Here is a 144179-nt window from a genome sequence, read left to right on the forward strand (position 1 = left end):
GCCTACACATAGTCTAGAAACAGTATGGTGATTTTAAGCATATGTACTTTTATGACCCATGAAACTTGTGTCTTTATAGTCAGATCTGAAACATTTAGAAAATTTCTATTCATAATGAAAAAAGATTGTTCATGTCACGCCATCCAACCTCATAAATGTCGGGTTGCATTGCTTTTCATCATAACTTTGTGTACGACACAAACAAGAACTTTTTAAAATTTCTTAATACAATTATGACCCATGAAACTTGTGTTTGAAAAGCATGGTTGTTCAAAATATAGGGTGGAAATTCAGTCTAAAGAGAAATGATGGTGACGGTGAAAAATAGCATTTAAAAAAATTGTTACACTGAACATGACGGTGTAAATAGAATTTGTCTTTTTACCACACTACATGACGTGCGCAAGCTCGCACCAGCCATCGTAATTCCCGCGAGCCCGCGGGGTTTAGTCCACGTCCTGGACGATTTTTACTGATTGGGCAACACACACACGCCCGGGCCCGCACCCTCCACTGATTCACTTACCCCCAGTGATTCACCTTACCCACTGATTCACTTTCCCCGAAAAAAAAATGTTGCTTCATATGACTATTCAGGGTGTGTGTATGCGTGTACTGTTATGGGGTTGTAGTGTGCTGGGTGTTTGGTAGTCGTGTCGTACAAAATAACAACAGTCCAGGAGGTGGACTAGCGGGGTTCGGATTCCCCTCGTCCTTTCGGAAATGTTCGATTTTTTAAAAATATCATTTATATATATATATTTTTTAATAGACGTTCCATGATGTACTAATAGATGATTTTATAGTACAGTTAAAACTATGCATAGAATATAGACTCCATAATGGCATATTACGGTTTGTATCATAAAAATTGCTACTTTATTGTTTGAATTTGAGCTCGGAAACGCATCAGTCAATATCGGAATGAACACATCGGTACGGTATACGTACGCTCACGTTTCAAATTCAATTTGGTTAACACTGCAATCTCTCACGTTTTGTCGTTAGATCTACAAATGTCTGTCGAATTGTGTGTGGCTTTAGTTTTTCTTTGTGTTTGAAGAAGAAATACAGTATATTGATCATGTGGGTGTTAGTCCACTGGGTGGAGACAAACGAGGTGACGGTAACTTCCAGTGAGTTGAAATGTGGTAAAAAAAATGCTGGACGACCCTGAACTGGAACGGCTGGTGCAAAATGGAAACCCCGGAGGAAGGGCCCCGAAGCGCACGGCTGGATGTGTTCAAGGCGAGAGTGTTGGCAGCCAGCGGTAAATATATACTAGACTCTAAATTTCTTTATTTACCTTGATGTTGGGCATCTATAGTGTTGACGTTGGACAAGGTGTAACGTTACTAAATCTAAGTTACTGTCATGACTGTAACATAACTAACAAGGTTTTTGCTACTATTATAACATACAAAAAAGACACGGTAGGCCTAGTTAGTACGTTACCTGCCTATTCTTGCCTCAAGACGCCAAGTCCTGAAACTTACATCCTACTTCAAAGTGGTCGAGGGTTTGGTTCCTGCCCTTCCTGTTGATAAATTTCTTATTAAAGCAAGACCCAAACGTAATATCAAAGCTAAGAAATTTGTAAACTTTGATGCTACTAATGTGGTAGAGAAATAACTCCAAGTGTCTCTAGATAAGACATTGTAACACAGAGCAGTTAAGAATTTTTTTTCTTGAATACAACGTTGGCCTGGAATCAACTCCCTAACGAAGTTGTCAGCAGTACATCGCCAGAGGTGTTTAAAGCTAGTCTTGAGGACTCCATGATGATGTCTTAAAGAAAAATTGACATAGGCCTATACTTCATCGGGGGGCTTGGTCGGAGTCGGCTAATTGTGAAAAGGAGGGTCCACGGAACAGGCTTCGGAACTACAAATGTTTGTGTAAACAGGGGTCCTTGGAACGGGTTGCCTTTATCATATGTGAGTGCGTATGCATCCCTACGCCATGGAACGGGCATACGTGCATGCAGCTAGCCCGGTGGCACGGCGCCAGGTCAGGTGTGCTAGTGCAGAGCCAGAGGCGATAGTCGGACAGCGCTCTGCGGCCGCTTTTCGCCCAAAATTGCGGCTCATTGTAGCAGATCAACGGAATGGCGTAATGTAAAATGTGCAAAGCTTTAGAGCGGATTTCTTCTTTTTTTCTCACTAAGACAAAAATGCTATGCCTTGGAATTGGAACGGAAATTTGAGTGTACAAATGGGGGTCCCCTCCGCTGCACATACTGAGTGCCCCCCCCCCCCCCGACGGAAGTCTCCCATAGCCAGGACTCGCTGTAGTAAACATTTTGTTTGATGATGAGAAGTAGCGTTTTGTTTAGATGTATCAGCACTACAAAAATAGAAAAATAATATCAAACCATCTTCACGTAGAAGCCAAACTTATATACGTAACCTAACTAATCATGGAATTGCCCGCCTAAATTTACCCTTTATCTACATGTATCACTGATGAACGCCAAAATCATGTCGATGGTCGATACATGTACCTTTGAAATACACGATTCAGAACGTTTGATATACTTTTTAGAATAAAAAAATACCAAAAATAACTCAAAATTTCTTACGAGATCAGTGGCGGTAGCCTTCTGATTTGGTCTCCATTGGGTTGCCTTTTGTTTTATAGCTTATTACTCTAAGCCTACGTGCCAGATATACTGTACATGTACGCGTGCAGGATCTCTTATACGGCCGTGATCTGGCAAAACTATGTAAGTCACTTTTGATGTTTTTCAGTTTTTTGGAGTTTCTTATAGTTTTAAATGTGCTCTTTCATCTGGCAAAATTTCAAGTTCTAACTATTTCTTGAGATTCGAAAACCAGTTTTTGTAAAATTCTCTCAAAAATCAGAAGATTTAAAAGGCAGAACTACATAAGTCGACATACAAAAGTAGTTTTTCCATTTTGGACGAAAATGAAAAGGCAAAACTACGTAAGTCTACTTACATAGTTTTATTAGAACAATCTCTTCGAAAGTAAGAGTTGATTTATAAGTGTGAATTGAAGCAAAACTACGTATCTCCCTCATTTCTGCATTGTAATGGTCGGGAGAACTGCATCAAGTTAGCTAATGTTGCTCAGCGCAATAAGGAGCCGCCATTTAAACTTCCCACAGTCACTGTGGTGCCATGACTTCAAATTCGTGAGGCTGGAGAGGGAAACGGATTTTGAATTTGAATTAAAAAACTATAAACAAAATCAAATTTCCCAACTGAAACAAGGTAAGCTAAACTATGTAGTATACTTTATTGTTAAGATGATAAACATGAAATTTTATCAAAGACTAGATATACGTTAGAGGTCTATCACCGTCTGATCATCATTTCTAAACTTTAAGGTAGGCCTAGAGTAAGTAAGGGTTTATAAACTATTTTCCTATAGATTTACGCAATTGCAATTAAAATTTTATCTAACTTTTGAGTTAAATCTAGACAAAGATCTAGACTAAAGATCTACACTGTAATTAGAATTAGTCGCCATTGTGCCAATATGTTCCAAAGGGAACATCAGTTTGCTTCAAGACTATGAAAGTCTGACTAGAGACACTAACCTGACACAGTAGGCCGACGTTAAGAATTAACATTTAGAATAAGCAATATGAAACATTACAAGTTAAAATAATTTTATGGCAGAGTCTTTATAAAAAAAGATCCATATCTTAGCTACAATTTTACTGTTAGATCTATATCTTTAACAAAGTAGATCTACTGATAGACTGAATCACTGATTTCGTTGTTTCAGTCTCAATTGTTCCATAAAAAATCATGCGTGCGGTTATACATCCTTTTCAATTAACTAAAATATTTCATATGCGTATGGGATGTGATTGGAAGCTGACATTGAAAAAAAAATACAAACGGATTCGGCATGTTTTGCAACTTTTTTTTTAATTTGTGTATTTTTGGTGAAAGTTTGATGAAGTTTATTAGAATATTTTGTTTGATATTGAATTCATAATTGTTTGCTAATACCAGGGACTCCCTGGTAATACGATACATTGAACGTAGTTTTGCCCGATAAGATTGCAATTCGTAGGACATACGTAGTTTTGCCTGTTTAAACTTTGCAATGCGCGAGGACATACATAGTTTTGCCTGATCAAAAGCTAGGAGTGTAGTCATCGATTTAATCAGGCAAAAGCACGTGAGTTTTAAAAATTGAAGAAAAATACAAGATTTAATGAAGAAATCGATTTTTGGGGGTCCCAATTTCTTATATATTTTCCAAAGGAAAACAAAAAAGTCCGATACATCATTCTCCATTTTTTCAAAGAAAGCTAAAGAAGCAATTTTGATTTTTTAAACTCGAATATCTCGGAATCGCAGAAAAGGAGATACGTAGTTCTGCTAGATCACGGCCGTATACATGTCGGCATGGCTTTATCACATATGATGGGAACTTGTTTTTCCACACTTGGCTGTTGAGTTGTAATGATTAATGTATTGTCCAGGTAATATCGATTGACTAATCAGAATGATGACATTCTTCAACCAATATTATAATGAAATGGCTCTAAAATACTATCATTTGTGTCTCTGTCCCTTTTAGATAAAAAGAGTGTGATTCAGAAGAAAGAAAAGGAGTTCCTGCAAACTGATGTGGTTGAGAACATGGACCTGTCTGATGGCATGGAATTGGGTAGTGATGATGAGCCGTCAACATCAAAGGAAAATGGGAAGAAGAGTAAGTTGTACATGTACATTTAACTCTTGTGGATCAGAAAGTTGTTTAGCATCTATAGCCAAAAGGCCCAGCCTGAAAAGGGTTAACTCTAAGCAGGCCAGGCTTTAGGGACTGCGCCAACTAAGACCATTGAATATTTAGCCCAGCGCACACTATGCGATGCGACTGCACTAGGATCCTTGTCTGCGCGATTCTAGTAAAAGAAGATACGCAATGACCACGATCTTTACTCATGAAATACATTACACTGTACTTAGACGGATATTTATTTTTAAAAATCTGACTCGAAATGGTGGAAAAATAATGAATTTGGGGCATTTCATGTGACGGCCCCAAAAATACAGCCTTTCTCATCAAAATCTGAATCAAATTTCCTATCAAAACTCATATGGAATTTCATACGTACAAAAGGGGAACATAATTAGTTACACAAGTTTTTTCTTACACATCTCCGTAGAGGAAAATTGAAGCCATACAAAAATTCTATACATGGGAGTGCATATTTTTAAAAAGTTGATTTCCATTTAACAGAAAAACTATTTCTTGATATGTACAATTTTCTTTTGGATAATCTTAAATCATCATTTTACATTATATTAAAACAAGACTTTTAAATATAAGTTCATTTTACGTTGCTTGTGTGTGGATTGGCCAGATGTCACTCTGTAACCGGGAATGGGATTACGTTTTAGGTTGTAATTAACAAAATAATACACCAATTTTTTAATGTGATTCAGCATATTGCTAGCGCAACAGAGAATCCAATAATACTCAAACTTGTAGTAGCCATTTACAGTTCTGGTAGTTTGAGCGATATGTATTATCCTAAAAATGCATGTCCAAACACTGTCACTCCGTAAATATGTTTCTGAATCTCATTAATTAAGTGTATTGCGGAAACAAATATTTAAAAAGTGGGTTTTATGAACTACTGTCGGATACCATTCCTTTGCAAATAACGATTCAAATATTAGTGATACATGTAAATTTATTTGAATGCTACAATTTGTTGCCTTGGAACTGCCCTTAAGTAAAATACTTAAGTGCGCAGACATGGGGACCCACATCATACACTGTAATTGATTAGATCAAACTCAGTTAACTTCTAATCAAATTTCAAGATCTATCAATTTGATTGTTTACGTTTTTCAATTTTTACTCACAGGCGAAACAGGCAGAGAGATCTGTGCAATGGCAGAGCTTCTGAAAAAGAAAAAGATACAACAGGAAGACAATCGAAACAATGTTCAAGGTTAGTTTTAAATTAAATTATTTACTGCAAGATATATGTGTGGCTTCATGGAAAAGAAGAAGATGAATTTATCTATCACTGTATACAAGTTGCCTAAGTCGTAAGACATTGTCTGTATCAATTCATGTTTGTTACTTCACCTCGCAAACTTTTACATGCCAACTGCATCCAATTCGGTGGATTGACAATACAGTGCCCTCGAGCCTTGTTTTAGAGAATGTACGTTATTTTGGTGGTATGAGTGTGATATATGCAGATGCACTTCGATTATGACGTCATTGTAACCTTGAAGCATGATACCGAAGTAAATGTATGAACCGAAAAGTTCCGCATAGCGCTGTAGTTCTGTTGGTAGTCCTGATGAATGAACTGTAATGTATGATCGAGTTATGAGACATGACACTGGCGACGAGGACGGGATCGTCTAGGATTACGAACTGGCAACGTTAACGGCAATTTTTCAGAGAAAAACGACACGACGAACCGTGGATCTTCTGTGAGGGCAATAACGTGTTGTCCCACGTACTTAGCTTTCTGTGGTGTTTTCAGAAACGTCTGTTCAACGCAATCACAGGAACGTCGCCCGCACGGATAAGGTGAACTTTATTTGACTCTACAACGAGTTAAGTGAAATAACTAGCAATGGTTTCGGCACGTTTATTATTTGAAGAGTTCGACAAGGACGGAGATATTGAAGCATATCTAGACAGGCTTGATCAATATTTTACCGCTTTGGATATCACAACGGAGACCAGACATGAGGGTAAGCGTAAAGCTATTCTTCTCAGTAGTATTGGCAGTGACACATACAAAACGGTGAAAGATTTGGCATTTCCAAGCAAACCAATTGAGAAAACGTATGATGAAATCAGTGGAATTTTGAGGGGACATTTCCGTCCTAAGCGCTTGGTTGTATCAGAAAGGTTCAAGTTTCATAATGCTAAGCAATCACCAGGTCAAACAATCTCAGGATTTGTCTCCTACCTGAAAAAGCTTGCTTCTTCATACGAATTCACAGGAGGAGTATTAGAGGAAGCTCTACGAGACCGCTTCATTGCAGGCTTGTACTCAAGTTCCATTCAGAAGAAACTTTTGTCCAAGAACTATAGATTCCAAGAAGCTGTGGAATAAGCATTAGCAGAGGAGGCAGCATCATGTAACATCAAGGACATGTCCAATACTAAAGTAGATGACGGGAAGGTGAATAAGGTGTCATATTCACACAACAGACGTAAAGATGCTACCCAGGTCAAGCAGGGTGAATCTAGTACAAGTAAGCGACCTAAATGTTATCGCTGTGGACTGTCAAATTATTCTGCGCAGCAGTTCAAACACACAGAAGCGGTGTGTTTCAAGTGTCAGATAAAGGGGCATTTGAAGTCGAAATGTAAGTCAGGTGGGAACCAAAGAGGAAAAACAAATTTTCCACCTCAAGATAATGGTCGCAGATCAGTGAAACAGGTCAGGGAAGATGATGGTGATGGAGCGTATGATGGTAAGAACAACGTAGACTTCCTAGACTCTGTTTTTAATGTGAACAACGTGACATCTCAGCCTCCATATGTCGTACCAGTGACAATTGAGGGGGTTGAACTGCAGATGGAATTAGACACGGGGCTGCAGTGTCTATCCTCGCCTATGACGATTCATTGAAACATTTTAAGCATGTGCAATTGCAAGCGATCAGACGTCCGCTGCGCGTATATGGAGGTGCAAGGTTAGACTTAGAAGGAGAGATTGATGTGGAAGTCAAGTACCAGTACATGAACCAAGGTATGACACTTACCTTGGTAGTCGTCAAGACTTCTCAACACGCTCCACCTCTCTTGGGACGATCTTGGCTGAGGAAACTGAAGCTAGACTGGAAATCATTGATCTCGGACCATCAGTATTCAATCACTGTTGATGCAGATGTGGGAACGGTTCTGGAGCAGGAGTTTGAAGATGTATTTAAGGAAGGACTTGGGAAAGCTAAAGGCCCACCAGCGTCATTGCATCTGAAGGAAGGTGCTCGACCAAAGTTCTGCAAGGCACGCAACTTTCCCTTTGCTCTACGTCCTGCAGTTGAGGAGGAACTGAAACGTATGCAGGAAGATGACATCATATACCCTGTAGATTACAGTGAATGGACAACCCCATTGGTCGATGGACGAGTACGCCTATGTGGAGATTACAAGGTGACTGTGAATCAGCAGATCCATTGTGATCAGTACCCAATTCCTACTACAGAACAAGTCTTTTCAAACTTGGTGGGAGGAAAGAAGTTCTCTAAGATTGATCCTAAATGTGCATACCAACAAGTGATGTTGGATGAAGCTTCACAGGAACTGGTGACGATCAACACCCACCGAGGTCTCTTCCGCTACACCAGGCTGCCGTTTGGTATATCATCTAGCCCAGTTATTTTGCAGAAATTCAAAGAGCAGGTCATATCTGGACTGGATTGTACTTGCGCCACCATGGACAATGTGCTCGTGACAGGAAACACAGACCAAGAGCACATGAGAAATCTGAAGCAGGTATTCAAGCGTTTCGAGAAGTTCGGAATTGGGGTGAAGAAGGAGAAGTGTTCCTTCATGAAAGTAAGTGTTGTCTACTTTGGGCAGAAGCTGTCATCCAAGGGAATTCAACCAACTAGTGATAAGGTTGAGGCAGTTCGCCATGCCCCAACCCCAAAGAATGTGTCGGAGCTGCGCTCCTGGTTAGGAATGGTTAACTATCACGCGCAGTTCATTCCTAATCTTTCTACAATGGTCCATTCCTTGAATGAACTACATGGAGCAAAGCCGTGGTCTTGGGACAAGGACTGTGATAATGCCTTCCAAACTGTAAAGAAGGCGATTTCTACAGAGAGATTGCTTACACACTATGATCCAGAGCAGGAGCTAGAACTGAGTGTAGATGCTTCACCCTATGGAGTGGGTGCAGTTATCTCCCATGTGGATAACAACGGCAAAAGGAAGCCAGTAGCATATGCCTCAAGGAGTTTGTATCAGCATGAGAAGGGCTATGCACAGTTGGACAAGGAAGCAATGGCCATTATGTTCGGTCTTCAGCGTTTTCGCACGTACCTGTATGGAAGGAAGTTTGTGATACGTGCAGATCACAAGCCCCTAAAACGGATTCTAGGTCCAAAGACTGTAATACCTACCTTGGCTGCCCAGAGGTTGCAACGATGGGCAATCATTCTGTCAGCTTTTGATTATGACCTGAAGTATATCCCAGGCAACCAGAATGTTGTGGCAGATGCTTTGTCACGGCTTCCCTTACTGTGCAAGGAGATGACGACATCTATAACATTGCAGTCTGTCACATTGAGAGCCTTCCTATCACTAGCAAAGAAATCCAGAACAAGATAAGAACAGATCCTGTGCTTTCTAGGATTCTTCACATGGTGAAAACAGGAACATGGGTGGAGGACAAACAAGATGAAAGACTCAAACCATTCATCAGAAGGAAGGATGAATTAAGCATGGAACAGGATTGCCTCTTGTGGGGTTATCGAATAATTGTGCCTCCTAGTCTACAAAGAGACATTCTACAAGAGTTGCATACAGTGCATCGTGGCATGGTGCGTATGAAGGAAATTGCTCGCAGTCATGTTTGGTGGCCCAGGATTGACTATGACATAGAGCAGATGGTGAAGTCATGCCAGACTTGCCAGCAGACGCGGAACGTTCCAACAGTGGCACCACTTATGCCACGGGTATGGCCACAGTCACCATGGACACGTATACACATAGATTATGCCCAGAAGGACAAGAAGGACTATCTAGTCGTCACAGATGCATATTCCAAATGGCCAGAGGTCATTATGATGTCAAGTACAACGTCAGCTGCAACTATTTCAGCATTGAGGGACTTGTTCAGCAAGTATGGAATCCCTCTGCAATTGGTTAGCGACAACGGCCCACAATTTGTGAGTGAGGAATTCGAGGATTTTCTCAGGTGAAATGGTGTGAAGCACGTCAAGGTCGCACCATATCATGCCGCAAGTAACGGTGCAGCTGAAAGGATGGTACAATCCTTTAAAAGATCATTGAGTGCCAGCAAGGCTCAAGGTCGCAGTCTTCAGCAGTTCTTAGATAGTTTCCTACTTACATATCGCTCAACTAAGCATGCGACATCTGGACAAGTTTTTTTCTTGGACGGGAGCTTCGCACACGTCTGAGCTTCGTCAGACCTAGTACAAAGGACACGGCCATTAACAAGCAGAGCTTCATCATGACAAACAACATGGTCTGCGTGAATTCTTCCCTGGAGATCGCGTGTTAGTCAAAGGCTTTCGTCAAGATGAAACTTGGTGATCAGGAACAGTCACAGAGATACGAGCGCCAAAGTACTACGTAGTCATCCTGGAGGATGGCAGAGTCTGGAATAGACATGTGGATCAGATGCGTTCAGAAGGCAAGGTGTCGATGGACGATACCACTCATACACAGGTGCCAACACCATCAGCGCCTGTGAATCCAACAGAGACTTTAGAAACTGAAAGTTATTTGTCTGCCCCAGAAAGTCTGGAGGGAAATCACTCTCCCATTCAGGCGAAATCACGGATCGAAGATGATCCAGAAACTATGCCTTCCAATCCTGGCGAGGAACTCCCTCTTCGACATTCTAAGCGTGTAAGGAAGACGCCGGATCGGCTCATCGAGTCCATGTAACAGATGAAGGATGAAGTTTGTAAATATAGTTTAAGCTTTCTAGTGTTAGTTTTTGATATCTTGATGTTATTTTTCTACAAGATTTGAGTGGTGTTGTTTGCACGATATGACAGTTGAAGCAATTATGTTCTTCTAAACAACTCAAACACTTGAAACCGATTATTTTCATTTAGCATACTATACTAGAAATAGTAAATTTTAAAGAAATTGTTGTTCAAGTACAGGAAAAATATAATTTTCAAATGCTATTTATTGGGAAAATCTCACATTAATTTTTTTCATTGATAATATGGCGGTACAACACCGGTGCAAAATTTGTACATTTCAAAATCAACAACACAACTCAGATTTTGTTTGTAAATATGTTTCTTTTTTGTTGCTTAAGCAAAATTTGGGTTTTAGTATGCCAATTTTTGCATGGACATAAATGCTATTGCTGAGAAAAAAATGGGCAAAGATCATCATTATTGCTTTCAGGACATTTATTTCTTTTCAAAAAGAAGTATTGATCGATTGGATAAAAATTGATATTTTCATGGCTTGATTTTCAAAAAAAGGTTAAAAAAAGAGGAGTTTTTCATTTGTTTTTGGTTTCATTTGTTGTTTTTTTGTTAGTTTTTGCATAGAACAAAACACATTGGATTTTAGTTGAAGTTTTGGAGGAATAAGCTAAGGAGGGAAGAGTGTGATATATGCAGATGCACTTCGAATACGACGTCATTGTAACCTTGAAGCATGATACCGAAGTAAATGTATGAACCGAAAATCACCGCATAGCGCTGTAGTTCTGTTGGTAGTTCTGATGAATGAACTGTAATGTATGATTGAGTCATGAGACATGACAATGATAAGTGCTTGCTTCTTTATTATTAATTGGATGCCGTTACAAATTTTATTGAAAAAAACTCAAAGCTGCAATAAAGGAAGCTGTGAAGGGTGAAATGGAAGTCATGAGGGAGGCAATCCGCGACGCTGTGCGGGAGGCGGTTGAAGCAATAAAACCAAGTAGACGTCCATCATCGTTAACCTCCCTGCCATCTCTCCAGGCAACCCCACCACCACCAGCATCTCCGTCCACATCCACATCACCACCCTCTACTATTAGTAGCAAGGCAGATACCACTCCTCCAGACGTGAGTATTTTGTTCATTGTTGCTGTTATGTGCTGGTATGATATACTTGTGCCTACTATTATGCCTGCTAAAGCTGGGGTAATGTGCAGCGCTTAGAAACATTGTAATAAGCACTATATAAATCTTGCATATTATTATTTCAAAGTTATGAAAAAGCTAGATATAGAAATTTTTAAATTGTGCTCTTGTGAAAATTGAGCTCACCTTCCATATTATGCATTGTGCATGAAATTTTGTATTTAAAATATTTTTTCTTTGTAATTAATGACACTTAACACATTCATTTCAACCCAAGGTAATAAGAGAAAAAAAGATACTCAGAAAGTCAAGAAAATTCATTTAATAAGCTGGTAAATTTGCGAAGTTTTTTGTATTGTCATTAAACTCATTTTCTTACATATATTTCTTTATTTAATCGCTACCCCAGTCTGAACAAAATCGCACCGCAATATATATATGTACTTTTTTTTTTTGGGGGGGGGGTAAATGTCCCCCATGGTATATAAGACACTTCAAAAGCCAAAAGGGATAATGGTTAAAACTTATCAGATCCATTGTTTTACTTCTCTCACATTTAGATTGAAGAGTTTCTCACTGAGAGCCAGCTTCGACTGATAAATCAGTCTATTGGCCCGTCCAAGATGGTGTGCAACCTAATGAGTTGCCTATTTACATTGGCTGAAATGAGGAACTCAATTGCCACTGGCACACGACTGAAAGAGGATGACGAGGAGAAGCAGGTACTGGACCAAGGAAAGGTGCAGTTCATTGTAAAGCACTGTGAAGGAAATTGTGAGGTGGATGTGAATAGCACTCAATAAATGATGCAAGCGCGAAGCTCGAGCTGATATCATTATTATTTTTTTTCAGTAAAACAAGATTTTCCTTCGAAATATTTATTTGTTATATGTATTGGAAAAGATGAGACCACGTCACAACTTGGTATAATACAGAGTTCAGTGTTATGTGGCAGATCAAACTAATAATACATGATATTTGTAAAGCGCACTTTCTATCTTGATTAGATGCTCAATGCGGTTCAGAGTAGAACAACAACAAATTTTTTTTTTTACACATATGTAACTATTAACACAGTTTGCTTCAATGTTTAAACGCATACCCAAACAATCGTGCGTTTTCCAAAGCTACTATTACGCATGTGTGGAATGGGTACTTAACGAATTTATTATCACTTGCCGACAAAGCAAGGTTGGAGCTACACAAACCATTCTTTTGTTAAGAGTTTGGCGGTTGCTCACACAAACGCTAACTATCAAACCTAACTATTCTTTTCAGAGAACAAAGGAGCTAGTCAAGCCAACCTTAAGTACGAATGCCCCGTTCCGGCACACCTCTAGTCGACATAATTCCCGTCAATCACCATGCGTAAGCATGACAAAATTTACTGAATCATATGGTAATAAACAATGCTAATTCCGCATGTTCATGAGGAATTAATTCTTGTCTCACATGACATTGAGGAGAATATTAGAATATTTCACATTTCATATAAGAAAATTCAAAAGAAATAGTAAGCAGATGACATCATCAGTCTTTCATTTGCATACCGATCAGGATGTGCATATAACAAATAATGCGAAACTTTAAAATGTCATAACTTTCCTGTTTTTCATCCGATTTTATAGCAATTTCAGCACTATGCTGCTAGGATTTTTATCCTTTTATTTAAATCAATTTTTCGTTGGGGTGGACTTGTTCTACAATACTGCAGCACTATCTTGCAAGCATAATGATTACGAGAAAATAACCAAAATATTATGCGGAAGTATATAAAAATAGTTTCACATGGCTATACATGGCGATATATGTTGACAAGGGACAAATAAAAACGTAAAGAAGTAGTAATAGCTTGAGAGGGGGATTGAGAGCGAAAGACATGCAAGATGTTTTGTTTTGCTGATTGATTTTTTTTCTCTTTAAACCTTTTTCGAATGACTTTATTTACATCTTTATAATACAATTTACAAAACACAAAGTATATACAGTAATTTAATTAATCAAACAATAAATGAGTTCCAGCAGTTTGTCGATTTCTTTTGTATTTTTATTTTTGGTAACATATTTTGAACTTAAACACCATCTTAGTTTCATTTTCGAATTCATCCACAATCCATTTACAATAACAAAATAAAATTCTGTATGTTTGGGCAAAATTATTTGGGACTTCAGATAGAAATTAATTGAGACAAAGTCCTGTATTTTAAACTTAGAAAAATAAAAGAAATCAAGGTTAGAGAATCTAATTTGAAGCTTCTACATAAAATACCTCCGTCCCAATCAAATTTATTTAAAGGGAGTTTTAAAAATGGTGATAAATGTAATCCCTGTTTACTTAAGGGAACAATTATGCATATGTTGATAAAATGTGATAATATAAAACCTCTATGGAAAATGGCAGGAGATACAATTCTTTCTGTTTGTAAAGTACAGGTCTGTGTAAATGAAAATATAGTGATTTCAGGTTGAAATATACAGGAACCGAAATACTGCTTAAACTATATCATTTTGAATTTTACTCAATACACCATTTATAGAAATTATACTGAAACAAGTATGAAAAAGGGTTTCTACCTTTGGTGATTAATATATTTCGTGTAATAAAACAAGGAAATCAAATCTAAAACAACATTTTCATTATTGTTTTTTGCGGAGTCGTAACAACTTCAATAAATAACAAAAATGATAAAACCAAGTCACAATTTCCTGTAATACAAATTTCAGTTTTACGTGGCAGATCAAAATAATAATACATGAGATTTATAAAGCGCATTTCCCATCTTGATTAGATGCTCAAAGCGATTCAGAGCAAAGCAACAAAGGGTATTTACATATGTGTAACTATTAAAACTTTCCTAACGCATTTAGCTTCAATGTTTAAACACATACCCGAGCAAAAGTATGTGTATGTGTTAAATGGGTACTTAACGAATTAATTATCACTTGCCGACAAAGCAAAAATGGAGCTATACAAACCATTCTTTTTTAACTTTTGTTAAGAGTTTTGGCGGGCGCTCACACGAACGGTAACTATCAAACCTAACTATTCTTTTCGGGGAACAAAGACGTTAATCAAGCCAAGTTGAAGAATAAAAGCCCGTCCCGGTTCACCTCTATATAATATAGTCGAAAATCCCTTTAATCATCACGCGTGAGCATTACTGAGTAAAACAAGTTACATAACTAGGTACTGCAGATCTATACATATATATTACAATGAAACAATAACCAAATAACCAATTCTTGTATTATAAGAACATATTTAAAATAAAGTTTCACATGGCTATACATGGCAATATGTTGGCAAGGGATGAATGAAAAGCATATAGAAAGAATAGTTTGAGAGAGGGATTGGGAGAAAAAGTAAACGAGTAATTGATAGTAGAAGAATTTATTGCGAGAGGCACATAACGACGGACACTAATAAAAATCCCTTCTCCTTTTCCTCCTTTCTTTTCTTCTTATTTCTTTTGATCTCTTCTCTTCTTCTCTCACTCGATATCACCCGCTATATTTTCTCTTTCTCTCCCTTTCCCCTCCTTTTTATCCCCCCATTTATTCACTCTTTTCTTTCTGTCTCCCCTTCACTTTTTTCTCTCTTTCCCTCCTGCTCTGACCTCTACATATTTTTCCCTTTTTCCTTCTTAATAAAAATTATAATAATGCTCAATTCTTGTATAGCGCATCACACATAGCATAGCATGTCCCTATGCGCTTAAAGAAGAAATAGAGAAAGGTAAGAATAAAGTAATCAAGATATTTAGATTGGATCATTAGTTCAAAGTTGGTATTTTATGCATTAAAAAGATATGTTTTGAGGGATCTCCTGAATGTACATAAATCACTTTGATATCTCATTGAATTAGGTAAAGCATTCCAGGGGACAGCAGAGGCATGAGTAAAAGCACGCTCACCATATGACTTTGTAAAGACAGAGGGAACAGCAAAAAATGCTTTTGAGCTTGATCTAAGATTTCAGGATGGCTGGTAATATGATAATAAATCGAGTAAATAGGACGGGGCAATTTTATAAAAACAGTTGTGTGCAAAAACTAGAAGCTTGAATACAATCCGGTAATGGACAGGGAGCCAATGTAATTCTCTGAGAACTGGAGTAATTGCTTCATACTTGCGTGTTCGTGTTACTGATCTTGCAGCTAAATTTTGAATGGTTTGCAGTTTTTTAATTTGTTTATTAGGTAATCCTGAAAGGAGACTATTGCAGAAATCAATGTGACATAAAACAAAAACATGTACCAATTTTTCAGTGGTGGGTTTGTCCAAGAATTCACGAAGTTTACCAATTTTGTATAAGGCATATGACGCAGAGCGACATTTTTGGGATATAAATTCATCGAATGTCAATTTATCATCAAATATAACTCCTAGATTTATTCAAGAAGTACTTGCGCGTATGTCCATTCTACAAAGTGCATATGAAAATGATGTCCACAGATAAACATCGGGAAAAGATGAGAGCTAGTGGTTGAGATAGATAGAGGTAAATCAGGAAGGGGATAAAAAAATGATGAAAATTAGAGAGGGGTTCCAGTATTTTGATGAGAATAGTAATATCCTTTTCTCTCATTTTCCTTGTTTCTTTCCTTTGTCCCTTTCCCTCTCTCTTTCTCCCCTTCAGTAACTTTTATCCCCTCTATTTCGTCTTTCTCAATTTTCCCTTTCTCTTTAATTTTTTCACCCCTTATTCCTTCTCTTTATCCTTCTTTCTTTTATTTGCCTTCGACCTTCCCTCTTTTCTTTCGATCTCACCCTCGCTTTTTTTCATCCCCTCTATTTTCTCTCTCTTTAGCTTCTTCTTTATTCTAGTTTTACTTTCCCCCTTCCTTATCCCTTCTCCATTTTACCTTTTCCTTATTTCTTTTCTTTGCCCCACCCCCGTTCCCTTTTTCTCCTCTTCGCCCCCCCCCCCCTTTACTCTCTTTCTCCCCTTTCCACTTATTTTATTATCTCCCTTCCCCTTCTCTCAATTTTCTATTTCTCTTATCTCTTTCCTTCTCGTCTTCAATCCATCCCTTCCTTTTCGCCTTTTTCTTTCATTTTTGCTTTCTTTTCCCTTTTATCTGCATCTCGTAGATCCGCGCCTGAAAGGCATATCAGGGTAAAAAAAAAGGATGACCATGCAGGGAAAGAATAGAGTAAATAGTTCTAGGACGACCTCCGGAAGGTAAGGTCAACATCGACAAATACCGGCTCCTTTGTCAGAAACTCATTATGTCAGTGAATGAAATAACGGACACTACCGAGACGGGGAGAATATACGCTGGTGCCAGTGTGTAATCGATCACAATAAGTCATTCGGTGAAAAGCCTAAAATCCCAGTTATCAACCCAAAACTTTGTAATTTTCATAACAGATTTTATCCACGATAAATGATCGAAAACTTATGCTTGGTATGAGAGAAAAATCACATGCAGTCTTGAACTAATGTGTCAAATGAGACCTCTTCTTTCGACCAAGAATGCACGGCCGAACATCCTTGGGAAAACACCCTAGGATAGACGAGGGCGCTCCCCTAGGGCACTCATGTCCTAGAGGAGCGGACGCGGGCGTCTTCCCGCGTCCGCTCCCCTCAAATGTCCGCTACGGGCTACCGCGTTCGCCCTAGGGGGCACTGTGACGTTTCCCGCGGCCGGCACTGTATCTATCCCCTTTTCTTCCTCTTTTCCCCAACCCTGTTCCCAGTTTTTAAAACCAAACTTGAAATATCGAATTAGTCGGTAACACTACTGACCCCTTGTTTTTGGCATTAGATAAGGGCAGTTTATAAAAACGAATTTAAAATTTTGGAAATTTTATTTAAAGTTACATGTGCCTATAATGGTCAGAAAAATAAATAATAAAAAGCTAAGCTGTTACTGAACATGGTAAATCCTTTATTCTCATTTAATAATTATCTATTTGTTTTTATTTATTTATTTTGTAAAATTAATTTTCTTGCTTTCTTGGGAAGGTTGGAGAGATACAAAAATGTTAAACATTATTTTACGAATATAGGAATAAAATAACAGTTTAATGATAAAGAGTATAACAATATTTAAAAATACCAAGCCTATTTGAAATACATTACTGAGGACTATTATAAATTCTACTAGCTAGGGTGTGCTAAGTGTAATATACCTTCGTCCCCCACATGTTTTGTTTGTTTGCTCATTCACATTTTCACGCCGTAAGTACAGGCTTTGCATCCAAAGGCATTGAAATAATTATCAACATCAAGAAAAATACTACAAATTCAAACCATTGGTTCGATCAGTTTACGAACAAATCACATTTGGTTTACATGCATATTAAAGCGCTTTTTCATATTCCAATTTTACCTTAAACGTAAGTATTTTATTTTGAAACGAAATCTATAAAAAGGGTGTAGTTAGGCTTTCATTTTGATGGCAAATAGTCTCATAATTGGGATTGACTGTTGCAAACACGGTTTTCGAGTAGAAGACACGTCGGGGAACATCAAAGTATCAAGACAGTAACCAGCGCTGACAAAGTGATAATCTCCCATTGAAGTACACCTATCAATCAACAGGTCATCTTTCTATTGAAATCCGCCACCAGTCAGACCACCTCTATAGGCGGTGCTGCACCATCCCGAGTTTGCTCAATCTCGAGATTTTAGCCCGATCAGCCCTCTTCGCGATTAATCTCGAGATTCAAGAAACCCCGTCTTCACCATCGCACGAAGAGCGATTTCTGCTCGAGCGAGGCAACAAGCCCGATATTCCGAGCATGCGCACTTTCGGATCTTGGAGTTTCATGGCGCGCGCTTTTGAATAAGCTTCCCGCGGCCGCGGTGATATTATGCAGTCGACGTGTCGAGTCTACCACTACCAGTGTTAGTAGACTCAGCGAGTTGAGAAGTCATGTATTCTTTATTGAATATGATGGTTTTAATGTCGTGGCGGAGAAGGAGGCAACGACAGAGAGAGAGAAGGAGGAAAGAAATGCTATTCGCTCATATTTTGCGGAGGAATAGGATGACACTGCTGTCAGTGTTATTATTGACTACGACCATCGTCGATAATGAGCGCCTCCCCCCATCGGTGTGGTCTCTCCCCAAATCCATCCACTGGTGGGACACCATCGTTGCTGATTGGGGAAACGATGAATATCTGGAAAATTTCAGGTACCGTATGGGAACTTGCTTCATCTTTGCAGGATTTTTTCGATCTCTCTTTTAAATTAAAGATAAAAGAAGGTAACAGTTGTAGCAGACAATTTTATTTCATGAACCACCAAAGTGTTTGTATGAATGTGGGATATTTTTCCAAGTAAATATTAAAACATTGTCCCACGTATGCCTTTCTGTGTTAGTTATCAGAATCATTGGTTTTCATGATTTCACAAAAATAAGTTGATTTCAATATACCAGATTTTGATTAATGATATGGTTTCAAAGGCTTTCTATGAAATAATTGTTAGATGCAATCCACTAGCATGACTAGCGTACCTACGGGACTGCCCGACTGCCCCCCCCCCCCCCTGACAAGTCACAAATCATGCAAAGATTCTTTGCATGGTTTGTGACGTCCTTTGAAAGGACGTATCCCTGACGAGCTTGAAGACTTCTTTTTTTTTTGCTTGTCAAATTATTTGGCAGACGGTTTTGCCCCCCCCTGTGAAAAATCCTAGGTACGCCACTGATGCAATCCTAATTCATCATCCAAATTCGTAGAGATACATTAGACCTCTACTTGTAACTTTGTTCTGGTTAACTTACTCTGGTACAGTGAAATAAAATCATCTTTGTAAAATAGCAGAAAACTGATGATTATGATGATCACTAACACAAAAGGTATATGTTTAACAGTGTATTAATATTGTTTTGAAAAATGCTTTACACTTTGTGAAAATTCTGTGCTTAACTCGGCTATTACATATTTTTTGTTCATGCACATACAAACACTTCGAAGGCCACTTTATTGGATTCTGTTCGAACTCATTCTGTGATTGTTACCACAATTGATATTTCTCTTTGAACACCAATTCTTGGTCCTACATAATCTATCCTCTGCAGGGGCAGATCCAGGATTTTCCAAGGGGGGGGGGCGCAAATTTTTCGGAGGAAAAGGATGACAGGCAAAAAAAATTCAAACCACAAATTAGGGACATTTCATACGCGAAAAAGTGACAAGCAAAAAAAAATCAACACATCTCCAGGTTTATTTCAAGCCCCCTAGGTTATTTCTTGTAGCATATTTTTAAAATTTTACGGTACTGTTATCTTCTAAATTCATTATCATTTTTAACAGGATGACCAAAAACACCTTCAAATTCATATTGCGGGAAATTGGACCTGTGATTCATCGAATGGATACAAAGTTTCGCAAGGCAATAAGACCTGAGCATCGCCTTGCCATCACCTTATGGAGGTTGGCAACAAATGTAGAGTACCGCACTTTAGCTGGGCTCTTTGGAGTTGGTCGCTCAACTGTTGGATTTATCGTCGTTGACACGTGCCAGGAAATCATTAATGTGTTCCAGGAAAGAATGATTAGAATTCCAGCTGGGCAAAAACTTGAGGTATGTTAAAACTTTACCAAGGAGATTCACATTGATTTGATAAAGAAAGTTATAAAGGAGCTTAAAATTAGAAAATTTATTATGAGAAATGACAATTGCATATATTTATCTTGAAGTATTCTTAAAATCCGAATCAGTTGAAAAAACACCAGCAAACAACTACCATTTTTCTTTATGGGGATCTTCATTTATTGTAGAAACTTAAATTATTACTTAGATACATTGATATTTTGTATCACACAGGTATTTTTTTTAAGTGTGTAAAAAAATAAAATCTTTTTTTTTTAAGTGTGTAAAAAAAATAAAATCATACAATACAACCACTTAATAATTTTTTTTAAATATGAAAAGATAGACCTCTTCTCTCATGGGTAGTAGTACAAGTACACAAGTATCCATCATAGATCAACTCCTATGCACATGTATATTTTTGTAAGTGTGAATGATAGAATTTTATTTGTTTTCATTTCTTTTCCATCCACCCAACCCCCCCTCCCCCTCCAGGAGTGTGTCGCAAGATTTGCTGGAAGATTCCCACAAGCAGTCGGTGCCATCGATGGATCACACATCCCAATAAAGGCCCCTGTTAAAAATCCAAAAGATTACTTTAACAGGAAGGGTTTTTACTCTGTTATTTTGCAAGGAGTTGTCGACAGCTTTGGCAGTTTCATTGATGTCAATGTAGGTTGGCCAGGCAGTGTACATGACGCAAGAGTTTTTACTAATTCTACTATATACCAAAAATTGATGAATGGTAGTGCCTTTCCTGAGCAACCTATCCAAATCGGCGGTTGTAATGTACCCCTCCTCTTACTTGGAGATCCTGCTTACCCCCTTCTTCCAAACCTGATGAAACCCTTTAGTGATAATGGCAGGCTGACCAATGAACAGATTACATTTAACAACAAGTTGAGCAGCTGTCGGATAACTGTAGAGCATACCTTTGGTAGACTAAAAGGGCGATGGCGGATCCTCCACAAGACGATGGACCATGAACTGAAAAATGTGCCAAACATCATAATGACTTGTTGCATTCTGCACAACATTATAGAAATGCACCATGATCCATTTATGAATCAATGGGAAGTTGACGCGATTGAGAACAATGGCCAAGAAATTGCCCAACAAGACCCTGTACATGCTAATGCAAGGAACATTCCACAAGCTGCCACAGTGAGAAATGCTCTTAAGGAACACTTGGCATATTGAGGAGATGGTGGACTTTGAATTTCTTTTTTGTGTAAAATATCTCAATGTTATACCCAATAATATTTGCGTATTACATGACCCCCAACCGTGGGTTGCAAAGTTGTTCAGTGTTGCCTTCTCCATTTTTAATGACTTTCAAATTTATAGAGGCGGCTGACCCCTGCCCTCGCAGTGATGCTCCTGTATACAAAGCAAGCTCATATTTTATTTGTAGACTGCCAAAAAGATAGTGGAATATTGTTCATATGTAAATAACATTTCATTGGGTTTTTTTAATGTCAGTGTGGAGAAAGTTTCCCTTATGTCACAGCGTAATAAAATTTTTGTTTTTGTTACTATTGGAAAAAATTTTACCATACAGTGTTAGTTTACTGACTAGTTATTTCTTCCTGTGCACTGTGCGATGTTGCTACAGAACTATTCACCAAAAGAAAAGGGGATCCTTTGCGAGCCATTAATAGGTCTATGTAGGTTACTGAAACAAGCAACCCCCAATTTAGAAATATACTTCAGCTTGAAATCGATAGGATTTTTTTTCCAAAAATTAAACATCCAATGAAACTTTGTGTGTATAACGTATGGCATCATCCCACATACATGTAAGTATGCAATAATGACACTTCAAACGTTCAGCGCAAAAAGTGAAAGCACCTCAATTCCTTCTAAATTAGTAAGGTTATCATTGCTGCAAATGATTCATTAAAATAAGAAATTTTATCATTAATATCACTTAAGAAATGGACCAAAAATGAAAGGTAAGAATGTGGCATTGGTTCGTGTAATGCATATTCATGATGATACACACACCAATGTATGGCATGTAATACCAGGTAAATAAACAATTAAAATACAAATTTTAATTGTGCCCCTAAAGAGGGGGGGGGGGGGGGTGACTGGCCCGTTTCCCCCCCCCCCCTCTTCAGGGGCACAATTAAAATTTGTAAAAATGATATTAAGACAGAAGTGTGCCCCCTGTCCTTAAAAGACTTTTTTTGCTTGTCAATTTTTCCTGGGGAAAATGTGCCCTCCCCTCTAGGAAAATCTGGATCCGCCCCCTTGTGATTTAAATGTTGATGTCTGTGTCCAACTCTAAGGATACCAATCTGGTTATCTCGCAGCTATTGACATCACTAATCTACCATATCTCATCTGAACATAAGGAAAAAAGAGGGGTGTGAATTGAATAGTCTAAAATGGTTAAAAAAAGAGTCAACATTTTAATTCATTAAAATTTATAAAGCTCTTAACATTTGCAATTACCTTAACTGTAAAAGTAAGAGTTAACTTTACAGGAATGTTTTCATTGTTGTGAGTTTGAGATTGCCAACACCGACTCCGAACTTGAAATCCTGATTTCCCGTCTCAAGGGTTAGGTGTTTGCGAATTGACACATTGTAAATCATCAAAATTAGCTGTGACGATCTTTTCAGCTGGTGGCATTTAAAGGGGAAGTTCACCCTCACAAAAACTATTTAAAAAAATATCACCTAAGGTATGAGAAAAATCAAATAAATAACAAAGTTATTAGAATTGTATTTTTTTATTTGTGACGTCATGTGCGCTTCCCTAAATACCATAAGGTAAACTATTTATGTATTTTCATAATAAACAAATGGGGCAGTTGCTCATTCATGATGTCACAAATCCAAAACAAACTTCTAAAAACTATCATCTTTAATGTATTTTCTTCAAACTTTCATCAATATTTATTTTTCTGCTATTCATTGACAAACAGTGAACTTTCTTTTTACTATAGCCCTCAAATTGCCCAAAATATAATTTGCCAAGGGCAATCCAAACTCTAGTATAGTTTCAAGTGCAGTAATGACTGGTGTCGTTTTAACACCTTATTACAATGATGTACTTGAAATCAACATATGTAAATACACGTGTAACATTTACTTTTGATTTTTTTTTAAAATAATTTACCTATAAATATGTTAAATGTTATTTCATTCATGTAACTTAAAACATTTAGAATACAGGCAAGGAAGAAAAAAAGTGTTTGTCAAGTATTCACTGATTTATAAAGATAAATTTCTATGTAACATACGCAACATGCTCTCATTACCCCCATTCCTCATTAAACATCTGGAGAAAAAAAGACAAGTGGTTTCCTAAAATTACATATTCATTTTTTTTTTAATCAAAGCATAAATACTATCTGTTCAGGATAAAAAGATGTTTCAGCAATCTGTGCACAAGCGATTAAGGCACTTTTGTCTCTTGATACACACACATAAATATTTCTTTGGCAAAAAGTTTCAATGGCTAAGAATAACAACTCAACTACAGGTGTAGTTAAAACAAGTATACATTTACATATGAATGTAAGCTAAGTCTACTGACGATAAATCATCTACATGTAACTCTACCACACAGTACCCTGTAACTCAGAAGCTTAAGTATAAAACATTGTATAATAAACAGTCCATTTCAAGAAAGAAACTCAATTCTGCTAACCTACCACACACGTAAATGTTTCTTTGGCATATTTCAAATGTTAAGAATAACAACTACAGGTGTAGTAAAAACAAGTATACATTTACAAATGAATATAAGCTAAGTCTACTGATGATAAATCATCTTACTCTACCACGCTATCCTGTACCTCTAATGCTACAACGTATGGATAAAACTATGACTAAAATACATGTAACTGTTCATTAAAAAAAATGCTAACATTCCATTAATGGTTACTGAAATAGAACGTTGGACTGCCGAGCTTCATTTACTTTATGTATGGTAGTAATGACTTACATGTAGTTACATGTCTCTTGATACACACACATAAATGTTTCTTTGGCAAAAAGTTTCAATGGCTAAGAATAACAACTCAACTACAGGTGTAGTTAAAACAAGTATACATTTACATATGAATGTAAGCTAAGTCTACTGACGATAAATCATCTTACTCTACCACACAGTACCCTGTAACTCAGAAGCTTAAGTATAAAACATATTGTATAATTAACAGTCCATTTCAAGAAAGAAACTTTCAATTCTGCTAACCTACCACACACGTAAATGTTTCTTTGGCATATTTCAAATGTTAAGAATAACAACTCAACTACAGGTGTAGTAAAAACAAGTATACATTTACAAATGAATGAAAGCTAAGTCTACTGACGATAAATCTTACTCTACCACGCTATCCTGTACCTCTAATGCTACAACGTATGGATAAAACTATGACTAAAATACATGTAACTGTTCATTAAAAAAAAATGCTAACATTCCAATAATGGTTACTGAAATAGAACGTATATAAAATGGGCTAAACACTTGTGGATCAACATTAACAGCATCATAATCTGCTATCATCATCTTATCCTTTTCTTTTTCTAAGGTAGACTAATAACACAAAGTAGGAAAACAAAGAAGATAACTGAATAATTTTTCTGCATAAAAATAAAGGGATATCGTGTACGTTCAAAATGACTATAATGGCAGTGGGTATTATCTTTGTATTGAACAAAACATTTCTTACATCTGTTTTGAACAGGGCATAAGCTCTGTATCTATCAATTCCAGCCTATAACCATTCAAATATCAATTTGACTACATGTAGTTGTAAAATTTATACATTTTTCTTGAAGTTACATATGTACAACCATGCCCATGATGGTTTAGATTATTGCAAATAGCAATATCTTCTGAAAACTATATGCACAGTACCTTTGAGTTGAGCTAAAAAAAACCCTGGCAAGTATGATGTAACCTCGTACATAACAGGCAAGATATTGCATTGATGATGAAAAAGGATTGCAGCACAGTATACACACAAGTAATATTGCAATAAAGGGGATTAAAGAGAGGTAGTTTGGCCTGAATACCAATGTTTGTCTTGAAATCTTTCAACTTCTATCATCAGTGTTCACATGATGTTCAAAAAGTGAATACCCATGAAGAAATATTTTTGCTATTTGTATGCATAGAATGAATTTTCAGAAATGGTCAGATGTAATTTATGTTGGTATTCTTAGAATCTGACATGGAATGATGGACTTAAGTGACTAATATTTACAAACCTCATGTTTGATTGGTTACTTTGTCATTTTCCACTTGCCCTTCTTCATTTTTCTTAGTCGTAAGAAGTTTTCATTAATATATGTTCAGCATAATTTTTACCTAAATATAAGAAATTGCCTTCATACTTTCAATGTGCCGTCTTATTTCTGTTCATTATCCATGTATTTATCTAATTTGTCAGAACGTCCTGGCTCCTTCAGACCAGTCCTTGGTTATGACTTCAGGTGGATGAGAAGACAAGATGAATAGATCGACTGCTACTGTACTGAATACATATAATGAAATTTTTAAAAAATGAGGGGGGGGGGTTGAACTGTCATTACTTATTGGACACCATGCTCGTATATGGACTTTCTAAATCCATTCTTAACAAGTAATCATCTTGTGGCTTCCAAGGCGATTACCCTTAAACATTTTCATAAAGAGATATACCCTTAACACAGATCGATTGAAACGTATACGCAGTATACCTTTTCTGTTGGTTTGATCACTTAAACCTTCTTGATGTGTGTATTTATACAAAAAACAAAACCCTTTTGGTGTGCTTAGGATGCGAACATGGTGTCCTACTTGTACGGACATATGCCCCAAAAAATACCCCATCACCCTCTCCTGCCCCAATGGTGGTCACAAAAAGCAAAAGTGTGAGGTCAGTTCAATGTTCAAAGCATATGATAAGTCTTCTCCATCTGATCTTTCTCTGCATCATTTTGTGTTCCTCCCGTGTGAGAAGATGGCTGTGAATGAAGAGGCCTTGATGATTGCTGATTATGCAAATGGGATGTTGGTGTGTAAGTTGCTGGAGCAGGTGTGCGTGGAGTTGGTCTGTAAGTTGCAGGAGCAGGTGTGCGTGGAGTTGGTCTGTAAGTTGCAGGAGCAGGTGTGTGTGGTGGAGTTGGTCTGTAAGTTGCAGGAGCAGGTGTGTGTGGTGGAGGGTCTACGAAAGGGTAGCTGGTATGTTGTTGAGGGTATGGTGGTTGTGAAGCAGACATAGCGGGTCCTGGTTGCCTCATAAAAGACGAGAAAAACATTGTCCACTTCTTGTCTTCTTGCTCTCGGAGTTCCCTCTCCCTTCTTTCCCTTCTCTCTGCCTCTTCTCTCTGCTGTTGCATCTGCATTCTAGTAAGTTCAATCATCTGTCTCATCGTTTCTAACTGAAAATGGGAATTTTAAAAAGAAAAACATGTATATACCATGAGATGCCACCTGCTATCATGTCTTAAGTCTAGAAAATGCACACCAAAACAATTAAAAAAAAATCAATTCATATACATGTAGTCTATTTCTAAAGCATCAGAGGTTACTTTGGAAATGGGCATCTTAAATTTCATTACACATTTTCAAAATGATCATAACATCTTCAGACCATTCTATTACCTATTCCATTCATAATGATTTTCCAACTAAAATGTCAAGTCCACGTAAAAAAAAGGAATTATAAAATGTAAATATAGAAAAAATTTGGGTTTTAGATGTAAAAAAAAAAGAGCAAAAGCCATCCCTGAAGTTTCTTCAAAACTAACTTTAACCACCCTAAGGTTTTTTTTTCTCATTCACTGGTAGTACCAAGCCATTGACGTCACACAAGCTCACTATAACATCTGCATTATTGTTTGAAAATTTTCTGAAATCTCCCATTACTGCAAAATTTGTTTGATTTTTAATAGAATCATCATCTTTATCAAGATTATTACAAATCAATGACTTTATTTTCAACAAAGCTATGAAAATTGAAATATTTCATATTGCATATGAAAAAAAGACTAAATTGGGGTACTGGACATCATAAGTTCTATGTTGGCCAGGATGTACAGTTATCTTGAGAAGATGTCATAAATTTCTTATTCATCCATTTTTGATGGGTTATACAGTGTTTTGCTGATCTATTTTTTTCGCTAAATATTCACATCCACTTGCAGTTGTGGACTGAATGTAGACTTTTAATACAGAATGATTTCAAGTTCTCTTTATCTTATTGGAAAGATATAATTGTAGTACATGCATCACACATTCTACCTCTTCTTTTGCTTGATCCGAATCCGCCCTTCTTGTCGCTTTAAGTTCCTGACGGTAGTGGTCATCTCTCTCTTTTTGGTCCTTGATTATTCTTTCCAATTTGTCTTTGACGGAGGAATCTTCCCTTCGCCGTTTACATGTAGCTCTGCGTCCAGTGCCATTACCATCTGCAAGAATTTATGTTAATGGATTATGGGGAGGATAGCTTTTTAGTCTCTATGTAGATGTATACATAAATTCACAGGGTTAAATTTCTGAATTTGTGGTATTTTACTTAAATTATACAAGTATTTTGATACTTTAATAATCATATTAATAGACTTATATATAAACATATAACATCAATCAGTCTCTAGGGCAATTCCATAAAATATGTACATCCGACCCCCTAAATGTAGATCTACGTGTACATGACATTTTCTGATCCTTATGAAAGTCTATAATGTTCCCAAAGTGAAGCAAAACTTGAGAAAAGTGGTTCGGATGTACAAAAAGGTTGATCATTTTATGGAATTGCCCTCAACCAGACTTTGAAAGCCTCAATGCAGTTTTTGATTTAAAAAAATGACAAACCCTGCTTAAAAAAATTGGAAAATACAAACTGGAAATTTCCCTACATAAATGGATTTAGGAAAAGTTTCCTGCTTCAACTATGTGTTTATTTTTAATTTTAAGGAGAGGAAATTAAGATATTGGTTGCCGTCAATAGGTTTAATATTATTAAATATGCAGACCAATTCATTCATCACATACTACAAATACACATTCCCCTTATTGTTTTAAGACAATATGATAAGCAAAGGCAGTTAGTATAGAAAAAAACCTGGTCCTAATTTCATACTGCTGCACTATATGCCAATTGTAGTTAACTTAATGCAGACATACTTCAGACAACCTAGAATATCAAGACCAAAAGGACCACAAAATAAAAAATTACCTTTGCGCTTCCTACAGCCTCTCTCAGGCAAATCATCTCCTTCATCTTCTGAAAGGAAAAGAAAAATAAGAAAAAAAATAATTAAAAACTTTGCTACAGAAAGGAGTAGTCTAATCTACATCACTTTAAACCGGTAGTCATAGCAGTATTTAAAACAGATTGTAATCAGAATTCAACTACTTACATATACCAGAGTACTGTAGCTCAATTCATCTATTTATCCCAAGACATCCCCTACATTACCCCCCCCCCCCCTCTGAAAAAAATAAAGAATACAGACTTAGCCACAAATTGTCTTTGTTCTCAATCTGGACAATTTGCAATAAAAATTCAGTTGGAGTGATAATAAATACAATGCACATTTTGAGCACATGTGAATGTGCTATCAATTTTCAGCTTCCAGCCTAGTAGTTCGTGTGGTTAATTTTGTAGTGATTAAAATAAACATTAAATATATGTTTAGCAAACAGCCATAAATAGTGAAGATTGAGTGGAGAAATTATTTATTAAAATACCAACCATTCTCTTCTGATGATAATACCAAACGGGCAGCTGGTGGCTGTCCTTGTTCTGCATCTTCAACAGGGTCTGAAATTATGAAGAGTAAAAATTATAATTTAACAGCAACCTATCTTGGATACAGGCACTACAAATGTTCCCCTAGGCCCTATTACACAAAATAATAGGGCATTGGTTATGAGTGATATAGAATTTGAGTTGGATACCGGCTGAAACTGGGTGCATCGTTACCTATCTTAATGAGAGTTTGTGACACAAATAATCGTAATTCAAATACATGTAATTGGGCCTACATGTATCCTGCTAAAAGAAGTTGTATTTGCCAAATGAAACCTGGTGGGTGTTTCATAAAGCTGTTCTTAAGTTAAGAGCGACTTTAAGAACGACTGGTGATACTTTCTTACGTGTAAACCATCGCCAATGAATGAACATTTTGGTTGTATGTCATTTACCACAAGAAAGCATCACCAGTCGTTCTTAAAGTCGCTCTTAACTTACGAACAGCTTTATGAAACACCCAACCAACTGGAGTTAAGATTAAGGGATGGTCCAGGTTGGATACATTTATATCTCAATAAAAACAGTAAAATTCACAGAGCAAAATGCTGAAAATTGCAAATTACGAAGTTATTGAATTTTAAAGATTTGCATTATTCCGGTGAAACACATCTACAATGTAGGCATGTCTTCATGAATAAAAGGTGGGCTGATGATGTTATATCCCCACTTGTTCTTCTGTATTTATCACATAAGTTTATTCGAACTTTTTCTACCAAGAACTAAAACATTGGATTGACATCTGATTTAGTGTGTTAGTTATTTATTGCCGTCACTTATATCATCATAATCATTCAAATTAAAAGTGATTTGGTGAAGAGAGGGCACTGTCAGTGTCAATGACCGTCTGCAAACTTAGTTTGTGCACCACAGTCTGCACAGAATTTCAGAAAAAATATCTTACCGTGGGGTTCTTCATCATCCATGTCATCTAAATGTTGTGGAGAATCATTTATAAACTCCTCGATGTCCAACTCTTCTACCTCTGGCTCTGGGTCACCTACATCTGGAATTACCTCTGGCTCTAGGCCTATGGCACTGTCAACGGTGTCATCAAGTTTGGACGATTCCAGAACAGATCCCCTTTGAGGATCCACACTAGGCGTTCCTCCAAGAATCTCGGCTATTAAGTCATAATATTTGCCCTTCGGCACCGCCGCCTCTCCACTTGTACGTAGAATGTCTCTCGTTTTTTTGAATTCCGACTTCAAGTTTTTTATTTTGTACTTTATTTGTTTTTCGGTTTTTTGAATCCCCACACTGCTCAAACGTTGGGCCAAACGTTCATATACTTTCTTACTCCGAGTGTTCTTGCAAGCTACCTCGTTAAATATAGAGTCCTCCCTCCAAATGTCAATAAGAACTGCCGTTTCATCTTCTGTCCAGTGGGACATCCTTCCGGAATAATGTATAGTCTATAGATCAAAATTCTCGGACAAATAATCAAATAGTATCAATCTAATTAATAATCGAGCGCAGGTACTAAGTTTACTTTCTCGTCTACGTGTATAAAGATGATGTTCGCATGTGTATACGATCGATCGCGATGTGTTTATGTTTTCACCAAGGCGGAAGTGGAACGCGAATTGCATTATGGACTCTGACGTCATGAATAAATTATCCCAAGTCCAAACCCGAGTGCGTCTGCACCTACGAATTAGCGCGATAATTCGGAAATAGCACGCTATTTTGCAAATAAACCCGAGTTGACTTGGGATTGCAATCTCGAGATTAATCCTACGAACTAGCGCGATAATTGCGTCTGCATTACAAACAATCTCGAGATTTTTCAGATCGGGATAATTTGCCGGATCAGAAATAGCGCGCTAATTTGAAAACTCGGGATGGTGCAGACGGCCTTAAGTTCAAGAATATAGGGTAATCTCCCCAATCAAGAATGGGGTATTATCAAATCTACCTTGACAACGGGGTAAGTCGTTAAATACAGCTTCCAAGCGCTTGCCCATGTCATTTTCAACGTCCGGCTTTCGGGGAATTAAAATGAGCATCAAATGGGTAGTTTTCTTGTTCTCGTTTTGTCCCCAACCTTGATTTTGTTTCTTTTCGTAATGTGCATTTTGATATGGTTTCTATCATGTTTCTTAACATTTTGACATGTAATGTAAAGAGCAATATTACATATCAAAAAACCTGTTTGGCGAAGCAGATTATAACATAACGTTCGACTGATATTTTATCAACACATTTTTAATTAAGCATGTATCTTCCCTCTTTATAGGTATACTCTTAATATGAACATTCGAGTTATATTCTTTGCCTACCATCTCTCTGCGTATTTTAATAACCAAATATATTTGGAAAAGGGGTGTTTACCAGGCTAAATTGAAGGTCATTACTTTTGTATGAACGACATATTCTCATTAAAATACATGCTGTGAGTTTCAAAGGGGGCACACTTGTATAAAAATGGCATATTTACATTAACAAAATTGATAATGGCTCTCAAAGGGGGGGGGGGCACCGGCCGGATCCTCCCACCCCCGGATTCACTACATAACTGTACCCTTAGGTGCAGAATATAGACCCACTGACTTATTTTAGTATAGGTCAAAAATAGACCGCAATACTTTTGACAGCCCAACTATTGTTCATTCGGCGGCTATTGGATTGTATTGGGTTACTCCGTCAGGATCCGTACCCGCATGCACTTCATCCTTGTTGATCTAGTATGCCAAATACCTTGGTCACGTTTGTTCTAAGGCGAGTCGAAAACAGTCGTTTTAACAATTTCGTACCAGCTAAATATATAGTAGAGCGGATAAACTTAAAAAATTACTACAATTGTGCGAATTTCGACTAAAGCATGAAACTTTCACAAGTTCCCATTCCCATTTTCTAGGGAAAAACAAGCCGTTGCCATGGTAACGGACCCATTGGAACTATCTTGTTGATTTTGAATGTTTGTAAATTTTATATTTATTCAATTGGAAGCTTGAAAATTATCATTTTATGTATCTATATCATGTTTATTTAACATTTACATGGGAATGTATGTTATTTTTGAGAAATTAATCCGTTCCCATGGCAACGGTCGTAAATGGCATTTTAAAACTTACCTCCCATCTTTAAAATAAATCTTATGGCATATACTAATACTTGTGAAAGTTTTCATGATTTGGTCATAATTTGCACAATTGTTCGGCTGAACCGCTTTACTAATATATAGAGGTTTCTTTTTTCGTTTCACTGTAGAGCAAATGTGACCGAGGTATTACCATTTCATGTTCGTTTATTGATATTTTTGCATATTTGAATATGCAAGCTATACAGAATGCAGCTATATATACGATTAAGAGGTGAAGTTCAAAGTTGGAAGAGAAACTATAGGCCAAAGAGGCTTTCGTATTACTAACTTTACGTCGGTAAATCATGTTTACCTTAGACACTGGGAATCTAATTTGCAATATTTGACACACACATTGCAGATTAATTCCAATATTTGATAGGAAGAATAAATCAACGGCAATACACACTTATTGTACAAGTCAAACGTGAAGGTTAAAAAAAATTCCAATATTTATTTTTAAGTGCTTTTGATTTCGTTCGAAGGTAAAGATGTTTTTTAATTGGTCTTACAAAGTAACGAAAGTACTTTTTGTTCTGAATTTCGGGCAATGAAATTCAAGAATTGTGCACTTAAGCTACAATTACCGATATGACAGCTTGAGCATCCAATTTATTTCTTAAAGTTCAAATTAATGATATTTTATTCATTTGTCTTGTACGGCATCTGTATTATGTGTGAATATATATGGGGGGAGGCAAAATCGCCCCAAAAAAGTCCTCAACAGGATATAAAGGACATTTCACAGCAAAAACAAAAGGTCTTCAACTTCTCATCAGGGGGGAGGGATATATTCTTTGCAAGGGTTGTGGCTCGTCAGGGGGGGGGGAGTCTGCCCCCCCCCCCGTAGGTACGCTAGTGAGCATACGCATAGTAAGAGTAAAATTGATGTGCACTTTGGCTAAATTAAGCATAGGCCTATATTAAGCTCAAATTTGGATTTCAACGATGCTCTTAGTTTTCAGCCTTTTTTCCACAAAAAAACGTTTGCATTTTATGTATTATTATTTTTTTTGTCACAGTAGCGTTCCAATGTATTGATTTAAATGCCATCATTTTTGGACCCAGTTATGATTTTTATTGCATCTTTTGCGAGGGTTTTTGCATTTCGTTTACAAAGATGTTAAGGACAATTCCATATTTTTCCTTTTCACCCGACAATGCTGACTGTGTGGGCTCAGTGTGATGAAAAAAAAGAATCTTACCCGCGCCTGAACACTTACTTTCAGAAATTCAATATCTTAACGGTATGTTCTTCAAAATAAAACAACATGCTCGTGTTAAAGGGCTAAAGCTTAATTGTTCTATTAAAGAAATTAAATCTAAATCTAATTTAACTTTCTTCATATACTGAAACCCGAAACGAAAAATTAAAAAAAAAATTGTGAAAGCGTAACTTTTGAAAATATATACCCCACTGGACTACGCACACCGATACAAACACACAACGATATTCAGATCAGTGACTAGAGATCGGGATTTTTAATAGTTTGCATAAAATACCGATATCGTGGACATAGAGGGCGCTCATGCAGAAACATCTTATCGGAGAGCCAATCGGGCGCAACTGGGGGGTGTCAAAAGAAAAGATAAAAGGGCACGCTACCGTCTTGAATGGCAAGAGCACTGACCCGTAGGAGAGAAAAATGGACAATGGAACGCTGAGCGGGTTCGCAGTGGAATATAAAGGTAAAGACGCACGCACACCTTTGACAAGCCGCCTTAAGATAGAACTTAAAGCTTCAGCTTGGCCTTCCCCAACTTTTTAATTTTTAGTTAATTTTTTCGTTTAATATAAATTGAGAGCGTAGGATTTTTCTTGATGAAGATAATGAAAATTGTTGGATTGGCGTCTCTTGAGATGCTAAACGAAAAAAAGGTAACAAATTTACTAAAATAATTCAAAAAATAGATTATAGCCTACTATAAATGAATAACAAATATAATCAGAAGCAAGTAATATTGAGTTTAGTGTACCTATATTAAGGATTAAATTGGATAGTCGAGACGAATTTTTCGCATTTTAAACCGTAGAGGATGTCATGATAAAGCAATGAATAAGTCTCGACTTTATAACTTTATACACTCTAAAAAATGAAGTGCTAATTCAGCTCTTAAAGAGCGTGTATAGTGACTGCACTTCGGAGTGCTGATTTGTCTAGTTCAAATTTTAACTAGCCAATCAGCATTCCGAAGTGCAGTCACTATACACGCTCTTTAAGAGCTGAATTAGCACTTCATTTTTTAGAGTGTAACTTTAAATGTATAACAGGTTCTTTATATATTCTTGAAGTGTATGTTATTTTTATAAAGTTCCATAAAGTTATGAACTTTATTGCCAACGTTTATTATCATAGCCAGTTTAGCATGGTATATGTAAATAGTAGGCCCTATCATTTCTATTGCCTAAGTATTTACTTTACACTTTTTAAACCACGTGAAATATTGTACTTGTCCTCGGTTAATTTTAATGCAAAGTTATGTATTCTCTAACATTCACTTTTGTATTTCCTGCGTTATGCCTGACGAATGAAATAGGTAAATTCTATTCACCAAACGCAGACTTTTATATTTTCCTTTTTTATAGTCTCATATATTCCCAAATGTTGAATTTCTTTACTCCATTCAGACCTTATTATTACCTCAACAAATAACATTTTAAGCATGATTTGCAAAGTTCTTATATCAAAGTAATATTTGATAACAAATCAAAATATTAAAATAATATAAATCTTGAAATTTCTTAGTAACTTTAATATTTATTTTCGGACAAGGGTCTCTTTTGTTGAAGTATAGATTAAAGGACATCGTGTTCTACACTGTAAAAACTGTGGTGTTAAAACTGACACCAATTGGTGTTAATAGAGGACCGCACCCTGAAGTGTTAAAATAACACCCTAGAGATTGAACATAACACCAAAGAGTGTAAATGTAATAACCATAGGTGTTGTAATAACACATATAGGCGTAAAACTAACACCACCAATTTAACACCGGTGTAAAATAACTGGTGTGGTCCTCTATGTACACCGGTTAACACCACAGTTTTTGCTGTGTACACAAGGAAAATAATAGAACCCCCTTCTTCCCTCCGATGAAAATGTTTAGTTTTGTAGATTACTGTTTTAGTCAAAACAAAAGAAAAAATGATCATAAACATGTTCCACCATTTGTTGGAGGATTCATGAAGTGGAATAAACAAAAATCCCCTAGCAAATGTGAACAAGTTGAATGGAATGAACAATTAAAAAAAAATGCAAGCTTTACAACAAAATTTGGATCAATCGCATGTAACATTTCAAAATTCTGATATCTGAAAGTATACTCATTATGGGAAGAACGCAGATGCCCCCTTTTCCCCCCAAAATATCGAAAAATATAATAAAGAATAATTAACATTATTAAATGAAGTATGTAAGCTGGTCCTACTTAAGATGTAGTGAAAGCATGCTCGAGATGTATGACATAATCTTTTATCATTCAGTTGTGTTCTCTGGTCCAGCTAGCACAGAAAGAGTAAAGGTTGTGCTTACCCAGGGTTAAAATGTCAATATGGAGGGCAAAGTTGTTACTTTTTCAAATGTATCTGTTTTAACGGTAATGTGTGGAAAATGTACTAAACGGTTAGTTTGTTTCGCCCGTTTTCCTCGACAAAGGGTGAAATGAGCGTTTGTGCGAAAACAGATTTCTGCGAACTTTACAAAAATGGACAGCCCTTACTTTTTTCAATTTTTTTCTTTTCATTATATGAGACACAAACCCAAGAATATATGTGACATTTTTTTTTTATGCCCATGCTGTATATTTTTCAAGGTGTAAACTTCGTATTGATACGTACTGTATAAGCAAGCGAAATGTTGGAAAATACTCATAACAGATTAATTTCAGGAAATATAATACGGAAATTGTTTTGTGATGGGAGAAAAATACATATACGATGAAACAACTATTCAATACAAACAAATATTTTGTACACACCAAGAACTGATCAATCTCTCCAAGAATAATTCTATTATGATATACTTTATTTGATTATGAGTAATGTAAATACAAAGAAGTTGATAATAAATTACTTTCTAAGATTTGAAATAAGTCAGGAATGCTTAATTGTCCTAATCGAAAATGAAATGTGAAATTAAATTGAAACGACTTCATGTATTTGTAAATTACACATGATTAATTTGGGGTTAGCTCTGACTTCTACAAGGTATATTTCTAGCATTGAAAAGAATACATAACAATTTTTCATTATCATTTTAACAATAATGCAGTAGTAGTAGAAGCTAGTCGAAAGAAGTACATTTCGTTAGAAGAATTCAATAATGGCAAAAGCAACTTACAATAGAACCATTGGTCATTACAAATATTATTTGAATTCTGATACTTATGGTGAACAAGTAACATATATATAGCATCGTTCCCTTATCCCTTTATTTCATTAGATGTCCCAACAATTTATGTCTGTTTTTCATAACCCCAAAATGCATCAAGAACAAAAGAACTTATTGCGTTAATTTGCTAATTTGAATAATTCATACGCAGTCCGTCTTAAACATAATTCAGGTTCAAACTGGGTGATTTGTTTGCATTAAAACCAAGTTGTTGACAATTTTCGTTTTTGATTTATGTCCCTTGAATTTTGCTCTAGATATCGGAATATAAATGACCGAATTCGGGGAAGTTAAAAACCGAGTTAGCTGGACTATATCATAAGAAGATAGTGGAAAAGAAACACGTCTTCGTTATCATGTTGGTTTGGATTATCATGATATCAAACTGTATAAATAATTATTACAATGTTGTTTCTACTTAGATACGATCTAATTGCAAAACAACCAATCTAAATCTAGTCACCATAATATCAATTCCGCTCGGAGTGACCAATACCATTGAGTGAATTTCATAGTCACCTCCCTCTAGGGTTAACTTTGCATCTTTCTAGACATTTTCAATCAAAATAGATGTAAATTCTACTCTTAAAAGATGCAAATATCACTTCAAAGAAGTATGAGATCTTGTCACACCGAGATAAATGTATTTAGAGACTTGGGTGTGTTTTACAAAGATTTAAGTGTAACTTGAAGTTCTGCTGCAAACACGGTGGCGAGTGTCCGCTTAGCCTGATTTGTAAAATGCGGTGATGCGTTTCATAACTCATGCAGCTGGAACGCGTGACTCTACAGCCCGTATTCTGAAGTTGGGTTTAATTCAAACTCTGGTTTTTGTGGTTTAACTATGGAAAGCCAGTTGTTACACAAACCTCTTACAATAGAGGTTCAATTTATCAGCTCATTTTGCTCCCAAAACATCCTCACCATTTAATAATTAGTAAAGAGTACAATTAACATGTGAGAATCACTCTCTGTAATTTTTTTTTAAAACATTTGGCTTCCCATGATTTAAGCACAGAGTTTAATAGACCAAATTCTAAGTTACACCCGACTTCAAAATACGGGCCTAAGTCACACTTAAATCTTTGTGAAACGCCTCCTAGATTAGGTCCATTGTATTTTAGAGTAGTCTTCCGAAAACGTACATTAAAACAAAATTTAAGACATAAAAATTAACTTTCCACAAGAATTGGAATAAAATAAGAAGAAATATTCAAATGAATGACAATTATTGTCATAATTGAATAAAAAATTTTATCCAATGGCTCCTTTAATGCAAAATTGTAAACAAATAAAATATTGAAAGAATTTGAAGCCTTTAATTGTTGCCAGAGTTGTAATGGGAGAGAATCATGTCAGCGGATTTTTATTTTGTTATTGTTTTTTTTTGTTCAGGAGCATCAGATATAAAGTATTGACTATCGTGAGTACAAACATTTCTTAATAGAATGATACGATAAAGTTTGAATTATTCTATAATGAAATTGCTACTTACTTATAAACTTACATTAAAACATACGCACAAAATAGGCCCTCAACCAACTGCAGTAAAATAAAATAAGAATAAATACTTAATTAAATCACAGTTATTGTTACAGTTTGATATTCGCTGTTCTTATAAATCAAACAGAATATTTAATCCTTTGAGGATTCAAGTGTGGTATTTGACAGACGACAATAATGATGCTATTATTTTTATTTTACTTTTTTTTAATTTTCGAATAAAGGAATCACTATTTCCAGTTCTTTTTGTCCCAGAGCGTCAACTAATCTTGATTAACATGAGTGCACAATTCTGAATATAGATGATACGATAAAGTTTGAAGCAATTCTTTCAACGATATGAATACTTACTTAGTCTTTCGTAAACTTACTTTAAAATATAATGAAAAAAAAGCCTTCACCAAAAGTAAATTAAATCAAGGAGAATTACAATTATCGTTATAGTTAAATGAATAGTGCTCGTCTATATCTCTTCAAAAGCATATAATAAGTCAGGATTTTCGTATTACCAGAGTGGTATATAAGGAGAATGACATTAGTAGAATTTTTTCAATCATTATTTTCTGTAGTTGTTGCCTATACTAGGGAAGTTAGACAGATTTGAACTTCTCTAATTTAATTGAGGGAATTGTGTAATGTTACTGCTTGACCTTTGACCTTGCGCACCTGGCTGTCAAGTAGCGCGCTAATCCACGTGACGTCACTCCGAATATGAATTCCACTCTGGCCATTGATCGCTTCTACATCTCTTCCATGGAAGCAGTTTGGACTCTCTTGTAGCTGATGTCGGTTGAACGACCAATTAGCTTGACCACGCCCATCAGGGTTGCTACGGCAACCACGGTTGCGACCATTCCAATGAGGAACATCCCAAAAGAATTGTAGGCAGACAGATCTATGGTATAGAAATTAAAACAAATGATGGCATACTCAACTGATATTGTTAATATAGCCTAGACTCGAATACAGCACATAATGAAAATTCCTAAACGAACACTAATTTTCTTTGCTCTGTCCTGAGCAACTCACCAGCAAAAACCACATGTGTGTTCATGAGAATAATGGAGACAAACGTCATCTAGCGGTCAGAGGTCATATGAGGTCATGTCCATCTCTCAAATTTTGTTGGTTCAACTTGCGCTTATTCATTAATTCTGCATCAATTGTGATTACACTTGTTAGAAATGATTATTAGGCAATACCACGTATGCTTGTGTTCATCACAATGGTAAGGTCGAAGGTCATCTAGGGATCAAAACATCATATTGCATAATTTATTGATCTCGAAATCAAGCGAGATTCGTGAATCACTCTCTATTTTTCTGATGGTGGGGGAGGGTGGGGGTTCACATACAGTGAGCCAAAACAATTTATGCGACACTTACACTTCTTCTTAATGCCGACTTATGCATTGGAGTAAACCTAATATTACCTAATTATTCACCTTCAATCGAGACGAAATTTTCATGTCCTAAAACCATAGGGGAAGGCGGGGTAAGTTGAGCATAGGGGCAAGTTGAGCCACCAGCCCCAGGCCAATAATGAATGAGTCAGACATTGTGGTGGTGTCATGTATTGATGACCCATAGCATAACCCCTAACCCCACCACATTGTTTTCAACTTTGAAACAAAAAGTTGTTTTTTAGAGGGAAAATATGAATTTCAGCCAAAAAGTAAAAGAGAGTTGAAATAGATAAGATATTTATAAACATACACGTCTTTAAATATAATAAAGACATGATAACAACATCATTAGTTCAGGTATGGATCTTCATTCTTGTCATAGTCTTTTATATGATGGATGCATAATGAATGTGTGGATACAAAATTATCGCACTAAGTTCGGACTGGGGTAAGTTGAGCCAAACAGCATGGGGCAAGTTGAGCCATGGTAATTCCTATGGTAATGTATCTTAAAAAACAAACCATAAAAATCGATTGAAATGCTGGCTGAAAGGAGCAAATTTACATGACTGCTCTTTTCCTTTTAAAGAATGTTAGTATTTATAGAGAATTAGCAAGTGAAAAGACTTTAAACAAAAAAATGACATGCCGGTTCTCCCCTCATACATTTTGTACATAGTTTTTGTGGCTCAACTTACCGAAGAAGGTGGCTCAAACTTACCCCATATATGGGGCAAGTTGAGCCATTTGACATCGTTTTTTTCAAAGGTCACGATGACTTTCAGTGTGGGGATAGAAAGTTATATATAGGTGGAAAATATTTCAGAAGAATTAAATTTCAAGGCAAGGTACTTATTTCGACAAGATTATTAATCATATCAATTCTAACATGCAAAAAGCAAAAACTGTCACAACTTACCCTGCCTTCCCCTACGGATTTATTTTGGATGATTGTTTTTTCACAGGCAACTGTCAAGCAAGTGCAGTTAACTTTGGTATGCGTTTCAGTGATACGGACAGTGCTTATGAATATTTTTCGAGGTCTCATTAACATGATTAAGGAAAACATTCTATTCAGTTCGTCACAAAGTATGGTCTTTCACGGTTTTAACTGAAACCTGAATTTAAGTATTATATTCACTCGCACGACTTGAACAATACTGTCATGTAAGGGTGCAGGGGCTGTTCGTTCCAACCCCCTTCGGATGAGAAGGTGTTAGAGCTTACTCATGTGTTCATCCCACTTTATTTTTAAAGGGGAAGTTTATTCTGACAAAGTGTTTATTGTACCTGTATCTGTCCGTTGACGTACAATCACCAGCACCTGGTTGTTGCGTTAGTTTGGGTTTAGGGGGTCAAGCGCTAAACACAGTTAATTTTGGTATAACGTTTTTGAGACAAGGGTATTAATGCCCAAACTTTCAAGTTTGAGTTTGAATACCCCTACGTCTCCAGAATTTCTGACATCCTCAACAAGAAGGTTCCGTTTTATGTTAGCATAGTAAAAAGTACATATTGCCGAAGGTTGAGAAAACTCTATCAAAGAATAAAAACGTTATCTTGCAAGAAAGTTTTCATCCCCTTTAAGCGAGTCCGGGAAGGGGGGGGGGGGACTTACATCTACGAGTGGATACCATGTGCGACCCCCTAAAACAGTAAGAGGATGTATTTTCCAGATAAGGCACGTTAATTACGTGACACAATAAGGGTGGCAAAAACACAAAAATTATGAAAAAGGGTTTCTATTTCGCAGATAAAGCTACGTTTTTAGGGTCAAATATGTGAAGGTATAAAACGACTAAAATGTTTTATGAAAAATGTACTTTCCGCTCCAACAGTAAACACTACGGTTTTAGAGTCCGATTGCCCGATGTGTGGAAGGGGGGCCTTAATACTAAACCCAATGATAGGATGTAGGTAAAGGTAAAACTTACGACCGACGTCCGTGGCAAAAGTAAATTTATCGCTGAACTTGTTTAGGGGTTCAATTCAAGGAATACTTGCCAAGGGTATCGTATTGTTTCCAATACTTGTTAAGGGCAGGGTTTCACTGCCAATGCTTGTTAAAAGGTGTATTTTCAGAATATGAAAAAGAAACTTGTTTAGGGTGCTTTCCGAGACCCCATTTTCGCGCATGGTATCCACTCGGCAATGGAAGTGCCCGCCGGAAGCCAGTATTTTTTACCATTAGTAGCCATGTTGTTGGTTGAGCGGCGGACACGGATCGGCGCACTACTGATCGTTTGAGTGGACAGGAATGAAGAAGATCGACGTTTGCGTCCCAAATCAGAAGTGGAGGAGCACTCTCGATACACATGGGCCTCTTCATCCATACACACCCTCACTTGACAATGAACGTACACCTGTAAGATGAATTAACTCTAGAGTGACTTGAAAGGTATAATCAATCTAATCAGTGATCTTAGAGAGTGGCGGGGAAACGTTGCCTTGGCGACCTTCGGGGGAGAGGGAGGAGATTAGCAAATAGGAGAATAAAGAAATATAGAAAACAAAGTCTGTCTTTAAAATTGTGCCCCCATTAGAAACTGAAGTTAATGCGTCCAAAATAGTCGTAAAATGCTGATATATGGCAGAATTATTTCAAAGCTCGATCGCTTTCATTCCACACATGATTCTTCTCAGAATGATATTTTATACCTGATAGATACTGATGAAGCAGAAATATTACGAACCACTGGTTTTCATTAACTATTGCCACAAACTTTTGGCATGCAACAGGCCCTCTTCAGATAGATGAAAAAAATACTATGAAACAAAAAAAAATAATTTTTGATCACATATATTTAGACAATAATATATCGATAAACCAACTTAACAAAATTGTAGGGAGTTCCATTTGAGAGATGTCGACGGTACCTGAGAAGGGTATTATATTTCCTCTTTCATCATATATTATTGATACAGACGTGAGCACTCAGATTTCCGTTCCAAGGCATAGCAATTTTGTCTTATTGAAGAAAAAGAACGAAGAAAGCCGCCCCAAAGCATAGCATCTTCTTCTTATCGAGAAAGAAGAAGAAAGAAATCAACTTCCAAAGCTTCGCATATTCTCCGTTACGCCGTTCTATCCGCATTGATCTGCTACAATAAGCCGCATTTTTGGTGAAAAAGGGCCGCTTGCAGAGCGCTGTCCGACCATTGCCTCTGCGCTGGCGCACCCGGCACCCATGCACGTTCCATAGGGATGCATACGCACTCACACACAAGTGACCCGTTCCAAGGACCCTCGTTTTACAAACATTTGTAGTTCCGAAGCCCGTTCCGAGGACCCTCCTTTTTGCAATATGCCCCCCGTTTTTTGTCTCGCCCGCGGCCAACCCCACCACTTTTTTGGTCGAGTGCCCCCCCCCCCCTGGTGCAAATTCTGCCGTTTATAAGGTCTCCAAATGTACACTCAGTGCGATATAACATCCAGGCAAATACACCATCCTTAGTGCCAGGTAAAAACGGCAAAGGTAAAAATGGCAGACGCAAAAATTGCAAAGGCAAAAATGGCAGAGGTAGAAACGGCAGAGGTTAAAATATGGCAAAGGAAAACATGGCACAGGTAAAATTGGCAGAGGTAAATGGCAGAGGCCAAAAAATGACAGAGGTAATAACGTTAAAGGTAAAGACAACATGGTACATCGACGAGGAAAAGAGAGAGCATTTGCCGCCAAAATGAATCACAAATGTTGACCTTGAATGAGCTAAAGTCGACGAAATAGAACACTACCTTGAGAGATTCAATTCTTTTGAAGTCTTCACCTGCTGGTCTTCCCGTTGAGCTCCATAAAATGATGTCCGTTTTCTAGTACAAGTCTGATGAGTATGGTCAGATGAATGTCACCAATGTGTTGTACAGTTATACGAGTAGACCACAGTGCCAGATGCAGCTGTGAAGTAAGTTGGTTAGTTACCTTCGTAACCGTATTCAGTGAACAAAGTCAGGTTGAGAACCTAGCCTTTACAGTTTTTCCATTGGCAAAAACCTGCCTGTTTAGGAATAGAATATTGTTTTGTAATGGGACCATCTTTTTCTCTGGATGAGATGCTCAAGTAGCTTGTAGAGATGGGGCAATTGGCCTTTAGCATTTAGGCACATTTGGATCTCTTCCAGGTTTGAGGATAGCAATTACTCTAGCCTTAGTCCAAATTGTTGGGACGGTATAGCACATTGGCTGACAAGCATTTCTTAAGCAATGCGACCAAAATATCTCATTTTCTCTGAGGGATGTTACCAAGGCCTACTGCCTTGCCTTTAGTTGTTCCTCTTAATTTGAATATAAACACTCTAAAAAAACGAAATGTTAACTAATCATTTGAAAGGAGTGGAGGAGTGAAAACATTTTCTAAATGTTGCATTTACTACTTTAAAATGGTTCTACCCAACACTTAAAATGTTGGAAACAGCTTTTACAAGGTTGGATGTAACATTTGGAAAAGGTTGTCACTCCTGTTGATATAACATTCGAATTTTTAGAATGAAGGTGAAGTCCATAGGAAAAGTCCTCATTTGACTGTGGCTTGAACTGGGTTGTTCTATTCAGCAGAAGGTGGAAAATAAACTAGTTAAGTTTAATATTTTAAATTCAGTGACCTTTGAAGCCCTCGGGGTTAAAGGTCAAAACTTTCAATACTTTAAAATTTTCTTTTATACATCAAAGGACCTTACAAGTTAAAATTAACTTTTTTCGCAAGCTAACAACGTTTATAATAACTAATGATGCAACATCGATTTTCTCATATTAAGAGGGCAATGATCGTTTAGTTTATTGCCTCTAGAGTTCAGCAGAGGTCAATTTTTACTTACATTGCAATTTTAAATGGAATCTTATGACAAAATATAACACTGGTGAAAGTGTAATGCTTTAATCATAATTTTAGTTTCAATGATCAGAGCAGTGTGTTTTCCTACTACGATTAAACACGAAATATTTACTTATTACCATCTTGATCATTAACAAATAATTCAAAACATAAATTTCCTGATATTTAGAGGTCGTTGACCTGAGGGCCATTGAGCTCTAGAGGTCAACAATGGTCAAATCTGGCTTACATTCTAAATTCAAAATGAAGCCTATGGTAAGATATAACAATGGTGAAAGTTTAATGCTTTAATGATAATTTTTGAAAGTGCTTTGACCGGACCAGTTTGTACCACAACCAATCTTGAAAAAATTTCATGATTGCCGCAATTTTGGATTTATGCAAATTAGACGTCTTTTTACCTCTTGGATTTTTTTGGAGATTCAGTATGTCGTTTTGGAGACTTTATGGAAATGCATTGTGCTCATATAAAATGTATTGCAATTTGTACACGAGAGGCCTGTTTATCATAAATCAGTGATGCTCAGCGTAAATATTCTAAAATGTTAAGGTCATTGACCTATGCCAGCTCTCCAGGGTCAAAGTTCAAAACTCATATTACACAAAATTCTCTCTAGAATATCAGGATACCTTGATAGCCATTATTTGATAAACTTTTTTTATTTTAATCATATTTATCATGAATGAATGTTGCAAAACATCAATTTTCTGATATTTCGAGGTCGTTGACCTTAGGATCATTGACCTCTTGAGGTCAGCAAAGGTCAAAACTGGCTTACATTCTAATTTCAGAATGAAGCCTATGGTTAAGATACAACGTGAAAGTTTAATGAATTGATCAGAATTTTCGAAAGTGCTATAATGAGACTAACAATAACCATGAGAAATTTTCACGATAGCCGCTATTTGTGATTATGCAAATTAGACGTTTTTCCACTGCATGGAATTTTCTGGACTTTAAGTATGTCATTGTGGGGACTTCATGGAAATGCATTGCGGTTAAATAATTATATTGCAATTTGTTTGCTGTCAAACATTATTATTCCTGGACTAAAAGTTGTCGATCGTTGGGGTCATATGAACTGTCCCATACGTTGTGCACTACAGTGCGTATCAACAAAATTACACTTAGACAATTCCTGTAAAATCCTGAAGATTTTTCCAAATTTTTAACATTGGTACAGATTCATTTAAGCAAATGATATAACTGTTGAAAAATATTTCCGCTTGAGTGAGCACCACTTAATTTTGAAAAGTTCGTGAAAAATTATTTGCACAGAACTTTGAAATAAAAGTGGACCTTAATCATGAAGAACACGTAGAATTTAGCTAGTAAAATTGATTTGAAGACATCTTTTACCTTTTTAAACTTGTTTCATTTAGTAAGGCCGTTAGTTCAGAAAATAAAATACGATATGCCAATCCAAGGGTTACCAATTTGGTGCAGACAATCTATACTTTAACAAAATATCCTTTTCATTAGGTTCATCATAGTTTTAATTGCCTTCTCAGAACCTTATTTAATCTATGTCCGCATATGCAGGGATTTAGTCTGATATTTTTGACGCATGTGTGCTTAAGACCGTTAATCCATTAATCTACCATTTCTTCCTTTGTCATTTTTACCCATGCCATTGTTATTTTTACCACTCCCGTTTTACTTTCGCCATTTTTACCTCTGTCATTGTTACCTCTGCCATATTTTACCGTTGCCAGTTTTACCTCTGCCATTTTACTTCTGCCATAGTAATAGCAGGGCCCGCTGGCAGAACAGCTTTCGGAACTGAAGCGGCTACCTGGGTAAATATACCTTTATTATTACTATCATTATTATTATCATTTTACTTCTGCCATTTTTACCTCTCCCATTTTACTTCTGCCATAGTAATAGCAGGGCCCGCTGGGAGAAGTTTTCGGAACTGAAGCGGCTACCCGGGTAAATATACCTTAATTATTACTATCATTATTATTATCATTTTTACCTCTACCATTGTTACCTTTGCCATTTTTACATCTGCCATTTTTGTCTCTGCCAACTTAACACCGAACCACTACCTTCGCCCTGACCATGCTAACAAAACTATTCTCAGTCATACTTGAATTACCATGTCCAGACGTCCAACAAAGGCAAATGCATCAAACTTAAATCCTTCTCGATCCGTCTCGTTCGGAAAAAAGACTTGAACAGTTCCATCAATATTGGAAGGACATCTATTGAATGAAAAGAAGGGGGTTTATTTTAATTTATCTATTTATTTATTCATCAAAATAAAAATGAATAATATTACATTGATACTTATAATATTACACGTTATGGGAGGGGGGTCAATGTTTAAGCTAAACTGCTTGTCAAGAGATATTCCGTTGTAAAAAGACAAAAACTATGCTCCTTGCAATAAGAATTGTCCACTTCAAATCGTACAAACATATAGCAAATCAACAATACCCCCCCCCAAAAAAAAAAAAGAAGAAGAAGAAGAAAATGAAATTAAGAAATAGCAGTTTTACAAGTAAATAAGTGAAATATATGAGTTGGCGACTACATTAACATTTTTGAACATATGTATATATATTTTGTGCATTTCTCTTAAATTGATTTTAAAGATTTTCTATGGCTTATGTAATCAGGTACAGGATTCCATAATCATTCATCTTCATAAAATATAGATTATTTAGTGGCCTGTTTCCACATTAAATGTGGATGATATTTATCATTATTAAGAGTATTGTAGGTAAGTACATCTTTATTACGTAAGCAAAAAAAATAACGATTTGAATGCTCTGGGAAGGTTATTGTAACAGTGATACATAGCAATGTTGTACTAGATATTTCATGAATCCGTACATATATATATATATATACATATTTTATTAATAAGCCTTTGTATAAGACAAATAATCAGAATGAGTAATTATATAAATAACCTAACATATATGTAAGGCTTAAACTGGTTTTACGAGCAAATCCCCACACTAAATTACTGTAAGATAAAAATAATGCTATTAATGAGTAATACAAGACCTTAACGACATCCTGTGACAGAAATCTAACTTTACCGAGTATTCCTATGCATTTTGCAAGTTTGTTAATTGTGGGATGTATTGTAAGAAGGTCTTTTTGTTTAATCTATCGTAACACCTAAAATCAAATTCGTTGACATCAAGGAAATTGTTTTTAGATAATAGTGGCCTATTGTTATATACAAGTTTGGAGTTGCTACCAAATATAATGTATTCTGTTTTTCAACATTCAAAATCATATTGTTTGCTTTCATTCATATATCAGTATTTTGAAATTGTGTATTCATGGAAGATAGAAGAATGTCAGTATAATTTCATGTTAAATAAATAAGAGTATCATCTGCAAATAGTATATACGTATTTCAACTTATCGGAATTTAAGTTGATGTAATTTATGTAAATTAAAAAAAGCAGCGGGTCAAGTACTGTTCCCTTAGGTACTCCACATCCTAACGTTATTTGGTGTAATGTTTTGGCATTTAAATATTCATACTGTTGCCGAAAAATATGTATGTAATGAATAAACCAGTGAAACGAAATTTCTCGAATTTCGTAGTGAGACAATACGCAAATTAAAATTCTATGTTTAAAAATATCAACTCTTTTGTCAAGTCTATAAATACACATTTTTTCGTCAATATTCAGAATGAATTTTGATATAGCTTAGAATGTGGAGTGTCCGCTTCTAAATCCGTACTGACTTTTGGTATAAAGAACTTTATTCTTTTATAAAAGATATATGTCTGTTGTAAACGTACCTTTAAATTTTGCATAAACAGGGAGAACTGAAATTGGTTGATAATTATTCATATTTGTCGCCCTTTTTATATACACGAGTAACTTTCAATATTTTCATATTACTTGGACGTAAACTTTGCTTAATTTCCATTTCAATTTATGCTCTATATTATACTGTTTTTTATGTTTGTTTTACAAATTAAGAATGCCCTTCTGCAAAATTGTACTTGATTTGTATTACTTTATATTACTTTGTATTATGTTTTGAATGAAAATAAAATAAAGAATTGAATTGAATAGTACCATTAATTGTATTATCATATAATGAAGATACAATGGTATTTATTGCTCGTTTGAGTTCTTCCACTGTGATATAATCAAGGCCACGAATCGTATCGTTTTTACATTTCTTTTACAATTTCAATAAGTTCATGATATATTATACTAGTAATTGGTTTGAAGAATACAGAAGTTGGGATTCTTCAAGTATGCAGTAAAGCGAATATTATGACCATAATTTATGATTTGTTCAGTTATTAACTTTCTATCAACATTCAAAAATAATCTTCATATCTATTCGCCGAGGGAAGAGGACCCCTGTTTTCACGGCCAGGATAAAATTTACAAACATGCTACATGTAGCTACAAAGAAAATAGTAAAAAGGTATACTAACCTGTCGGTAAAAAGATGATAGCTTGGAGTTGAATCATGTTCTTGGCCGGCTGTCGCCCAGCATCGTTCGATAAACATACCAACTTCTTCTACCGAGTCAAGTTTGACTTCAAAGTAGAGCGCCTGGTTTAGCCAGACCTCGGCGTGGGTATCTTCGGGCTCATCAAAGGACTCGTTCTTGAACCTTGTCATGTACAGCTGGAAGTGACCGGAACCCTTGTCACTAAACTTTATTTCACCGACCATTGGTTTGAAAGACTGCCCAACCTGTGAGGTCTTGTCCAGGGAACACGAAATCTCAATCTGCCTCTGATTTTCACGAGTAATATCAGTACCAGGTATAGGCTCAAGTTTGTAAGCGATGACATTCGAGAATGTAATGGTTGTGGCATTTTCCTGAGGGGAAAATGGAAAAGATGACGTGGAATGTAAATTAATATTAATAAACGAATAAAAACAGCTACCCTCATACCCCCCACAAATTAACAACAACAACAACAACAAACATGACTTTGAGTAAGAATGTTGGTGATAATGTAATCGATTCGGAATAATTATGTTGAACGCAACAAGTTCATCCGGACCTTTTGCATCAAAAACAACGGGAACATTAGGTCTGCGGTTCGTGTGTTAATTTCTTGTTGGTACTATGTTAACAGCGACATCTCCGGGTTGGGACGATATTTTGCAACCGTCGAGAGCCACATAGAAGATCGAGAGCGCCTGTGTAACATGGAAGCAACAGCCAGTCAGGTCGCCTGTAGATATTCTTACACTCGTTTTGGTTGGGCACTCTGCACCAAAACCGAAAATCGGGGGCTCTTGAACTAAATTTTGGTCTTAAGATGGCGGGGGGGGGGGGGTGTCTCCGGAACTGATTTAGTATCAACATTTGCTAATTGTTTCGGAGTGTTATATGAATATGCATGATATTGGTCATGGCGTTCTTGTGCGATGAACCAATCAGCGGCCTCCAAGTCACTGTGCAGAATTTTGGCTATCGTTGAACGCAGTCAAGTGTGGAGGTGCCGTTGCCGAATGGTCTAAGGCGCCTGGCTTTACATGGAAAGTCCGGGGTTCGATCCCCGGGCGCGGCACCTATGTCCGTGAGCAAGACATTTAATCTACAATGCTCTTTTATCCTGCTTTCAAATAAATGGAAGTGCTATATTCATTATTGGTAACTAGGTGTGCGCTGAGTATGAATGGAACGAGAAACCACAAATCTGAGGGTCTCCGGAACGGGAGAACAATTGGAATTTCTATGGCATTCTAATTGGTGATGCTCTGGAATGAAAATTTGGGCGAATCTGGGGGTCTCTACCGCGTAACATACGTATCATACATTTATACTAAGTATCCCCGCGGTCCCATGCCGAAAATGAATTTTCGATTTTCCTATTAAAACAATTTTTTTTCATAAAAATCCAGGCCTACATACATTGATTCAGGTCTTGAAAATAAATAGAATCTTGTGATCAACACCACTTTGGTACTATTTCTAACAAATGAATGAAACAAAAATCAATTTAATCGCCGATTGTGGGGGGGGGGGTGGATAAACCATTAAGCTCACGGGGGGTATGTGTGTGAGATCGCTTGCTTTTTTTGGAGGAGCCAGAGTACAAGAGAGAGAAAAAAAAATCCAGACAGATTTCAGACTGATTTAAGTTATGTCGACGCGTCAATATATGGTTTGACCCGGAAAAATGCCAACAAAAGTTTCTTTCAATTGTTTCTAGCAGTACTTGACTCAAGGTATAACATATTAAAATCTATCAAAATCAACATCCGGGGAAAGTATTTATTTTCAAGATGGCGTCCAAGATGGCCGCCATTTACTGGAAAATGGATATAACTCACTCATTATCAACCCTAGAATCCTATTTCGGTTCATATTCTATGGCCTAAGGGTTAAAATAATATGCTGATAGAAGTATGAGTGGATTCATCACTCAAGGGTACCTGGAAAATAAAAGATGGCGCGCAAAATGGCTGCCGTAGGCTAAAAATACACAAGTCATCTTTAATTTCATTTCTATTGAATGGTTGTAAGGGGTGGGCTAGTGCATCAGGACAACCAGTGGTCTGTGTCCATGATTTAAGATGGCTTCCAAAAATGGAGTTGAAAATGGCTGTTGATACTTAAAATGAACCTAGCTCATTACATATCTACCTAGGACATATGATTTTGGTGTCTAGACCATGGTTTCATTGGTCAAATATTACATTAGGACGATATGATGGATTCTGTGGAAGAGATGAGAGAAGAAGGTAAATGTATGCACGGTTCCGAGGGGGGGGGGAGTTAAACATATTACTGTACACACGCGTGACGAAAAAAATGCGTTTAAAAGGGTGTTTTTCAGTTTTGGACGAGGGCCACGCGTGCACTCGTTAAGGGTATCAAAAACATCGATTTTTCAAAAGAAGGATAGTGTTGAAAGACTGGTCAATGGTCAATCGCAGGGTCAAACGTATTTAGGGGATTTTTTTCCAAAGACTTTTTTAAGACTAGACAGGGTATGTTTTTTTCCCCCAAGCTTTTTCCCCTGGGTCATATTCAGGCGACTTGTTTAGTGGCCAAAATGTGTAAATAAAGCTTGCGAAAAACTTGTTTGGAAATAATTTAGCCATACATTTGACCCCCCCCCCCCCGGCACGGATAGCAACCAAGGCAGACAGGGGAGTTTGCTGGACCATGAAGTGTGGTATTGGCTGGAAGGAGGGATTTTAAGAGAACGAGAATGAATAGTCCAGGATAGGCCCCACAGAAAATTGACCAAACCTTGTTTTTTTTATATATATACAATATTTTTTTATGGTTTCTTGTCAATTCGAGGGTGCCGATTCCGAATCTGAATGATGCCACTCGTGTAACCTTGAGCATTTTCCGCAAATTGGCAAAATCCATTATGGCCGCCAAAATATGCAAATTACCCATTAAACACTCCTTAAATTGTCCGCACATAGGCTGTGAAATGCATGAATTTTATGGCAGGAGTAAAATACAATCTTCAAAAACAATTTTTGACAAAATATATATTTTCCTGATATTCAAAATGGCCGCCATAGGCCATTGTATACACTATCATGTACAATACGAATAGGTAAAACTAATTTTCACAAAAATGAGCACTAAACTGCAAAAATCGCGATGTATGAACGAAGTAATATATGCAAATCATCATTACTAATGAGATATATTATTTATTATGTCAAATATGGGAACATTGCTGCATTTTGGTATCTACAATAGCCGCCATTGGCCCAAAGAGTATTATGTACAATGGCAGGGGCCAAAAAATGACAAGATTGAGCATTAAAATGCATATTATTAAGATAAACGAGTGGAATACTGACTAAAAACATAATTGTTAATATGCCATTTATGTGATAAATGCTTTATTTTGAAATCCAAATTGGCCGCCATAGCCCCTATATTCATCATGTACATGCAAATTGAGAAACTAATTTTCACACGTGTAAGAAACATAAAATACATGTAATTGTGATCTATGAGTAAAATATTGTCTGACAACATGTTTTATAAGCAAGACATATCATTTCTTTTGTCATGCATGAGATAAATACTGTATTATGAAATTCAAAATGGCCCCATAGGCCCTAACAGTATTATCTACAATGTAAATTGGGACATAAAATTTTGTAAGAATTTGGATTTGCTTGACCATTACATCCATATCACCCTGTTGTATGAGTAAAACGTTATTTGAAAACATTTTTTTTAATCATCGCATTTCTTATTCCATATAGGTGATAAATACTGTACATGACATTCAAAATAACCTTTACAAGCCCTAACTAAATTATGTAACATGCAAACAGGGAAACTAATATTCACAAGAGTGAGAATCATAAAATGCATATAACTGTGATGCGAGAGTAAAGATATTGTCTTAAACATTATTTCTAACTAAATACATCACATATTGGCAGTGGACATAGTGGAGGTAATAAATGCTGTACTTTGAAATCCAAAACGGCTGCCATAGGTCCTAAAAGTATTGTGTACATTGTAACATGGAACGTATAATTTTGACAGAATTTGGCTTTTCTTGTCTCGAAATATTGCATATAATTGTGAATTGTGATGTAAGGGTGAATTGTTGTCTAAAACCATGGTTTCTAACGAGATATATCATAATGTTGTATACTTAAGATGATAAATGCTGCCTTTTTAAAATGAAAATGGCCACCATTGGCACATATCGTATAATAAACAATTTGGATGGAGACAAATAATGTTCACAAAACAGAGATGCTAACTGATAGCTCAAAAAAATCCTGAAAACCCAGGCCGGGGTCCAGGGGCCCGCCAGGGCCCCTGGCGGGGTCAAGGCGAAGCCCCTGAAGCTGGAACGTTTTCTTATTCTTTAGAGGGCTGAAATCATTAATCTACAGTAGTACATAACAAATAATTAATGACATAATAAACTTCATATCATAGGCAAGAAAGGTGCTCAAAAAAAAAAATCATGTAACCCGTAGGGCCTACTCATTACGGTACGGGTTAACCTGCTGCGGGTTAATATGCTGCGGCCAATGGGTGCGACTCGGGACGGGTGTATGTAGCAGCTGGGGTGCCCTTTTTCACTCACTGTACTCATCAACAAGACAATCCTATACTATTGAAAATCCATATATCACAATTTCTATCAAAATGATGGATAGTTCACACATATGAATTGATGAATACGCACCAGAGAACACATATTTCATGGTAGCAAATAGGTTTTCAGCTGAAATCCCGCGGCAGACAACCTATCACTCACGCAGCAGCAGGCAATTGCAGCCATGCTTCGAGCGGTTCTACCGGGCGATCGCCCGACTGGGATAGCGCTGACACCCGTATCCCTGCAGGGTATACAGCGGCGTTTGCAACTGCTACAATGTATTGCTCGCGCGTACCGTACCAGCTAAACTTCATGCTGCGCACAACGCTAATAATTTTCCGTCTGCGCAAATTGGCCATCCAAAATTGAAATTGCGCTCTCCGTAGCGAACTCCGTGACAAGATTTGGAGGGGAAATTTTTACGGATTTCACTTTGACAATCGATTTTTTTTCCGGAATATTTTTCAGCAAAGGAAAAAATCCGGAATTCCGGAAAAATCCGGAAAATTAGCAACTCAGACAAAAAGGGCATATGGCAGCCATTTTGAATGTTGAAATACAGTATTTATCACCTAAATTACATAAGATATGATATATTTTGTTATAAATCATGTTTTCAGACTACATTCCACTCATACATCACCATTTGACCAAGCAAAGCCAAATTATGTTGAAATGATTTGTTCCCATTTATATTGTACATAATACCGTAAGGGACTGTAGTGGCCATTTTGACTTTAAAATAACCGTATTTATCACCTAAATGGCAGAATAAATGATATATCTTAATAGAAATTATGCTTTCAGACATTATTTTACTCATAGATCACTATTACGTGCATTTATGGTGCTCACTCCTGTGAATATTGGTTTCCCACTCTGCAGTATATATGATACAGTTAATTTCGATGGCGGCCATTTTGAAAGTCGAAATGCAGTATTTAACACAAACTTGAAACCTGAATGGTATATTTCGTTAGAAAATACGTTTTAGACAGTATTTAATTTATAATTTATGACATATATGTGCATTTTAGCGCTCACTCTTTGTGATTTCTTTTCTCCCATTTCTCATTGTGCATAATACTTTTAGGGCCTTTGGCAGCCATTTTGAATATCAAAATACAACATTCGCCACATACATGGCATATCAATAATAATATTTCGTTAATAATTATGTTTATAGTCAGTATTCCACCTGTTTAATCTTCATAATAAGCATTTTAGTAATCACTCTTGTGATTTTTTTGGCCCCTATTGCCATTGTACTCAATGATGTTTGGGCCAGTGGCGGCTATTTTAGATATCAAAATACAGCAATGTTCCCATATTTGACATAATAAATAATATATCTCATTAGTAAACATGATTTGCATATATTACTTAGTTCATATATCGCGATTTTTCAGTTTAGTGCTCATTTTTGTGAAAATTAGTTTTACCTATTCGTATTGTACATGATAGTGTATACAATGGCCTTTGGCGGCCATTTTGAATATCAGGAAAATATTTTTTTTGTCAAAAATTATTTTTAAAGATTGTATTTCACTCCTGCCATACAATTTCATGCATTTCACAGCCAATGTGCGGACAATTTTATGAGTTTCATGGGTAATTTACATATTTTGGCGGCCATATTGGATTTTGCCAATTTGCGGAAAATGCTCAAGGTTACACGAGTGGCATCATTCAGATTCGTAATCAGCACCCTTGAATTGACAAGAATCCATCAAAAAATATTGTATATATAAAAAACAAGGTTATGCCTCTTCTATCCTAGACTATGAAGTATGTAAGTTGCTGTTCAGTGCAGTGATCAACTAGCCGTTTTTTGTCGTTTTCTCTCCCTTTTCAGATCCGCTGTTGAGCCGCTATGTATGCTTTTTTGGAAAAAAAAGCCCAGTAAGAAAAAGTCAAATTTTGTCCTTTAAGACTTCTCCATAGACATTATTACATGAAATGAGATATCATTATTTCATTATCATTGATATTTGATCTTGAATCGTATTGGAGAATATGCATTCTAAGAACTTAATTTTACTTTATTATTTTCTTGCAAGAATCTGTGCATTTTGACACCAAGATCACTTACCTGCAATATTTTACCTCGGAGATACAATTACAAGGTATATAAAAGAGGGCACTGAACCTTGCAAAAAAATCCACTTTCCCCAGCCTATATTCCTCCTAACTCTTTTTTTAAGTAAATGTTGACATTCATACCTACTCATATCAATTGAAAAACCATTTCCAATCACTTTATTCCAGTTTGACTATAATGTGGTCTAATTTCGGGTTACTGCGTGTACATTGCAGAGTAGAACCTTATTCATAGTCGGAGTAAATTCAGTACTTCTGAAACCCCTACCAAAAAAAAAATTACCGTTCTGGTGGTACGACACTCATCATAGTTGGTAGAAAGGGTCATATGAGTAAGAGTGCTACTTGTAGTTGAGCAGGAACTGTCACGAAAATAAACATCTTCCGGGCCAATACCAACGAAAAGGTCATTACTTATGATGACGGTCATCGAGTCACTATCACACGTTACTGATGTAACTGCAGAAACATAAACAGGAAACACAATTGCATTTTGATCCGGACGTCTAAAATCGCCCATAATGACGAGGATGATGATAATGAAGATGGTGATGATGATGTTTGTAATGACATGATGATAATAATAAATACAATAGTGATACAAATAATATCATTATAGGGCTGATAATAATAAGTGTGAAACCACTAGACCGAAACACTCTGATGGGTCCAAGTCAAGTAGGCACTTCGGCACAACTCGTCCCCGGCTAAAGATTAGTTGTCAATCTTAAAACCTAACCATAACCGAAGATACATAAAGACACAAATGATTTGAAATCATATTAATCAATTTGTATATATAAGTCAGTATAAACATTTGTCATAAAAAGTGCGATCCGCTATTCTGCAGCTCGGCACCTGAGTTTATAGCAGGGTCAAGTTGGCCGGCACTCCACTTTGACATACTGTGTGTTTAAGATTTTTTTTTTTCAATTTTTCTCGTCATAATAATAGTAATAATAATAATAATAATAACATAGGATTTGTATAGCGCACGTGTCCACCTTGCTGGGTGCTCAAGGCGCTCCTATATTACCCCGGCTAATCAAGTCTACCGATTCTGGTGCGCACAGCTTTTTGAGGAATCACTTCCTGCTGGTACCCATTTACCTCACCTGGGTCGAGTGCAGCACAGTGTGGACAAATTTCCTGCTGAAGGAAAACACGCCATGGCTAGGATTCGAACCCACGACCCTCTGTTTGTAAGGCCAGAGTCAGAAACACTAGACCACGACGCGCCCAGAAGAAGATACGTAAAACAAAACAATAGCAAAACAACAACAACAAAAAACACTTACGCTTCTCCTCACATGCAGTACCTCCAAATCCTTCTCTGCAAATGCAAGTGCCTTCCACACAAGTCCCTCCATTCATGCACGGGTCAGAACAAGGTTCTGAAATAATAATGATAAAAAACATGTGAACGGTACCATGATGAGGTAAACGAAATTTTGTACATGTTACCTGCCACCCTAAAACCAACAATAAGCCACTAAAAATTTTCGTTGACCTAGAAAAAATACTTCCTAAGTTTTTAGATATTAATGAAAACAATACTTGAATATAGAAGAAATTCTGTGACAGGTCTAGGGATTAATGAGAAACAATGGTTACATTCGGGTTTTACTCAAGCATGAGATAGGCACACTGCGGAATTTTGGTGAATTTTTCAAGTACGGTAGTCCAAACAAAAAAGTGGTGTCGAAGAAACTCTCTCAGCCGATTATTCATCTTCTCGACTTCAAAGCTTGGCAGTACGAACAGAAGAATAAGAAAAACTATTGAACTTTTGTATAGCGCTGGATGCGACTACCCCGACATTATCTCGGCTACGCTTGAACATTCGTGATAGGATGTGAATCAAACCCCAGACCTTCTGGTTCAAAGTTCTGCCGACTGAACCACTACACCTCTACGAGAGGAACCTTTTTTTCAAATATAAAGCGAATGTCTCTTTTTTGTACTTGTTGAAGAACAAAATTTAGATTATTTCAAAACGGCAAAAAAAAACGCCAGTGTTAATTTAATACCAGCCTGGTATCTATATCGGAACACACCAGAAAAGACCTAAGACAAAATCTGTTTGGCGTTAGGCTAACACCAGACAGGCATTAAAGCAACACCAACTAGTATTGAAACAATATCGGTTTGATTTCAGCTTTCATCAATAGGAAAGGGGCTGGGGAGAAATATTATCTTTCGCTTCCGTTCAGCCGCCTAACTCGTTTTTTTGTTGTTGCTTTGTGTCTTAGTTTCTTTGTTTGTTATTTCTACATAGTAAAAACTGTGGTATTAACCAGTGTACATAGAGGACCACACCAGTTATTTTTCACCGGTGTTTAATTGGTGGTGTTAGTTTTACACCTATAGGTGTTATTAAAACACCTTTTGTTGTTACATTACACACGACAAGATTTATATATATATATATATATATATATATATATGTATATATATATATATATATATATATATATATATATATATATATATATATATATATATATATCCTTATTGAATTCTTATATCCAATCACTATATTAATCTGAAAACGAACCACATTCATGCTTTCATAATACTTAAATTCCAAATTCCAGTTACACAATCACCCCTGTTTAAACGGTGGTGTTTTTCAGTTTTGGACGGGGGCCTCGCGTGCATCAAAAACATCGATTTTTTTTAAAAAGGGGAAGTTTTGAAAGACTGGTCAATGGTCGATCGCAGGGCCAAACGTGTTTAGGGTTTGTTTTTTCCCCAAACTATTTCCCCGGGGTTATACTCTGGCGACAACTTTTTAGGGGCCAAAATGTGTTTAAGGGTAATTTTGCACACAGAGAAAAACTCATTTAGGGGGTGTTTGAAAAAAAAATTGGCCAAGCTTGTGCATACAGCACTACATTTGACTACCCCCCCCCCCCCGTTCTGATGGAGAATCTCTTTATATTGCTATATTTGTTTGCTTTTTCAAGCCCAACAGCACTGTCAATTCTTAAGAATGTGTAAAAGATAAAAAAAAAAAATCAATAACAAACATTGCAAACTTAAGAAGTCCCATTTATTCCAACTAGTGGTCATATTCATCATAATTTGCAGCACTGCAGAGTAATTATTTTATTGTAGAGGTATTTAAAAAAAGGTCCATGGAATAATTCCAGTTTATTAGCTTCATAAAATCACACATCGGATCTGCAGGTAGAGTGCAGATAATGAATAAATTATATCATAACTTCAGCTGATCAATCACCTGTTCATCAATTATTTTGACGTCAGCGCGCAGAGTGTAAATATGGACAGATCATGATGCGCGCAAACATTACTGTGGAATCCCTACAAATAGTCCGTGAAATATTCATTTTGCATGTCATTTTTTCAAAAGTTTTAGTGTCTGCATCGCCACGGAATTAACTGTTCAGTAAGGTAACCTTAATTTCTTGACTTAGTTTATGTAAAAAAAAAATAGGCACGCATTTTGGGCTTGCAAAATGTATAATTGTCATACGTATCCTCTTCGTGATTTTCTTACAACGTTCTTAAAACATGTACGTTCCTCTTTTGGTCAATGTAGGCCTATATGAATTTCTTGCTCGTGTTTCACACTCGCATTATTTGATTGGTGAGATATATGTATCCTCTTCATGAATCAATGCAAATAGTCCTTAACAGGTGCCACTTTTCAGGTTAGTAGGCCTGTACATAAAAATTCAACTCGCGAATCGCGCTCGCGTTCTTGTTTAGTTAGATACCTATTCTGTACATAATAAAAGTGCTAGAATATTCCGTTTTAAGATCGAAATGTAAAAAACACTCACTTTACATTATCTGTTTGAAGAGACATTTATCCTCTTCATGGGTCACTGTTAACAGTCCTTAACTGGTCCATTTTAGATTTCAGGATATCAACATTTTCAGCTCGCGCATCGCGCGGGCACTCATTCCCGACCTTTCGTTTGAGGACGCGGACGCTTATTTACAACGGTCGTTGACTTTGGAAGGGACTTTTTGGGCCCGTCATCATGGTCGTAAAACTCAGTCCTGCAATGCAAATTGTGTGACATGAGATTTTTTTTCGTTTCGCATCTGCGACGGAAACATTCAATATGCGTTTCGTGTGCAAAATTCTGGTTGCTAGTATGGTAACAGCGATTTATCCGATTGAGGGCGACTTTCCAAAGCCACGTTTGACTCCTCCTAGAGCTCGAGAGGCCGCCCGGGGGGCCCACTTCCATTGATTAGTGGATACCAGTAGCGACCACCCGTAAAAGGGGACAGAGTGGGCAGGTACGTTACGTATATAGGCCTATGTAACGTTATAAGGGTGTCAAAACGATGTTTAAAATGCTGAAATAAAGGATATATATTCAATACTTGTAGGGTTTCACAAGCCAAATACTTGTTAAGAGATGCATTTTCATAATCTGGAAAAGAATTGCTTCCCTTGTTTAACATGTTTAGGGTACTTTTCGAAACCCCATGGTCGTGCCTGGTATCCACTCATCAATGGAAGTGGTCCCCCCGTAATTTGAATCTAATCCCCATTTCTGGGGAATGTAAAACATAATGCCCCTCACATCGTGTGGGAGAGGCATATCGTTTGTGTATAAGGAGTAAACAAAAGAAACAAAGAAACAAAAGAAACAAAAGGAAACGAATTCAAAGGTATCGCATATGATGTGTACATATCAACGCATGCGAAATGTTCGGCTGGAGAGGTTGATCTTATCCATGAAATCAATTGCCAGTGATCCACCAATAATCCACATTAAATGTAATATCGATTCGATGGACTGTAATGATCTATATTTAAGCCTTCATTCAGTAAGTTTTTTCTCACTCAATATGTTCTCGATTTGTTTGAAAAACCACTTTCTTCTCCATGTCATAAATCTATTTTAGGTTCTGCATTTTGAATATCTCCAGCCATCAGTCGTAATATACATGCATGCATGCGGTACGGGTGTCGCGGAAAGGGATCTTGCACACGAAAAGCAGATTTGTAGGGCCTGTAACCCCCCTGTTACACAAAGCTTAGCATTGATCGTAGAGCAGTTTTCTACGTTTGATTCTATTGACTGTAATGCACAATCAATCTTAAAAATCAAGTGTATGATTAAGCGTTAACTTTTGTTTTAGGGGACCCTAATACTAGCGTCCGTGATGATTGCGAAAGGTTCCAATTGTTTAGTAAGGTACGCATTTTGTGTGTGATAACAAAGTGTGCCGAGAATGTTCGACTTTCAAGTCAAAATTTATTAAATGCCCCTTCCCCCCGGAAAAAATAGATTTGCAATCGAATCTTTGCACCCCCATTGATCTATGTGTTTTTGGACTCTGCATGGACAGAATATACACAAGGTGTGAAGATTTTTTTTATCATAGCATAATTTTTGTATAATAATGTGTTGCAAGCTACTGAGAGAGCCTTCCAATTCATAGTATCCAGCCACCTTTAAAGGATACACACAAAGAAAATTCACGAAAGTGATGATTATAGACAAATTATATATGAATGGAAAGGTCTTGTCTTTTTATACACAAATATGTCACTAAAAAGTCTTACAGATGTTGTGGAAATGCAAGAAATGACATTAATAGAGACCCTTCTCAGCCCCCCAGCCGCCCCCAGGCAGACATTCACGCGATCGAAAACAGTCGAGAATAATGACGTCACATGATCGACTACACACTATATCTCTCTGTGCATAATAATACACTGATACACCTTCCTGGTCTCTATTTTTCTTCGAATTTACCGTTTTCTTCATGTGTTGTGATATCCGATTTCGACATCTTCAGACTATAAGAGAACCAGAACTGTGTTACTTTGTCCATTTTTATTGAATTATGAACTGGAAAGACCGATTTTGTCCACTCGACAGTCTTCGTTGTGTTGCTCTGATTCCAAGCTGTACGGTCCCATTCACTTGCTGCCGATGCAGGTTACGCTGTTTGATCCAGTCAAAAGTCAGACTCAAGGTAAGCATGTTTGGAAACTGTAGTCTGTACTTGTTCTGACGATGCATTCAGGTCAGATGACAGATACAGATCTGATATAATTTTAGAATCATGCATTTTGGCATGACTACTATTAAAATTAAAAAGCCTTTATTTTAGAAATAATGTTTTTGCACAATTCCAGCAGATTTTTCTTCACAAAGACTTCAGTCAGATTTCTAAATAAAATGGTCAGGACTCGGGCGATTAAATTATTAAGGAGCACTGGCATGGACCATGGCTGAAAATATGCTGTTTCAGAGGAATGTTTGGCATTATCGTAGTTTTTGTCACCAGTCCATTCACTGCCGTTTATTTCGTCAACGGCGGTGATCCACTCCCATTGACTTTGTACACAACGAGCGCACAAACACCAAATTTCACGATAAGGCCGAATGTTTTCACGATAAGGCCAAATGTTTAAGTTTTTATTATACACAGGTCTAGTACCCAATGCGTTTATGCTCAGGAGGGCCCTGTATCGTATACATCCAGATACACAGAATTATATCACCATAATGCTGATGTCATGAAGCAAGACAAATTTTCAGCAGTGGTCACCCTGATCATGCTGATTCCTGGCCAAAACTAGAGTCTGGTGTTTCTTTCTGATTAGAGTGCTTCTACATATGAATGCGTAGTGCCTTCAACATAAAACAATGAAGATAAATGCACTCTTTGTAATGACACAGAGTACCGTACCTCAAGTGATTCACTACCGCTAAGTGGTAAGTAGAGTGGGGCTTACACAAACATCACTTGAGCGTTGAGGTAGAGCACCAGTGTTCTGAGTGGAATTTTTCAGGTGTCTAAACCTACTATTATTTGTTGTTGACCGGGAATTACATGCCACCGCACATCGTCAATCATCAAGATAATGAAATTCATACTTTGATTTGATTATTTAAATTATTTCTTTATTTTTTCTCTCTTCTACACACAGATCTGCACACTTGCTGACTCTGGTGACTTCTGGTCTCTGCTCGCTACTTCAATCTGGGAGATTCCATCATGTCTTCTTACTGATTTGGATATAGCCATTTTTTTTCACTCTTTCCAGGAGCTACGATGCAAGTTTTGGACTGATAATGATGCAACAGAAAATTTATCTTTATCGATCTTGGAAACGATTTTGAGCACAGTTTTGGAGAGAACTAAAAAAATTGACTTGGACAGGAATACAGCTTGTCGAAAATAAGAACACACAACTTAAAACGAAAAAAACAATTTTAATGTTATTAGGGCATTTTGCAAGAAATTTTCTAATCAATCACACGTCCCAAATCAAGGGTAAGTCCTTTGATTAAAGACAAACATGTACATGTAGTTGAACTGCTATTGCAACTCAACCTTATTACGCTTGAATTTGAATTTAAGACTTACGCTTGATTTGCAATGGAACATAAGTTTCTTGCAGTGCCCCATATTTGTGTTTTGTTATCAGATATCTAACGTGCTGATTTTTCTCGAAAGGTATAATATATTTGTCCTTTTAAACGGTATTTGAATATGGGTACGCCTTTTATTTGTTTTCCACAAATTTATTGCATGTACATGTATGAACAGAAGTGAAATATTTATTGTGAAGCACTGAATGTTGTGTGCTGTTGTGTGATGGTTCATCATTTTGTTTTGTTCTAAGACTGTAAGCCTGGTGGGTGTGAGGAAGTGGCCTGGATGAAAGAAAAGTGAACATGTGCCCAATTACAGATTTGCATATTTTAAGACAATTTTGTTTCTGGATAAATATTGCTATGCATTCCCTACATTAAGAGTAAAGGAGAAGTCCACACAATCAAAAATTCATTTGAATTTAAAGAAAAATAAGATATTGCAGGAAAGTTCATAAAAACTTTGATTCAAATTAATATAATTACTACTCTAACATTGAGAAATTTTGCCTAATTTATAAAACGATGATATGCTCATCTGTGTCGATGTGCAAATTACACTAACCGTTATGTCACACGCACTAAGTTCTTTTGTATTTTGTTGTTTGATATATTTACATGACATGTAGATTTGATATTTAATTTTCTATTTATTTTCTGAAAAATTTTCAGAGGGATTTTAATTCCTCCAAATAACATTTAGAGTTACAGTTCCGTAAATGTAACCTATTGTGTTCGGATGAAGAAATTCCTATACTCAAATCTGCAAAGAATTAAAAAACAAAATGCCACAAAAAAATTAGAAACGAATGTGATGTGACAACACTAATTTGCATATCATTGTTTTGTGACTGTTTTGAGTAAAAACAGCAAGGGAAATTACTCTATTCAAATAATTTTTAGTTGATGTGGACTTGACTTTTAACTCATCCTGTACCCCTCCTATCCCAAATAAGAGTAGAATCTAATCAAGAACTTGAAAATCAAAAGCAGCAATTAAATAAGATTTGATAAATACAGGTCTGAATGGGATTTCACAAGAAAAAAAAGCTGGGTAGGGACGAGAAGGAATAAAAAAAAATAACCAAGGTAATCCGAGTTTTGAACCAGGGTCCTCGCACACGACAAAACGATGGCCAACACGTTTGGCCACAGACCACTCCCTACATTGTGGTGTGCTTTTAAGATATATCAAACAAAGTCCGCTCGCCGCTGTGGGCTAATCATGTTTCGGCAATTCAACTGCAATTTCAATCATTTCGCGATGGATATTGCCATGTTATTTTGTGGTTCCTGACTTTGTTACGTAATGAAATTTCATAATTTTTTTTCAGTCGTGACGAAGAATGTCTATGCTTTATATTGATTATAATATCAATTTGTCGCAAGTGTGATTTCTAAGTGAAAATATGCTTTGTTTATTCAAATATATTTCTTGAAAAAAAATCATTTTTTCTAAGCTAAATATCGGTTACCAAAATACGTTAAATGTGCGCTTTATTTCACTGTTCAGTAAATTCAAACTTTTATCTATATAACAAGACCAATCTTGTGAGGAATAAACAATTCTAAGAGCAAAAAAACGCTGATTGGAAAGATCGTCTTCAATGGGCTGCTGTCAGCTCAGCTGCTCACGCTCATTGTGTGACGTCACTCAGCTGGAGCTCGCAAGAGGACCGATGGAAGGCTGAAATATGGCATGAAAATAAATCATTTTTGAGAGCTGATTTCTGCAAACTCTAATGACTATTTTGAAAAGTGAAGTTATATATCTGATTAGTAATACTTCCCCTTTACAATGATGACCACAAAAAGGCATTATAAAATACTTTGGATTCTTCGAGTGTCTCCTTTAAGCTCACAAAACGACTTGTAGTGACAACACGCCGTGCACGAGAACTCTTTTCAATCGAGTGTTCATTCCCATATTGATCCTGACTACTGAATTTACTATCGTTTTTACTTGAATTAGTAATAACGTGAGGTTAATGCCGGGTTAATGTAGTTATAACAACATCAAGAACGGCAATGAATAGGATGTGGGAAGTGAAACTCACCTTGGGCTTTTCGAACCGTCACTTTAAATGAGCATCTATCGGTGTTTCCTGCAGCATCTCTGGCTTGGTAAGACACCTCAGTTACGCCAATAGGGTAGTCCCCGCCATTGCTTCCTGGTCCTTTGAAATCCATTATGGGACAACTGGAGAAGCTGTTTAAAACAGGTTCAGTCCAGTTTACTGACGATGTGTTAACGGTGTTTGTGGCGTTGTCGTCAATCACAGCTACGATGTTCTCAGGACATCCTTCTATGGCAACGGGTTCGTCATACGAAACTATTAATAAAGAGAAAGATATCCAATGCTATATTATAATACACATTAGTATGACTCGTCTGGCTGGGAGTTTTATCTACGTGAACTTTTAAGAATCATGGATCTTTACAGACCTACTCTGCATATGAAAAAAACGATTCTACAAGCAACAAAACCTCGTTGAATCTGTGGTTGACTTTCCGATTATATGGTTTAAGGTCATTTTAACACGACTGCCTTGTAGCCTTTCCGATCCACCGTTCAAGATTTAGTTCATCTTTGTCTAAGAACATAAGTGATTACTCACCGTAAATTACAATTTTAATCTAAATCTAAATTAAAATTTAAATCTAAAAAAAAAGAACTCGGACTTTACTATTAGGCCTATCATGAAGTACATTTGTGATGAGCCCTTATTCCTTGCAGGAAAGAACACAATGCCCCGTATGTTAAAAAATATGTATACTTCTTCACAATTCTAACTTTGATCATTTTGTGAATAGGCCTACAATGTGAGCACTCACACTGCCAAAGTTTCCATGGATTACAAATGATACTCACACTGTTTAATATCAGTACTTTAACAGCGTGGACGAGATCTCTAACGGCATGACTTACTATGTGAACACACTTTGTAGCACTTAGTTATTTCCAGGTACCACCTCGCCGCCTCCTCCAGCTCTACCCCTGCATCCAGCAGCGTAATGCTCCAAACATTTTAAGGGAACTAGACATTTCGTATGGGGCATAGTTTTTAAGCAGCTGAGCGAGCGAGCGGACCGAGAGAGCAAAACAATTTACCCCTAGAAAATAATCTAAATGTGATATAGATTTTGACTATGGTTTTGATCTTGAGATTTTTTTTGGTTTCATTTCTGATTTTATTTATTTATTTATCATTGGTATTATTATTATTATTATAGTTTTTTTTTTGGTGGGGGATCCATGGCTGCAAACCTCGCCCCTCCTCCATGCACGCCACCGTTTTGAACAAACTATTGATCTTACTATTTGAAATTATCCTCATTATGAATCGAGGCTCGATGGTGTACTTGCTGCCGTTATTCAGTGTCACTGTCTTGTTGAGGATCCTGAGAGTAGAGAACTTGAGATCGTACTCAAATATGTGGGTTTGTATATGCGTAGAATCGGTTGTATCAAAACCAGTCCAGAGCAGCTTGCTCCCATACTTGCTGATTTGTGAGGTGCTCCAATACGGTTTAGAGATGACCTTGATTGTCGTATCCCCTCTCCCGTCAGAATTGATTACGCCCAATCTACGGTGTTTCGTGTAGTAAAACAAACGGGCTGTAAAAAAAAAAATGGCAACGAATCTACAAATGAAAATTGTGCATAGATATCTTACATGAAAGCTTGACAATGAAAGGATTGCTCCTGGCTGAGAAAAATATGATTTGATCACAAATAGGAAAATAAGACAAAATACTGGAAAAGATAGATCAAAATTATGAAGGCAACACTGTTAGAAAATTTATCCTTAAACTAAAAGAAGTTCCTGCAGCAGAGTCTCGAGAACACCTGTAATCTTACCAGATTGCGTAATCTTACAGGAAATTGGTATTTGGTGTGTGTAATCTTACAAATTTCCTTAAATAAAACACTCTTTTCCCCTTTTTCTAACAGACCTGTTCTCTTAAATTGCAGAAAAATTCCTGTTTCATGAATTTAAAGAATGATTCTGGTATTGCTTTCTGCAAAATCTTCTTTTATTTTTCTGTAAAATCAGGGGTTTTTTAACAGTGAAGGATTAAGGAACACCAAAGTTATGAAGATTTTCATATCAGTAAAACAGTTTTGTGCATATCTTGACTTGTATAAAATGAGCTAACCGATGATGTCGTATCCCTGCTTGTTCTTTTGTATTTTATTACATATGTTTGGATTGACAACTGATTTAATAATTAGATATTCATTGCTTCAACTTGTTTTATCATTAGGGGGTTACATCATGAAAACATGAATAATCAGGATTTCATGTGACAACATGAGAAAAAAGGAAGTGGGGTGTGAAATCGTGGTGCCAAGCGTCATCGCTTGGCACCAATTGATACCTTGGATGTCGTCATGTAAAACCCTGTGATTGCGCTTGGCACGTACACCTAATGAAATATTCATGATCACGTGCAGATAATGCTGTGATGCATGGATACGAGAAAAGATTACGGTATCTTAATTTACAGTACCTTCAATTTACAGGCATCATACTTCTATAATCAGGGTCGCAGCCAGGTGAGGGGAAGGGGGGGGTTCCCTTGATTCCGCGCAACCCCGCCACTTGCCGACACCAGAAAAAAAAGGAGCAAAGAAAAAGAAGAAAAAGTGGAAAAGGGGAGCCAGGAAAGGTATAAAAAGGTGATAAAAATATATCCCGTTTTCTAGTCAATCTAAACAGATTATTATGCTAACGATTCGATATTTGTAGCTTTGTTCCAACGAGATTCGTGATTACGCATCCTGTTCATGATTTGTAGCGGGACAGCTTTTCGAGAAGAGCGGCGGCAGTCCACCGTCTTGCGCTTCCCTCGTATAAAGAAAGATGATACAGAGACCTAACAATTTTCTAAAAAGTTGAAATTTATTTATGGGGTAGATATACTGTCAGACACTTCACTTAAACTCCATCATTTACAAAAGGAGAACATACACATTCAAGCTAAAAAAATAAATCTATCGAATTTTTATTACGTGATATTTTGGGGAACTACTCGCATTATGACGTCTTTCTTTTTTTTGTGGGGGGGAGGGGTTGCCATCTTTAAGGAATCCCCTCCCTCTCCGAGATAGATATACCATTTCCCTTGTGTTCTTTCTCTCCCACCTTACCTCCTCAACCATCCTGTCCAACATCCCCATCCCAACCGTTAGCCCCTTTCTGCATCTGCATGCAGAAGTTTGGGCATTTGGTGCATCAAAGTTTTAGCACAAACACAATTTTAAGAATGTGAATTTTGAGACTAAACATACGGATATAATTCATTACTATTTGACTTTTGCATTACGCCAGTATAACGGTTATACCCCTTTAGATTTTGTTGCGTATGGCGGCTACTCGCATCCACGAAAAATGTCTGGCAATATTTTTCAATGACCCTGAAAATAAGACAATTTCAAGAGGTTTGCTGATGTGGTTTACGGTACACCATGTGAAGTGTTATAGAAACAGTGGATAGAAGAAGAGAAGAAATGGATAGGCGAGAAAGTGGAGATTTGAGAGAAGAGTATTCTTTCTTGAAAGTAGTCCTGAAAAGGACTGTAAACAAGAAGGCATGTTGAGTGAGAACAGCTTGAGTAGTAGAGCTGATGAGCATATGCTGACTTGAGTAGGCGAGTAGAGATGATGAGTAGTAGAGAGACTCAACGTTTCGTACAGGTTGACTGTCCGTCTTCAGGAGTGAGTGTTCTATCTATCATTTTATTTTTATTGGCACGTAAGTCAATTTGACTATTTGTGCCAGCTAATAACTTAACTTTCAATTTGGCTTTAATGCCTGAAAAAAAATTTGATTGGCTTTTGTAACAGTTTTGAAATTTATGCACCATTTATCAAATCATGGTGTTATATTGATTTTGATGCATCATTTATGTTTCCATGGCGTTATTTTTATGCACCATTTATTGTCATGGTGTTATAATAAGTCTTATTTATTTGTCTTATAAGGTGCTATAATTTTTCAATTCAATTTTCATTATCTTGTTGCGACAAGTCAATCCAGGTGAAAAAAACAGAGATTGTGACCAAAATTACTCTGGAAAAACTGTGAGAGACTTTTGCAATCCCCCAGTGAATAAGTCTAGCAAAGTGTGATATAATATGAAATTTGGGGTGATATTTATTTCACATTTTAACATATTCCGTCACGTCGTGACGCTAGTAAGCATAATTTTGTTTGGAGCGTAACTGCTTAGTAAGATCAATATGATTATTATGAATTTTGCCCGTACATTCTGGTGGCTTTTTGTGCCCTTGAGAAGCGCAATTTGGTAAAGTAATTTTGTGCCTGCTTCGATGGCAAATTTGGTTGGCGTTTTGTGCCTAGAAGAGAGCAGAATTTGGTGGGCATTTTGGCCCCGGCGAAAAGTATATGCTTTTCGCGCAAAAGTGTCATTATCATTTTAGATTGATTTTAAAACTTGCTATAGGAGTTTATTGGAAGTCTTTGTTAAAGGTTAAACATGTTAAAGGAGAGAGGGAGAATTTGAATTGTTTAATAGTAACTTAAACTATTTTTATTTTGCATTTTGTATATTTTTTATTATGAACGCTTAAACCCTACCTTGAATACTACCAACTTATACAAATCGTTAGTTTTTTTAGTTATAAAGATAATATTTACTCTTTAACGCTTATTGATTTTAATATATTCTATCCATAACTTATTTTAGTCGGGACATTAAACCCACTTTGTTTCTCATATACATTTCCGTTACGTGACTATCATACCCCTCACCGTAAAAACGCTGTTAAAAAGTTAAACAGCGTTTCTATTGTGTACGCATCTTCCATGCTAGACCTCCACGCTCCACCCTCATTATACTTTCTCACACTTGTACTCCTACCCAGAGGAAGCCTTGACTTATTTAAAAGTATTAATTATCTAAAAGTTATAATCGAGGTCGCTGAGATACTATGTGCTAGAGATAACAACCGGTCAGATTCGAAGAGGTCAGTTTTCTTTGATTTACTTTTGGATTACAAGTCATTTATAAATCCAGTCGCCCTTCCAAAATTTATAAGAGACGACTGACCCTTTTCGCTTTCAAATAATGTAGATAGAGATATTGGTATATTTCGATCTTTTTGCAAGAATTTAGTTCTAGCATTTTGGTATTTTCTACAATGTAGGACATAGTGCTCCACATCATCATTTGTTTTACAAATATCACAAAGGCCATTTGGATGTCTATGGATTTTAAATATAGAAAATAAGCTGTTCTAATCCTACCTGTACGCAATCGATGGATAATTATTTCATGTCGTCTACAAAAGGCATTAAGTGAAGGTTCTTTTCTGAACGCCCGAATTTGTTGTTTCAGTGAACTGATTTGTTCGCTTACATTTGGAGAAATTTCGACATCGATATCTGGTTTCATTGGTTAAAGCTAATTTAGCTAATTTGTCTGCTTCTTCGTTTCCACTGATACCACAGTGTGCCGGAATCCATACAAATGTTATCTCAACACCTAGATAAGTAAGTGCCCTACATTTTGTAAGTATTTCTAATATTAGGGGTAGCTTAGTGTTTTCATAATGAGATATCAATTGCAGAGTGCTGAGAGAATCAACTAGCAATGTTGCACGTAGAGGGCGGAAATCTTTCAACCAGGTGAGTGCCATAATAATTGCTGCCTGTTCAGCACGGCAGACTGATATACTAAATACGAAGGCATTTTGAATATTTTAGTTCAGGTATATAGAATGATATGCTGTTTTGGATGAAGTAGGATCTTTAGACCCATCAGTATATATTCGAAGGGTGTTATAATATTTTGAATAAATTGTTTCATAAGAGCATTGCTGTTGTAGTAAAGGATTGTCTTTTTTAGAAATCTTTTCTTTGAGGCTAAAATCAATTTCCGGAGGAGGAAAGTGCCAAGGTGGTTATGGAAGTGTAGTAATCTTTTCCACCGATGGTGAGTACTTCAAAGTTCTCATTGGTAATGGGAAATTAGTAGGTGATCTGTAGTTGTATTCCCAGCAGTCTGCAAAAGATTCTCTAGTTGGGTGATATGGAGCTGAATGTAATATACTTAGTTTATATCTTTCGAGAGGAATTCCCTGCGGTGGCTAAGTGGCAATTCGCCACATTCAATTTGGAGATTTTTTAAGGAAGTTGAAGGCAATGTGCCAGTAATAATCTTTAAGGATTGGTATTGGATCGAGTCTAATTTATTCTTATGAATTTGAGGAGCCGAATCAAATAAAAGCAACCAAAGTCCAACAGAGGTCTAATGAGAGCTCGGTACAAAATCAGGAGCGTTTTGGTGTCCGCTCCCCAGTGGGTGCCAGTAATACACCTTAATATGCTTATTCTTTTTTGCATCTAATTAATAAGTCACTGATGTGGTATTTCCACGAAAGCTCAGAATCAAAGGTTAAACCTAAAAATTTAGAACTCGATACAACTTCTATTTTATTATCTCCATTAGTTTTTTTTTGTGAAGATGATGATTTTGGTTTTTGTAGCAGATAATTTAAGTTTAATTTTGCTTGTACCTTCTGCAATGGAATCAATATATGTTTGGACTTTTTTGGTTGCAATTTTAAGGTTTCGGCTTCTATACCATAACACAATGTCATCTGCAAAAATAGCTTTATTCGAATTAATGCATGAGTGCGCTAGATCATTGATATAAAGATTGAACAAGAAAGGACTTATGACTCCCCCTTGGGGAGGGGGCCCTTTTGTTATTTCCTTTCGATGTGAAATGAAATTATTTTCCCTTACTCTGTAAGTTCGACCTTTGATAAATTCGGTTATCCAATCAAGAATATGACCTGAGAAACCAAACGTTCGTAATTTTAATATCAGAATTTTGTGGTCAACATTGTCAAAAGCCTTCTCAAGGTCAAGGAAAACCGCTATTAGAAAATCGTGATTCATAAACGATTTGTGGACATCTGTGTCGAGTCTTGTTAAATTATCGAAAACACTTCTATTTGGAGTAAGACCAGATTGAAGAGGTGATATTAGATTGTATTTTTCGTTTAGCCAAAGTAGCCTTTTGGTTATCACTCTTTCCATAATTTTGCACAAGACCGAGGTTAATGAAACCAGTCTATATGATTTAGCATCTGATTTGTCTTTATTTGATTTTAATATAGGAATAACGATTGAGGATTTCCAAATAGGCGGTAATTTAGATGTTTGCCAAATTTAATTGAAAATATCAAGCAGTATGACGATTGCATTATGGGGTAGATTTTTTATAAAAAGCGCCCTAATATTGTCAGGCCCTCAGGCCGTGTTTGGAGTTGCTTTTAATGCTTCAATAAGTTCTTTAACCCTAAAAAAGACCCCTCGACAATTTTCGCGATAAATCCGCCGCGCGAAATTCTTTGACAGCGTCGCTCACTTAGTTTTTACATTCAAGTCTCGCACAAATTTTGAGACCAAATTTGCGACCCACGGGTACGCGGTTCCGATATTACGCAACATGAAATTACGCAACAATTTGCCGGTCCCAGGGTCAATTCGGGTATAACTCCCATCATTTAGTAATACTAGGTTATTATTGAAAATGAAACTTAACAATTTTACCATTTTGACCCCGGTTTGCACTCCCCCATAATGGGTTGTGACTGTTAAAATCCCCGCATATCATTACATTTTGATCGCTATCGCATTAAATTGAGTCAAGATGGTCGACCCTCATAGATTTTGGATTATAAAAGTTGATAACTGTGTAAGAAGAGGATCCAATCGTTATTTTTACTTTTTGGTATTCTTTATCTGGAGGAGTATATAGTGGGAGGTGAGTTATACTGTCCCTAACGTAAAAGGCGTACCCACCCTTATTTTAGCCCAGTCATTTTAGCCCAAATTATGACCAAACTTGGAACAAATTGCAACAGATTTTTTTTATCACAATGCATTTCTGTGAGGTCCCTAGTACAACATACTAAAAGTCCCAAACTTTCCGAATAGGGGAAAGGCATCTAATTTGAATAAATCCAAGATGGCTGCCAAAATTAATTGATATGCCTTATCCTTAATTTATCTTTTGTACAGATAATGAAAAAATCTTGAAATGAATACGCAATTTACTATGATTAAGATATCATAAATCGATTGCAATCGTTTTTGGGACTGTCCGGTTCATTTTTTTCGAAAAATGTGAGAAATTATGCCAAAATTTTCGTGTTTTCGGTCAAAAATTTGCACGTGCGTTGAAATCTTTCTGTTTTATCATTAGCATCAACAACTAATGTAAAATATCAGCATTCGACAAGAAAGGGGATATATCAACGACAGAAATTCATATGCTTCATAACAGTATTAATGTCTTAACTTGCTTGGAATAAGGGCAAATACATCCGAATGTATTATGCGATATTGCGATAAAGTGACACCAAAAACCAACCTCCGTGTCCCAGTCAGCCTTTTATATCGACTACAACGCGATCGCTGGGATGCCTTTGAAGATAGTACATTATATTAAATCGGGCTTGCCTCGCCTTTGTTGGTGTGACTAACACGCGTAAATACAATGACGTATAGCGATACAAAGGTGTATATTACTTAAATTGATATGTGGGCAAAGGGCTTTTTCTACGTATGAAAGTAACTTTTATGTTAATGAAATCTCTTAGAAATTTTAGAGGGCGCATTGCTCTGCATGCTGCATGCATTCACGTTCAAGAACATTACAGCATAGTCCCGCAATAGCTTGTCAAAGTTACCCCCCCCCCCCCGTATCCGTAGCTCAACTATTAAAAATATTGTGCTTTTTTGGAGCCCCCAATGTGACAAAGCGGTGTTTTGCTACAAAGAAAAACACATTTATTGTCTAGAAATCACTAGGAGGCAGAAGAGCAGGCTTTTCTCTATGAATTGCATATAAAGAGGTGATGGCACAGCAAATCCTATACCCTTTCAGGGGTCTTCCGAAGTCACCAACCCCTTTTTGTATTTTGCTCATTTCTTGGAAAATTCGTACAACTGAGGCAAAAAATGTTTCTGCTACAGTGTAAGCCACTTTTATTGTTTTAAAACCACTTGGAAACAAAAGAGTAGCCTTTCTTCTATGTGCTACGTATAAAGAAGTGCTGGCACATCAAAGCCTACATCCTTTAGGGGGCTGTTGAAGTCACCCATCCCTTTTCCATATTTTGCCTATTTATGGAAAAATCTATCAATTCGGAGCCCCCATTGATGCAAAAATGTTTTATATATATGTATATAGCAAACCACTTTCATTGTTTCGTAACCACTTGAAGATAAAAAAATAAAAAAAATCCTTTATCAACTACATATAAAGAAATGCTGGCTCAGCACAGCCTACCCCCTCAGGGGTTCCCTAAGTCTTCCCACTCTTTTTGCATATTTTCCCCTCCTTATTTTATTTACAATTTATGGGGAAAATCTGCCAATCTGCCCCTATAGAGGCAAAACGTTGTTTCTGCTCTAGAGCAAACCTCTTTCATTGTTTCGTAACCACTTAGAGATAAAAAAGTAGATTTTTCCTCTATCAACTACAATAAGGAAGTGCTGGCTCAGTAAAACCTACCCCCTCAGGGGTTCCCTAAGTCTCTCCACCCTTTTTTTTCTTATTTTCCTCTTTCTAAAACAAAATCGCAGTTTTTGTCCCCCCCCCATTCAGGCAAAAGGCATTTCTGCTTTTGGTTGAGTCACTTTTATTATTTGAAACTTAAAGACATAAACATAGTTGACTATGTGTAAACTATGTGGTCACAGTGTTAGACTTCAGATCACATAGTTAATCACATAATTGCCCACATATTTGGGTAACAAACACAATGTTACCACAGTGTGTTCACATAGTTGACTATGTGACACAGTGTTAGACTTCAGATCACATATTTAATCACATAATTGCCCACATAGTTGGGTAACAAACACAGTGTTGCCACAGTGTGTTCACATAGTTTACTATGTGTAAAATATGTGGTCACAGTGTTGTCACAGTGTGAGCTAGACTTCAGATCACATATAGTTAATCACATGCCTACATAGTTGGGTAACAAACACAGTGTTACCACAGTGTGTTCACATAGTTGACTATGTGTAAATATGTGGACACAGTGCTAGACTTCAGATCACATAGTTAATCACATAATTGCTCACATAGTTGGGTAACAAACACAGTGTTACCATGTGTGTTCACATAGTTGACTATGTGGTCACAGTGTTAGACTTCAAATCACATTGTTTTTGCCCACATAGTTGGGTAACAAACACAGTGACACCACAGTAAGTTCTTCAATCGTACCCGAAAAAAATTTAACAAGCAAAAAAAGGGTCTTCAAGCTCGTCAGGGGGGAGGGGAGCAGGGAGGAGTACTAAACTTGAAAACTTGTTTGATGCACTATTCCCAATACAATCTCCATTTAGTTTATAATTTACACTGAAATTTTGCCGGTAATTTTATATTTTGTATGTGTAACTGGTGCCTGGCCTCCGAAATTCCCAACAGTGTAACAGCGGCTCGAAGCATAATGGAACTTCAAAGCTACTGGAATGTTACACATCCCTTTAAGCTTTAGAACTCACATGTACAGTACGCGTTTGAATAATTTACACGAGTTTCCACTTCTCTCTATGTTCGCTTCTGCATGTACTCTGCACGTGCGTCGAGCGTGCTTGCTTTCGGAAATGTTCGATTTTTAGATAAAAATAATTTACATTTCTATACAATCTTTTTTATATATTATACTGATGATTTCTTTCATTTTCTTTTAAGATCATCATCGCAATGGATAAACTATTAGTAAAAGCTAACGTTAGAGTTATAGATCTATACTAGATATCCGGAACTCTTCGGTAAATCTCGGTCTCGGAAATCTATTTTCGGCGAGGCATAGTACTACACGTACAGGCGCTAGCGCGCTAGTGCGTTTCAAATTCACTGGCGAAAGCTTACCGACTCCCGTAACAGTTAATCGCTTCATCCAATATTAACGCCTGTTAGAATCTGATCTTACTGCACTTTGTCTTAATCTTCTTGAATTGATAAGGATATCAACCATGTGGGTTTTAGTACACTGGGTGGAAACGAACGAAAAAAAATGTTACTTCAAGCGATTTTGTAACAAACAAAAAGATGTTTGTCAACTTGGTGGACCCGAACTTGAGTTGAGTTGAGGGCCTGGTGGAGTAAGGAACCCCGCAGAGAAACGGCCGAAACATTGGCTTGGATGTGGAAGGCCAAGGTGTTAGTGGCCAGTGGTAAATATACATTATTATATCCTGATTTGTACCTACTATGTAATTATTTATGCTCTCCCTTTGTCCAGGGGTAATTGTCCAAGAACCGTATGTATATAGCCCTAGATCTATATGTGGTGCTCGACTAGACAGCTGGCAGCCGTCTGTTTCGAGGATTTTTTTAAACATTTTTTTTATTTCTCCTCGTACACAGACGGCTCAATATCGTGCAGCCACCATTAGGGGACTTGCAATGCAAAATCCCCCCGTCGGGGCTCTTCAATTTTTGTCTTTAATGAATAAAAAAATTGAAAATTATTGCAACCAAAATGGAAATTAATATTCCCTCTTGGCATTAATTGCCAAAAAACGGAGAAAAATCAAGTTAAAAGGAACAAAAACAGTGACTTACCTCGGCTGTCACGCAAATTCACTTCCCCGTTTTCCCCGTTTTGTCCGATCTTAAGTACATAAACATATGGCCATTGAGTCCCCTGTACAGATCGCGCTAGAACTTCGGTCTCTGTATTTGGTGAGTGAAGCCAACGGAGTTCAGCTGAACAACCAACATTAACAGAGACCGAAGCTTTTGGTCTAGTGCTCGACTAGCCTGGAGGCGTCTGAAAGTGACGTGAAAGTCATCTATCTATGAATTTAGCTCTACACTCAGTACTCTACGTAGCCAGGGTTACTCCCCACTGACGCCTGGGATCCCGAGCTATATTCACCCACGTACTGGTACAAAACCTGAAACTTTCGCCCCCGAGATTTCTACTTTCCCTCTTAATCTAGCCCTAAAACATGTACCTGCATGGGGTTCAACTTATTTTACAAGTACTAAGTAGATTACCGGGTGTAACATTTCTGCGATATTGATTTCATTTTTAAAGAAGAATTCATAAAAACGAATCGCGCGATTTGCCTGCTGTCGTCAAGCGACAAGAAATCAAGATGGCGACATAAACACGGCCGTAAGCTCTTCCCATCTTTTCTAGCCAGGAGGCTTCTAGAGAGTAAAAATCATTTACTAATACTATACTAACGTATCTTACTCTCACCTAGCCAGGCGGCTTCTAGTTCTAGAGAGTAAAAATCAGTTTAACGTAAGGTTACTCTCATCCGAAGCCAGGTCTTCTCATTGACCCACACGACGAAAGCCAAAACCTGAAACTTTCACCCCCGAGATTTCTACTTTCCTTTATAGAAAAGATCTAGCCCTAAATCATGTACATGGGAAAAAAACTTCATTTCTGACATTTCTACGCTCTCGTTATTTTTTAACAAGAATTCATTAAAAAAATGAGAGAAATATTATGAAAAGACGGAAGAGACTTGCCCGATGTTTACGCCGCCATCTTGCTTCCTATTGAGTATTGTTCTTCGCCAACGTTACCCGACACACGTGTCTATGAGAAGGAAGACCTGGCTTCGTATGAGAGTAACCTTACGTTAAAAAATAATTTTTACTCTCTAGAAGCCGCCTGGCTACTCTCACCCACGTTACGCGACGCAAGCGTCCGTATCGTGGGAGAAGAAGAATAGAAAACAAGATGGCGGTGTAAACATCGGGCAAACTCTTCTTTTCATGATATTTTTGTCATTTTTTTTAATGAATTCTTGTCTAAAAATAAAATCCATAGCATAGAAATGTCGCAAATGAAGTTGTATCCCAGGTACATTATTTAGGGCTAGATCTTTTAGAGAGAAAGTAGAAATCTCAGGGGCGAAAGTTTCAGGTTTTGGCTGCCTAAACGCACATGTTGTTGTTGTTGCAAATTTCCTTCCTCCGGTCTACGGAGATCGGCGGCAAGCCGCAGGGTTCAGGTCCTTTCTAGATGATTTTGCCGGCATAGATGGATTTTTAGAATGTACCTTAAGCAGTGACATGTCAAAGAGGATGCAGAAGAAGAGGGCAGGGAGTGTGAGGGGAAGAGAATGGAGGATGCGAGTATGAGGGGGTCATTTCCAGAGAAGTCATTTAGGATGGATGTAGGCAAGTCAAGGTTCTCAAGATGCTGTAGACGGTCCAGGCGCTGCATCAAAAAGACTGGGCATGAGGCAAGAAAGTGGGTAGTGGTTTCTTCCTCCAGAGAGCAGAGCTTGCAGGTTTGGTCTGGGCTCTTTCCAATGGTAACTAGGCGTCGTTGTGTGGGATAAGTGGACGTAAGCAGCTGAGCACGTAAAATCACAGCTGATCGAAGATGGGTCGGTAGGGAAGAAGGGTAGAGTAACGATATCTTGGGAAGCATTGAGAGGTTACATGTATACAATAGAAGCCCTGGCTTCGTATGAGAGTAAGTTACGTTAGTAAATGATTTTTACTCTCTGGAAGCCTCCTGGCTAGACTGGATTAGCATAACATCAGCTAATTAACAAATTCGGGGGCAAATTTAATGAAGTGAAAGATTCTTACTATAGTTTTTAAATAATTATCTTAATTAGATCTACTGAAAAATATGACTACAACTCAAAACAGTTTGTTTGTACAGAATTCAGATAAAATTATTTACGTCTATAACTTAAAAACTGGTTTCTGCATTCTGATTTGATAATTTGTCTGTACTCTGTAGTAATAAATCTAATAATCCTAAAACCCCATTTTTACAAGGCATTTCATTAATGGCTCTTTGAAGTTACTCTGATTATTTATGTCTGTCCTTAATGTGCCTGTCCCTTACAGAAAAAAAGCTGATGAACTAAGGAAAGAGAAGGAGTTCCTAAACACTGCAACCAGAGTAGATGAGGCTATGGATGAGTCTGATGCCACAGATGAGGACATGGATGATGAGGCTTCAACCTCAAAAAAAAGATTTGAGAAAGAGGGTACGTTGAAACTTTACATTCAACTTAAATTTTTAAGACGTGCATGGATCAGGAAATTTTAAAGCATACTAGCCAGGAAATTTAGTCCAAAGTGATAAGTGTTTACCTGAAGCAGGCCAGACTTTATTCTGTGATTTGCAAAAAAAATGACTTCTACATAACTTTGATATCGCTGCCAGTGGTGATTAAAGAAATTGCTCTTAAATTTCTACTTGTAAAAAAAATTGATGGAATAGGAAAGTATTGGTGGTACTACTTCAATAAAAGAAAATTCATTAGAAAAACTAAAAATAATGATACACTTATGAATTTTGTCTGGATTCCTAGTCTAGATACAGAATTGCATTGGATTTGCACATGACCGCGTACCCAGGTGTCACAAATTTGAACTCAGAAGATATGCGAGACTTAAATGTGAGTGGCGCGGCGCGGTCACCCAAAAAAATCGCAGCTGAATGTTCTTGAAAAATGTTGAGGGGGGGGGGGCTAAATTGAATTTTAATTTTCAAAATTCTAAACATATTCCATATGTGTTTATATTTTATTTCCATTTTTGGTTGCAGGTTGGGAAAGCTGACAGATCTGCTATGGCAGAGCTTCTAAAGCAGAAAAAAGACTGAAGACCAGCGGAACCATAAAGGTCAGTTTAAAAGTTTATTATTTACGGCAAGATTCTGTGGCCAATTAAATGAAAAACCATGACCAGAAAACAAAATATCATATGTCCAGAAAAAGTATCTTCTCCAGAGCATTGCATTCATGCTTTTGGTGCAAATAGAATTTTACATCACAACAAAGAATACCTCTTAATTATCCAAGGTTAAACATATACCACATAAAAATAGTATCTGAAATTATGATGGAGTAGATGCTCTTTCAGAACATACATCTATATGAGAGTTATCTTTTCCGGACATGCTTTTTCATTAAATTGGTGATTTTTTTAAATGTTAAAGTTTCTTTCTGACTTTCTTGGTATATCATTGTAGGATATTGGCACTCTAAATGGATGAATTCCATTGCTAGCCCTGGCATATCAACATTCACAAATAACACTGTCTCACACACAGATTTGCGTTATGGTAAATTCTAGTAGAAGGGGCTATGAAATAATGTGTCTGATGATATATCCACCGCAAAAATAAAAAAATCACTTACAATTTTTGAGAAAATGGCATTTTGGGCAATAAATATCGTCTGTGATATCCTAAAATCATCTTTAAAAAAATCATAACTGTTCTTTAATGATATTTATCAAACCTTCACTAATATATTTCTCAATTTTTTTTGCTTTTTATTACAACCAATTATTCGTCAGGGTGAACTTCCCCTTTGATAGCTTGTACATTTTCTTGTGTATTTTGCCAAGAATGATTGTCTCTGCGTGAAACTACAAATGAATTCAGAATATTACAATTACTGTAAATAGGAAGATGCTCTGTAATTTCTCATATTACCAAGCTTGTCAATAATTTCAAGGCGGAGGGTTAGGGTGAATCTCCCTGAAAGAGAAACTACATGTACTAGAATAGCACAGTCTCTTGAAATGGTAATCTACCGTGAAAATAAGTTTTTGATGTGGAAACAAAAAGAAACGAACAGAAAACGGAGGAAAAGGACACCGACTTTGATTTGAATCTACGTAACCATAGAAAATATTTTAATGTTTTAAGTAAGTGATTGATCTTCCCTGACAAATGTATTGTCATTTTACATTTTACAACGATGCTGTCTGTCACCGGTACAATTTCTTCCAGAGCGGCGGACCAATAATTTTAGAAATTCACAGAGTCAAAGGCTTAGACAATCAACCAGTTTAAGAACTTAATTTCCTTTAAGTCATTTCCTTGTCATTTCATAAGATATTTTCGATCAAGTAGGACTATAGAAATAAGATTACCGAGCCTGAAATCTTGATTTTCTTGCTTTATTAAACTTATCTGCCCCTAATATTATAATCCTGTTTCATGGGCATGCATGGTTTTTGTTATGTTTGTGACTCTTAGTTACTCCACTGCAGCTGAGTAACCAACAGTCACAAACAGACGGAACTTGACTTGGCTTTAATTAATATTTATAAATGATGTAGAGTCTGATAAAAGTTTGAGACTTTGAGCCAGTTTTTGTGTCCTTTCATTTTCTTATATTCAGCACACACAACAAGCAAGTTTCCCTGCACTTCCACGGGCCAAGTACGTGCACGCATGGGCCAGAAGCTGAAAGATGTCCGTGCACCTCGAAGACGTGCAGAAAAGCAGGTTTAAGTGTGATACCTTTTTTTGATCTCCCTACTCTTCAGATTGGGACCAAAGCACAATGTCTACCATGATACAACCACCCAAGTACCTACAGCCAGTGACAACAGACAAATACTCAAATCAATTATGTTGTGATCAGGAGGATGGAAGTTTTTAGTGTTGATTTTCTTTTCTTTTTTTACATCTGGGTATGCAAAATGAGGAAAGATATATTATAAAATTTGATTTGAATTGGTGACATTATTATTAGCTTCCACTCCTATTGAGATCAGCACTAATTGGCAATGATGGTATACTTTTGTGGTCAAGATTTCGGGACACTGTGCTTCGTTCCAGTTGGCCTGTGTTGCAGTGGTCTACATGGTATGTGCTGCATGGGTATGTAGTGGACTGCATGTGGTAAATGAGTTAGTGGCACATGCACACCACAGTGTGGTGGACTGTGTAGTCAATGTCCGTGTGGTGGACTGTGTGGTAGACATCACAGTAAGATGAGCACCATAGTGTGGGGGACTATGTGGTGTATGTCATGGTGTGGGGGACTATGTGGTGTATGTCATAGTGTGGGGGACTACGTGGTGTATGTCATAGTGTGGTGGACTATGTGGTGTATGTCATAGTGTGGTGGACTATGTGGTGTATGTCATAGTGTGGTGGACTCTGTGGTATATGTCATAGTGTGGTGGACTCTGTGGTATATGTCATAGTGTGGTGGACTATATGGTATATGTCATAGTGTGGTGGACTATGTGGTGCATGCCATAGTGTGGTGGACTCTGTTGTATATGTCATAGTGTGGTGGACTATGTGGTATATGTCATAGTGTGGTGGACTATGTGGTTGATGTCATAGTGTGGTGGACTGTGTGGTATATGCCATAGTGTGGAGGACTATGTGGTGAATGCCAAAGTGTAAAGGACTATGTGGTTATAAACATGTGGTACACAGTGTGTTTAATATGTGTTTCGGACTATGTGGCGACTGTGTGGCAACACTGTGTTACACAGTGTTGTAAACACAGTGTTACCACACGTCCCAAAATCATATATTCAACACGCGTGTTACTCGCTGTGAACACACTGTGGTACACACTGTGTTACACACTGTGGTTCACACTGTGGTACACACTGTGTTGCATAGTGTGGTAACACTGTGTTTGTTCCATAAGGGTTATCATGGCATCAAATTGTCAGTCGTCTCTTATACATTTGTAAGGGCGACTGGATTAAGAAAAGACTGGTAATCCAAAATTAAAACAAAGAAAATTGAATCTGACCTCGAATCTGACCGGCTGTTATCTATAGCTCATGTTGTCTCAACGACCTCGATTTTAACTTTTAGAAAGTTGTTACCTGTAAATAAGTTGAGGCTTCCTCTCGCTAGGAGTACAAGTGTGAGAAAGTATAATGGAGGTGGAGCGTGGAGGTCTAGCATGGAAGATGCGTACTAAGATAAACACAATAGAAACGCTGTTTAACTTTTAAACAGCGTTTTACGGTGAGGGTTATGATAGTCACGTAACAGAAGTGGATATGAGAATCAAAGTGGGTTTATTGTCCTGACTAAAATAATTAATTGATAGAAAATATTAAAATCAATAAGCGTTAAAGAATAAACATTAAATTTATTACTAAAAATTAACAATTTCCATAAATTTGTAGGATTTAAGGTAGGGTTTAAGCGTTTATAATAAAAAAAATACAAAAAAATACAAAATACAAAAAAAAAATAGTTTAAGTTACCAACAATCTCCATCCCCCTCTCTCCTTTAACAAAGACTTCCAGTAAACTCCTACAGCAAGTTTTAAAATCAATCTAAACTGATAATGATACTTACGCGCTAAAAGTTTATACTTTTCGCCGGGGCCAAAAGCCCATCAAATTCTGCTCTCTTCCACGCACAAAACGCCAACTAAATTTGCCATTTAAGCACGCACAAAATTACTTTACCAAATTATACTTCTCAAGGGCACAAAACGCCACTAAAATTTACGGGCAAAATTCATAAAAATCATTATTGATCTTACTTGGCAGCGGCGCCCAAAACAAAATTTTGCTTACTAGCGTCACGACATGACGGAATATTTAAAAATATGAAATAAACATCAACCCAAATTTCATATTATATCACACTTTGCTAGATTAATTCACCGGGGGTTTGCAAAAGTCTCTCACGGTTTTTCCAGAGTAATTTTGGTCACAATCTCTGTTTTTTTCACCTGGATTGACTTGTCGCAACAAGATAATGAAAATTGAATTGAAAAATGATAGTACCTTAAAAGACCCATAAATAAGACTTATTATAACACCATGATAATAAATGGTGCATACAAATAACACCATGAAAACATAAATGGTGCATCAAAATCAATATAACACCATGATTTGATAAATGGTGCATAAATTTAAAAAATGGCACAAAAGCCAATCAAATTTATTTTTTCAGGCATTAAACCAAATAAAATGTTAAGTTATTAGCTAGCGCAAATAGTCAAATTGACTTACGTGCCAATAAAAATAAAATGATAGATAGAACACTCAACTGGGCGTTGTGGCGTGCGCCTGTAAACCAAGCTGTGGGGAAGTTACATATTGATGCAGAGGTCCGAGGTTCGAGTCCTGGTCACGTCTTTCGGATGGTGACGTTAAAGGTCTTTCCCAGATGTAAATAATCATATCTGATTGATACACGTCTGACAAATACTCAAATACACACAGAACACTCACTCGTGAAGACGGACAGTCAACCTGTACGAAACGTCGAGTCTCTCTACTACTCATCATCTCTACTCGCCGACTCAAGCCAGCATCAGCTCTACTACTCAAGCTGTTCTCACTCAACATTCCTTCTGGTTTACAGTCCTTTTTAGGATTATTTTCAAGAAAGAATACTCTACTCTCAAATCTCCACTTTCTCGCCTAACCATTTCTTCTCTTCTTCTATCCACTGTTTCTGTAACACTTCACATGGTGTACCGTAAACCACTGCAGCAATTTTACATGGCACCATGTAAACCTTCAAACAACAGCTTTCATGAGGTTTCTTTTTCAACTAGGCTATCCTAATTTTAGGGGTCCTTCTCAAGGCCCTCCTGACCACACCTACCACTAACGACCAGCCGGACGCACATTTCCTTACTAAAATGACTAAGGGGTATACATAAATGCTATGAAGATGAAAATTGGTAACCTTCCCAGTTAGGCAGATGCCGATGGCACCCGTATTATTTGTCATGGAACAGACTGCTAAAAATTCAAGTTGTGCTTGACTTTTTCTACTTGTTCCTATTTTCAAAGAATGGGTTCCAATCCCAGCAATGGCGAGCTATCCTCCAGTAAGAAATTTACCCGCTAAACCCACTTAGGGTGAATGGATACCCGATAAGATTTATTTTGAAGCCTTATCGCCGATATGGCGGCTCACCCCCGGTCAGGGTAATAGTCTAGGAGCCAGGGGGCTTTATTCAGAATTTTTGGTGGGGAAGGTTTGATAAGCTTATCCGGGGTAAAATTGTGCGCTGATTCCAAAAATGCCACTCTTATTGACCGTACTCACGCCATTTTGGTCATTTTGGCCAAATTTTGGCCAAAAATGACCATTTTGACCACTCTTTGGAAAATGGTCCCTTAACAGACTGCTTTTGTAGCCACATGCAATTAAAATGGTCTATCTTAAGTAAAAAATGCACACAGATTCCAGATAAAGTGCTTTCATTTGCCAAATCACAATAGCAGTGGTCATTTTGGCCATAATTTGGCCAAAAATGACAATTTTCATGATTTTTTGGCCGAAATGTGTTACAAATATTGATCAGAGCTTCGACTGGATGTTTTTAGAAATCCACATTTATTTTCAAAATGTGCGCTGGATCATAACCATCAACCTCATGTAATTTATTCCGTCAGTTTTGACCTATGAGGGTCATTTTGGGTACTTTAGACATAACTGACCATTCGCGCAATTTGCATTATTAACTGTTCAAATAGGCAGGAAATTGAGGTCTTCAGCATGTTTTTTCTTCTTCCCTTATAAAATGAGAATGCATTTAAATGTCCTTCATGTGTAAAATTTTATGCTGATTCCAAATGTATCAGTCTCAATGACCCTATTTAACAGTTTAAGGTCATTTTGGCCACTTACGACCCTTAAACTGACCAATGACATCAGTTCAATTTATCCAAAAATACTTTGAATGTTACCAGAATCGTTACAAGGGCATACTGTGACACCTAACATTGGTGTATTAATCCTTGAAATTGAACATCTCAAAAGTATTTTGACCTCATGCAATTTATTCCATCAGTTTTGACCTATGAGGGTTACTTGGCGTACTTTAGCCACAACTGACCATTCACGCAGTTTTGCATATAATAAACTGCACATAGACAGGAATTTCAGGTCTTCAGCGTGTTTTATCTTCTTCCCATATAAAATGGAAATGCATTCAAAAGTTCATCTTATGCAAAATGTGATGCTGATTCCAAATATATCAGTCTTAATGACCCTATTTAAGAGCTTTAGGTTATTTTGGCCACTTATGGCCCTTAAAATGGCCAATAACATCAGTTCAATTTATCCAGAAATCCTTCGAATGTTACCAGAATCTTAGCAAGGGTGTGCTGTAATACCCAACACTGGTGAATGAATCCTTAAAATTGAGCATCCCCAAAGTTGACTACCTTGGTCATTTTGGCCACCTTGACCCCCAGCCAGCCCTGCTCATTGTGTATGTTAACTCAGGTGATATCGAACATGGTGAGGAGAAATTTTGGATTGCGTTAATATTAGCATCAATTATTGTTAAATGGGGAAGTTTGAAAGCTTCTTGGTGGAAATCAATGAAATTATTCCACACAGACCATAACTATTGGACCTTGTGGTCATTTTGACCACGTTTCCCTCAATATTGACCAGCGACCATGGACCCTAGGAATCTCCAATTAGTGGAGAGATCAGCTAAGAGCGAGACCTTGCATGCTTTGATAATCAAAAAGGGCTCAAATGCTGGTCAGTATCATCATCAGCATGAGCTACCAATAATCGGTGAAGAATGTTGATAATTGTGATAAAATCCTTTACATCGTGCATACATAAGGTTGTTTGACCATGGTACTGTCGTCATTTACATGATTTTAGCCACCTTGACCACACAGTAAATGTTTATGGAAACCTCACATATATGGGGCAGTACATTCAGGAATGAGACACTTTAGCATCATTTACATGTTATTTTAAGACACTTTTCTAGATTAAAGTAGATTAATGATTCCAAATATATTAGTCTTAATGACCATTTATGAGCTAGTGGTCATTTTGGTCACTTTTGGTCCCGACAATGACTAATCACATTTGCATGTATCAAAGAGGATTCAAATGTTGTTGTCGCTCCGTATTGTTAATAAGATGTATTATATCAATTATTGATTTCAATATGATATGACTAATAGCACATTATCAAAATTTTGAAACCAATTTGGCCATTTTGACTATCTATCGCATGTATGACTTTTGTAAATAAACATGACAGGAGCAATTGTGGAAATGCGTTCAATCCCTTTCGATTGGAAATATTAAAAGCTCACCTTGAGTAAAAAAAATTGTGCCAAATACGTCACCATTTTGGTCATTGTGTGGTCATTGAGTAGCCATAACATCATTCCCTCCTTTTTTATTTAAATTATACAGATAACTACATTCTAGAGGAAGGCACTAATCCTGAACTCAAAGGTGCGTCATTACAAAGCTAGTGGTCAAAGTGGATTTCACGAATAGATTTAACCATGGTGCATTTTTATTACCTTTGCCATTTTGTGTAATGTTTCACAAACCTCACATTGGCATGATTGGTAAAGTTGGAAGTGGAAAACTTGCCCTAAATTGTTAAAGAGTGACAAAAATTCGGTACAGAGAATAATTTCATATAGAGAATGTATTTTATTACCCAGTACGTCTTCAAAAGAATTAAGGGTAAGTTTGCTGCTCATCAATCATGCCAATGTGAGCTTTGTGAATCACTGTACAACAAAAAACAAAGATTGTAAAAATGAATGATAGTCAAAACTCTTTGTGAACTTCACTGTGACCTATTTTGCTTTGTAATGATTCTCAGTACAATTTGACTTTAAAGAAGGAAAATAATTCTGGCTATTTAGGAACATAAAGTGATCAAAGGGGCCACAGTAGACAGTCACATGATATTTGGCACAATTTTTACTCAAGGTGAGCCTTTAATATTTCCCATGAAAAGGGATTACGCATTTCATCATGTTCATAGACCTACAGTTGCTGCTAAGTCATGTTTATTTCAAAATTCACACATTGGATAAAAGGTCAAAGTGGCCAAAGTGGTCACATTTTGATCATGTACTATTAGTAATATCATATTGAATTAAATAATTTGTCATTGATTATGATTGATACAACAAATCTTACAAAAATATAGAGCAAGAACATTGGAATACTTTTGATACATGTAATTGTCATTGCTAATTGTAGGGACCAAAATGACCACTAAGTAGTCATTAAGACTGATATATTCTAAATCATTGTATTAATCTGGTGCAGAAAGTTTTTGTAATATGTCTTATCTAACATCATTCTTGAATTCGTTTCCATGAATTACAAAATGGTTAATGTGCCTAAAATCATGAAAATGACCAAAGTGCATGGTCAAACAACCTTATGTGTACTTGATGTAAAGGTTTTTATGACATTCATTAAACTCTTGATTATTGGTGTAGTGGCTCAGGCTGAAAATAATATTAAGCAACATTTGAGCTCTTTTTAAATCAAATAATGTGTGGTCACGAGAAATTATTGAGGAAAGGTGATCAAAATTACCACAAAGTCCAATAGTTCGGCCAATAACACTGATTTATATGGAATCATTGCATTGATTTTCACCCCAAAGCTTTCAAACTTTTCCAATTTAACAATAATTGATGCTAATATTAACACAATCCTGAATTGTCTCCTCACTATATTCACTTTAGGCCAATTTAGTATACACATTGGGCAGGGGACAATCTGGCCAAAATGACCAAGGGTGTCAACAATATTTTTGGGACACTCAATTTAAATGATTAATACACCAGTGTTAGGTGTCACAGCACACCCTCGTAACGATTATAGTAACATTCAAAGTATTTTTTGATAAATTGAAGTATTGAACAGATGGTATTGGTCATTTTGGGCCAAAATGACCATAATCTGTTGAATGGGGTCATTAAGACTGACATATTGGGAATCAGCTTGAAATTCTACACAAGAACGACATATGCATCATTCCCATTTTATAAAGGAGGAAGATAAAGCACACTGAAGACCTCAAATTCCTGCCGATTTGCACAGTTATTATGCAAAATTGCACGAATGGTCAGTTACCCAAAATGGTCAAAAGTCAAAACTAATGATATAAATTACATGAGGTCAAAATACTTTTGAAATGTTCATTTAAAAGGATTAATACACCAATGTTCGATGTCACAGCACATCCTGGTAACGATTCTGGTAACATTGAGGTATTTTGGATAAATTGAACTGATGTTATTGGTCAATTTTATGGCCATAAATGGCCAAAATGACCATTAGGTGTTCAGTAGGGTCATTAAGACTGATATATTTAGAATCAGCATAATATTCTATACAAGATGGACATTTAAATGTATTCCCATTTTATAAGGGAAGAAGATAAAACACACTGAAGACCTCAAATTCCTGCCTATGTGCGAATGGTCAGTTATGTCTAAAGTACCCAAAATGACCCTCATAGGTCAAAACTGATGGAATGAGGTCAAAATAATTTTGAGATGTTCAATTTAAAGGATTAACACACCCCAATGTTAGATATCCAACACACCCTTGTAACGATTCTGGTAACGTTCGAAGTATTTGGGGGTAAAATGATCTGATGTCATTGGTCATTTTAAGGGCCATAAGTGGCCAACATAACCATAAGCTATTGAATAGGGTCATTAAGACTGATATATTTGGAATCTGCATAAAATTCTACACAAGATGGATTTTTGAACGCATTTGCATTTTATATTGGGAAGAAGATAAAACACGCTATGAGACCTCAAATTCCTGCCTACATGTATTATGTACACTTTATTATGCAAAACTTCGTAAAGGGTCAGTTATGTATAAAGTACCCCCAAATGACCCTCATAGGTCAAAACTGATGGAATAAATTACATAAGGTTAAAATACTTTGTGAGATGTTCAATTTAAAGGATTAACACACCAATGTTAGGTGTCGCAGCACACCTTGTAATGGTTCTGGTAACGTTCGGAGTATTTGGGGGTAAAATGAACTGATGTCATTGGCCATTTTGAGGGCCATAAGTGGTCAAAATTACCACAAGCTATTAAATAGGGTTTATTTGGAATCAGCATAAAATTTTACACTTAAAGGACATTTAAATGCATTCTCATTTTATAAGGGAAGAAGAAAAAACATGCTGAAGACCTCAATTTCATGCCTATTTGAACAGTTAATAATGCAAATTGCGCGAATGGTCAGTTATGTCTAAAGTACCCAAAATGACCCTCATAGGTCAAAACTGACGGAATAAATTACATGAGGTTGATGGGTATGATCCAGCGCACATTTTGAAAATAAATGTGGATTTCTAAAAACATCCAGTCGTAGCTCTGATCAATATTTGTAACACATTTCGGCCAAAAAATCATGAAAATTGTCATTTTTGGCCAAATTATGGCCAAAATGACCACTGCTATTGTGATTTGGCAAATGAAAGCACTTTATCTGGAATCTGTGTGCATTTTTACTTAAGATAGACCCTTTTAATTGCATGTGGCTACAAAAACAGTCTGTTAAAGGACCATTTTCCAAAGAGTGGTCAAAATGGTCATTTTGGGCCAAAATTTGGCCAAAATGACCAAAATGGCGTGAGTACGGTCAATAAGAGTGGCTTTTTTGGAATCAGCGCACAATTTTACCCCGGATAAGCTTATCAAACCTTCCCCACCAAAAATTCTGAATAAAGCCCCCTGGCTCCTAGACTATAATCATGTGATATCAAGCGTCAAAGAGCACTTGAGTATATAGTCTAGGAGCCAGGGGGCTTTATTCAGAATTTTTAGTGGGGAAGGTTTGACAAGCTTATCCGGGGTAAAATTGTGCGCTGATTCCAAAAATGCCACTTTTATTGACCGTACTCACGCCATTTTGGTCATTTTGGCCAAATTTTGACCAAAAATGACCATTTTGACCACTCTTTGGAAAATGGTCCCTTAACAGACTGCTTTTGTAGCCACATGCAATTAAAAGGGTCTATCTCAAGTAAAAATGCACACAGATTCCAGCTAAAGTGCTTTCATTTGCCAAATCACAATAGCAGTGGTCATGTTGGCCATAATTTGGCCAAAAATGACAATTTTCATGATTTTTTGGCCGAAATGTGTTACAAATATTGATCAGAGCTACGACTGGATGTTTTTAGAAATCCACATTTATTTTCAAAATGTGCCCTGGATCATAACCATCAACCTCATGTAATTTATTCCGTCAGTTTTGACCTATGAGGGTCATTTTGGGTACTTTAGACATAACTGACCATTCGCGCAATTTGCATTATTAACTGTTCAAATAGGCAGGAAATTGAGGTCTTCAGCATGCTTTTTCTTCTTCCCTTATGAAATGAGAATGCATTTATATGTCCTTCATGTGTAAAATTTTATGCTGATTCCAAATATATCAGTCATAATAACCCTATTTAATAGCTTGTGGTATTTTTGACCACTTATGGCCCTCAAAATGGCCAATGACATCAGTTCATTTTACCCCCAAATACTTCGAACGTTACCAGAACTATTACAAGGTGTGCTGCGACACCTAACATTCGTGTGTTAATCCTTTAAATTGAACATCTCACAAAGTATTTTGACCTTATGTAATTTATTCCATCAGTTTTGACCTAGGAGGGTCATTTGGGGTACTTTATACATAACTGACCCTTCACGAAGTATTGCATAATAAAGTGCACATATACATGTAGGCAGGAATTTGAGGTCTCATAGCGTGTTTTATCTTCTTCCCAATATAAAATGCAAATGCGTTCAAAAATCCATCTTGTGTAGAATTTTATGCAGATTCCAAATATATCAGTCTTAATGACCCTATTCAATAGCTTATGGTTATTTTGGCCGCTTATGGCCCTTAAAATGACCAATGACATCAGATCATTTTACCCCCAAATACTTCGAACGTTACCAGAATCGTTACAAGGGTGTATTGCGACATCTAACATTGGGGTGTGTTGATCCTTTAAATCGAACATCTCAAAATTATTTTGACCTCATTCCATCAGTTTTGACCTATGAGGGTCATATTGGGTACTTTAGACATAACTGAACATTCGCACATAGGCAGGAATTTGAGGTCTTCGGTGTGTTTTATCTTCTTCCCTTTTAAAATGGGAATACATTTAAATGTCCATCTTGTATAGAATATTATGCTGATTCTAAATATATCAGTCTTAATGACGCTATTGAACACCTAATGGTCATTTTGGCCACTTATGGCCATAAAAATGACCAATAACATCAGTTCAATTTATACAAAATACCTCAATGTTACCAGAATCGTTACCAGGATGTGCTGTGACATCTAACATTGGTGTATTATTCCTTCAAAATGAACATTTCAAAAGTATTTTGACCTCATGTAATTTATATCATTAGTTTTGACTTTTGACCATTTTGGGTAACTGACCAATCGTGCAATTTTGCATAGTAACTGTGCAAATCGGCAGGAATTTGAGGTCTTCAGTGTGCTTTATCTTCCTCCTTTATAAAATGGGAATGATGATAATGTCGTTCTTGTGTAGAATTTCATGATGATTCCCAGTATGTCAGTCTTAATGACCCCATTTAACAGATTATGGTCATTTTGGACACTTTTTGGCCCCAAATGACCAATACCATCTGTTCAATACTTCAATTTATCCAAAAATACTTTGAATGTTACTATAATCTTTACAAGGGTGTGCTGTGAAACCTAACACTGGTGTATTAATCATTTAAATTGAGTGTCCCAAAAATATTTTTGACAACCTTGGTCATTTTGGCCAGATTGTCCCCTGCCCGTATACTAAATTAGCCTAGAGTGAACATAGTGAGGAGACAATTCAGGATTGTGTTAATATTAGCATCAATTATTGTTAAATTGGAAAAGTTTGAAAGCTTTAGGGTGAAAATCAATGCAATGATTCCATATAAATCAGTGTTATTGGCCGAACTATTGGACTTTGTGGTAATTTTGATCACCTTTCCTCAATAATTTCTCGTGACCACACAATTATTTGATTTAAAAAGGGCTCAAATGTTGCTTAATATTATTTTCAGCTTGAGCTACTACACCAATAATCAAGAGTTTAATGAATGTGATAAAAACCTTTACATCAAGTACACATAAGGTTGTTTGACCATGCACTTTGGTAATTTTCATGATTTTAGGCACATTAACCATTTTGTAATTCATGGATACGAATTCAAGAATGATGTTAGATAGGACATATTTCAAAAACTTTCTGCACCAGATTAATACAATGATTTAGAATATATCAGTCTTAATGACTACTTAGTGGTCAGTTTGGTCCCTACAATTAGCAATGACAATTACATGTATCAAAAGTATTCCAATGTTCTTGCTCTATATTTTTGTAAGATTTGTTGTATCAATCATAATCAATGACAAATTATTTAATTCAATATGATATTACTAATAATACATAATCAAAATGTGACCATTTTGGCCACTTTGACCGTTTATCCAATGTGTGAATTTTGAAATAAACATAACTTAGCAGCAATTGTAGGTCTATGAACATGATGAAATGCGTTCAATCCCTTTTCATGGGAAATATTAAAGGCTCACCTTGAGTAAAAATTGTGCCAAATATCATGTGACTGTCTACTGTGGCCCCTTTGATCACTGTATGTTCCTAAATAGCCATAATTATTTTCCTTCTTTAAACATGTTATAGTCAAATTGTACTGAGAATCATTACAAAGCAAAATAGGTCACAGTGAAGTTCACAAAGAGTTTTGACTATCATTCATTTTTACAATCTTTGTTTTTTCTTGTACAGTGATTCACAAAGCTCACATTGGAATGATTGGTGAGCAGCAAATTTACCCTTAATTCTTTTGAAGACGTACTGGGTAATAAAATACATTCTCTATATGAAATTATTCTCTGTGCCGAATTTTGGTCACTCTTTAACAATTTAGGGCAAGTTTTCCACTTTCAACTTTACCAATCATGCCAATGTGAGGTTGTGAAACATACAAAATGGCAAAGGTAATAAAAATGCACCATGGTTAAATCTATTCGTGAAATCCACTTTGACCAATAGCTTTGTAATGACGCACCTTTGAGTTCAGGATTAGTGCCTTCCTCTAGAATATAGTTATCTGTATAATTTAAATAAAAAAGGAGGGAATGATGTTATGGCTACTCAATGACCATACAATGACCAAATGGTGAGGTATTTGGCACAATTTTTTACTCAAGGTGAGCTTTTAATATTTCCAATCGAAAGGGATTGAACGCATTTCCACAATTGCTCCTGTCATGTTTATTTACAAAAGTCATACATGCGATAGTCAAAATGGCCAAATTGGTTTAAAAATTTTGATAATTTGCTATAATATTAGTCATATCATATTGAAATCAATAATTGATATAATACATCTTATCAACAATACGGAGCGACAACAACATTTGAATCCTCTTTGATACATGCAAATGTGATTGGTCATTGTCGGGACCAAAAGCGACCAAAATGACCACTAGCTCATAAAATGGTCATTAAGACTAATATATTTGGAATCATTAATCTACATTAATCTAGAAAAGTGTCTTAAAATAACATGTAAATGATGCTAAAATGTCTCATTCCTGAATTTACTGCCCCATATATGTCAGGTTTCCATAAACATTTACTGTGTGGTCAAGGTGGCTAAAATTATGTAAATGACCAGTGCCATGGTCAAACAACCTTATGTATGCACGATGTAAATGATTTTATCACAATTATCAACACTCTTCACCGATTGATAGCTCATGCTGATAATGATACTGACCAGCTGCATTTGAGCCCTTTTTGACTCATCAAAGCATGCAAGGTCTCTTTCTTAGCTGATCTCTCCACTAATTAGAGATTCCTAGGGTCCATGGTCACTGGTCAATATTGAGGGAAACGTGGTCAAAATGACTACAGGGTCCAATAGTTATGGTCTGTGTGGAATAATTTCATTGATTTCCACCAAGAAGCTTTCAAACTTCCCCATTTAACAATAATTGATGCTAATATTAACGCAATCGAAAATTCCTCCTCACCATGTTCGATATCACCTGAATTAACATACACGATGAGCAGGGCTGGCCGGGGGGTCAAGGTGGCCAAAATTTTTGGCGAGCTTGACCCCCCGGTCAGCCCTGCTCATTGTGTATGTTAATTCAGGTGATATCGAACGCCCAAAATGACCAAGGTAGTCAACTTTGGGGATGCTCAATTTTAAGGATTCATTCACCAGTGTTGGGTATTACAGCACACCCTTGTTAACATTCTGGTAACATTCGAAGTATTTCTGGATAAATTGAACTGATGTTATTGGCCATTTTAAATAACCTAAAGCTGTTAAATAGGGTCATTAAGACTGATATATTTGGAATCAGCATCACATTTTACATAAGATGAACTTTTGAATGCATTTCCATTTTATATGGGAAGAAGATAAAACACGCTGAAGACCTCAAATTCCTGTCTATGTGCAGTTTATTATATGCAAAACTGCGTGAATGGTCAGTTGTGGCTAAAGTACTCCAAGTGACCCTCATAGGTCAAAACTGATGGAATAAATTGCATAAGGTCAAAATACTTTTGAGATATTCAATTTCAAGGATTAATACACCAATGTTATGTGTCACAGTATGCCCTTGTAACGATTCTGGTAACATTTAAAGTATTTTTTGATAAATTGAACTGATGTCATTGGTCATTTTAAGGGTCATAAGTGGCCAAAATGACCTTAAACTGTTAAATAGGGTCATTTAGACTGATACATTTGGAATCAGCATAGAATTCTACACAAGGACGTTTAAATGCATTCTCATTTTATAAGGGAAGAAAATAAAACATGTTGAAGACCTCAATTTCCTGCCTATTTGAACAGTTAATAATGCAAAACTGCGCGAATGGTCAGTTATGTCTAAAGTACCCAAAATGACCCTCATAGGTCAAAACTGACGGAATAAATTACATGAGGTTGATGGTTATGATCCAGGGCACATTTTGAAAATAAATGTGGATTTCTAAAAACATCCAGTCGTAGCTCTGATCAATATTTGTAACACATTTCGGCCAAAAAATCATGAAAATTGTCATTTTTGGCCAAATTATGGCCAAAATGACCACTGCTATTGTGAGTTGGCAAATGAAAGCACTTTAGCTGTAATCTGTGTGCATTTTTACTTAAGATAGACCCTTTTAATTGCATGTGGCTACAAAAGCGGTCTGTTAAGGGACCATTTTCCAAAGAGTGGTCAAAATGGTCATTTTTGGTCAAAATTTGGCCAAAATGACCAAAATGGCGCGAGTACGGTCAATAAGAGTGGCATTTTTGGAATCAGCGCACAATTTTACCCCGGATAAGCTTGTCAAACCTTCCCCACCAAAAATTCTGAATAAAGCCCCCTGGCTCCTAGACTAATATATGCACAAAGTAACTGAGCTACATATCATTATTATTATTGTTGTTGTTGTTATTATCATTATTATCAATACGGATAATTTTTTGGTAATATTAGTATTCTTATTATTGTCATTATCATTATTATACTGATCTAGGGGTTCTTACTGGTATCATTAGCGCATCGCTCTAGGCCCAGTGCCGCTGTGTTGTCAGATTTTACAGTGTACTTGGCTCTGGAAATCACATCTAATCTCTCAATTTCGTTCATCAACCTTCGTCTGTCTTTGGATACCCAAAAGAGGTTCCTTAAGAAGGAAATAGAAATAATGAAGATGGCAATTATTCATGATAATGAACAAAAGTGTATATCAGCACAGGGACGTTACTACGGGGGCATGTGACCTCCCCCCATCGGCTGCCCCTTCCCCCCCAAAAAAAAACGTGGTAAAGAAGAAAAGGAGGGAGAAAGGAAGATAAACATAGTGAGAAAGAAGAAATTATTGTTCATTATAATGTTATATTACTTTTAAAAGAAACTTGTGTCACTGTAAAAAAATAACCTGAAAGAATTTATTGCCAGTAAGAAAGAATTTGTTTAAACGGAATGCTATGACAGATGGGAGATGCCCGCATTGTTACGTGGACGAAGATAATGTACATGCTTTCGTTGAGTGTAAACTAAATAAGAGATTATTTTCTTATTTGACAACAGTAGCTAAGTTTGAATACAATGTCGACCTTCAAATAACAGAATTGCATTTACTTAAAGCCCACAAAGAAACTGGACTAGAATTTTTTCTTACAATTGCGTTTTGGTGCATTTATAAATATATACTTATAAGAAACAAAACAGAAAAAGATCGTCGAGAATTTAATTTGGAATATTTGTTTGAAAAAGAAATATGTAAACATGTGATGTGATTTTGAATGTTTAATTATGTATATGATAAATGCCCATGGTGTGTTAAAAAAATATGTTATATTACAATAATGTCATGTTATATAACATCATATTTTTTTTCATATTTTTATGAACATAATTTGCTCAGGGCTTGTGTTCATTGTTCGTGGTGTTCGCATTGTAGCAACACATACAACAATTAAATATAATTCATACATTCATGTAAAAAAAATCAAGATTTGGTAAGAGGCAACCAAAAAGATTAAATCTTGTAGGCAGATACCCCTTTACAAGTATTAAATTTAACATAAATGGTTAAATTTATAGACGTAAATATACATTCACACATCGAACACAGAATCACCCACACCCAACACACATCCACGACCCATTACACTCAAACAAGAGAGAGAGAGAGAGAGAGAGAGGGAAGGAGAGAGAGAGAGGGAGAGGGAAAAGCACGTGTATGTTTAGAAAAGGGAATCAAGATGAATAACTGCTAATTAATTGTCTTTTAAGCATAATTTTAAATGAGGAGGCAGTTGAACAAAAATGTATAATAAGATCTAAATTGTTATAAATTCTAGCTCCTCTATGTTTAAAAGAATTATGAAATTGATTATTAGAGGTCAATGGCAGATGAAAATGAGAAGCTAAACGAGTATTATACCGGTAAATATCATTATCATAATTGAACAAATTCATTATGTTTACTGATGTCATTACCTGTTTAATATTGTTCTGATGAGGGGGGCTTAAGAAAATACCCTTCCTGATATGACTATCACAACAACTCCATCAACAATATAAAACAGAAGAAAAACGGAAATAGAGACAACTAGAACTGCAATCGTTTCAGAACGATGTGCATGCATTGACGCCTGAGATTTAATAGAAGGCAAGAAGCAGGAGATAGAGAGAAAACTATAGATGATATAGATTTACAAAATATTAGAAGGCGCTATTCGTTAAAGGAATGGTCACTGATGCGTAAAATAAAGTTGGATTATGTGGAATGATACAATTGGCAAAATCTGAAATATGAGACCAAAATAAAAATTAAAACAAGGAAGTTATAAAAAAATTATATTTTGAGAATTTTCAATAGAGGGCGGTCTTTCTAAGAGTAATGGTCACCGATGCGTAAAAAAACCCAAATAAATTAGAAAACATGTTACCATTATCAAACCCTGAAAATGTCAGTCTGAAATAATTGAAAACAAGAATCTTATGGCCATTTCAACATTTCTTTATTTTACTATAGGAGCGCTATTTCTTAAAGGTAATGGTCATTGATGCGTAAAAAGAATATGGATTATGAAGGATGATATAATAAGCCAGCCCTGAAAATATAGGACCGAAATGAATGTTACAACAAAGTTATTGTCATTTTACTATTTGTTGACTTTGCAATAGAGGGCGCAATTTTTATAAATTTAACAGTCACTGATGCTTAAAACTTTTTCGAATTGTGAAAGATTATACCATTAGTAGACTATAAAAATATGAGACAGAAATGGATAAAAACAAAGGAAGTTATGGCCATTTCACGATTTTCTTAATTTGCATTTTAATAAATATGAACATTTTGAACGAAGACTATCTTGGATTTAAATTTAGGGCAAGAAGATGGCACTTTAAAGGACAAGTCGTATTTTTAAACGGAGGAGCAACTCTTAAACAATCTACTGCAAACTTTTATAAGTCGGTAGCATGCAGGATGAGGTAGTTAGTACGAGATTAGCAATGGTATGCAAATGACTTGAAATGGACTGTCATGCATTATTGTCATGCATGAATGATATTAAGAAATTAAATAAGAGGTACTCAATAATGCATCATGGACAACATGTCTACCAAATCGGAATGAATTTGGATGAGGAACGGAGGCAGGGGAGGACTAACACAAATTACATGTAATTCAAATTGGATTTTGGCAGATTTTGCTCTCCATAGGAAGTTACATTCTCGAGTCAACCATTTTAGACCATATGCCCCTCATACGTTAAAGGGGAAGTTCACCCTGACAAAAAGTTTATTGTAAAAATAGCAGAAAAGATAATAAAAATTATTGCCGAAGGTTTGAGAAAAATTCATCAAATAATTAAAAAGTTATTAGAATTTCAATTATTTGATTTGTGACGTCATATGCGAGGAGCATTCCTACATAGCGAATGGTAAGAAATCAATGAAATGTCATTTTCTCAGAAAATTGAAAATGGTTTTTACTGTAACTTTTATATATCAATAGACAAATCATTTCACACCCGATCATGAATACAAAACAAAATTAAGTCATCAGGAACCATACAAAATTTGAAATTCATGCATTTTATATTACATAACACATGGGGCAGCTGCTCGTTTATGACGTCACAAATCCAAAACTTTGAACTCTAATAACTTTCTTACTCTTTAACGGATTTTCCTCAAACGTTCACCAATATTTTTATTATTTTTCTGATATTTTTACAACAAAGTTTTCTTCAGGGTGAACTTCCCCTTTAAGTTCTTTTTTGGGGGTAAAACTGATGCCATAGACGTTGTGTACAATTCTGTGGTTGATAATGTGTGCATTGTGACTAGTATACCATGTGTTCAGATTGGCTATATCTTGAAATTTTCTTTAGTACCCTATGTCGTATTTGGTATCACTGGAAAGAGCATTCCAATGCGGTGACACTGATACCAATGTTATTTGTGCGCAAGCTATAGACCCGAAGTGAATGCCATATAAAGAAAGACATTAAAAATGAAAGTTTTGCACAATAATTTTGAGTTGGCGTCAGCTCTTTGTCAGTTTCTGAAACAAAAGGTTGACGAATGGTCGAAGTATATATCAATACCTATATCTGCTAAGTTAGAAAGAATAAGCTTCAATAATAAGGACATAAAAACAAGTTGAAGTTGTGTTTGCATTAGAGTGCATTTTTGCGAATTTAGCTGATTTTCGGGAACATTTTTCAGATATTTTATCATTGGTAAGGTTGTATATTTTTCAAAATGGCATGAAAGGGAATATCTTGAAGACTTTAAATTAAAAAAGGGGGAAGGGTTTGGCCATGCATGACGCAATGGAGCATTAAAAGGTAAGCCTTTTTGAAAATTTCGAGGGCGCTTTTTCAATAACGAAAGGTCAGTGATGCATGAAAACTGACTAGTATGTATGATATGGTACCGTTATCAATTCTTGAAAATATGAGCTCAAAGTGAATAAAAACAAAAAAGTTATACACACAAAAAATTAGAACTTGCATGTGCTGGTAATCACACTCAAATGTCCAAGTATTTTTGACACTATAGTGACACACATGGATGAGTGTTTTCACTCATTGAAGTTACTTTGAAAACGCACCTAATGGAGTATTTTTGATTTGACACTATAGTGACATACCAAATGAGTTTATTTAATTAACTCAATTTATTGAGTAACTTAACTAAATGTTTTGAGTGCATTGCATAAGCTCATCTAGTGAGTAACGCTTACAAACTCAGAGAGTCAGTAAGTTAACGTTGCACAAACTCATCACACGCAAGTTCTACTCACATCACTGCATCCATTCACTCAAACCAATACATTGCATTACACACATCAGTGCATCACATTACTCAAACTGTGTACACGACTGACAAAGTAATGGGAAATCCATGGGATCAACATTGGTTTCTTGCTATATGAATATCACCAACATGCATGTTATATGGATTTTTTTATGCCGAGTAATATGCTGAGTAAAAAATAAACAATGTTTATGTGGTTTTTCCATTCGTTGGTCAGTGGTGCTCACAATGTCATTTGCTTATTGATTTCCAACATATTCAATACATGCAGAGATTGGTTTGATTTCTGAGTTTAGAAAAGAGGTTTAATATTCATGAACATGAAAATATGGCAAATAGAACAATTAAGAAAGGCATCAGCAGTGTATAAATGCTCTACTGGCATCATTCATTTTCAATTTCTCTTTCATGGTTCTTCCATGTGAAATCTTTTCTTACAAACAAACCGATAACAAAAACATGATCTAAAACTAAAACCTATGTTAAATAATTACCAAACATAGAGCTTCAACAAGTTATCGTGATATCAACATAACACTTTTTTACCGATTTATAATATATTAATGTAATGCAAACAAATTGATTATTTACGTTCAAATTTGCAGGATACTATTTCAAGTTTCCTTGATTTTCAAGTTCTATATTTATGATTGTATTTTTCTATTATGCTCATTCATTAATTCAAGAATTACATTCCATGATGGAGACACAAGCATTTTCGAACCTAACAATGATAAACATAACAATGTGTAAAGTTGACACCATCATCGTCATCACTATCACTATCATCAATAGCGTCAGTCATCAGCATCATAATCACCATCATCAACATCGCTGTCATCATCATTAATGTCATCATCACCATGATCATCATCATCATTGTCATCAACACCATCACCACAATTACCTCATTCCTATCCATAATCATCATCATGGTAATGATGATGATGGTGGTGGATATGACGACAGCGACGTGAAGCTGACGAAGACTGTGATAGCGATAACAATTAAGATAGTGTTAACTTTATGCATTTTTTCATTGTTAGGTTTGAAATGCTTGTCTGCATCATGGAATGTAAAATTTGAATTTGGGAATGATTATAATGCTAAATATCATCATAAATCTAGAACTTGAAAATGGAGACCTCAAAATTTTATCCAGTGAATTTGAACAAAAACAAGATTGTTTGCCAAAATATTAACATTTGACAGCCCCGAGCTAATCTGGGGAAATGTGATTGCCAAATGACTACCATGAATCGAAAATATATTAAATTTAATGCACAATATCTGAAATTAAATAGCAAAGTCGCCAAATTGAACTTTTGATTTACAGATCCCCATATTTTAAAGACAAAAATTCAAGCGAAAAATTTTAATTGGAATGGGTCAAATTCGGCGGGAAAACTTATATGTGATCCCAAACAGATTTTTGGAACGCTTCACAATATAAGCCACAATTGAAAATGCACCATGCCTCAGGAAGATCTGTTGGCACAGCGACATGAATTGTTCATACCTGACGGAATGTCCGTCATCCATTTGTTCAATATATGGATACACTAATGGGCATTTGCCCTTCTTAGAAGATATCTATGGCAGATCTATTTCTGGCATAATGTCCATTTTGTCCAATTTGTTGACATGCCTACTTGAGTTGATTGATGAGCTTTATAGTCGGTCATAGAAGCTTCAACTTTCTTTTTAAGTCAAACATCGTAACCTCCAAGAAAGACGGTGTCTTTTGCGACTTGAATTTCTTCACATATGATCGAATATCCATCATTGGCACATTTCACTTAGATGTGTGGATGCATCATTGGTTTGAGCACCCTGAACTTGCTCTGGATCAGACTGAAATACAAGCAAATATATATATGAAACATTGTTATTGTAATATGATTGGTACATGTAACCCGTAACTTAAAATAAATTTCAGACATCAGAAAAGAACCACATGCCTCCTGCAATTTGTACAAGATTCTTGGTTAGCTCAGGATAAGGCATTAGAAAAAAAATTGTTAGAAATGAAATTAAGAAGATCATTTTCCATCTGTTACTGCAAAATATTCATCATTTGCCATAAGAAACACAAATATTTATTCATTTTACATAGACTCTGAAAATCAATCATTCTAAAGGCTGATCATTAAAATTGAGGTTACACTGTACATGAACATGTATATATTTCAACGAGAGAGCATTTTTCTGTAGAAGGTGATCTAAAGGTCTGGACACTGATTATGAAGGGAACATGGATAATATAATGATCTCTTATCTAATAACTAGTTTTAACTATTTAAATCTTTAAAGGGATGCACATCTATTTGTAATATCAAAACCACACCCCTCAAACATGAGAAGATATATGCCACGATTAAGTTTTTTTTTTAAAGAATGTCAAAGTTCTAGGAATAAAAGATCATAAGATATATCAAGTTTTTGAAGTGTCTACAGGAACGCATATGACTCTGGATGCCAGCAACAATGATGACGACCGTATACCGGTGTATATCATTAGTACATGTAAATTTGTTGCAACAGTAGAACAAAGCAGAAATAACAAAGTAATGACTAACCTGATTTTCTTGAACCATGAATACAGACAAGTTCTCTTTCAGAATACCTGGCACAACCATCAGTGCTGATGTCTGAGATTCTGAAAAAAAAATAGGAAAGAAGTTGTATTATGTTTCTTTTTCTATTTTCAAAGCAATACATCTGATTATGAAGATATAAATTTAATAAAATATTGGAGAGTACTCACCCCCCATTTTAACAAATTTATAGATAAATGAAACAGAATTTAATGACTTTTTAATAGTCATTGAAAGGTAAGAATAAAAAAATACTCATCAAACAGCACATTTAGCAAAATCATTATTTAAACTCTTGCCTCTGGCTTCAAAAAAATATTACTTATCTTACTTTTACCTCTCTCCTCCCAACACTGAGAAATAAATGTCCCTGGTTAGTGGGAGGTTGTGGGCTTGGGGAGGATATTACAGTCAGGGGCAAAACCGTGTACAAAAATGTAAAAATGACCATATGATTGTGATTTTTAGCATGGTCTGCCCCCCCCCCCCCACTGTTCTGCGGCCCCTGACAGTAACCTGCAAACTAACTTCCCCTGTGGAAAATGCTGTAAAATTTGGTAGCACAATTACCTATCACAGATGTTTTCTTGGACTTGTTTAACACAAAAGGGGCCAAATCTTCCAGCTTGCTGGAGAATGTTGTGCAGCAATCAGATGCAGCAGCACATGTCACCCTTGTCATTTCCTGCAAAAACTCAAAAGAGCATGCAAAATATTATAAAATATATACTTGGAATATTTACCAACTATGAAATATTCAATAAGTTAAAATAAAATAATAAATTAATTTCTGGCAATAATTGCAAAGGAAATACCATCTTGCACCATATCTTAAACTTACGGCATATTACATTTTTAGTGGGGGAAATAATGTTTGTGTTTAGGGTCATCTACGATACTTACGGAAGTTGATTTGGTTCTGGGGTGGTAATAAAGGATTTTAATGGGGGGGGGGTCCAGGGTTGTAGCTCTCCTTCAAGTACCCATTGTAGGGGTAATTTTGATACCTAGCAACCAGAGGTGTTGAAGGATTTGAAGGATTGTGCCAAGTTTTATGCTTTTATCATTTTCTGAGCAATAGTTGCTGTATTTTGCACCCTCGGCTCGGCTAGACAAAGTATGGGAGGCTGAGTGTCATAGCACTGTATTGACTCAGATTTCTATCAATACAAAGCTCTCACAGCTACATCATACATGCAAACACATCATCATCATCGTGATCATCACCGACACTATCATTATCACCACCATCATCATGGTCATTACCATTATCATTACAGATATTATCATCATCATCCTCATTCATGCATGCCGATGATGCTGACTTAGCCCTATAGGCTAAGACTTAGGTGAGTATAATTATATAATAATAATAATAATCATATAATAATAACACAAAGTTACTCGAGTGAGACTAACACAAAAAAGTTTAGAAAGGAAACACGAACCAGACTTTGCCCATCAATATGTCTTCTGTTTTAGCCAATTTCACTATAATGCCGTTAATATTAATAACAACAGCAGATTTAAGTAAAAATTCCATATACAAAAGGTTAACATAAAACAAACTTACCGGTGAAGACTGAATAATTTAGTAGTACTCTGACTCCATCGCATGCATGCAGCTGATCTTTACTCTCTTGTGATCGTGATGACCGCGCGCGCCGCACAAGTTTCGTGGATAGAATTACTCAATGAAAATTCAGTGATGCGTTTGACGTGTGATTTTGGCCGTTAAACTAATTTTCGTAGATAATTTCACTCACTGGACAAGTAAACAGCATCGAAGAGCGAGATAACCTGTCAATGAGTAATAGTCCAGGATAGTAGGCATAACCTTGTTTTTTTTATATATACAATAATTTTTGATGGTTACTTGTCAATTCGAGGGTGCTGATTACGAATCTAAATGATGCCACTCGTGTCACCTTGAGCATTTTCCGCAAATTGGCAAAATCCAATATGGCCGCCAAAATATATGCAAATTACCCATGAAAATCATAAAATTGTCCGCACATTGGCTGTGAAATGCATGAAATTGTGTGGCAGGAGTGAAATACAGTCTTAAAAAAATAATTTTTGACAAAATATTTATTTTCCTGATATTCAAAATGGCCGCCATAGGCCATTGTTTACACTACCATGAACAATATGAATAGGGAAAACTAATTTTCACAAAAATGAGCACTAAACTGCAAAAATCGCGATGTATGAACGAAATAATATATGCAAATCACCATTACTAACAAGATATATAATTTGTAATGTCATATGTGGGAAAATTGTAGTATTTTGATGTCTAAAATAGCCGCCACTGGCCCAAACATTATTGCATACAATTGCAATGGGGGCCAAAAAATTCTCAAGAGTGATCTCTAAAATGCTTATTATGAAGATTAAACAATTGGAATACTGACTATAAACATAATTATTAACGAAATATATTATTAATATGCTATGTATGTGGTAAATGTGGTATTCTGATATGCAAAATGGCTGCCAAATGCCCTAAAAGTATTATACACAATGAGAAATGGGAGAAAAATCACAAGATTGAGCGCTAAAATGCACATGTATGTGATAAATTCATTGGATACTGTCTAAAAAGTATTTTCTAACGAAAAATATCATCCAGGTTTCAATTTTGTGTCAAATACTGTATTTCGACTTTCAAAATGGCCGCCATCGACATTAACCGTATTTTGTACAATGCAAAATGGGAAACCAATATTCACAGGAGTGAGCACCATAAATGCACGTAATAGTGATCTATGAGTAAAATATTGTCTGAAAGCATCATTTCTATTAAGATATATCATTTATTCTGCCAGTTAGGTGATAAATACGATTATTTTGAAGTAAAAATGGCCGCTACAGTCCCTTACGGTATTATACACAATATGAATGGGAACAAATCATTTGAAACAGAATTTGGCTTTGCTTGGTCAAATGGTGATGTATGAGTGGAATATTGTCTGAAAACATGATTTTTAACAAAAAAAAAAAAATATACTGTATTTCAACATTCAAAATGGCTGTCATAGTATGCCCTTTTTGTGAACATCATTTGTCTCTACCGAAATTGTATATATAAGATAAGTGCTTATGGTGGCCATTTTCAATTTAAAAATGCAGCATTTATCATCCTAATTACACAACATTATGATATATCTAGTTAGAAACCATGGTTTTAGACAATAATTCACCTTTACATCACAATTCACAATTATATGCAATATTTAGAGTCAAGCAAAGCCAAATTCTGTCAAAATTATATGTCCCATGTTACAATGTATACAATACCCGTACATCGCAGTTATATGCAATTTATGATTCTCACTCTTGTGAAAATTAGTTTCCCTGTTCGCATGTAACATAATTTATTTAGGGCTTGTAGAGGTTATTTTGAATGTCAAAATACAGTATTTATCACCTGTATGGAAGAAGAAATGCGATGATTAAAAAAAAAATGTTTTCAAATAACGTTTTACTCATACAACATGATTACATGTATATGGATGTCATAGTCAAGCAAATCCAAATTCTCACAAAATTATATGTCACAATTCACATTGTAGATAATACTGTTAGGGCCTATAGGGGCCATTTTGAATTTCATAATACAGTATTAATTTATCTCATGCATGACAAAAGAAATGACATGTCTTGCTATAAAACATGTTGTCAGACAATATTTTATTCATAGATCACAATAACATGCATTTTTTGTTTCTTACTCGTGTGAAAATTAGTTTCTCTATTCGCATTGTACATGATTAATATAGGGGCTATGGCGGCCATTTTGAATTTCAAAATACACCATTTACCACATAAATGGCAAATTTACAATTATGTTTTTAGTCAGTATTCCACTCGTTTATCTTAATAATCTGCATTTTAATGCTCAATCATGTCATTTTTTTGGGCCCCGGCCATTGCCATTGTACATAATACTCTTTGGGCCAGTGGCGGTTATTTTAGATACTAAAATACAGCAATGTTCCAATATTTGACATAATGAATAATATATCTCATTAGAAATGATGATTTGAATATATTATTTCGTTCATACATCGCGATTTTTGCAGTTTAGTGCTCATTTTTGTGAAAATTAGTTTTCCTATTCATATTGTTCATGGTAGTGTATACAATGGCCTATGGCGGCCATTTTGAATATCAGGAAAATAAATATTTTGTCAAAAATTATTTTTAAGACTGTATTTCACTCCTGCCACACAATTTCATGCATATCACAGCCAATGTGAGGACAATTTTATGAGCTTCATGGGTAATTTGCATATTTTGGCGGCCATATTGGATTTTGCCAATTTGCGGAAAATGCTCAAAGTTACACGAGTGGCATCATTCAGATTCGTAATCAGCACCCTCGAATTGACAAGAAACCATAAAAAAATATTGTATATATAAAAAAAAACAAGGTTTGGTCAATTTTCTATGGGGCCTATCCTGGACTATAAATGCAAAATTTTAAATTGAAAACTCAGTGATGCGTTTAGACGTGTGGATTTACTCATTTAACATAATTTCCATCGTTAACTCAGCTTCCTTACTCACTTTTTTTCTTCATCGCTTGAGAATACTCGTTTAAGTGATCTTATTTAACATTGAGTGAAATTAAACTCATCAATGCGGTATTAACGTATGTGATGCTTGCCGCATACTCATCTTTGGGTGTAAAAATACACCTTGTACAATTGCATTTTACCCGCCTATGTGAGTTTCAAAGGGCTTTACTCGCAACATCAAGTTTCGATTTTTTGTGTGTGGCTAGTCAGCAGCATATGTAATTTACTTCGACAAATTGGCCAAGTCTGATTTTTCACTTTTATGTGACTCGTGACATTACAAGGAGCGACTTTCAACTTGGTGACAAAATTCTAATGGTCATCTTAACCATGTTAGTGGTCAAAATGGGGTAAATAGGGGTCATTTTTTTTCAAATTGTTGTACTGAACAAAAACGTGTACACAACCATACTCTTGAAGTTCCGTTAAAAAGTTATGACCAGAAATGTCAAAAGGTCAACGAACTTTCGTTAAATGGCAAAATACACTGAAGGTGTGAAGAAAGTTGATTTTTTCGTGTTTTATTGCATGTGTATGTACATTTTTATTTTCGATATTGATAAGTCCATCGTCAGAAGTCCTCATCCAGAAGATATAATGGGTCAAGACAAGGTCAGGGAAGGTCAAGAGGTCAACAAACTTTTATTGGAAGCCAAAATACACGTCTAAGAGCGGTTAGAAGTTCAGAAGTCTTATTTTTCGTGGGTTCTTTATTTTGAAAATTCTCTATCTAGGAAGAAATTATGTATTAAGGGGTCCAATGTGCTTATTTAGGAACAAAATAGATAAACAGAGATATACGTCGAATAAATTCAGTGTGTTATCATGGTATTGCAGGAATGTCTTGTAACGACTTGACAAACCCTAATGCCCTTAAAAGTGGCATTACCTTCATGATGTTATTGGTGAAGCCAGCTCTTTCCGAGCTTCTTGATTTAGAAATTCCATTCAAGTTCAATTCATTTTCAATTTACTAGTCTTTGATTTGTAAAGATACATTTCATCCATTTGCTTTGTACATAATACTTTAATCAACAGATAGTATTGTAATGTATTGGGGTATTATTATGTGCACTATGTTAACAGACACATCGATTGATCAGTGCTCCCAGCTCCTAAGAAAGATGCCTAACATCTTATTTGGGTTAACTTACGAATAAGATATTGAGGTTAGGATTCAGGATGATATGATTAGTTGGACTCCAATTGCCCCTCAAATAATTCTAATGTGTGACGGTTATACTACTTCCATTATTTCTGAAAAAGAGGCAGCATCGATCGTGCAAGCATGCTGTTTGTATAGTCAGTCATGTACCTGTGTCCATCATAGTGATGTTTTTTTGTTTTGTAATAATATTTATTAATCATTCAGTTTAAAATCAAAGTGTGTACGATACATTGTAAAATATAACAATTCAATATTAACAAAACACTGTTCACAAAAGTCAAATAATTATCAATTTTTATAAATACAAATAATCGTACAAAATGTCATGTTTAACATATTCATGATCAGTAAAAAAAACATTTATAAGCAAGATAAATTCACAAAATCATACAATAATTATGCAGAAAATTTATTGCTCAACATTGATTAAACTGAATGAAATTAACAAAAAAAAAACGGAAAGGGTTCGAGTGATACATTCTGAACATTACTCGATCTCTGGAGCCAAGAAGAACGACACATTTCTGATATTGTGCTGACCTTAACACGGCTTGTACTATTTTATCAAGTGTGTTTTTTCCAGAGCAGACAACGTGAAACTAAGCCTAACACCAGTTCTCAAGATAGTGCATAGATGCAGGTTTTATTTTTGTTCTTTTGTCGTTCTTGTTTTTGTCTCACCTGCATAGCAGAGTGCGACTATAGGCGCCGCTTTTCCAACGGCGGCGGCGGCGGCGTCAACATCAAATCTTAACCTGAGGTTAAGTTTTTAAAATGACATCATAACTTAGAAAGTATATGGACCTAGTTCATGAAACTTGGCCATACGGTTAATCAAGTATTACTGAACATCCTATTAGAGTTTCATGTCACATGACCAAGGTCAACGGTCATTTAGGGTCAATGAACTTTGGCCGAAAGGGTTCGAGTGATACATTCTGAACATTACTCGATCTCTGGAGCCAAGAAGAACGACACATTTCTGATTATGTGCTGACATTAACACGGCTTGTACTATTTTATCAAGTGTGTTTTTCCAGAGCAGACAACGTGAAACTAAACCTAATACCAGTTCTCAAGATAGTGCATAGATGCAGGTTTTATTTTTGTTCTTTTGTCGTTCTTGTTTTTGTCTCACCTGCATAGCAGAGTGAGACTATATGCGCCGCTTTTCCAACGGCGGCGGCGGCGGCGTCAACATCAAATCTTAACCTGAGGTTAAGTTTTTTAAATGACATCATAACCTAAAAAGTATATGGACCTAGTTCATGAAACTTGGCCATACGGTAAATCAAGTATTACTGAACATCCTATTAGAGTTTCATGTCACATGACCAAGGTCAAAGGTCATTTAGGGTCAATGAACTTTGGCCGAATGGGGGTATCTGTTGAATTACCATCATAACTTTGAAAATTTATTGGTCTAGCTCGTTAAACTTGGACATTTGAGTAATCAAGTATCACTGAACATCCTGTGCGCATTTCAGGTCACATGACCAAGGGCAAAGGTCAATGAACTTTGGCCGAATTGGGTGTATCTGTTGAATTACCATCATAACTTTGACAGTTTATGGGTCTGATTCATGAAACTTGGACATAAGAGTAATCAAGTATCATTGAACGTCCTGTGCGAGTCTCAGGTCACATGATCAAGGTCAAAGGTCATGTAAGGTCAATGAACTTTGGCCATGTTGGGTTTTTTGTTGAATAACCATCATATCTCTGTAAGTTTATTGGTCTAGTTCATAAAAAGTGGACATAAGAGTAACCATGTATCATTGAAGATCTTGTGCGAGTTAGAGTAGTTTTCAAAGTCAGCACTGCTGCTATATTGAACCGCGTGATGCAGGTGAGACGGCCAGTGGGATTCCACTTGTTTCCTTCTTGCTGAACTACCTGGATGTTACTGGAAAAAATAATCACATAAGCCATTGAAGTAAACCACGGTCATACCGCAGGAGGAAGGGGCCGGGGGGGGGCAGCTGTCCCCAGAAATTGTGAAGACTTGCAGTCTTACTGTAAAAATAGATAAAATTGACCAAAAGTATAGTGCACGAAATCCTTAGATTTCAATTTACAAAATGCAAAAGGCCCCAATGGTAAGTTAAGAACTGCACATGCACCAGAAATTTGTAGTCCTTCTTGGCTCCAGGGATCGAGTATCTTATCGGACGATAATTTAGATGAAATATTAGGCAACGTTCTTAGGAGCTGCATTTGAGCACTGATTAATTGATGTATTTATTCTGATAATATAGTATTATACTTATACCCCAATACATTACAATAATTTCTATTAATTAGAATATTCTGTACAAAGCAAATGAAGCAAATACTTCTTTACATATCAAAATTGAAAATGAATTGAACTTGAATTGAATTCCTAAATAAAAATAACTCCCTGGTTGCAATAATTATCACATCATGCAGATGATGAGGTTTTGAGGGCATAAGGGTGTGTCAAGTCGTTTCAAGGTATATTCCTGCAATACGATACCCGCTGAATATATTCGACGTCCATCTCAGTTAATCTATTTTGTTCCTAAGTAAGCACATTTGACCCCTTTATAATGTCTTCTTAGAGAGAGACTTTTCCAAATAATACCTCGGTCACATTAACACGGCGGCCGTACGGCGAGTCGAAAACAGTACGTCGTTTTAATATTTTTTTAAATTTTTTTTGTACCAGCTACATATAGGTGGTTTGAACAAAAATGAATAAAAGCGGCTGTTTTCGACTTGCCGTACGGCCGCCGTAGAGCAAATGTGACCGATATATTTTTACTTCTAAAGTTCCAACCGCTTTTAGAAGTGTATTTTGGCTTCCAATGAAAGTTTTTTGACCTTTTGAACTTTCCCTGACCTGGTCTTGACCCTTTATATCTTCTGGATAAGGGCTTCTGACGATGGACTTATCAAAATCGAAAGTAAAAATGTACACACACATGCATAAAAACACGGAAAAAAAGAACTTCCTTATCACCTTCAGTGTACTAATTTGAAAGCTCGTTGACCTATTGACATTCCGGTCATAACTTTTTTCTGTCATTGTTTCAGACGATGCTCAGATTCAACTCGCAAAATTTGAAATGGAAATGAAAATGAAAGAAAACATTGAAAAGGAAAGAATCAGAGAAATCCTTGAAATTGAGAAAATAAACATTGAAAATGAGAGAATGAGATTGGAGTACCAGTTAATGTTGAAAGAAATGGAGTTAGCTCATGCAAATACTAATACTAACTCCGCTAAAGATAAATCTCCCGTAGAATATTCGCCTTGTGCCAAAAATTGATGAAGAAGGAGTTGATACATATTTTGTGTCATTTGAAAAAGTGGCCAAGAGACTGAATTTGCCCGAGGAATACTGGACTCCCTGAAATGCAATCATGGGACTATGCTACAGTGAAAGAAACAATTCTCAATGCATATGAGTTGGTACCAGAAGCGTACAGACATAAATTTAGGAACATGCAAAGACAATCAGGCCAGACGTATGTTGAATTTGCTAGGGAACAAGAGATGGTGTTCGATAAGTTGTATAGATCACTGAAAGTTGACAAAGACTTTGTTCACCTTAGGGAAGTTGTCCTCCAAGAAGAATTCAAAAAGAGTCTTCCTTTGGCATAAAATCTCACTTAGATGACCATAGAGTTACTGAAGTCAGTAATTTAAAAGCAGCCATAGTAGCTGATGAATTTGAGGTAACACATAAGGGTAGTGGAGATAGGCCTCCTTTCAAGAATTGTTGGAAAAAGAAAGGTAAAGGGTCATTTGAATCCCAAAATAAACCTGGTGAGGAAAATATGCAAGCAAGGACAAAGACACTAACAAGAATCAGGCTAGTGGGGGCACAAAATCAACCAAAAGGTCAGAGAGTCGTAGTTCCAAAATTTGTACTCATTGTCATAAACCGGGACATTTGAAAGAATCATGTTGGAAATTGGTTGGAATGCCAACCAAAGTTAAGAAAGACATGGGTTTTATTCAATTTCAATTCAATTTATTTCACATTTGCATAAAAAGACCATACATACAATTACAGTGATAAAAGGCATATACATGAGATCACACAAAATACAGAGAATACAAATGTGTGGAATTTAACAAAGGCCAAAGCCCTATCAAAGGCTAATCCCAAACGGTTGTAAGCAGTAAAGATAATATTATAGATAAAAACAAAACATAAAAAAAGAACTAACCAAACACAAAAGCAAACGACAAAACGGCTTAAAGAACAATTCATGAGTTTACAATATTTTTTTATACTTTCGTTTAAAAGAGTTGAGTGTTGGACATAATTTAAGATCAATGGGTAAACTATTCCACAGAGTGGGTACAACATATTCAATTGTAGTTCGTGAGAAAGTATATTTGAAATTAGGTAAATAAAAGTTGTCAGACTGTCTAGTAATGTAATTACTAAAATATTTATTTATCAAGCAAACAAGTGTTCCCTCGATGGAGTCGAGAGTGTTTCTCTGGTATTTGTTGATAAAGTCAAGCAGGTTGATGAAACTTTTTGCATGATGGTGAAGTATCCCCTTGTTCGACTGGTGCTGCTGGTAAGTCAGTGGTGATCCTTAGGGTTACAGGGGCTGCACAGTCCCTGATGGTGCCAGGGGGTTTGGCTCTTCCTCTGGAGAGTTCGGAGAATGCCAAAGTCTTAATTCAAGGTATTGGCCCAAATTTCCTTTGCATAAGGTCGACTTAAGGTGTGACCTAGTTAGTGGTGCTGTGACTGTTGGTGTCGTTCGAGAATTACCCATGGAAGGTGTTGATATCTTGTTAGGTAACGACTTGGCTGGAGATAAAGTTGTTGCATCTCCAGTGGTTTCGGAGAAGCCGATTGAGGTAGCTGAAACTGAATTGTTGCTGGAAGATTTTCCTGGGATTTTTGCGGATTGTGTTGTTACTAGGTCTGAGACTCGTAGAGCTGAAAAGGATGATGCGGAATCTGTCGATGTAGAGGAGAGTACTGATGTCTGGTTAGCTGAAACCTTATTCAAGGATATGAATGGGGACAATGTTGAAGGCTCTGTTGCTAACAATGATAGTTTGTTTAGTAAATCCTCCCTTGTACAGGCACAACAGGCAGACCAAGAATTGAAAAGCTTGTCACAGAAAGCATGTTCTGAGGATGAGGCTGATAAGGTTCCTGAGTGCTTTTATGTCCAAGATGACATGTTGATGAGGAAGTGGAGACCTCCCCGGAGACCAGCTGATGAAGACTGGTGTATAATTCACCAGGTTGTAGTTCCTCCCAGTTACCGCACAGATATTCTGAAAATGGCTCATGAGTTACCTATGGCAGGTCATGTTGGTATTCAGAAGAGAGAAGATAGGATTATGAGGCATTTCTATTGGCCGAAGATACACAAAGATGTTGTGCATTTCTGTAAGACATGTCTTACATGTCAGATTACTGGTAAGGCACAGCCTTCTATCAAGCCTGCTCCATTGATACCCATTCCTACATTTGATGAACCTTTTACTAGGGTTCTTGTTGATTGTGTCGGACCCTTACCCAGAACGAGGTCGGGTCACAGATTTCTCCTTACGATTATTGACTTGTTTACACGGTTTCCAGAGGCGATACCTTTGAGGAGTATCACTGTAAAGACAGTGGTGCAGGCGTTAGTGCAGTTTTTCACTCGGTATGGTCTGCCTAAGGAAGTTCAGTCTGACCAAGGGTCGAATTTCATGTCAGGAATCAAGTTTTGAGGAGTTGGGATTAAAGCAGATCAAGTCCTCTGCCTATCACCCACAGTCCCAAGGAGAGTTAGAACGCTATCATCAGACCCTGAATACCATGATTAGGGCTTATTGTGAAGACTATCCCGATGACTGGGATAGAGGGATCTCATTCTTACTGTTTGCAACTAGGGACTCCCCTAAAGAGTCCATGGGTTTTAGTCCATTTGAATTGGTCTATGGTCATGAGGTAAGGGGTCCCCTAAAGCTTATCATAGAGAGGCTTATGGTTCAGGATGATGATGTAAACCTTCTAGACTATACGTCAAAGTTCAGAGAAAGGCTCTCAAAACCTTGTGATGTGGCTAAGGAACACTCGAAAGAGTCGCAGGGAAAAATGAAAGCTCACGCTGACAAAAAAGCAAAAGAGCGAAGTTTCAAGCCTGGAGACAAAGTGTTAGTGTTGTTGCCTTTGCAAAGTGAGCCCTCGAAAGCTATAGGCTTAGTGGTCCCTATGTATAGTAAAAAAGAAATTGAATGATGTCAACTATGTGATCAGTACCCCTGATCAAAGAAAGTCTCAAAGAGTTTGTCATGTAAACATGCTGAAAGGATACTTTGAGCGAGAGGCTAGTCAGCCAATAGGTACAACACAGGTACTGGTCTTCTTTATTTGAATAAAATATACACATATATGTACACAAACAAAAGTTTACAAGTTATTTAGCATTAGATTCCATTTGCTCATATTCATATACAAATTTTCCCTTCGTTTACCTTTCTCATTATCATATCTTTTTTTCCACAACATATATGTGAACATAATTTTCAAATAAAAAAACTTCATCTTTTTCATTGTAACTAATGTTATCTTGTAACATTTGTAAATAGAATATAATGCATAATTCAAAATTAAATTAATTTCTTTTCCTTTTTCTTTTCTTAGACCGTAAACAATATGCTGAGGCTTCAAACGAAAATTTTGAATTAAACATTTTCTAATGAGTGCTTCGACGTATTTCCAAAATTTATTAACCTCCATACGCAACCAAAACAAATGAAATAAATCACTCAACTTATTGCACTCACTACAAATATCTGTGTTTCTTAAATTCCATTTTTTTTTAAGTTACAGAGAGTAGGTAATAAATTATACATAAAATTGAAATTAAAATGGGCTATGGCATTATCTTGAATACTTTTGAGTTTCAGTGTCCATGTAAACAACCAAGAATTCTTATTTTCTTCATCTAAAATTTCCCTCCAAAATAATTCGGCCCTTGATCTGTCAACATTTAAATGCAACATCTCTTGATAAATTTGTTTTACTCTAGAGTTACAATTAAGCAATGTATTTACAGATGGCATACATGACTCGTCATTCAAGATTGAATTTTTAAATTTATATCAACTTGTTTGTAAGTACAGTTATATCGTTATTTTCCTTCTCGTTATTTTGAAATTGGTAACATTGACTGGATGTAGTTATTCATTTTCAGGAATTTGGCCCGCACGGTGTAGTTAGCACTTAGCAGATGCATGAGTTGGTAGCGAATCGGCATATAATCGTGTTGCAAGTTGAATTGTCAGACTCATCATCATCGGCGTAATTCCCCCAATTTACCTCCAACTACCTCACTTTGTTGTTCACTTCATCATCATTCTCTTCATCTTCAAAACCATCAATTTGAAAATCCAAATCTAGATAAAATTTTGGGTTTAGCTCTCATTTCGTGATCGAAGCATTCAGTGTCAGTGTGGAGAAAACGTACCCACGCAACAGGTTTTTCATGCAAGTGGGAACTTCACGTGGGAGAGCCAATCACGCCTCTCGTACAAACAGTGACGTCATAAAAAAATCCTCAATTTCGCGGGCGTAATTCTGCGTGTTTGAAGCATTCAGAGAGAGAACTTTAAAGTATCAATTAACTGAGTTTCATCGGTCTCCATGATAAATGATATACACCATCGTGTTATCCTTATTTTCTCCTTTAATTTGATATGATTCTCCATTTTTACGATTTTCAATATATTTCTACTTTAAAGAAACCTTTACTACGGTAAAGCTTTCTTTTCCTCGGTGGGGGAGGTGTTATATATTTATATAAGAAGAATTCTAAGAGCAATTGCATTCATTTATGTTAAGGAACATTCCAGAATGTCTTTGTAAAAGCTTTCATTATGCAGGCCTCGCCTATTTGAAGGCCAAGGAGTTTTCTTGTTGAATAGGAAAAAGCAGACAATAGATTGCTACACAATAGGATTCCAGTGAACAATAGGTTTAGCTATTTTGTTGATTTCACTGAGGTCATTCAAGAATGTTTTAGAAATGTAGAATGCTCCAGAAAGAAGGTCAATGTTGTTTTAAAAGACAATACCAGAAGCCTCTAGAATAGTAAATACTAGAAGGATCTAGAATAGTTGTAATTAGTATATAAAGCTGGCAGATTCTTCAAGGACATTATCAGATCATACCAGATCACTTTATCAGATCATATCAGATCAGAGCTAAGAGTTTCACGCCAGACCTTATGTCAGAGCAGACCTGGAATATTCATCTTCTGTGGAAGTATTTGCACGCCATCAAGGAACTGTTTGCAGTTATTTGAGAGAGAAATTCTCAGTTCTCATCGAGATCATCAACCGGTTTTAATGAACACTCTTCAACCTACGGATTGCTGAAATTGACTGTTAATCATTATCAACATTGTCTTCACGGACATTTCGACTCGTTACAGTGACTCTTATCATTCATCGTACTTCAACATCAGTTTCATCATCGCCATCATTAATAAGGAATCTTCCAAGCCAACCTGGATTATATATTGGACTATCATAACTGTGAACTATAACCCTGGATTGTACATCAGACACTTCAAGAGATTGATGTAAGACCGATAATATATTCATTTATGTTTTACTAGTTTTCGAGTGTTATATTTCCTGTAAAAAAGGGAATTAAATCTCAATTGCAAATTATTTTACTTGTTATTTGTTGCAGTATCGTAATAACATCGAGAACCATATCATGTATAAAACGCATTAGATTTTATTTACCAAGAAGAATTTTAAAATTGCTATATGATAGTTTGATATTATCACACATTGATTATGTTATAATTTTACGGGGCTGTTCAGCAAAGTGCCACCTGGATATATTACAAAAGCTTCAAAACCGCTATTCACGTCTGATATTTAACACACATTATTTAACTCCCCGAATTTCATCATTGTCATCTTTAGGATGGCAATCCGTCACAGATAGAGTTGATTACCAATTTAAAATATGGATGTATAAAGTATTGCACAATATAACCCCCAAATATATTCAGGATATAGTGCGCCATAGAACAATACTTTTCGAAACTAGATATTCAATTAACTGTCCCCTTTTTTTATTGAAAAACCTCAAACCGAGTATTATAAAAGATCATTTTGTTATCATGGCTCTAAAATATGGAATACGTTATCCCCTTCTCTCCGTTTAGCAAATTCGCCTAAATCTTTTAAAAAACAATGTAAATCGATACCCCTCACACAAATACGTTTTTAAGATTTCCATGAATACTTTCTGTTACTTTCTGTTATTAAAAGTTTATACTGATTTTGATTTTTTTTTACTTTTATGTATTACATTTTTCTTTGTCATATATGTTCATTTTGTTGACGATTTTTATGTGATATTGTTTTGTCATATTTTTAATTTCTGTTGATACATTGCCCCTTGGTCGAGCAGTTCATGTAGCTACCCTGTTAAAAAGGGCTACCCTGTTAAAATAAAACGACAAAGTAAAAATGAATGAATAAATAAATAGAATAGAATTTCTAACTTACCTTGGTCCCTGCCATTAATTTTGCAAGACAAACACATTTTCTTGTGTATCTCAAACCAAACTTTTCTTTGGACATAAATGAAAGCGGTTGCATTCCAAAACAACCAAGTGCACACTCTAGTGCATTTCAATTTTAATGATATTAATATCTGCCAAACTTAGTTACTTATTTGGCAATTCTGTTAAAGTGGTTAAAGGTATTGTTTAACTTTGAGAGCAGCTGATTTAAAAAATTCTCAAACCAAGATGAAACATGTGTACAAGTGCATGTATTAGAACTAATAAACCCTGAAAACAACCATTATTGAGAATGAAAAGCTAAAACTACAAGGCAAACCCAGATTTTGTAAGTAGGCGTCTTATATAGACAACTAAATACTACACATAAGTGTATGGGATGAAATAAAGATTGTGTTTCCGGTCACTTTATATTTCAATTTTTGAAGCACTAAATAATTATTTTCGAACGCATTTTTTTCTGGGCTTTATTTTTTTTCACTGACACAGGTCACAGGTGTGACCTTCTAGCTCAGATGTTTTAAAAGTCAAACCAATGATAACCAATCACGTTAACATAGCATCAACATTTAGATGTATCATGAGCATAACAAATCCTCGTCTTTACCTGTCCAAATTGTCTTTCAAATTTGGTACCCTTTCCCACATAAATTTCATCCCCAAAACAACTTTTGGAATAAGAACCAAACAATCATAAATTTCAAATGCAAAACTGCTTTGTCTACTCATTTGTCCATAACTTTTCCACATGACTGGGCGTGGCAATACTAGCACACGTTAAAATGATTTACATTATTATGTGAATGAGGTTAACTGAGTTCATTCCGGTTTCCTGACTCAATTTGAATTATGTGTTCTAATGTCTTTCTTTCTCCATCACTTACTTCTGTGGCAAAACTAAAAGTCTTCATTCAGAAATTCTTGTTTGTAGCGAAAACAGACGAATTAGCGTCCATATTTCAGCTCCGAAGTCTTCCGTAGCCTGTTCGAGTAACGTTCTCAAGGACCAAACATGGCAAAAAGCGAGAACGGTAGCAAACTTTCACTGACTGCGCATCCCGTTATGGTGCCCTTCAAGGTTAAAGCAAATGTTCATCAAAATTTTCTATCACATGAATTTAAACTAAGTCTCTTCGCTCTGCGAAACATATTACATCCCCAGATTTATCGAATAAACATTCATGGGAAGTACTCGACACCTCACTCGGGAGTGATCACTTTCCAATAGCAATAAAGGTGCTCATGGAAAAGACTACTATATGTTCTGAAGTTGACAACCACAATTCAGAAAATTTTTGGTCCTTCAAAAACATGGACTGGGTAAAATTCTCCGAAAGATGTGAAGAAATTTTCAACGAAATGACTTGGTCTTATTTACAAGAGGACTATGGTCTCTTCAAACAATGTGTTTTAAATGTTATCAATGAAACAATACATAAAAGATGCAAAAACAATCACAAGCCTATCCCCTGGTGGCCAAAAGAATGTTCCAAAGCAATTAAGGATAGAAATAAAGCTAGTAACAAATAAAAAACATACATCTCAATAGAAAACCTGAATAAATTAAAAAGGAAAAAAAGCCCAAGCCCAAAAGACGTTCCGTCAAGCAGAATGTACTTACTGGCACAACTTCTGCATTAAATTAAATCGCTTCGTGCCAGAATCGGTAGTATGGTCAATGATAAAACAGATGAATGGAATTTAGATTAAAAGAGGAAATAAAATACCGATTATAATAGTAAAGGAATTTATTGCAGACCAAGGAAAGGCGGAAACCTTTGGTATTTTTTTCCAATAAATAAGTGAAAATGAAACCAGTCTAAGTTTGAATCTAAACTCAAGTACATGGTAATATTTTCGATGAACCATACTAATTCTTCGAATTGGAAAAGGCTCTCAACTCCTGCAAAAAATCTGCTCCAGGAGAGGATTAAATCCCCTACGAAGTATATAAAAAAAACTTACATTTTCAACCAAAGAAACCATGCTAAAAATAATAAACTCAATGTGGGACACTGGAAAGATACCCACTGAACTGAAACACTCTATTCTCATCCCTATCCCGAAACAAAACAAAGACTTAAGTTTTCTGTCCTCATACAGACCCATTGCACTTATTTCGTGTTTCATAAATTATTTGAGCGTATGATTAAAGACAGACTTGACTGGTTCATAGAAAAATCTGATATTGTCTATGTATATGGGCGGCTTTCGTAAAGGAAGAAGTACAACGGATAATATCGTTAATCTAGAAAAGGATATTCAAAAGAACATCAATAATGGAGAATACACCCTTGCCTTCTTAGATATTGAGAAAGCCTATGATAGACTCAACATAGATGGACTTGTTTACAAACTATTAAAAAACAGTATCAATGGAAAAATGATAATTTTTCTTCAAAACAATTTTTAAAATAGAACCTTTCAAGTGGCTGTGGGAAAAACAAAATCTGAAATATACACCCTGCACAACGGTCTACCGCAAGGGAGTGTCCTTAGTCCCATTTTATTTAACAGGCTAAGTGATATTCCATCTGAAAAATCAATTTCTATTTCCACTCAAGTTATCCGGACGATTGTGCAATATGGATAACAGGTAACAACCTTTACCAGATCACAGGAAAATTACAGAAATATATAAATAAACTAAGTGATTGGTTTGCAAAATGGGGATTCCATCTATACACAACAAAAAAGTAAGTCCCCTAAAATCAAATCGCTGAAATTTTTGAACGGAATTATTTTGAGATATGATATTTCGTAGGTAGTTTTCTACAATCATTAAGCAATTCCTGGGGAAAAATGAGATCATCGGTTGAGTCATGCATGAATAATTAAATATTGAATAAAAAATAACCATTTTTGAAAGTCACAATAGTCGTTTTTCAGATTGTGCAAATACAAAGTTGGGAAAAAGTTGTTTTAGGTGAATTTTATGGTGTTCATGCTGTTTTACTATTCATCATTTAGCCACTCCACACATTATTTTGATATCGTATGTTCATGGTTGAGTGAGCACAATATTGCACGGGCCGCAGAAGCGGGGTGGGGGCCCCCACTTTTTCCCAAAAGCATGTACAAAAATGTAAAATTGACCATACGATTGTGTTTTTTGGCATGGTCAGCCCCCCCCCCCCCCACACACTTTTTGCTCATCCCCTTCCCCACACTTTGAAAACCGATCCGCGGCCACTGTATTGTGACGTATCATCATAAGGGTTTTTGGTAGTATCTTCTACAACTTGTTAGGTCTTATTAAAATTTGAAAATGTTGGTGGCTACTCCGATTATAGGCCCCTCCCCCATTTTTTAATTCTGGATCCACTCCTGATTAGTCAATAAATTAAACTGATCATGAGAAATTGTTAGGAAAAAAAAAAAATTATGCAGTAAAAAGAGTATTCATTCCTAAGTTTTCGATTGTGCTCACTCAACCATGAAATTGTTAAAAGTTTGGAAAGGGTGTGGTGACAGAATTGATGGAAGATAGAAACAGCAATTTAAGTCACATTTGAAACCGAATTTACCACCAATATTCAACTTATTACCTTTAAAATGAGTCTGTGACATTGAAAATACCCATTTTCCTACTTTGATGCGTGCCTACTTATCCATAAATAAACAAATCAATTTCATTTTTGGACAGAATTCTGCCAATAGGTTGATAAACATTACTGCCAAATGACATTGCTAAAGACAGCCTTGAAAAAAGTTTCACCATATTTAATAAGGGGTTACTTATTACTTATTCTTAAACATATGCACCCATAATGTTCACAATTCTATGAGAGAGGAAGTCAAAATTTTAACAAATATGAAATAAGGGCTTGTTTCATTTACGGTTTTTTTTTACTTCTGCCGACAGAAATTTCATGAAAGTTCGCACATGGCTTCAGAGTAACACTATCCAAAAGGCGCGCACACCAAAATAACGATTCGATACGACATAGAGTGGGGCCAAGGCCTTGAACTTTCTTACCATTTGCATTATTTTCGAATATTGTGTGCTTACTGATGCACTAAACATCGGGATTATCATAAAATCACATCAAATGAACCATGCAAGGAGGTTTGTGACTGATATGCATAGTTACAAATTGCATTTTTTGCAATAACGTAAAAAAGAGCTAATCACATTCCAAATATTCATTCAAGTGTTAATGTTTAATTAAACGCATTTGAATCATTGAAACATGTTAATTGCTCATGAACATAACAAAAAAATGATAAAAGATCAGTTTCAGTTACAAAAATGACACAATACTTCCCTATGATATTTGAAAATCGTTTGTTTTCAATAAATGTTCATCGAACCGTAAAACGATGAATATTGTTGAAGGGACTCTTCCTAAAAAAATTGTCATCATATTCAATCATTTTATTGATAAAAATGTGTAAAAAATCCAATTTTAACAAATTTAGCCGAAAAGTTGCATCGTCTTTTAGAAAGTACCTTTTGAAAGCCTTCTGACTATCTTTCATGATGAGAATGTGGAATAAGTTCCTATGAAATGAAATCAAAGTCATGATATTTGGCTTGTGACTGTTGAATAGTGACATTTTTGCCTTCCGACGGTGCTCACTGAAGCATGACAAAAAATACGTCCATAGCTTATAAAATTACCTACACGCTCATGTAAACATATATATATTTAAAAACTCGCATTCTTTCGGAAATTATTGATGTTTGTTCAAGGGGGACTTACTTTTTTTGTTGTGTATCTATCTCAAAATAAATCAAGCCTAGAAGCTTACGTGGCAACAGCATATTGTTGATATAATAATAAGATGCGAAAGAAAATTGAATATCATCCGCAATCTAACAGGAACCACATGGGGAAGCTCAACGAAATCTCTTTTAATGGTATATAGAGCCTATTTACGATCTATAATTGATTATGGCTGTGAAGCCTATAACAGCGCGACACCCTCTATTACAAAACTAGATTTGAATCGTTATCTAGCCCTAAGAATATGTGCAGGTGCATTACCACTTTCTTCTTTGGAAGCTCTCCAGGTGGAACTAGGGGGACTTCCTTTCGATTTACGAAGACAAATGTTGTCTGATAACTTTCGTCCAAAGATTGAAACGCATGAATACCACCATCTTGGCATTTCTAAACTAAAAAAAAAAATAACCATTTGGCTGTAAAACGGAAAACCAGGCCCCCCATATTCAAACAAATATTAGTTATTTTCCACCGTGGTTCTTCATACCCCCTGTAGTATCCACTGAACTTAGTTACTCTTTAAATAAGAACCAAAACCCCTCATTTCTCTATCAAAAGTCGAAGACTCATTAATAATAAATGGTCTCATCAACTACACATATATACAGATGGATCTAAAGCACCCAATACAGGTGCTTCTATGGCTTCTTTCTTCGTACACACATGGTCTTACCACCAATCAAAAACACTAAAGGATAATACTTCAGTTTTCCGGGCTGAGTTGGCTGCAATAGTAATTGCTTTAGAGTGGTTAGAAAATATTAATGTTTATGTAGGAACAGTTATCTTTGACTCACAAAGTGCGCTGTTAGCTATACAAAATATGAAAAACATATCATTTGTAACTGAAATGCTAACTTTAACTACCAAACTTTAATACCAGGGTAAAGAAATCTTTCTAGAATGGATACCAAGCCATTGTGGTATTATTATTATTATTAAGTGGAAACGAAACAGCAGATTTTCATGCAAAAGTAGCTTTAACGAAGAGAATCAAAATTCAAAATAGTGTAACGAAATGGGTTTTATTTCGTGTTAGGAAATTATATTTGGTTGATTTATAATGTTTTTGTCGTAGATGGCGATATTACATGCATGTTTCTACACTAATAATGACGTAGATAAAAACATGAAAGTTGTGCATGTTTTGAACTGTTTTTGTGGAATAACAATTTCCTGGAGATGTTTAACTGATCATTATGGTTATCACTAGCTTGATCTAAATAAATGCTTCAATTTGATACGTCAATCATGCATGTCCAGTTTTGGAGAGCAAAGTATAGCTGTTCTAAAGTTGTAACAGAGGTTAACTATAACATATATTTTATAATTAATGGATAATCACAGTAAGTTGATTTATTCATCAGGCTTAGCCGATGATCTGTTAAGATACGGCGCCCACGAGGTGCATTGCACGTAAAGTATGGAGATCGATTTGGATTCGCTATCCAATGAATAAAGTTGGTGAATGCGATCGAAAAGATTTATATGATTGTTCGCATGACTTTGCACGGGGAAACTTAGGATCGATTTCTAGTCCTACTAGGCGACGACTGTGGTTAGCTTTCCTTGTATGTTGGGTCTTTTGTACGCCAGCAAGAGAGTATACCAGGGCTTGCTCTTTTGGTAATCTGGTTGGTCTGAAGGCGGACGGTTCGGAGTCTGGAGCAAGCAGACGGGTTGGTCTGAAGCGGATGGTTGCTGGTCTGGAAGCAGACGGTAAGAGGTCTGGAGCAGACAACGGGGAAAACTACAAGTAGAGCAGAGCCAATGGGTATGGTCGTGGGAACCTGACTGCAGAAGGACCCATACATATGGTTGAAGAACCAGATGTAGTTTCCGGTACTGAACAGATGATCCCGGTTGCAGTACGGTAACAGACGAGGTTGCGGTACTGAACAGACGTGGCTGCAGTACGGAATCAGACGTGCTTGGTTGCAGTACTGAACAGATGTCAGTGGTTGCAGTACGGACTCAGACGTGGTCGTGGTACTGAACAGATGTGGTTGCAGTACTGAACAGATGTCAGTGGTTGCAGTACGGACTCAGACGTGGCCGTGGTACTGAACAGACGTGGTTGCAGTGCTGAACAGACGTTGTTGCAGTGCGGTAACAGACGTTGTTGCAGTACGGTATCTGACGTGGTCGCGTACTGAACAGACGTGGTTGCAGTACGGAATTCAGACGTGGTTGCAGTACGGAACAGACGTGGTTGCTGTACTGAACAGACGTAGTAGCTGGTCGTAAGCACACGACGGAGGAAATCACCAGAGTCCATGTATATGGTCGTGGGAGCTTGACTACGGAGAAACCCATACCTATGGTCGAGATAGCTTAACTACAGGAACCAGATGCATATGGTCGAGAGAGCTTAATTACACAAGCTAGATGCATATGGTCGGGTGAGCTGAGTATCACCTGGAGGTGGTACTGGCATGAACGGGGCTTGTGCAAGTGTCAATTGCGGCAGTATATCTCTGCCAAAGGGATCCACGGCTAACTGATAGCTCAAAAAAATCCTGAAAACCCAGGCCGGGGTCCAGGGCCCCCCAGGGCCCCTGGCGGGTCAAGGGCGAAGCCCCCTGAAGCTGGAACGTTTTCTTAGGGCTGAAATCATTAATCTACAGTAGTACATAACAAATAATTAATGACATAATAAACTTCATATCATAGGCAAAAAAGGTGCTCAAAAAAAAAAATCATGTAACCCGTACTCATTACGGTACGGGTTAACCTGCTGCGGCTAATATGCTGCGGCCAATGGGTGCGACTCGGGACGGGTGTATGTAGCACTAGCAGCTGCGCTTTTTCACTCACTGTACTCATCAACAAGACAATCCTATACTATTGATAAATCACAAGTTGTATCAAAATGATGGATAGTTCACACATATGAATTGATGAATACGCACCAGAGAACACATATTTCATGGTAGCAAGAAGGTTTTCAGCTGAAATCCCGCGGCAGACAACCAATCACTCACGCAGCAGCAGGCAATTGCAGCCACACCGGGCCGTGCTTCGAGCGGTTCTACCGGGCGATCGCCCGACTGGGATAGCGCTGACACCCGTATCCCTGCAGGGTATAGAGCGGCGTTTGCAACTGCTACAGTGTATTGCTCGCGCGTACCGTGCAAGTACAGTACCAGCTAAACTTCATGCTGCGCACAACGCTAATAATTTTCCGTCTGCGCAAATTGGCCATCCAAAATTGAAATTGCGCTCTCCGTAGCGAACTCCGTGACAAGATTTGGAGGGGAAATTTTTACGGATTTCACTTTGACAATCGATTTTTTTTCCCGGAATATTTTTCAGCAAAGGAAAAAATCCGGAATTCCGGAAAAATCCGGAAAATTAGCAACTCTGATCTCTGCCAAACGGATCCACGACTAAAAGTTTGGAAATCGACGTGGCGAAACACCCGCCGGCGGCAGGCATCCTGACAAGAGCGAGCTGCCGGCAGACCGGAACAACCCACGCCGCCGCCGATTCCGTCACAATAGTTTAGGTTCCCATGAAGCAAAAACATAGATAACAAAAAATATACACAGGAATGGTTAATCAGGTGGAAGTATTTCATTTGTAACATGAGACAGATACAACCACGAGTGAATCTTTTTTATACGAATGCCACCTGAACAGATTTGCCGAAAGACTACTACATAAACTTAGTTTCGGAATAATAGGTCTTAACTTTGATCTTTTCCGATTAAAACTACATCCCACTGGTTTTTGTGATTCCTGCAAAATATTGGAAACTATTGACCATTTTCTCGTGAAATGCCCACGTTACATCATTCAAAGAGCTATGCTGCTCACTGAAACAAATTTGACGGAACCTATAGAGATTCCCTCCCTTTTAAAAGGCACAGACTCCGACAAACAAAATTCACTCGTATGTTTCGTTGAAAACGGCCGATGAAAGCACCAAGTCGATCTAGTTCATCAGTTACCGAACTATTCGAGGAGCAGTTAAAAAAAAATTAGCTTTTTGTTTTGCCAATAATCATATGCCGAGCATTATGCGGGTTATTCAAACTCACGAAAAAAAGAATGACAAGGGAGAGGGAGAAAAGTGGAGAAAGTATTGAGAAAGAAGAAAACAGAAAAAATAGAAAACGTTTTATGTACAAGTTGGACTGCTTTTGATTACTTTTAATCACATTATAGCCAAATAATGTTTTTTTTGCAATTACATCTGTATGTGGTCATGAAAAACCAAACATGTATAGCCTTCAGATAATTGCCTTACGGTTTGCTTATATTTAAATGATGAAAAAGTATGCAAACTGATATATAGATTTTTTCCCCAAACTCACCCAAAATCACATTCCATCCTACAATAGTGTGGTACGGTATGTCACTGACACAGCTCCCATAGGACTAGCGTGCCAAAATTGATTTGTTGGTTGTTTTGGCTTCAATAGGGTCCCTTTAGACCAAAAATGATGGGGGTCAAATTTTCAGACCCCTCCTTCCCTTTGTGGGGGGTCCTTTTTGGCGCAATATTGGCCTGTACAAAGCCCAATAGGATAATCCATTGTTTTCAACATTATTTCTCACTTTTCTTTGTCAATCATATTTTGAAGTTGTCTGAGGTGTATGAGAATGAATATTTGATGATGTTGTGATGTCAATGTTTTTTAACTTTTACCATACGGGGGCGGACTTTACGAAAAATGCCCCAAAATTGTAAAATATTGCCCCCAAAGTATAATTTTTCCCTTTTTTGGCACTAAAATTAGGACAAAAGGATTACAAAATGAAATGAATATGTCTTGTTATACAATCCAACAACAGAGGAATATATCACATGTAATGTATATCATTATTTTTTGTCAATTGATGTAAAAATCATCCCCATTTCAGGATTTTATGCAGTGAAAACCTTACTACAACACTTCCCTAAAAAAATCAAATTCTAGGCACTGTAATTTTATCAATAAATTTGAAAGCTGACACATTTCAAGAGCAATTATTTCCAATGCCGATTCATAGGATGGGCATCTAATTTGTTTTTATTCTCGCCCCCCCCCCCCCACGGGGGGGGGGGCAAAATGGCTGCCTTGGGCAAAAATGAAAAATCCTGGATTTTTTTTTTTTTTACTTAAGTGACCTTCATTTAGTTTCTATTCAAAGATTTTTAAGGGTGAAGAAGTATATCGGGAAAAGTTACAAGGACCCAGAATTCCAAGATGGCTTCCAAAAATGGAGTTTAAAATGGCTGTTGATACTTTAAATGGACATAGCACATTTTATATACCTGAGATAGATGGAATCGGTGTCTAGACCATGGTTTCAACGATCCGTAATTGGGACAAGAATACCGTTTCCTTTCTTTATTTAATTAACTTTTGGAGGCCATCTTGGACTCAACATACCGGGACAGTCGGTGGTCCGGTATGTTAAAAAAATCCAAGATGGCTTCAAAAAATGGAGTTTGAAATTGCTGTTGCTGCTTGAAAAACCGATATAGTTTGTTCAATATCCGGGAATATGAATGTGTGTGACTACCATGGAAAAGTGACTCTAATAATACATTAGAATAAGTTACAAGGAGAGTCGTTGGTCGAGTATGTTAAACGATAGAGTATAAAATAGCCACTGTTATGTACAAGTGGACATGTAATATCCATCAAGAATATGGTTTCATGTTTAAACCATGATTTTTAAAGTCAGAAAATTAGTTACAACCGTTCGAGTGTTGTGGCCCAGTGGATTGGTCTTTTGACTTTGAAAGGGTCGTGGGTTCGAATCCCAGCCATGGCATAGTTTTATTCTGCAAGAAATTTATCAACATTGTGATGCACTCAACCCAGGTGAGGTAAATGGGTACCCGGTAGAAATTCCCTGAATGCGCGAAGGAATTCCTTGAATGCTAAAGCGCCTAGGCAGCCCATCTAAGGCAGGGGTAATAATAATGGCAAGGCCCGCTGGGAGAACAGTTTTTAGAACTAGTGTGGCCTCCCTAGGTAAATATACCTATATTATTAATATTATCATATCATAACAAGGTCATTGGTCTATGTCGGAAAATCCAAGATGGCGTGAAGAAATCTGAGTCTAAAGTGAATGCTGTTACTTAAAAATTGACATCGTTCATTTAAAATTCACCAAGGACATTATGATTTTGGTGTCCACTCAATTTTTTCATGATTATAATACTTTCAATTAGTTACAAAGATATGCACTTGTCCATTTTGCCTAAAAATCCAAGAAATTTTTCAAAATGGCATCTAAAAGGATTCCTAAAACTCATTAATAATGGTCAGAGTTTATACCATACATATAAGTGTAGGCACCAAAATATTTCTCACTGGTTGGTATTGTATGAATAATGTCTCCACTTTTAAGTAGCAGTAGTCATTTTGGAACCCATTTTTTTAAAGCCCACTTGGATTTTAAGGCAAAATGGATAACTGCATAGTCATTGTAGCCAGTCCTTAATATGTATTTTTAATTTCAACTCTTGAAATACTAGTGTAGACACCAAAATAATATCCCCAGGTGTATGTTTAATGTTCTATATCCACTTTTAAAGTAATAGCAGTCATTTAAGCAATCTTGGATTTTTGATTAACTTGACATCCGACTGTTCTTTCAACTTGAAACAATATTTGATCCTTTAAACTCTAGTGTAGACACCAAAATCAAATCCACAATGTGCATTTCTAATGAACTATGTCTACTTTTAAGAACCACAGTCAATTTAGACCCTGCATTTTGGAGGCCATATCGCATTTTTTGACATAGCAGACCACTGACAGCCCTTATTTACTTATCCAAATGTCTTATTTGACCCTTGAAACCATTGGTTTAGACACCAAACTGGGGGCCGTTTCATAAATCTGTTCGTAAGTTAAGAGTGACTTTAAGAACGACTGGTGATCCTTTCTTACGCGCTAAACCATCCCCTATGGTGTAAACCATTTACCAAAAGAAAGGATCACCAGTCGTTCTTAAAGTGGTCTTATCTTATGAACAGCTTTATAAAACACCCACCTGATATCTCCCAGGCCGATATGAAATGAACTTTGTCCGCTTTAAGTATCAGCAGCCATTTTAAGATCATTTTTTGGAATTCATCTTTGATTTTTGGACATACCAGACCACTGACTGTCCTTGTAACTTATCCTTATATATTACTTAACCCAAACCAGTGGTTTAAAATTAAACATCGAAATCACATTTCCATGGACGATATGAAATCAGCTAGCAGCCATTTCAGAATAAATTTTTTGAAGCCATCATGGATTTTTGGACCCACCAGACCACTCACTGTCCTTGTAACTTTTTTCCAATTTATACTTCACCATTAAAATCATTGAATCAAAACCAAATTGCGGATTTTTAGCACACGGCAGACTTTTTTGATGCCATCTTATATTTTCCAGGTATCCTGGGGTCCTTATATTCACTCTACCCTGTGTCAACAAATCATTTTAACTCCTAGACCATGGAGTATGAAACTAATTAGGATTCTAGTGTGGATAATGAGTGAGTCGTATTCATTAATTTTAAGTGAATGGTGGCCATCTTGGATACTATCTTGAAAATAACCACTTTCCCTGATGCAGATTTTGGTAGATTTTTAGTATATTATTCCTGAGGTCAATTAGTACTAACAACTGTTGAAAAACAAGGCAAGTTCGGAAGTTCTCTAAACATCACATGTTATTTCAATAATGAATATGTGCCTGTGTGTGTGGGGGGGGGGCTAAAATTATATTTTATGTGTTTTTTCTGTCTATCAGTAATTGGAAATTGGCCGAGAAGTATGCATAATTGACAATTCGAATAGAAGTCCTTTAATCGTAAATTGTACTTTAGAACGAGTGGCCGAATGGTGAAAGTGGCCAGTCAGTTGGGGGAGGGGGTACGGGATATGGTTGGTAGGATGCTCGTCCAACTTGAAGCCTTCAGATATAGGCATTTTAGATGTCTAGGGATGATAAAATACCATAAAATAATTCATTGTTTAACCGGGCGCAAAATTACTAATACTCATGATTTTAGTGGGTCTCGATATAGGTGACCCCCCCCCCCACCTCAGGCAGTGGGTGAGGGTGGGGTAAATTGGAACCCTATCATTTCGTGATAGATTGGACCCAAGTGAATAAAAAAAAAACAATTTTGGCACAAAAATTCTGCAGGAACTGTGTCATTATATACCGTACCACACTAATATCATCATGGTAAGTTCTGGCGTCCTCTAGTGTTGTAGTTAGGTTTTCACTGCATAAAATCCTGAAATGGGGGTGACTTTTACATTAATTTACCAATAATAATCATATAAATTACATGTGATGTATTCCTCTGTTATTGGACTGTACAACAAGACATATGCACTTCATTTTGTAATCTTTTTGTCCTAATTCTAGTGCCAAAAAGGGGGAAAATTACATTTTTGGGGGTAATATTTCACAATTTTGGGGCATTTTTCACAAAATCCGCCCCCCCCCCCCCGTGTGGCAAAAGTGAAAATATTGACTTCACAACATCATCAAATATTCATTCTTGTACACCTCAGACAACTTAAAAATAAAATTGGCGAAGAAAAGTGAGAAATAAGGTTGAAAACAATGGATTTTCCTATTGGGCTTTGTACAGGCCAATATGGCGCCAAAAAGGACCCCAACAAAGGGAAGGAGGGGTTTGAAAATTTGACCCCCATCGTTTTTGGTCTAAGGGGACCCTATTGAAGCCAAAACTACCAAAAAATCAATTTTGGCAGGCTAGTCCTACGGGATGACACACCATACCGCACAAGTGCTTGTCTCCCAAATAAGTAGGATTTAAAGACGTCTTGTCCCCGGGAAAGATCGAGACTTCACTGACGTTGATATTCACATCAACGGGACAGACGTATCCCCATACTCCTGTACGGTTGTAGGATTGGAGCTGTGATTTTTCTAATTTCTTTCTCTGTCATCTCCATCCTACTTGCATACTATATAGTAGGCCTATATAACACATTTATAGTAATAGCCCTAGTTTTAATTTGTGAGACACACCTACTCGACTTTAAATCCTAGTAGATATCCTAATATTAAAAAAATATATCGAAAGGAAAAAACATAGAAAACAAAAAGAAAAAAGGAAAGGAAAAAGAAATAAATATTTGAATTTTACTTTTTTTGAATTTTAAGAAAATAAACGTAAATATTATATATGATGGCGAAAATGGTTAAATTGACTGTTTGCCAAATAAAGATAAGACCCCCCCCTGCTATTAAATGTTGAAAAGATTGCAGGGTCGGTTTTTGATTAGTCTACAAATGTAGACCAACATCTGCAGTGTGTGTACCACAGCTGATTCAAGGAGTCTGCATAGCAGACTAGGTCTACTATGGCTGAAATGACTCGCCCGTTCAGGCTGGTTTGCGAAGCAAACCAGTAGCAGATCCCATCTCACGAACCATTCAGAGTCTACACAGCAGACTACTTTTTGATTGTTGTGGTTTTGTTTTTTAAAGACTTTTTATAACGGGTTTTGGAGGAAAGACTATGCTATTTGTTCATTTTTTTCAACATTAATAAGATCGAGGGGTCTTTTTATTATTATTATTATTTTTATTTGCTATTTGAAATATTTGGGTCTGGAGGAAAGACTACGCTAACTTATGTTATTCAACATTAAGAACAATCAATTTTGGGATCTTTATTTGGAAGATTGTTTAAATGTTTATATAACTGGGTCTGGAGAAAAGACTGACTCTGCGCTATATGAACGCTTTACTATTAGTTAAGAACAGTTTCGCCCAAAATCCCTTCAAATTTACAACATCTGTGTGCAAAGTCCTTAGTATATTTGTGGGCGATCAAACATTATTACATTTGTGGGTAAAGTGCATTACTACAATTGTGGGTGAAATTATTACATTTGATGGTAAAGGGTTTTAGTTTTTAGTTTTAAGTAACCGGGTCTGGATAAAAGACTATGCTTGATTCCTAATTTACTCTTGGCGGATATATTCACAATACGCGCCGTATAAATTAAAACAGTTTATAAACTGTGTTGGCTATGTTTTGACACAATGTCGGAAAAATAACTTCGCAAAATAAAGTGATTTTTTTTTTCAAAAGTCCTTCATTGTCATTTGTCATTGTATGTAGTTCTCCTTTATGCATGATTGTATTTTAAGAGATTATTTTGTTGCAGTTTGAGGTTAGTTCAGCGTGATCAACCAATGCCTTTTCTTCGAATAGCTCCAAGGCACGTCCTCAGCAAGTCTGTAAAAACTAATTTTTAAAGGAAGGCATAAATAACATCCATCATTGGATAGCTTATAATAAATCAGGATTAAATATAGACAAAATTAAGTTCATCCTTATTGGAAGTAAACCCAAAAACAATGCTTGTAGAGTCGAGGACGTACTGTATCTTTTCTTATGACGAGATAGTGATTGAGCGTTGCTCCAGTATTAAATTAATCGGAGTAGTTATTGACGAGTACCTTTTGTAGAATGATCATGTTAATTCTGTTTGCAAAAAAAAGAGAGAAAGAATTTGCGGCTCTGGCAATGTACTCCCCCCCCCACAAATCCCTCCATTTGTAAACAATGGCACTGTAAATTATAGCGTAACTGTATGTTCAATACAATCGCAAATGAACAATTGCTGCGAGATTTCGGCCAACCGTTTAAAAACGCGGACGAACAAAATCATTACTTAAAAAAGGGGGCTTCGAGACCTATGGGGCGTTGCAAGAAACTTGCGATCAATTGCAAGTCAATTTTTGTTCCCGAAATCAAGCATATGCCGTGCAATTAATTGCAAATATGCGATTGATTGCGAATCTGCTCCATGGAACAAGGAATGTAGAAATTGCAACTCGTATATACATTCTTATATTATACCTTCGGAGTTAAAGTGGTTACCATCTGATCAACGTGTTAAATGTTTCAGATGTGTCATGTATAAATGTATTCACAATTTACCAGCTATACTACTTTGGCAAGATTTTTTTACAACTCGGTGAACTTCACCAAATTAATACCAGACAATCCGCAAGAGGCGACCTAGTTCTCATTGGCTAAGAGTCCTTCACTTGTACGTACTCATATATTTATGCCTATGTTATCTCATGTTATTATGTAAATGAATTTAATATTGTTATGCTATGTACATCCTTACAGGGCCCCATGGGAGACCAACATACATGTATTGTTAAATGGGATTCCCTGTTTAAAGAAATAAGATAATGCTAATTTTGTTGGATTCTGTTAACTTAAACTTTGCGATCAGTAAGACACAGTCCGAAATATGATTTTCTACTTACTCAGAGAACGGATCAAACAGGAGCCCAGTTGGTCTCATAGTCACGTTAGCGTAGGCAAAGATAGATACAACAGAGGAACCGTCTAAATTGGCTTCTGTGATAGCAGCCGACATATCCGAAATCCAATACATTTTCCCTTTCTCAAGATCAAGAGCCAAGGAAGAAGGATCTGAAAAGGATAAAGCAGACGTATTTTTCAGATAACGTAGCTTTGCAATCAATCACTATTAACACGGTTACTAAAGCAAATTTGCTCAACAAATATTAATGTACCAATGATAAATTATCGATAAATCTCGGTTTCGTTTTTTGTAGGACGCACTGTTTATATACAGTGCGTCCCACAAACAATGAAACCGAGGTTTAAAGATGATTTATCATGCCTTAATCGCAAATACAATAGACAAATTACCTATCATTGTAAAGTTTAGGATCTCCTCATTCAAGTGAAATAACTTAGATTATTCCTCATTCATGCATGAGTGAGCAAAAACAATTTGAAGATAGGAAACCAAAAAGTCACTTGGCGGGCGGTATTCGAGTTTTAAAAATAAAATCATTTTTTAGGAAGTTCAATATCAGCTCTTTAATTTGATACCTGAATTACAGAAAACAGTCGAGAAATAACAAAGTTCTGTTTATTTGAAATAAGGCTTAAATTCCAATAATTTCATAAAGTGTAGAGATTTCACAAGAAAGCTTTCTCGACACTCCGTTTTGTTGATGATCAGCCATGCAGAAAGTCTTTTGTTAACTGGTGATAATTATATACTTCTCTTCTAGGCAGAGATTGCAGAGCCCACTCTTTCTTAGATTAGTGTTAGACTTCTTCTCTATCCCCCACGTAAATTCAAATTTGGTGTTTGCTTCTTTGAGTTTCCATATATACTTAGAGAGTTGAGTTTCATTTTGACAAGACGATTTGACGTTGCTGATAGACCACAATTTAATCTGAGCTTTCGGCCTTAGGCCTTCTTCATGGCTTCTGGGTCTTTCGGGATGACTTGGAGGTGTGCAGTGCCGTGTGTTCGGTTTCTGGTGAGATCCAGAAATTTCTTCAGTGTCTCTTTCACATGAAAAGGACCCACTTGACACTGTTAGAAAATTCATCCTTAAAAGAAGTTCCTGCAGCAGAGTCTCAAGAACACCTGTAATTTTACCAGATTGCGTAATCTTACAGGAAATTGGTATTTGGTGTATGAAACCTTACAAATTTCCCTTAAGAAAACACACTTTCCCCCTTTTTAAACAGACCTTCCTGTTCTGTGAATTGCAGAAAAATACCTGTTTTATGAATTTACAGAATGATTCTATAATTGCTTTCTGCAAAATCGTATTTTTTAATGTAAAATCAGGGTTTTTTTTAAACGGTGTACATGTATGTGTTAACGAGTACCCTGTGCCCCTATGCATTTGCCTTATCATAATGTGTCCTTTTCTTCATATCAGATAAGTTATATTTTGTACTGCGCTTTCCCCTTTTAGGCCCAAAGCGCCTACAATGAATGAATTAAATGTAATATTTAAAAAAACTACAAAGTACGAAAGAGATGAGTTTTCAATGACTTTTTGAAAATTGCCGATGTTGCAGACTGTTTAATTATTAGCGGCAGGTCGTTCCAGGATTTTGAAGCCGACACCGTAAAAGTTCTGTCACCAGCTAATGTACGAGTTAATGAATATGCGAGGCGAAAGTGATTACTGGCCGACCTAAGGGCTCTAGTTGGTGTACATACAGATTCAAGCAGTTACTTAAATGCTGTGGAGCTTGTTTATTCAATGTGTTGTAGACAATCAAGAGTAATTTGAACGTAATTCTCCGTTTAAAAGGAAGCCAACCCTGCTGGAAAGAACACAGTGTCCAACAGTGTGTTCACAGTGTGTTCACATAGTCGACTCTGTGAAGATGTGATTCACAATGTTAAAACGCTCCAATTTAACAGTGTGAAGATGATTCACATTGTGGACACCTCCACAGTGTGGTTTACCACAGAGTGTTCACATAGTGATGTTTGATTTCACAGTGCGAATCTACTCGTTCACAGTGTGAAGATGTGATTCACAATGTTAAAACGCTCCAATTTAACAGTGTGAAGATCTTTTCACAATGTGTTTCACACTGTGGGACACACTGTTCTTTCCGGCAGGGAATGGATAGAATTAAAGAGTGGTTGGGAAGGATGATCTCCTGAAACTTGTAAAATCAATCGCGCTGCCCAATTTTGTAGTCGTTGAATACGGATAAATTAATTAGAGGGAATTGTATAAAGGAGCCCAGTGCAATAATCGATACGAGACAGAACCAATGAACGAACAGCATTGTGACAGGCAGACTGGTCAATGAACCTTCTGATTCTAGAAATGTTCCTTAAATAAAAAGTGAATGTGCTGAGAGATATAGTACAACACTGACATGCGGGGATCAAATATGACACCAAGGTTCGTATTTTTTTCTGATAGTCTAATGAGTTTACCATCAACATCAAGTTGAACATTTGGAAGATTGCGCAAGTTATCAGTAGACATGGTAGAGGCGTAACAAAAAATTCATTTTTTTTTTGTCATTTAGTTTCAGCTTATTCACTATCATCCACTGTCTTATATCTGATACACAATTCTGGAGTTTAACCAGTGCATTATTGAGAGCTCCAGGAGTGTTCGGATCAAAAGAAACATATAATTGTATGTCGTCAGCATAAAAATGATAATTGATACAGTGATTTCGGATGATATCTCCAACTGGAAGAGTATATATTGAGTAGCCTATGGGTCCGACTATTGACCCCTGAGGGAGTCCAAATTCTAGAGTTATGGGATTTGACAATGTGCTATCAATATCGACTTGCGAAGTCCATCGATCCAGATAGGACTATGATTGGAACCAGGATAAGACTGTGGACCTAATGCCTATTCTATTGAATAACCGGGATATGAAAATGTTATGATCTATTGTATCAAACACGGCAAATTAATCTAACAGCACCATAAAAACTACATTATTTGAGTCGAAAGAAAACATGTCATTTTTTACTTTGATCAGAGCTGACTCGGTGCTGTGACCTGGCCTATAGGCAGATTGGAGAGGATCAAAAATGATATTAGATTCAATTTGATCACCTACATGTAGTCGAGTACATGCCGCCTTTTTTCGATGAGTTTACCTAGAAATGTTAAGTTTGAGACCTGTCTATAATTACTGATGCCATTTACATCCAACCCTGATTTCTTCAAACAACGTTTGATGATTGCTGAATGTGCTTCAAGGAAAAGAGAAAGAGATTGATTGATTACATTTGTGAGCAATGGTAATAAATTAACATTTTTTTTCTTTCAAAATCCATGTAGGAATGGGGTCAAGTCGAGAGGATTTAGTAGCCGATGAGATGATTCTGGATACATTTGAATAAGAAAGCACCTGAAATTCTGCGAAAAGTGGAATATTTTTATTTTCAGTACCACAAAACTGAATGTTAGCAGGTAAATGCTTCAAGTTCAGCTCTTATTTCTACGTTGTACTTTTTGTAATTTATTTATTGATTGTATTAGCAATAATTACATTTCTTCAGTATAGACCCTATTATGTACTCTGTTTGAATTGTCATATGTAACATTTATGTTTTTGTTTGTTTACACGGCCCTTTCGTTACACAGCCTTGTATCTTAATAGGGATTTTACCGTGAATGAAAAGAATGAATCAATTAACAAATAATAATAATGTAATTGGGTTAAAAAAGAACCAACTACTGACCAACAGCAAAAAAAAAGCTCTGATTTTAATAAGGTTTAATGAGAGATTTTTAACAATGTTATGAATGAAACATGCCAAATAACCCCCATGCAGACATGCAGATGTCTTTAAAAAATCGTTTTCTTTTATACTCACCGATTGTATTTGTAAGGACTTCTTTGGAACTCTCTCCATCAATTGGGATTCGATATATTTTATCAGCAAAAGAATCGCACCAGTACACCAATCTATTCCCCGGGTCGTAGTCGATTCCGCGTACAATACTATCCTTAGCAAGACGAATCACATTGAAGCGCGATTCTAGAATGTTGATGTCAACGCCTGGTTTTGGCAGGTTAGCATAGAGAATGGCGGGTATAGAGTCATCAAAGATAAATATTTTACCAACGTCTGCATCAAGATAAAAAATAAATATTGATCAAATATGAAAATATACTTTTGTAATAGAACTCAACATCATTTAAGAAATATTCGATAATACTACTTTGCTTTTTTTTTCTTTTCCTATTATTTTTCCAACTTTTTGTGGTCGTAGAACTTTTTTTTTGGGGGGGGGCGGGGGTCAACTGCCAAAAGTCACCGATTATTATATTGATAAACGACATGAGACTAAGATAAACAAAAATAAAGATTTTGATTTGATTTGATTTGGCAAGTCACCATAACATATACAGTAGCATTAAAACAACAGGCCTGCACAGGATGACCCACGAAAGCTCGAAAGCTTATTTCCAGTGGGGTCCTCAATATACAGAATTAAGATAATAAAATGGTAAAATTATACTATTTACATATTAACAATGAAGAAAAAAATTACTTTTACCAATAAATAAGATATATAGACAATAAATAAGATATATAGATAATATATGCAATGATATAACGAAGAAGAAGAAAAGAAGGAGAGGGACGAGGAGTAGGAGACGGAAGAAAAAGATGAGGAAGGAAAATAAATAAGATGAACAACAGCAAAAACGGCGACAACAATAACAACACGAAGAGGAGAGCGATAAAAGAAATAGAAAGAATAGAAGAAAGGACATATCGAAGCTCAATTCAAACTATGTAAAATACATAATAGTACCTGGTAGAGAAGAGAAAAGAACAAGGTCAGTATTCAGGCTAACTCAACCGTACAACATATCATTTGCATCTTGTTTTTGACTCTCAAGTGAAAGATGATCTTTCATTTTTCTTTCCTCTTAAAGTGCAAAAAGTTTCATATTTCCTTTATATCATTGGGAAAGGAAATCCAATGTTTTATAGCATCCTTACTATAATTTGGCTAATCTTGTGTGTCCTTCCGTTTGTTTGACGCAGCTTTTCTCCGTGGTTTTCCACTCAATGGAGCTGGAATTTTTTCTAAACATGCTTAAATTATTCACAGATTGTCACGAGGGGGGTTGTTTGTGGTATTTTGGTCGCATTATTTTAAGTTTTTTTTACAATTCGTAACTTTTTGGCATTCCTTTTCGCAGCCCTGAGTATAGCTTCGAAGTTCCCAGTCCCTTCGCTGACCTCTCTCGGGTCAGCGAAATACAAAGCATGCATGCCATCATGCGGACTGTCGACCGGGTATGGTACGGTATACGGTACGTACTTACTCATGCGCTGGCTGCATGCATATATGCATGTGTGCGCGCTGCTGAAACGTAAACAACATACCGTAATCGGCCGATGTGGTTACCGTACCTGTGAGTACGACTTTCTGACAAACCTATTTATTTCTTTTATTGTGAATGATTCTGCAGTGAAGCCCCATTATGTCATTCTAACGTATGATACATTTGTTACTTAAAAGGCTCAAGATCTAGAAGTCTATAGCCTAGCCCTAGGCTACTGTCAAATGCTGGTCATAAGTGGTAAGAAAGTTTTTATGTTATAGGCAGTGTATACAGTCACAAACATGTGGCAACACGCGTGTGGTTATATCCAATACTAGGCCGGTAACCACTAAATAGGTACCAATCCTGCAGACGCAAGCTCATAAATATTCTTAATTATCACCCGTATCAGACATCTGAGCTGGTCATTTACAAAACCGTATTGCCCTACATTTTCTGAATATCGGGAAGGGTAGGTATATCGTTTGTATTTTCCTCGGTCTCAATGCGCGTATTTACTTTGCATGCAGAGACGAAGCAAAATATACCTTTGTATTTTCCCTGGTCTCACATCCGGGCATTTGTGGATGCGTATAAAGAGATACGCTTCATAAGGATTCGCCCACCAACAATATACGTCATAGTAAAGACAACGCTGAATCCGAGCGCTTGCAAGTACGTCATAATGGTTAAGTGCAGAGCCTAGACCGATATTAACATGACACAATAGAATTCTATTTTTAAAAGAAATATCCCTATTATCATGATTTTTGCTCTAGATATCTGATTTGGATGATAATAAAAATATTGACTGGCTCTTCTTTCGGGGAACATCAAATATATTGCCCTTAAATGACCCATATTGCCCTCGTCTAAAGACTCGGGCCAATATGATTCATTTGCTGGCAATATATTTGATGTTCCCCTCAAGGCCAGTCAATATTATATAAATATTCATAAGATTAGGATGAGGATTAGGATTAGGGTTATGGTTAGGATTAGGGTTAGGATTAGGATATTAGGGTTTCAGCTAGCGTCTGCAGGATTGGTACCTACTAGGCCCCGCTGAGGATACCGCTACACGCGTCACTTGCACTTACTCTATGCAGCAGCAGTAATCGCAAACGCGTAACACAACTCACAAGCGATGTGTATTTCTTGCGACGGTACATGTTGCAAAACTGCATCACAAAGGTTTTATCTCCCGATTTCTTTGACATACAAACAATATTCTCACTTCACTGTCACCTGCTTGCTGATCAGGTGAGAATGAAGTGAGAGTATTATTTGTAGGCCTAGAATCTATGTCAGCATCAGTGAAATCAGGAGATAAAACCTTCATGATGAATCTTTGAGAAGGTTACCTTTTCTTGATAATTAGGTCAATCCAATGACCTACCTACCAAGTTTCATTAAAACATCCTTTATATTTAATCCTGTATTTTAACAGATTCAGCTACCTGCCACTCAATGCTCCAAGGCCAAGCTGTGCCAGTGCTCTGTTGCACACAGTTCAGTGCATGGTTAGTATTTGACGTAAGACATAATATTTAATGATTAATGCCGCAGTAAATCTAAATTCCAACATGTGATGAAGTTGTTTGGTTGAGTCTGATAATCAACTCAGTGCTAAGTTCCAAAACCCGAAATTAAAAATTTCTTAACAGATTTGCTATTAACCCTTTTATTTAAGGGCAAAGTTGATCAGATTTTCTTCGGAACATTGGTAACACTGTCATTTTTTTTTTGCTACACACATTCAACAAAATTAATGTCTCTAAAATTCATTTACAAATATAAATGAACTATATTTAGTATTATTTTCGCCAATTCATATGTTAAACTTTATTTCTGTGTGATTAGAAAATACTAATGTAGTGTGATCGTAATAAACAACATTGGTAAATGATTTTACAGACATGTCTTGCCAATTTAATGATTTCAGTACTATATTTCTTTCTTTTAAATCCTGATGCTAAATGCGAAGTGGTATAACACTGCAAAAATGAGCTTATTGTGTGCAGATATTTTAGCTCCTTCTGCTGATGCATCCAATATATATTTTTTAAGGCTCTGAATCGTAGGTTACTGAGTCAAAGCACAAAATGTGGGCAGTTATCACAAAGAGGTTAACCCTATTCTGACTTGGCTTTTTGAAAACAAGTGTTGACTGGGGGTTTGCTGGGGGGGGGGGGGTGAGGGTCTACATCTAATGTTTCTACCCAGTTTCATTAACACATCCTTTGTATTTAATCCTATATTTTAACAGATTGGGCTACCTGCTACTCAACGCTCCAAAATCAAACTGTGCCAGTTCTCTGTTGTACACAGTTCAGTGCATGGTTAGTATTTTGACGTAAAATGTAATATTTATATTGAATGATTGATGCCGCAGTAAATCTAAATTCCAACATATGATGAAGTTGTTTGGTTGAGTCAGATAATCAACTTAGTGCTAAGTTCCAAAACCCAAAATTATAATTGTCTTATATAGATTTGCTATTAACCCTTTTATTTAAAGGCAAATTTGATCAGATTTTCTTCTGCAAATTGGCAACACTGGCATTTTTTCTTTTTTTTTTGCTACACACATTCAATAAAATTAATGTCTCTAAAATTCATTTACAAATAAATTAACTATATTCAAACATTATGTTTGCCAATTCATATGTAAAACTTTATTTCTGTGTGATTAACAAAATACAATTCTTTCTATTAAACATAAAAACCTGTGAGGTAAAGTAAGAGTTTGAACACTTTATATATACACTATTACAACTACTACTTTTAATAATAATAACTATGATACTATTACTACTACTTTTTTTTTTGGGGGGGGCGGCGAAAATATGTTTCGCCCCCCCCCCCACTTTTTTTTTTTTTTGGGGGGGGGTGACTGCCCAGCCCCACCCACTTCCGGCGCCTATATGCTGGGGGGTAAGGGTCTAGATTTAATGTTTTTGCCCGGTTTCATTAAAACATCCTTTATATTTAATCCTGTATTTTAACAGATTCAGCAACCTGCCACTCAATGCTCCAAGGCCAAGCTGTGCCAGTGCTGTGTTGCACACAGTTTAGTGCATGGTTAGTATTTTGACGTAAGACATAATATTTATATTGAATGATTAACGCCGCAGTAAATCAAAATTCCAACATGTGATGAAGTTGTTTGGTTGAGTCTGATAATCAACTCAGTGATAAGTTCTAAAACCCAAAATTAAAAATTTCTTAATAGATTTGCTATTAACCCTTTTATTTAAGGGCAAATTTGATCAGATTTTCTTCGGAACATTGGTAACACTGGCATTTTCTTTCTTTGCTACAAACATTCAACAAAATTAATGTCTCTACAATTCATTTACAAATATAAATGAACTACATTTAGTATTATGTTCGCCAATTCATATGTTAAACTTTATTTCTGTGTGATTAACAAAATACTAATGTAGTGTGATCGTAATAAACAAGCATTGGTAAAATGATTTTGCAGACTGTCTCACTCATTTTATCACCCCCCTCCCCTTTTCTCACTCTCACTTTTCGACATCCTGCCATACTTATATTTGATTGAGCAACCTTTAATTTAAAAAGTACAAACAACCGCAGTCTAATGTACATTGTAAGGTAAATGTGATATGTATTTACATATTTATTTCTGACCCAATACATGTAATCATAACATTTCTATATCACAATAATTGCCTCTTGACTGCTTACTGAATACACCGTGTTCTAATACATTTTTCCATTTTATAGTTAGATTTGGATTTCACTCTGTAATGATTATGAATTTCTTCCTCCAGTTCAACCCAAGATGCTTAACTTAATTGACCTCCTATCTATATTGAAAGAGAAATCTGCTATGAATCAGTTGTCTAAATATATTTCATCAATAAACTGCTTGGCTCTCAGTGTGAATAGGCAGTCTAGCTGTACATACAAGATTGTCACCCCCTCCCCCCCCCCACACACTTTGATAAAGAAAAATGACTCCTACCCCCTGTGCTGCCACGGGTAATTGCTGCTAGTTGTAATAAAAGGAGCTACCAATACTACCTACCCTTTCTGGTAAGCGAAACTACCAATACTAATACTACCTCCCCTTTCTGGTAAGCAAAAGTTGAAATGATAGAATTATATACACTCAGCAAAAAAAGTTCCTGGACACTTATAAAAGTTAAAATATTCCATATAGATATTTGATTATTGAATGTCATCATGACCAGACAATATTCCTCTTCCAGTATGACTAGACATTTCCATGTAAACAGTCATGCATGGGTGGTTATATGCTCTAAACAATAGCAATGTCAGTAAAAGAAAATTGCAAGAATGGATCAGTCAGTGCATGGCTGGTTTCAGGCATTAAACAATAGCAATGTCAGTAAAAGGAAATTGCAAGGAAAAAATTATTGGAAAGCTTCATCTTGAAAGTGAGTGTCCAAATGATCCATCTTATTATGCATCTCATGATGCATCCCTAAGCATTTAATTCGAATGATAACCACCTATTGAAATTGTTAAATGTATGCGTACAGGATGGCCAAATCATTATCATTTGAGTGGTCCATTTCTTGCAATTTTCTTTTA

The 144179-nt window shown here is 36.4% G+C and overlaps 3 protein-coding genes and 3 long non-coding RNA genes across 6 annotated transcripts in view; 2 read left to right on the forward strand and 4 right to left on the reverse strand.

Annotated features, from left to right (window-relative positions):
- The first annotated feature begins 20040 nt into the window (after positions 1–20040).
- LOC121416561 (protein ANTAGONIST OF LIKE HETEROCHROMATIN PROTEIN 1-like) lies at positions 20041–22395 on the forward strand. Its single transcript, XM_041610056.1, has 2 exons — positions 20041–20308; positions 20813–22395. Exons 1-2 carry the CDS (start codon positions 20096–20098, stop codon positions 21515–21517), a joined length of 918 nt encoding a protein of 305 aa, XP_041465990.1. The 5' UTR covers positions 20041–20095; the 3' UTR covers positions 21518–22395.
- A 3816-nt stretch (positions 22396–26211) lies between these two features.
- LOC121417638 (stress response protein nst1-like) lies at positions 26212–30472 on the reverse strand. The gene is made up of 5 exons (XM_041611375.1): positions 29983–30472; positions 29022–29090; positions 28503–28550; positions 27566–27732; positions 26212–26703 (listed from the first exon to the last, which is right to left on the reverse strand). Exons 1-5 carry the CDS (start codon positions 30470–30472, stop codon positions 26212–26214), a joined length of 1266 nt encoding a protein of 421 aa, XP_041467309.1.
- A 5704-nt stretch (positions 30473–36176) lies between these two features.
- LOC121417229 (uromodulin-like) lies at positions 36177–96167 on the reverse strand. Its single transcript, XM_041610857.1, has 9 exons — positions 96034–96167; positions 66164–66463; positions 64901–65176; positions 56760–56855; positions 55745–55920; positions 48726–49120; positions 46398–46503; positions 41648–41825; positions 36177–38952 (listed from the first exon to the last, which is right to left on the reverse strand). The coding sequence occupies exons 1-9, from the start codon at positions 96134–96136 to the stop codon at positions 38798–38800; spliced, it is 1785 nt and encodes a 594-aa protein (XP_041466791.1). The 5' UTR covers positions 96137–96167; the 3' UTR covers positions 36177–38797.
- On the forward strand, positions 79492–81373 carry LOC121417230. Its single transcript, XR_005970326.1, has 3 exons — positions 79492–79525; positions 81037–81143; positions 81185–81373. It is a non-coding gene; the product is annotated as an uncharacterized LOC121417230 (long non-coding RNA).
- A 5778-nt stretch (positions 96168–101945) lies between the features above and the next one.
- On the reverse strand, positions 101946–103582 carry LOC121416562. Its single transcript, XR_005970199.1, has 3 exons — positions 103498–103582; positions 102910–102989; positions 101946–102184 (listed from the first exon to the last, which is right to left on the reverse strand). It is a non-coding gene; the product is annotated as an uncharacterized LOC121416562 (long non-coding RNA).
- A 30659-nt stretch (positions 103583–134241) lies between these two features.
- LOC121416563 overlaps positions 134242–144179 on the reverse strand; it is a 20258-nt gene continuing 10320 nt past the window's right edge. Inside the window, exons 2-3 of the long non-coding RNA XR_005970200.1 lie at positions 138121–138375; positions 134242–134405 (exon numbers count right to left, since the gene is read on the reverse strand). This is a non-coding gene — a long non-coding RNA (uncharacterized LOC121416563). The remainder of the gene's footprint in view (positions 134406–138120; positions 138376–144179) is intronic.

Source organism: Lytechinus variegatus, chromosome 6 (assembly GCF_018143015.1).
Source record: "Lytechinus variegatus isolate NC3 chromosome 6, Lvar_3.0, whole genome shotgun sequence".
In the NCBI taxonomy this organism is placed as follows: Eukaryota; Metazoa; Echinodermata; class Echinoidea; order Temnopleuroida; family Toxopneustidae; genus Lytechinus; species Lytechinus variegatus.

Bases quoted from the DNA above. Each gene is read 5' to 3' on its own strand.
- LOC121416561 (XM_041610056.1), top strand. From the start codon at position 20,096: ATGGATACAAAGTTTCGCAAGGCAATAAGACCTGAGCATCGCCTTGCC. The intron at 20,309-20,812 runs GTATGTTAAAAC...CTCCCCCTCCAG, and splicing joins CAGCTGGGCAAAAACTTGAG to GAGTGTGTCGCAAGATTTGC.
- LOC121417638 (XM_041611375.1), bottom strand. From the start codon at position 30,472: ATGTCCCACTGGACAGAAGATGAAACGGCAGTTCTTATTGACATTTGG. The intron at 29,091-29,982 runs GTAAGATATTTT...TCATAATTTCAG, and splicing joins GGATGATGAAGAACCCCACG to ACCCTGTTGAAGATGCAGAA. The intron at 26,704-27,565 runs GTAGAATGTGTG...TCCCATTTTCAG, and splicing joins CGGATCAAGCAAAAGAAGAG to TTAGAAACGATGAGACAGAT.
- LOC121417229 (XM_041610857.1), bottom strand. From the start codon at position 96,136: ATGAACGAAATTGAGAGATTAGATGTGATTTCCAGAGCCAAGTACACT. The intron at 66,464-96,033 runs GTAAGAACCCCT...TTTTTTTTACAG, and splicing joins GCGATGCGCTAATGATACCA to CCCGTTTGTTTTACTACACG. The intron at 49,121-55,744 runs GTAATTTTTTTT...TTTTCCCCTCAG, and splicing joins AGTGTCGTACCACCAGAACG to GAAAATGCCACAACCATTAC.